The sequence below is a fragment of the Vulpes vulpes genome, chromosome 12, assembly GCF_048418805.1.
Source record: "Vulpes vulpes isolate BD-2025 chromosome 12, VulVul3, whole genome shotgun sequence".
NCBI classification, from domain to species: Eukaryota; Metazoa; Chordata; class Mammalia; order Carnivora; family Canidae; genus Vulpes; species Vulpes vulpes.
The window spans coordinates 156,293,265-156,412,947 of record NC_132791.1 but is presented as its reverse complement, the minus strand read 5'-3'; the positions used below and the strand labels follow the sequence as shown (position 1 = coordinate 156,412,947).

The window sequence follows — 119,683 nt, the reverse complement described above, 5'->3', positions numbered from 1 at the left end:
TTCAAAAGTGAACAATACAAAAGATGTATTTGCTTTCAAGGAGCTTACATCCAAGGAGGGTGAGGAGACAAAGTAGGACAGTATGTCAATAAGCTAAGTTCACGTGGAGAAAAGTACTTTGAAGAAAGTGAAACAGTAATGGGGAGGGTTAATTTAGACTTCAATTTAGGGGATTATAGGAGGCCTCTCTGAGGAAGTGACAGTTGAGCTGAGAAGTATGACAAGGAACTAATCATTCAAGAGTCTGGGTGAAGAGGGTGTTGGTAAAAAAGAACAAGTGCAAAAGTTTCAGGTGGTAAATGCTTACTTGGCACAGTTTAGGGACAGAAAGAAGAAAAAGGCCAGATGGCTAGTGCATTGTAAGTAGTAAAAGACAAATTTAGGAGAGGCAAGTGGCAGATCACCTCGGCCTTGAGGGTCATGGAATTTGAATTTCATTGCAGTGTAACAGAAAGCTACCAATGGAGCCTAAATCACATGTCTGATAAATAAATAAATATATTTTAAAGATTTATTTATTTGAGAGAGAGTGCAATAGGGAGGGGTAAAGGGAGAGAGAAACTCAAGCAGATTCCCTGCTGAGCTCTCTGCAGGATGTGAGGCTCCACTCTGGGCTTGATCTCATGATCCTGAGATCATGACCTGAGCTGAAACCAAGAGTCCAACACTTAACCAACTGAGTCACCCAGGTGCCCCTGATTTATATTTTGAGTAAGTAACTCATGGTGCTCAGGGGGCCCTGTATGTGGAACATGGATCACAGTGGGGACACCAATGGAGCAGGGAGTCCCTTGGGGGCCATTACAGAAGTCTGGGTGAGAGATGATGGAAGCTGCAACATGGATGGTAACAGTGACGATGGGAAGAGACTGGATTCAGGGGCTATTTTGAAGGGGTAGCGAATAGGCCATGTTGATGAACTTGGTGTCAGGATGGGAAGGAACAAAAACAGTAAAACCAAAAATGACTCCTTCCTTAAATATTGCCTGAACAACTGTGAGTCCTGGTGCTATTTACTAAGATTGGACGACCCAGGAGAGGAACAGGTTCAGGGTGGGTGGGAACCAAGAGTTCTGTCACAGATGCATGTGATGCCTGGGGAGATGTCCAGGTAGACCAGTGCCCGGACAGGAGTCTGGAGCTTAGGGGGGAAGCCAAGTTGGAGTTCAGCAGTGTAGAACTAATAGAGCCCATGACTGCACAAGATCACTTTGAGTGTAGACAGAATTGGGAAGAGGCCTGATACATGGCCTGCGGCCTTCCCACACTTAAGATCAAGCAGAAGACAATGGGTGTTGAGGTCAGGATAAAACCAGGACGGTGTGTAATGGAAGCCTAGAGTGGGAATGTTTAGACAAGAAGGAGGTTGTACAGAGTGATAATGCTCTGTGAGATCACGTTGGATGAGAACTGATGATTCAGCAAGCTGAAGGTGGTTTGTGGCCTCAACTGAGTTGGGAGGAGAGGTCAATGTCAAAAAAAAAAAAAAAAGAAAGAAAGAAAAGAAAAGGAATAGATTAAAGAGAATGGGAAGTGAGGAAGTGGAGATAAGAACCACACATAAATTTAAAAAGTTGTACTCAGTAAAGGAATCTGAAGTTCCAAATTTCGATGGTAACTGGGGTATTGGGATCAAAGAAGTATTTTCTTTCATTATTTTTTATTCAAGCATATTTAAAAGTAGACTAGAACAAACTCCCACGTGCCCCTTATCCATTGTGGTTTGGCTGAATGACGCCCCTCAAAGATGTCTGTATTGTAACCCCTAGGACCTGTGAATATGTAACAGGGACTTCACAGGTGTGCTTAAATTAAAGATCCTGGGCAGCCCAGGTGGCTCAGCAGTTTAGCACCTGCCTTCAGCCCAAGGCCTGATCCTAGAGACCCAGGATCGAGTCCCACGTCGGGCTCCCTGCATGGAGCCTGCTTCTCCCTCTGCCTGTGTCTCTGCCTCTGTGTGTGTGTGTGTGTGTGTGTGTGTGTGTGTGTGTGTGATAAATAAATAAATAAAATCTTTATAAACAAACAAACCTGAGATAGGGAGACGACTCTGAAGCATCCAAGTGGGCCCCATGTAATTACAAGGGTCCTTCTAGAAGGGATGCAGGAGGCTTGTGGAAACAAGAGGTTAGAGTGATGCAGGGAACGGGCCACAAACAAAAGAATACAGGTGGCCTCTGGACGCTGAAACAGGCAAAGAGACAGAATTTCTCCTGAAGCCTTAGGCAGGGAGAAATACAAGAAAATGAGAAAGCACGAAAGTGGTAAAGAAAGGGCAAGCAATCATCTTTCCTGGCTCTGAAAGTGCTTGGGACCTCTGGCTTTTTGATAAATCTTGCAGAGTTAGCTTGCAGGTTTTTTCCTGGTCTTGAGATTCTCCTCACTGCCTTTCTAGTGTCCAACTTAGCTTTGATCTCTGGAATCCTGTAAGTAAACAAAGGTAATACCAAGTCAAAATAAATAGACCATGTTACCAGAAGGCCTTTCTTTCTTTGTAGTCCTTCCCCTGAAGGTCTTTTTGTACCTTTGGTCCAGGAATGACACAAAGGCTTAGCTTTGGAGTAGGTTTAAAAAAAAAAGGTTTTATTTATTTATTCATGAGAGACAGAGACAGCGAGAGAGAGGCAGAGACAGAGACAGAGGGAGAAGCAGGCTCCATGCAGGGAGCCCGATGTGGGACTCGATCCCAGGTCTCCAGGATCAGGCCCTGGGCTGAAGGCAGCACTAAACCACTGAGCCACCCAGGCTGCCCTGGAATAGGTTTAATAAGAGAATATTCTGGTAAGATTAAATGCTACGTACCTTATGGCAAATAAAGAGCAGCTACCAGCTGTTCTGGCCACCTTTAACATGCATCTTTTGTCATCTTTACTTTTTTTACCCAAGTTAGTTTTTAATACACCAGGCGTTGAGCTCTGCTATACCTGTACTCTCTCAGTTGGAGAAGAGAAATTTTATTCTGGAATTCCTAGATTGTCCCCACCAGACTGATTTTGACATCCAACTATGATGGTCATACTCTGAGTTTCTGTAAAGAAATTTCCCTCTGCTCCTGCGTCAGTCTCTGATTCCTGGCAACTTCCTCTCTTTTAACTATCAAAGGTGGTTCTTTGGGCAGTGAAGAATCAGCTCTAGACTCGGAGACAGAAAACCTAGGCTCCAGTCCAGTTTCTGCCACCAACAACTCTCTTCCTCTCTCTGGACCTTAATTTCCTCAACTGTAAAAACAATACAGTAATTTACTTAATAGGATTATTCTACCAATTAAATTATATAATAGAGTAAAAGTGCTGTAAAGTCTAAATCAGCTGTTATCTAATTATAATGATTTCTAGAATCCTAGAACATTATCATAGCTCTTTATTTTACAGATGGGGAAGCTGAAGTTCAGAGGGAAGAAGTTTATTCATTATGGTGGTGAATTTTATGTGTCGTGTTGGCTAGACTATGGTGCCCAGGGATTTGGTCAAAAGTTAGTCTAGGTGTTGTTGTGAATGTATTTTATAAAGGTGAGTAATAATTAAACTAGTAGGTTTTAAATAAAAGAGATTACCCCCAGGGCACCTGGGTGGCTCAGTGGTTGAGCGTCTGCCTTTGGCTCAGGTTATGATCCTGGAGTCCTGGGATTGAGTCTCACATTGGGCTCCCCACAGGGAGCCTGCTTCTCCCTCTGCCTGTGTCTCTGCCTCTCTCTGTGTCTCTCATGAATGAATAAATAAAATCTTTAAAAATAAATAAATTTAAAAAAAGAGATGACTCTCCATAATGCGGATGAGCCTCATCTAATCTGTTGTAGGCCTAAGAGAAAAGACTGATATATGGCAAACAGTTATTGGGTACCTACTATGGGCTCTGTTAGGTAGAACAGATGAAACAAAGTCTCTGTCCTCAAGTAGGGGACAGACAAGTGACTTCCCAAGGACAGCTTTGTGTGATCAGTACTGTGATTTGGGTAAGCTTTGGGAGCTTTGGGACCACAGGGAAGGAATGCTAAAATGGGTAACCAAGACCTGTGAAGCCTGAGATGCTTCCTAAAAAATGCTGAGACTTGAGTGAGTTTTGAAGAGTGAATGTGAGGTAGCAGTCCCAGCTCTGTGGCAACACTGGCCCATATGAGGCTTTCAGGAGTTCTGGAGCTGGACCCAGTGGGAGCTGGAGAGAATTGAGAGATGAAGGTGGAGCAGAGACCACTCCAGAAGAAGGCCTTTATCCCGAAACTCACAAGGAGCCACACAGGGGAGGAAAGCAAGGGTGATGCAAACCTGTGGCCAAGAAAGATACCTCTGGCTTCTCCGTGGAAGCTGCCCAGGACTGGAAGTCCAGCGAGGAGACACGGGGGCCTGAGGGAAGGCACAGATAGGCCACAGAGGGGCCCACAGTGAGAGGCCTTCATCCACCCACACTGTATGCATTTGTTGAGCATCTGTATGTGCCAGGCATCTGCTCAGTGATGGGGACCCATGAAGACACCATGGATTCTGCGGCTGTGGAGCTTGGTGTGGAGCTTGATGTGGGAACAGGAAGGATTTGGTGTTGATCTACGGGAGAGGGAGCAGTCAGAGACGACATCAAGGTCTCCACATTGAGGTCAGTAACACCCAGATGAGGAGCCCTGGAAAAGGAACAAGGTTGGAGGCCGCATAAGTTCAGGTTGGGGTTTGTCGAGTTTGAGGTGGGGCAGCCCAACGAATCTGTCCAGGGGATCATTGATCCGTGAGTCTGAGGGGCCAGGGAGCTATAGGCCTTGGAGGGAGACTGAGGAGAGGCCAGGGCTGGGAAGGCGATCAGGCAGGAAGGAGAGGCTTCACGCTAAGAACCTGGAATGGTACGCAAAGTGTTACCCGTTTGGATCAGTGGGGGTTCCCTCCAACCCTTTGCTGTGGCTGTCATCACATTCTCCAAGGGGAGAAAGGACACCCCCACCACACTTTGAGGCACTGAGATAAAATGGGGTGTACAGGGGAGGAAGGGAGACCTAGGAAGAGGCAGCACTTACAGGGAAGCAGAAGGGGCACCTGGGTGGCTCAGTGGTTGAGCATCTGCCTTTGGCTCAGGTTGTGATCCTGGGGTCCAGGGATTGAGTCCCACATCAGGCTCCCTCTGGGGAGCCTGCTTCTCCCTCTGCCTGTGTCTCTGCCTCTCTTTCTGTGTGTCTCTCATGAATAAATAAAAATAAAATCTTTAAAAAAAAAAAAAAAGGAAAACAGAGGAAGAGTCAACCGAGAAGAAACGACGGAAGGAGGAGGAAGCCAAAACAATGCCCCGTGACAGAAACCATGAGAGAGGAGCATTTCCCTGATGCAAAGAGGGCAGGCAAGACAGAGACAAGCTCTGGATTTGGGGTCGAGAAGGCAGCCTGAGGAGAACCTGGCGTGGAAACAGTCTCTTTTAGTCAGACAGATGGAGACGTGGCCTATGTCTGTATGCCGCGAGAAATGATCCAGGAAAGAAGGGGAGCTGGCTGAGGCATCTGTCCTCCCCCTTGAGGAAAGCAGCGGCCAAGCCAGGGCAACAGTGGCTCACACTGAGCAAGAGGAAGCCAAGCCACAGGTGAGCGAAGGCAGCCCTGTGCAGCTCTGCAAGCAGGTTTTTTTTTTTTTAATATTTTATTTATTTATTCATGAGAGACACAGACTGAGAGAGAGGCAGAGACACAGGCAGAGGGAGAAGCAGGCTCCATGCAGGGAGCCCGATGTAGGACTTGATCCCGGGACTCCAGGATCACACCCTGGACTGAAGGCAGGCACTAAACCGCTGAGCCACCCAGGGATCCCCTGCAAGCAGGTTTGTTCCAGAGATGAAAACCCTTGGTCCCAGGGTAGCGGGTTGGGGGGGGGGGAACACCACCAATAACCTGGAGGTTGTGCAGCTTGACCAGCCTCTCTGGGGGCAACGGTTAGCTGTTTTCAGGGGAAGGGCTCTCCTGAGACAGAGGGAACAGATAGGTTTTCTGGATCCAGAACTAATTAAAGAGAGATTTGAGTCAGTAATGGAATAAAATTTCTAAACTCACAGCTGCTAGGAGAAGTAGCAAGCACCTCATCATCAGAAGTGTGCAAGCAGATGCAGGGTGATTATTTGGCGAGGCTGATACAGAGACAATCCATTGACAATCAGGGGATTGGACAGATGACCTTGAAAGTCCCTTCTAGGCTTGGCAATCTCTGATGCTTGTCAAATTTCCCTGGGCATCTCAAAGGTTTCTGTGAAGTGGTCAAAAGGACTATTTTTATTCATTTTTTTTAAAGTTTTATTTATTTATTTGAGAGAGAGAGCACCAGAAGGAGAGGGAGGGGGAGAAGCAGACTCCTTGCTGAGCAAGGAACCCAATATGGAGCTCGATCCCAGGACCCCGGGATCATGACCTGAGCAGAAGGCAGACGCTTAACTGACTGAGCCCCCGCACCGGGTGCCCCAAGATTCATTTTATTAAAGAAAATTCATTCCATGGGATCCCTGGGTGGCTCAGCAGTTTAGCTGAGCCTTTGGCCCAGGGAGTGATCCTGGAGTCCCGGGATCGGGTCCCGCGTCGGGCTGCCTGCATGGAGCCTGCTTCTCCCTCTGTCTGTGTCTCTGCCTCTCTCTGTGTCTCTCATGAATAAATAAATAAAATCTTTTTTAAAAAAAGAAAATTCATGCCACATAATGCTCATGAGGTTAGGAGTAGGAAGGGATGATATAACTTAACAAGATAGCACATCTAGTAAGTGTTGTCATTCTTGGGAGAATATCATTGACTTAGATTTGGATCAGTGATTCCTAGAAGTTCCCAAGGGTCACTTGAGGACTCTGCTAAAAAAAAAAAAAAAGGCAATAAGCTCCATCACGCCATTCTGATTTGGGATTGCTGGATGGACCCAGGAACCTCCATTTTATTTTATTAATTTTTTCAAAATGTATTTATTTATTTATTTATTTGAGAGAGAGAGAGAGAGAGAGAGAGAGAGAGAGACCACAGCAGGGGGAGGGGCAGAGGGAGGCAGAGAAGCAGACTCTGCAACTGCGCACTCAGGCACCCCAAATCCTGCATTTTAATCCAGCCACATTCCCCCTGCCCCAATAATCTGTTGTGGCAGTTTCCAGGACTCCTATTTGGGAAACCAAATGAAGCTAATGGCGTGAGAACAAGGATCCTCCAAGCGAAGTGCTCTGTAGATCTCAGTGTGCCGTGCCGATGGGAAACTAGGCTCGGCCATGTGGGGGACTTGCTGGGCAATTCAGGGTGTCCTCCTGGACTGATGCTCAGGTCCAGTATTTCCCCACAATATGGAGCAGGCTAAGTGGGGAATTCTGGAGGCCTTAACCTCATCCATTCCCACCACTCCCCTCTGTGGAGGCTAGGAGGCCCTATAAAGTGAAATAGCGATGGTTGGACCCTGGCTACGAGGTAGAACAGATCTGCAACTTGGGGAAAGTGCCTCCCTCTGCCTCGCTCAAAGGATTCAGAATGAAGCCAAGATGTAATAATGGGACCAGCTTTGCCTTCCTGCTTGGAACAAACAAACAAAAACCAAACAGAATGCATGAAGCAACAATTTTAAAACACTGAACATCAGACAGTGAAGGACAGTGATCCCTGAGATGAAGGCTTTCTCCTCAAGATCAGGAACCAGGCAAGTATGTCTCCTCTTACCACTTCTATTCAACATTTTTCATGGGCCACTGAATGCGGGGAAAAAATAAAAGCCATTCAGATTGGAAAGAAAGAAATAAAACTGTCTTTATTCATGGATGATATGATTTTCTATATGGAAAATCTGATGGAATCTACAAAAAAATAGAGGGAGAACTAATAAGAGAGGAACCTGAGTGGCTCAGTTGGTTAAGCTTCCAACTCTTGATTTCTGTTTAGGTCAGGATCTCAGGGTCTCAGGACCAAGCTCTACATCAGGCTCTGCACTTGGCATGGAGTCCACTTGAGGATTCTTTCTCTCCCCTCCCTCTGCTTGCGTGTGCATTCTCTCTCAAATAAATAAATAAATCTTAAAAAGAAAAGAACTAATAAGAGGGTTTAGCAAGGTATATGATACATGATTGATGTACAAAAAATTATCTTTATATAGTAATAGTGAAAAATCAGAAATTAAAATCTTAAAATGCCACTTGCCATCAAAAAATAGGAAATACTTAGGGATAAATCAGACAAAGGATGTACAAACCTATACACTGAAAACTGTACAACGTTCCGAGGGAAAGTTAAGGAGAACTAATAGAGACAACGTAGTCATGGGTGGGACACTCAGCAATGTTAAAGTGTCAGTTCTCCCCAGAATTGGTCTGTAGTTTCAATGCTATTTCAATCCAAATTCCAGCAGAACTTTTCTATAGAAATTGGCAAACTGATTCTAAAATTCGTTATGGAGGGACTCCACTGAGTGGCTCAGTGGTTGAGTCTGCCTTTGGCTCAGGTTGTGATCCTGGGGTCCTGGGATCGAGTCCCACTTCGGGCTCCTCACAGGGAGCCTGCTTCTCCCTCTGCCTGTGTCTCTCATGAATAAATAAATACAATCTTAAAAAATAAAAATAAAAAATAAAATTCGTATGGAAATGAAAGGACCTAGATAGAATAGCCAAAAAATACCTTTAAAAAGAACAAAGTAGGGCAGCTCGGGTGGCTCAGCGGTTTAGCGCCGCCTTCAGCCCAGGGCTGGATCCTGGAGACCCGGGATCTAGTCCCATGTCAGGCTCCCTGCGTAGAGCCTGCTTCTCCCTCTGCCTGTGTCTCTGCCTCTCTCTCTCTCTCTGTGTGTATGTCTCTCATGAATAAATAAAATCTCTATAAAAATAAATAAAAATAAAAAGAACAAAGTAATTGGGCTAATACTGCCTGGTTTCAGTGTTTGTTATAAAGCAACAGGTATCAAGACAGTGTGGTACTGGCATTACAGCATACAAATAGATCAGTGGAACAAACAGACCACAAATACTCAGATTACTGATTTTTGACAGAGATGCAAAGGCAATTGAGTACAGAAATGATTGTCTTTCCAACAAAGGGTGCTGGAATAATACCACGTGCAAAAACAAAGCAGAAAAAATGTTGATTCATTCCTTGCACTATGTACAAAAATGGACTCAAAGTGGATCATAGACCTAATTAGAAAACCTAAACTATAAACCTTCTAGGAGAACACATAGGATAAAATCTTTGTGACCTAGGGCTAGGGCTAGGCAGTTATTTCATACATACAAAACCAAAGAGCATGCTCCGTAAAAGAAAAAATCTGATGCATGGGACTTCATCAAAATAAAGAATTTCTGCTCTTGGAAAGGCACTGTTGAAAGAATGAAGAGACAAACCACAGACTGGGAGAAATATTTGCAAATCACACATCTGATAACGGATGTATATTCAGAGTATATAAAAAACTGTCAAACCCAGTAATGAAAAAACAAGCAATCTAAATGAAATGGGTAAAATATTTGAACAAATCCTTCCCCAAAGAAGAAATAGAGATGGCAAAGATGTTCAACATCCTTAGTCGTTAAGGAAATGAAATGTAAAATCACATTGACATGCTACCACACTCCTATAGAATAGCTAAAAAAAGGAGCACCTGGCTGGCTCAGTCCAGGGAGCATATGACTCTTGATCTCTGGGTTGTGAGTTCTTTTTTTTTTTTTTAAAGGCTGTGATAAGAATTTCTTTTATTATTATTATTATTATTATTATTTATGATAGTCATACAGAGAGAGGGAGAGAGGCAGAGACATAGGCAGAGGGAGAAGCAGGCTCCATGCACCGAGAGCCCGACGTGGGATTCGATCCCGGGTCTCCAGGATCGTGTCCTGGGCCAAAGGCAGGCACCAAACCGCTGCGCCACCCAGGGATCCCCGTGGGTTGTGAGTTCTAATCCCATACTGGATGTAGAGATTACTTAAGTAAATACAAAACTTAAAAAAAAAAGAATAGCTAAAATGGAAAAAGGCTGACCAAAGCAAGTATTGGCAAGGATATAGAGCAATAGAACTCTCATATTGCAATGATGGGAATGTAAAATGATACAGCCACTTTGGAAAACGGGCAATTTCATAAAAAGGTAAACATACACCAACCACATCCAGCCATTTCACTCCTAAGTACTACCCCAAGATAAAACATTATGTCCATATAAAGATTTGTACATAAATGATCATAGCAGCTTTATTTGTTATACCCCAAATGATGAATAATCCAAAATCCATTAGCAAATGAATGGAAGAGTGAAGAAGTGCCTCTCTTCGGCCTGGAATGCACCAGTTGTGGTATATTCACACAAGGGAAGACTAGTCAACAATAAAAAGGAAGGACTACAACATGGGTAAGTCTCATAATAGTTATTCAGAGTGAAAGAAGCCAGCCAGACAAAAAATGTATATACTGTATGGTTCTATTCATATAACATTCTAAAGAAGGACAGATTATACTGAAGAAAGTAAATCACTGGCTTCCTGAGTATGAGGGGGGAGGACTGGGGAGCGGTGAGGCTGAAGGATTATAGAGGGGCACAAGGACACTTGAGGGCGGATGAATATGTTCACTATCTTAGCTGTCACAGTCTCGTGGGTATACACAGGTCAAACTTATGAAAGCGTACACTTACAATGTGTGTCATTTATCCTATGTCAATTATATTTCAATAAAGCTGTTTTAAAAAAACTTACAGACCTTAAGGGATGCATGGGTGGCTCACTCGGTTAAGCATCCAATTCTTGGTTTCGGCTCAGGTCATGATCTCATGGGTCGTGAGATAGAGCCATGTGCCAAGATCCCCACTCAGTGGGGAGTCTGCTTTAGATACTCTCTCCCTGCCTTTCCCCACACACCTGTCCTCTCTCTCTCTAAACAAAATAAATAAATCTTAAAAATAAAACAACCTCATTGAGCTTAAGGACTCAACATATACTTAAGATCTGTGCATTTACTGTATGTAAGTTATACCTTAAGACATTATTTTTTAAAAAGAGGATTCAGAGAAATCTCTTCTGCCTTGACCTGGAGTTGCAGGGGGGCCCTCAGAATCCCGGTGATAGCCACCAGAGCTGATCCCAGTGTCCTCTTGTCAAAAGCCTCTCCAGGCTATGAGTTCCTCCCAGCTTCCAGCATCTGTGGTTTAGTGAGTCTAAGGATGAATGGAGAGTCCTAGGCAAACAGTGACCTCAGAGGGTTAAACCAGGCCAGATTTCTAGTCCAAACCCTGGAGCGAAGGCTGAGCCTCTTTAAATTCCATTCATCTATCCCTTCATGTTTGCACAGCAAAGAACCTGTTGTGCTCCAAGTACTGATCAGGGCTGGAGGTGGGGGGAGGCAGGGAAGCTGGGAGATGGCAAATATTGACACTTGCTTCCTGGATTCTCGATGCATTCAGTCCCCCGCTCTGCTGAGGTGAACCAGGGGAAGGGCCTGGCTGGCTGCCTTGGGCTCTGTGTCTTTCTGGACATGACTGATGGAGTATTGTTCAGGAGGTGGCTGTGGCACCTGCTTCTTTCTGAAAGTAAGAACCAATACACAAGAAAAAAACAAATGCCATCCTGCCAGTGCCAGCCACTTCCTGTTTACGGGCTGCGAGGCCCTGGCCTGGGCTCCAGCTTTCTCTTCCAGGGAATCCTGGCTGAGAAGGAGTGAGACATCAAGGAGGGGATGTGGCAGGCTCTGGATGTGGACCTATCCAGGTTTGGTCCTGGCCATGTGATCTCAGGCAAGCAACTTCATCTCTCTGTGCCTTTGGAAAGTGTGACTAATCAAACCACATTACATGGGGGAGAAATGAGATACAAGAGACAAGGCATATCTGAGTTTGGGGTAGTGTTTGGCATGTACTACATGCTGACTAAATGCTGCCTTTTTAAAAAAAATTTATTTATTTATTCGTGAGAGACACAGAGAGAGGCAGAGACACAGGCAGAGGGAGAAGCAGGCTCCCTGCAGGAACCCTGATGTGGGACTTGATTCTGGGTCTCCAGGATCACGCCCTGGGCTGAAGGCGGTGCCAAACCGCTGAGCCATCCGGACTGCCCTAAATGCTGCCTTTTAATATTCGTTAAAGCCCCTGGCACAGCGCTTGACACTCCCCTTTCTTCTGCTTAAAGCTTTAACATTTCCAAGTAGCGCTCACATCCCGGATCTCACTTCTTCTCAATATGCCTGTGCAGAGGTTTGGTGAGGACATCATTTCTGACGGCAGGGAAGCAAGGCTACGTTGCAGCCCCTCCTCGGAAGGGAAGAATCGACTGTGTTCCTCCTGCCGAAAGCCTCTGGCAGCACCGTGCAGTGGGCAGGGTCAGGTTCACTCCCTGCAGCCCAGGATCAGAGGCTCCCCCGGTCTGCAGTGTGGGGGACTGTTTGACAGCCCCTCAGCCCTCCCACCCTCCCTGCCCTCTTCACCCTGCACTGCCCCCTGCCTGCTTCCCACATGGTGCCCACCTAGCCCTGCTCCAGAGTCACCACCACCAGAAGCTTCACAGACCTCCTGAAACTAAGAGTCCAACAGGGAACCGCCGCAGCTGACTCCCCAGACTCCTGGCTCTGCCCCCCACAACTGGCCACGCACCCTTGGAAGGTCCTGGCTGCTCTGAGCATGTGAAGAAAGAACCTCCCTGGAGCTTTGCCATGACAATGGAATGTAATGCTCCTGGTTTTGTAGTAAACGCTCAGCAGGTGCCAACAGGGTGCACCTGGGAACTTGGCTTCTGGTCTTGCCTTGCTATGACACGCTGAGTGGCTGGGATATATCCGTCCCAGCTTTGACTCTCCATCCTGCAAAATGAAGCATCTTAACCCCCCCGTGGGTGGGTTTGGTTGTGTGGGGAGGGGAGGTGATGTGCAACCAGTGGCACCAGTGCCCCTGGGCACTTTTCTGAAGGGAGCCACAGGCCACTGAAGAAGCCCAGGAAGGGATGACCCTGGGGGGCAGGGACAGGGGCAGGGTGGCACCTGCCTCTCCCCTACAGGGCTCACCCCCGGCACCAGCAGGAAACACTGAGGCTGACCATAAGAGCAGACTGGGGTGCACTCCCATAGCTCCTCCCAGCAACCTTGTTTCTCCAGCCAGTGCTCAGGTCACTGGGGACACGGTCCATCTGAGTGCTGGAACCAGCCTCCAGGCCTTTTCTTGTTCCTCAGGAACCGGCTCGGCCCTCTCTTCCCTGGACACTGGCATCCTGTTAGAGAAGGCACAGGGCAGGAGGACTGCTTCTCCCTCTCAGGTCTGGACTCCTCCACCGTCCCCCTCTCCCCTCCCTTCCCTCCCCCTGCTCCCCGAGGTCCAGGTAATCCAGCAGTACGTAGCCCTTGACCACCCCCCTGCCCAAGGGCTGGCATCTCTTTCTCACACTATTGTGATTAAAGGTCATTGATCGTAGGACCAGAGTGCTTCCTTGGTTGTCGCCCCTGATGACGCCCACTCACCTTAGGAGGAAGTGTGACAGGCTGTGCGCTGCAGGATCACATCCCTGTTCCCTCCTCACCTCATCCCCTACTGTCTTCCTCCCCAGCTTTGGCCACTCTGGCCTGCCGGGCATTCCTGGGCTGAGCTGTACCCTGTCACACCCGCACATCTGCACACACATTGGTCCCACGGTGGGGAATGCCCTCCTCCACCTCTCCCCCTGGAAATTCTCCCACCCTCCAGAGCCAGCCCAAGTGCCCTTGCTCTGGACTGGGCGTCAGAACTGAGGGCACCCCGAGTGAGCCCCAACTGCCTCACTTGGGCTGTAGTTGGAGGGAAGCTCAGGCAAGGGTGCCAGAGCCCGGGGCTGTCTGTCCCTCGGCCAGGATCCCTGAGGTGCCTCGTCCCAGGAGCTGGTCCTCAGGTCATCAGGCTCAGGGACAGGATTGTGCCCTCACTCCCCAAAGGTACGTCCTTGGTGGTGTCAGCCCGGCATTTCCTGCTGCCCTATCCACCCATCCTCTATGTGTGAGGTGCCTCATCCATGGGACCCTGTGCTCATTGTTTGTTGGGACCCAGGTCTCTTCACTCCTGGGTGCCTGGCATTGCCTTGGCCCAGAGCAGGCGTATGGAGGCGGCTCAGTGAGGAAAAGAATGAACTGGAGCTCAATAGTCTCTCAGATGCCCATTTTCAATTAAAAACTCACAGAAGGCTCCTATCTAAAATCAATTTTATTATTTTCCAATGCAGATATATTGGTCTTCCTCAACAGGAACTCTCTTGTCAGCCAGATTCCAAATCTCTCTTTCGGAATAGGGATGGACCACATTCTGACCTTCAAATTACCTTATTTATTTTTTTAAAAAAATTTTGAGTTATTTACTTGAGAGGGGGCAGGGGCAGAGGGAGAGAGAGAATCCTAAGCAGATTCCACGCTCAGGTGCAGAGCCCAACTCGGGGCTGAATCTTACAACCCTGAGATCTGACCTGAGCTGAAACCAAGAATCAGAAGCTCAACCCACCCTGGTACCCTCAAATTGCTTTTTAAAAATACCCCACATTCTGTTCCTGACCAAAGTATAATCCCACTGGGAGCAGAAAAGTGTTAGGCTTTGGAGCTAGGACAACAGAGACATTGCTTGGGTTTCAGTTCTAACATTGACTTTGCTCTATGACCTGGGCAAGTCATTTATTCCTCTGGGCCTCAGTTTTCTCATCTGTTTAACGGGATACCCATCCTTGCCTGTCTGGCTATTGTGAAACTAGAAAGTATCCAGAGAAACAGCTCATTCAGTCAGGCTGGCAGGACCAAAATACAATCCCTCCCTCAGGAAATCTGGGCTGTTTGGCTTGGAAGCTGGTCATGAAGTGGTAGGGAATGGGACAGAGGTGAAGAATGGGAGAGAGGGGCACCTGGGTGGTTCAGTTGGCTAAGCATCTGCCTTCAGCTCAGGTCATGACCCCAGGGTCCCAGGATCAAGCTTCTTGCTCAGCAGGAAGTCTGTTTCTCCCTCTCCCTGCTCATGTTGCTACTCGCTCCCTCTCAAATAAATACAATCTTGAAAGAAAGAAAGAAAGAAACAGAAGGGCAGTGAGGAGCTCCTCAAGCTGCTCTTTCTCCTGATCCTCTATTCTCCAACTCAGAGCCTCCCTGATGGCTTCCCACAGGGAGGATGGCAGGTACGCTGCCTTGTGTGCAATCTCTTGTGATCAATCAGTAGGCCTGCTAGGATCCCTGAGTTGAGAACAATGTCAAGGCTGCCTGGGAGCCCAGCAGTATCTATCTTAGGTACCAAAGGGTCAGAAAGTGGCATCACTTCACAAACACATGCCATCCGTAAGAGCTGAACTCCTTGGCTTGGTTTTACCTTTTTTCTAAGGGGTGACGGGGTCAGGATCTGCAAGCCTGTCTTGGGGCAGAACAATAGCTTTCCTCTGTGCGACCTCAGAGGACATGCCTAAAATCAGAAAGCAGATTCCTTTCATCGCTGTTAGGAGCTGTCTGACATGGTAGCGAGCTCCTGTCACTGGAGACATTCGAGGGGAGGTTGGACACTTGAAAGCAGGGGAGGCGGTTGTTATTGGGAGACAGTGCATGGACCCCACCGGATGATCCAGAAGCCTCCTTCCTGCCCTCGTGTTCTTGGAGTCGAGGTTATCAGCGCCATCCCAACCTGCCGCCCCCCCTGGCCTGGGTGGCCCACTCAGGGGCCAGGACAGGAGTACTCATCAGACCAGTCGGAGCAATGCTGAACGCGGTCACGGCAGAGGATCCTCGGGATGCAGCCGCAGTACGGGAAGACGGTGGAGGGGCAGCGCCACCACCCCGGGCCACAGGCTGGGCACACAGTCACTGTGGGTGCAAGAGGCAGCAGAAGAGCAGCTGCTGTGTCCTGGAGAACCCTGGCTCTGAAGTCTGCCCTAGCTCCCTACCATCCCCACCCCGTCCGACACGGGTTGACTGCATTCCCTATTTCCCTGCGGCAGAGAGCATCTGGACTCCCCAGATCATCGCCCGAGCAAGTCTCCCACTCTGTCTGAGCCTCAGTTTCCTCATCCAATCAAGGTTGTTATTAAGATAAGCAAAGGGGGGCAGCCCCAGTGGCTCAGCGGTTTAGCGCCGCCTTCAGCCCAGGGCTTGATCCTGGGGTTCCAGGATGGAGTCCCACGTCGGGCTCCCTGCATGGAGGCTGCTTCTCCCTCTGCCTGTCTCTTACTCTCTCTCTCTCTCTCTCTCTCTCTCTCTGTCTCTAATAAATAAATAAAATCTAAAAAAATAAATAAGTAAAAATAAAAAAGATAAGCAAAGGGCCAGGCATGTGGTCAGCATTGGGAGGTTAATGGGAGCATATTTTCTCCCCCAGCCTGTCCTCCCTCCCTCACCCTGACTCAGCCACCCTAGCCGACTTGTGACAGACTCCCTGGTACCCTGGGCCTTCGGGGTGCTTCCCTGCAGGCTCAGCTTCTGCCTGTTGAAACCTGTCCACTCTCTAAGGCCTGCTCGAATACTGCCTCTTCTAAGAAGTTCCCCTTGGTTCCTTTTTTTTTTTTTTTTTAGATTGATTGATTGATTGATTTATGACAGACACACACACAGAGAGAGAGAGAGAGAGAGAGAGAGGCAGAGACACAGGCAGAGGGAGAAGCAGGCTCCATGCAGGAAGCCTGATGTGGGACTCGATCCCAGGTTTCCAGGATCACACCCTGGGCCGAAGGCGTTGCTAAATTGCTGAGCCACCCGGGCTGCCCCCCCTTTGATTCTTACTTGCATCTCTCCCCCAAACCGTTTCTAGGTCCCCAGCACTTGCTTTTGGCATCAGCATGATGTTAGTCCCAGGGGTAGGACACATGTGTGACTCCTGACTATCCTCCAGCAGACTCTGGTGCCAGGCACAGCCCCTACCAATACTCGGCACTTGTTTGTTGATTGAACAACAGGGAAGAAATTGAAAGGAAAGTCCAGGGCAGTGAAAGAGTTCCAGACATGGTCAGGAGACCTGGGTTTGCACCCAGGTCACTTCTTCTCTTAAGTCCCTTCTCTGCTCTGGCCTCAGTTTACCTACATCTAAATTTGAGGCCAGTGATTCCCACCCTGCTCTCCTCTCAGGGTGGTTGGGAGGTGCAGAGGAGAGGAGGGAAACTCAGGCCAAAATCCCAGTTAGGCTTCGTATGTACTCTTTGTCTGATCCCCCCGGGGCCTGGTTTCCTCATTTGTCCCCACCACAGAATAACCATCCAAAAGGAGACTTTCGGAGTGGTGGTGAGCACTCCATCCCCGGAGGCATTCAAACAGGGGTGGAAAAGTTCTTCATGGTATACGAGAAGGGGAGGCAGGAGAACCTCTGAGATTCTCCAGTCAGCTTTTGCCCTTTGCCTGGCCTGTGCCCAGACCCCTACCTGGGCTCAGTTCATCCGAGCAGTCCCCACAGTTGTTGGTCCCATCACACTTTTGGTCTGAGTAGATCCAGGAAGACGGGTCTCCACAGCGGGCCACGAGGAAGTGGGGAAGGCTCTGGGGCATGTCCCCTACGGCGGGACAGACGAAGCTGGAGGAAGTCCACACCTGGCCTCCAACGTCTATCTGGAGGAGGAGTGTCCTGGCCACCCTGGCAGTTGCCAAACTCGGGCTCCCAGGGAGAAGGGCACAGGAGACGATTTCCCAGGGAGGAGGTCAAGCCAAGGCAGAGGAGTATTCTTTCCCTGTCTACCCTACAAGACGGCCAGAGAGAGGCATCTTCCCTGTTCACTCCCGGCTCAGCCCTGGTGCATGCCCACCTCCCAGCCTCCAGAAGCCTCCTTTATCACACCTCTCCAGAAGCCTCCACCAAGTCTTGCACTTGGGTGCCAGAACACAGCGGGTGTGGGTTCACATACTTGGTGAGGGGGAGTCGGAGAACCCTTCTTGAAAGTGGGTTCCATGTTAGTGGGCAGTGGTGTGAAGGGGCTACCAAAATTAGTACAAACCCAAGCCACGTCACAAGAGGCCTCTGGCAGGAAACAGTCTTTGTTCCTTGGATGAGCCAGGGCCGGCCAAGAGTGTCATGGATGCTTCTGGAGCCTGACCAAGGAGAGGGACAGAGGAACCTGTATGTGTCCTGGGCTGTGCTGGTGGAGTGGAGAAAACTAGCCATGAGGGCGGGTAGGAGTATGGAGTATGAGGTAGGAGTATGGCATGTGGCCCTGGGAAGAGGATACTCGTGGCGAGCAAGAAAGCCATCTTCAAGTCCTTGCATTGCCACCATCATGGAAGGTAGATTAAAATGGGGTTCAGATGAGAGAAGAGAGTTGGAAGCAATCAAGGATACTACAGGGGGACAGCTCTAAACTCAGCCCAAGGGAGACATTCCTGTGGAAACCATGTGATGAGGGATGGGAGCAGCTGCCTCAGGCTGTAGGGAGCCCCTGTCCCAGGAGTACGCAAGCAGAGGCTAGGTGGCCTGGGTTTGTTAGGAGAGGCTTTGGGCATGAGCTGTGACTTGGACTAAATGACCTCTAACATTTCTTCTAGTCTAGAGGGTCCATGATGCAGTGACGCTTCCCCCATCTGCTCCCTCATCCCACCCGCTCCAACTCAGCAGACTCTCTCCCTCCTACATGGAAAGTGCCAAGTCCATGTGGTCACAGCTCTTCTCTCCTGGGCGCTGTCAGGTCTCTAAGGTCTGGGACCAGGTCTTCCCACTCATTCATTCGTTTGTTCCATCATTCATTCAGGAAATCATCCCAGATACTCCTCTGCTGAGCAGAGGGGCCCCCAATCAACTAGACCGGGCCTGCCCTAGAGGGGTTCACAGTCTGATGGGGGTGGTGAATGTGCCAGTGTGAGTAGGCTTGGGACACAGGGAAGCAGAGGGGCTACGGGAGCCCAGAGGAGGGAACTTCACCTACTTTGGGAGCCAGGGAAGGCTTCCTGGTGGAGGTAACACTTGAGTGGAGATGCACAGAGGGAAGGCATTCCTAGCATGGACACACAGGTGTGCATGTACCTGGGCCGGAGGGAGCACGTGTGGTCCTCCCTGAGGGACCATGTAAGCAAAGACCTGGGGACGTGAAGGTGCCTGGTATGTGCGGGGACCTGAGAGCGTTGTTGTCGCTGGAGGTGGGGCAACCCCAAACCGTGTGGCTGAACGGTGGGGGCCCACGCGGGGCAGGGCAGGACTGAGCGGGCACTCACAGCACATGGCCTCATCCTCATCCTCGCTGTGGGCGCAGCTGCGGACACCATCACAGACCCCGCTGGCTGGGATGCAGCTCCTCTGGTCGTGGCACAGGAAGCCTGTCCTGTTTGTTGGCGTCACACAGGCCTGGGCCCCTGAGTTGGCAGGGAAGACCCCAGAAGGTCAGGGGTGGTGCTCCCAAGCATGTCAGCGCCAGTTCCCACAACAAAGCCCTGCTCTGAGCCGGCGGAGGGGCAGGGGCAGCCAGGAGGGTACTGGGCCAAGTGGGGACAGAGACGAGGTCCAAGCCCCCGATCTACTATTTGCCAGCTGTGTGACCTTGGGCAGATGACTTGACCTCTCTGAGCCTCCGGTTCCTTGTCTGTAAGTGGGGACCGGAGCACACACCCCATAGGACTGCTGGGGAGATGGCATAAAGCTTTTGTGTCAATAACCCTAGAACACAGAACGTGCAGAGTAATGCATGGCTCCCTCCTTGACTGAGAGCTTATTGACTGTCACAGAAGCTCCTGAGGGCAGGGCTCTGGTCACTGAAGCGGGTTTAATGGTGGAGCTCCTGGGGCCAGGCCAGGTGGTCAGAAGCAATCTGTTGAGGCCGGTTGGGAACCATGATGCCACAATCCCTTACCTCTGGGCACAACCTTACAGGCTGCAGAGCATGTTGACATTTGGATTCTGTCCTTTCTCTGAATAGCTCCGTGAGGTGCCATCATTAGCCCCACTTCACAGATGAGAAATCAAGGTTCAGGAAGGTGCAAGGCCCAGTCACACGGCTAACGGCCCGGGCCCGCTGACCCCGCCCTTTCCTGAGGCTGGGGCTGGACCCCCAGTGTCCAGAAATGTGGGTGGCTGAGTCCTCCCTTCCATCCCACTGGGAGGACGCACACCCCGGGGCTGCTCCAAAGACTGAAAGGAGAGAAACTGGCAGACAAGGGGCACAGGTCACCCTGGCCCCACAGGCTGCGCATGTGACTATCCAGGTGCATGCAAGCTGGACAACGGGAGCAGGTCTGTGCTCGTGTGATTGGGCACACACGCACCACGTCTCACCTCCTGGAGCGGTCTTGGCTGGTGCAGGGGCTGAGTCTCAGAGACATTCGTATGTCGCATATGCACACACACGGACACACGCCCCGACACACACATACACAGACACACCCGCGTGTGTACACGTGAGCACATGAGTGAACTCCTCATGTGTCTGCTTCTCCTCAGTCTCATGTTCTTACACAGGGGTGTAGAGTCCTGCGGATTTTAACCCCCACTGCTGCCTTGTTCCCTTATACACCCCTCCCGCCTGGCTACAGAGTCATCGCTCAGAAATGACACCCCACCCCCGGCTTGAGCCCCATCCCGTGGATCTCTGGATGGTGACCCCTCCTCAGGACGGTGACCCCTGCCCCACCCACTGCCCCTGCCTCAGGTGCCCACTGGCCTCCTGCCATCTCTCCTTCTCTTCATGTGTCCTCCCACCCTTGGGACTCTGCACATACTGTTCCCTATGCCCAGGATGCTTTTCCTGCCACGCCCTCCACTAACCAATTCCCACTTGTTCTTCATGGCCCAGCTCCCTTTCATTTCTCCAGGCGCCCACCTGACTCCCAGACTGGGTCAGAGCCTCTCTGTTCCGGACTCGCAGAGCCCCCATGAACCCTGCCTTCATGTCCATTAATCTCCCAACTGCTAGCTCCGTGAGGCAGGGACTGTGTTGAGCTTCACCACGGAAGCCAGGGCTGCAGGAATGTCTCAGACACATCCCTGTCCTCTGAGGTGGAGGCAGACACACAGACAGATGGCACCACCCAGGGGCTTGGGGGCTGTGGGGGCCAAGGCACGTGGCCCAGCCTAGGGCTCAGGGAAGAGTTCTGAGGAAGGTGACGTGAGGAGCCAGGTCCTCTCAGTAACCCTTATTGCAGATGTGCAAATGGCAGCTCAGAGTCCTCTGTGTGTGTGCATGTGTGTGTGTGTGTGTGCACATGCCACGTCTGTGCACACACCCCAGGAACTGTTCCACAGTCTCATCATGGAGAAGCCAGTAACGTTAGGGTTCCTTATCACTCTGTGGCCCCCAGCCCCTCCTGGCAAGTCCAGCCCACCCTCTCTGGACCACGCTGACCTGGTGTGCGTGGTGGGCGTCCAAGGATGGTAACCAGGGCGATCAGGGCTGCGAGAGTCACCAGCAGGAGCAGCAAGAAGGCAGAGAGGCAGGCGCCCCGGCGCGAGCAGCAGAGGGGGCCGTGGCCTAGTGTGGGGTGGGAAACCAGTGGCAGATCCCCCTTGCCTGCCCCTCCAGGGGCGCCTCCCCACCTGTGGGGGTGGGGGAAGGAAGGGCTCCCAGGAGGAGGAGGCTCCTGAGCCTGCCAGTGGACCCACCTCCACCAAGCGCCCATCCCTCACCCGGGCCAGTGCCTGCTAAGCAACAATGGGGCTGGGGGCCCGGGTGTCTGCTCCACGGCCCTTGCCAGGCTGTCCTCCCTCAAGGACTTCTCTGGAGGCCAGGAGAAATGGACACCTGCTTAGTGAGCTGCTGCCTGGAGAAAAACTAAACCAGGCCTTTTGTGGTGATGACTTTTATTTTTCAAAACCAACCTTCATTTTATAGAGGAGAAGAGAAGGTCCAGATCACCTGGTGCGGAGCTGGGACGCGGGCCCATGCCAAAACCTAGACCCTTTGCATGATGCCAACTGACTGTGCATTCTGGAGCCGGCCAGAATGCTGGTTGGATTCCCAGCTGGCTGGGCCACATGGAGAAGTCACCTGACTCCTCTATGCCTCTTTCCTCATGTGGAAAAGGGGGATCATGATACCTACCTTGGGGTTGTTGAGAGAGTTAGGCTAAGCTAGTTGACCGAGGAGAGCAGTGCTTGGCACACTGTCAGGGCGCCAAAGGCTTTAGCTACCATGAGTGCTTACTGAGCACCTGCTCTGTGCCAGGCTGTATCCCAAGCACCCTGGAAATAACAATGAGTGGAGACCTCCTGCTCCTTCAAATTTCCTTGGGCCTTTCATTTTTGCCTGCTTGTGGAAATAATGAAAGGAAGCTTTATTAAGGACCTGCTGTGTAGGGCACAGGACAACAGCCACAGCGCTGGTCCTTACCCCCTGAAAGCTTGCTGTGGCACTTAGAGGACAAGGCGTGGGTGGGGCCAAGGGAGAGGGTGGGCACCACGGCTGCCCTGCCCTGTGGGCCACAGTGTCTCAGAGAAAGGGCAGCACAGGTCTCTGGCGTCTGTGTGTTTCCAGGGTCCCCCCACTGCCGAAGGGGCAGGGCACACTATGGGTGTTTTGTGACTACTCTGCCGCAGAGATCCAGGTGACACTTCCCTCCAATCCGCTCACATCCCAGGGCTGCCTGCTTCGCCTGCCCCCAGACCCGCACCGGCCGGAGCCCTGGGCTCTACCTTCCAAGGCCGGTGCGGGAGGCCGCAGGGGGAGGCCCGCCAGGGGCAGCGTGTAGGGCCGGAGGCCTGGCCGAGGGCCTGGGGGGGCCTGTGAGGGGGCCTGGCCGGAGCCAACGGGGGTGCAGATGGGGCAGGGGCGGGGGCGGCAGGGCCCAAGAGCCCGCAGTGCGCAGTGCTGGCCAGGGCTCCCGGGTTGTGGTCACCCGCAAACACGGGTGACTCCCGTCGCCAGGGAGGCAGGTGGAGTGGGGCAGCCAAGAGCTGCTGCTCAAATATCTGAGCCGCGCGGCTGCGGGCGGGGGTGTCATAGGAGACGCTCAGAGGCCCTGGACACATGGGGGCAGGGCCCTTTGCCCCACACCCAGGCCCCGCAGGAGTCCAACCAGAAGTTAACTAGCACCCGTGGGGAGCAACCAGGGCACCCCAACTTGAATTTGAACCCCATCCCCCAGTCCCACCTCCCTGCAGTGTGGGGTGCCAATTTGGCCAAGCTCCCCAAACACCCTTGGTCTCAGCTGCCTCATCTGTTATCACTCCCAAACAGGACCCCTTCTCGGAGCTGTCCTGGGGATTCAAAGAGGCCGTCCACTGCCAGGCACATCTCAGGGTGGGGGTGGGGGGTGTTGATCCTGTAGAGCTATTATTATTGCTTTCTACTCCTGGTTCTGTTTCCTCATTGACAAAATGTGGCCAAGACCGGGCATGTAGTAGATGCTCAATAAATGTGTGCTCCTTTCTTTAGTGCATAAAGGGGAAGCAATCTGTCCTGGTTGTCACGTCATAGGTGCTAACTGTGTGATCCCGCCCGCCTCGTCCATCAGAGGTACAGCCAATGGCCCAGGCCACCCCCTGAGTCAGGGACTTGGCTCCAGGTCTCTTTACCGTGTGTGGTGCGGGGTAGGTGATGGGCCGTCCAAACAGCGCTCAACAATTGCGTGGAGAGAAAGAATGACCATCTTAAGCAGGTGACTATCAGCATGTCTGCGACAGGAAGCTGGGAATGGATGGCTTCGGGGTGGGGGCAGACATCTGAGGGACATCGGGGGCCCTAGGGAAGCAGCGGCCCAGCCTCCAGGGAGCCCCACCTGGGGGTTTGGTCCTTTACCTTCCCCCCCGGGGAGGACTTCGGTTCCAGCAGCATGGTCACCTCCATCTCCCTGTGCAAGATCACAGAACGAGGGCTTCTGTGGGCTGTGGGCTGGCCTCAGGGAGCCACACGGCAGGGGGTCCGCGGGAGGGTGGAGGAGAGCCTGGTGTGGACCCAAGGACCCCACGCCCGCCAGGGCTGAGTGCCTCAACCCCTCGGCGCCCGCTCTACGACTCCCACCTCTGGCTGGACTGGGCCCTCCGCCTGCAATGCCCTTCTCTCCACTGTGCACTCAGCAAACGTTCATCCTTCACACCTGCTCGGGCTCATCCCTGCAGGGACTTTGCTTGGTGCCCCCTCCCCATAATGCCGACCCTCCCTCCTCGGCCTCCCGTCCACCTGGCTCCCACTGCTCCGTCCCCTCCCGGCACTTGCCACCTGGACAGTGCGCTGGTTCACCTGCTGGGTCTCCCCCTGCGCCTGAGAGACCTGGGCCACCTCAGCGCCTCGTCCCTTTACTGGAGCCCACTCTTGACCCCAGGATTGGCCCCCCAGGTCAGGAGCCGTGTTAGAGCAGCTCTTACCTGGGGGAAGATTTTGTTCATATGTCTGGCCTTCAGCGCCCAGCTCCAGCCTCCTGGCGCCGGGACCTCCTGGGCAGAGAACTGGGTGCAGCTTCCTGCCTGGTCTCCAGGGCACCCTGGCCCGGGCACACCCTCCCTGTGGGCGATCCCTCCCAGGCTTCTGCTCGGCCCTTCTCCACTCTGCCCTCTCATGGAAGGCGCCTGCTCCTCGGTTGGGATCCTCAACAAAGAGCCTGAGGTTCAGAGAGGGAGAAGCTGCCCCTGAGTCACACAGCAGGGGGAGAAGCGGGGTTAGACCTGCTTTCCTCCATATCAAGGATGAGACTGCTGCATGAAGATCCAGGCAGAAATACCCAGAATTAATGTTCTAGTGGCTGAAATACAGGAATCCCTTTCTTTTCGTTCTTCTATTCAATTTAATAGGTAATCCATGTGGAGGGACTATGCATTTTCCACTAAAATTATAAAGCAAAATAATTTTAAATTATTTTCTTTTAAAAAGGGGCCATGTACCTTTTCATCTTTCAGGAGACGGTGCCCGTGATGGAGGAGGGGCAGGGGGTTCCCTCACCTGAATAACCCCTGCTGCCCACGCCGCAGGTGGCAGCTTCATCCCTGCTGCTGAGGAGACCAAGGCCCTGGGAGTTTAAGGGACTGGCAGGAGGACCAAGGGAGGAGAGGCATCCGCCTCAGAACTGAGCGTGGGGCCTCCGGGGAAGGCCCCTATGCAGCCCACCTCTGAGGCCCAGGGTTTGTCTACCTGGGACTGGTTTCCCTTTTGCATTAGGATAAACACTAGTGCATGGGGGGGCCGGGAGGGAGGGGATGGATGGACGCAGGGCAGCCCTCTGGAGACCACCCAAGGGAACAGTTTCTCCACCCCCTCCCACCCCCCTCACCACCCCCCCCCCCCCCCCCCCCGCCTCCAATTCTCTCGTCCATAAAACAAAAGGATTAGACTGAATGAAGGCAGCATCTTAGGTTGGGGACTCCTATAGTCAGACCATAAGACCAGATTGGAAGGCAAGTAGGTTTGATTGGGAGTGATCCCTGGAAATGCCAGCTGGGGAGGGAGGGAGGTGACACCGGGAAGGGAAGGACCCAGTCACAGGCATGTGATCAAGCACGTTCCCACTCTGCACAAATGGAACTTTCTCCTGCCAAGGAATTTGAGAAGCCAAGGGAGGAGACGCCCGTCAAGAGTTACCCCACCTGAAGGTGAGGGCACTGGGGCATTTGTTTGCCAGTTCTTGCTAGTCATCAGCTGAGGGAGGATTTTAACTGCTGGCACCTCTGGCCTGCCGTAGGCAAAGCGCTGCCGTGGGGGCAATTGCAAGCCAGGCTGATGTGTCCTGAGGTAGAACAGGTTGAGGGGTGTGGACAGGACACCCCACAGTATCTGTCAAGATGCTAACTAGAGGGCAGCCCAAGTGGCTCAGCGGTTTAGCACCACCTTCAGCCCAGGGTGTGATTCTGGAGACCCGGGATCGAGTCCCACGTCGGGCTCCCTGCATGGAGCCTGCTTCTCCCTCTGCCTGTGTCTCTGCCTCTCTCTCTCTCTGTGTCTCTCATGAATAAATAAAATCTTAAAAAAAAGACGCTAGCTAGATTTTGTCTTGTGCATCAACAGCAATTGGGTAGAGGATGTCTGGTACGCGGGATTCCGACGGATTCTGAGGTCAGGCCTCGGGGCTCTGTGATTGACTGGAGATGTCCACCCTGCATTCCCTTGGGCAACTGTGCTGAGCTCCTTTGGCCTTGGCGAGGGACTGCTTAAGCTGCGCCTGGGTCAACCTCCAGTGAGAGCAGGAATTCTGGTACTGATAGTCCACAGGGTCCCCGGCCACGAGCTGTGACCTCCAGGCTAACCTCTCTGAGCTTCAGCTTTCTCATCTGCCCCTCTAAACTTTTCCAGTCATTCCTGTAGAAAGGCAGTGCCCCAATCAAAGGACCTCTCAGTCAGAATTCCCCACTCGACGCCCCACACCATGCCAGCTCCCCTCCGCCTACTTGCTCTAACCTCTCCCTTCTTCCCCTCCTTCCTCCCCTGGAAACAAAAGTCCCTAAAACTTGTCATAGAAAAGTAGGAAGAAATAGGTAACAAAGAATCATGTATCTACCCTCCAGAGTTAACAAATGTTAAGATTTAGTCATTTTTGCTTTAGAGTTTTTTTTTTTTTTCTATTAAGTTTAGCAAAATCAAAGGTGTCTTTTCTCCGTAGAGAGAGGCAGAGTCCGGATACAGGTCTGGCTGGCTGAAAAGTTCACACTCTACCTGTAGCTACACCCTCACTTCTCTAGAATGTGTTCCTCAGGCCAGCAGCACCTGCATCATCTGGGAGCTGGTTAGAACGAGGGTCTCACTCCAGCCCTGCCGAACCAGAACCTGCGTCTTAACAAGATCCTCAGGAGAGGGATCCCTGGGTGGTACAGCGGTTTGGCACCTGCCTTTGGCCCAGGGCGCGATCCTGGAGACCCGGGATCGAATCCCATGTGGGGCTCCCGGTGCATGGAGCCTGCTTCTCCCTCTGCGGGTGTCTCTGCCTCTCTCTCTCTCTCTCTCTGTGTGTGACTATCATAAAAAAAAAAAAAAAAGATCTTTAGGAGATTCAAATGGAACGCCTTGCCCGACCCCATGCTACTGCGCTGCCCTTTCCTATGTGTCGGTCTGATGGATTTCCTCCTTGGCATGTTGCTTTTTCATACCTGCCCTTCATTTTTCTATGGGAGGTTTGTCTTTTTCTTCTTGGTTTGTGCATTTCTTTATGCTGGGTTTGAATACTTTGTTACATATTTCTCCAGGCTGTAGTTTGCCACTTGCTTAGAGGGGCTTCTGCTGGCTCCCTCTGCCTTTCTAAATCCATCTTTTGTGCCCAGAACCAGGTAAAAATCTCAATTCACGAAGCCTTCTTTGACTCTCCCTCCTCCTCTTGATTTACCTTTCCCTATATACCTTACTGTCCAGGGCTCTGTCTTAGCCTGGCTGTGGCTAGGAGAGACCCTCTGGACCTGGGTCTTCATCCCAGCTCTGCCAAATTAATACTAATCTAAGGTGGCAGGTCACAGCCCCTTGAAATCTATGTCCTCATCTGGAGAATGAAGACAAGAACACATGCCTCAGTGCGCCATGGTTAGAATGAAGTAAGTGCATGTGTGGGAAAATGTTCTCCCTCGGGGGCACAGTATTGTTTCTGGAGGCCTTGGTTTGTTGACGATGATAGAGAGCTGCTAAGGCTGCTTCTTAGTCCAGGGCCCAACCTGGGTTGGAGAATGCTAACGGGTACCACCATTAGATGGACCCAGGGACCTGAGAGGTTTCCTTCCAGACCTGCCTAGAGGGGAGACCTGCCCCTGCCTTAGCATTTATCACTCCTCCCCTAGGCCTCCCATAAGTTGGGGAGCTCTGGCTGGCACCTCTCCTCTCTCAGACTGTCTATTCAACTCTAGAGTGGAAATGGGGGGCCCCAGCCTGCTTTCCTAAAGGAATGTCGCAATCACCCATTTAAGGGGATGGTGAGACTGCTTTAAAGGGCTTGGTGTAGGGCAGAGACAAGCACCATGATGACACGTCTCAGCAGACACTTTCACAAGATAGCATTATAATATTGTTTAATGCAGATGATCCACATTTTATTGAAGTTTACATACTTATGCATTATGAATCAACAGATGTGGGGTTCCAGCAATGACTGCATGATGGTGTATATCTTGAGGTAACATTATCAAGGTTTTCAAATCTAATCATTCGCTGATTTCTTTCTACTCAAACCTTTGATTATTGCTGTCCCAATGTTGCAGAACAATTCAAGTATAAAAAGCACACAGGAAACAGTAAAAAAACAAAAAACAAAAACAAAAACAAAAACAAAAAAAGCCAACCCAAATAATTTAGAATTGAACAAGCAAACAAAAATATTTCGCTCCTAAAATGACAAAGGAAAACTGTGAACTAACTGGAATTCAAATAAAAACTAAAAAAAGGACAAAAGTTAGACAACCTCTAAACCAGGGGTTTAGTGAACTTGGATGGGAAAACATTTTTTTGTTTTTCACTAACTTCTAATTGAAATATAGCATTTCCTTCAACTATGAATGTAGGCCACAATCCACAGTCTATGAGTAGTACCTGCAACTTTGTCACCAATAGAAACCACAGAGATTCAGGTATCATATTACAGGTGTTGCAGGTATTTTGAAATAGTAACTTGAAATCACTTTGAAATACAGAGGTTCTAGAACTACCATTAGACCTTATGTGTTAATAAAGAAGTACATATATATACACAACCACAAAAATTTTAAAATATCTTAATAACTATATTTTAACATAATTGGTTTCCTTTGCAGTCCTTCATATTTAGTGTTATGCATCTGAAAACATGGTTCTGAGGAGTCCACAGGCTTCACCAGATCGCCAAAAAGGTCTATGGTGTGAAAGAGGTTATGAACACCTGCTCTCAGCAAGTCAGGTCATCAACATCACAGGAAGAGAACACTTATTCGTGAAGTATACGGAGCTGACTTCAACAATCACAAATTTCAGAAAAGGCATATAAACTGTGCTTCTCAACCTAATTATTGCAAGGAGTCGGAAAATCCAGATTATACAAGCTAGCTTCTCATAGGAGTTTGTGTTTTCCACTATTTGACTAATATCTCTATTATTGTACATACATCCACCCCCAGACACTAGTCTAGAACAAGTAGTTAAGGAAAGAAGGATTTAAAAGGTACCTCAGATGCTAATGATACTCAAATGTAAACATGACAATTTAGCAACTGGACCCCTGGTGGGAGGGGCTCAGGAGCACTGAGTGGGTAGAGGCTGGGCCAGCAAACCTAGAACTTGAGGATGGTAGTAAGTTGACCTAGCACTGTAGTTCAAAAATTTAGCCCAATAGAAGTCTGGTAAGAAGCTTGGGCTCCACAGAACAGCCTTCCCAGTCTGCTCGGCAACACTTAGATTGTGGCCAGGACCCAGAGACCAGTCTTAAGGTTTATTGTCCAAACAATAATTTGAGGGAGACAGATTTATAGATAAGGGCTCAAAAATATATGTGAAGTAAAATGAAATAGGATTTTTGAGCATTAAAAAAAAAGAACTCTGGGAAGGGAATGGAATTTCTCATTTCAGTGTAGCTAGATAAGTATATAATTTAATAGATCCCAGAGGTTACTACAGAACTGATATCTTTGGCTTCTAAACTTGCCCCTCTGGTCTATGCTCCACATTGTTGTCAAGTGGATGGTTCTAAAACACCGTAACTCTCTTGCTTTAAATCTTCCAATGGCTTTCTACCATGCACAGGATCAAGTCATAAGTTTTGAAGGTTCTTTGTTATCTTGCCTGCCCAGCCACATCTATTGCTATGCTTTTGCATGCTCTATCTCAACCTGCCAACCGATTTGTGGTCTCCACCCTCAAGCGGTTAGGTCTTTGAGCACACTGCTCCCACAGCCTGGAGTACTTTGTTAGACTTTCCCTCCCCCACCAGGTTTAAGTTTAGATACTACTTCCTCTCATAGGTCCTCCTATGTCCTCCCATAGTACTCTATGCTCACCTGGTCATAGGCCTTATCACATTAATAGTCTGTCTCCTTCCCCAGACTTTTGAGCAACCAGTCTTGTTTGTTGCTGAAGTCCTATCACCCAGAATAGTGCATGACACTCAGGCTCTCAAGTGGTTGCTGGGAGAGTTAAACTGTGAATCTGGAACAGGATACCTGCACAAAATCACTGCCATGGTGTGGTGGTGTGGGGACTCACATGAGACTGTTCTATAGTTTGCTCCAAAAGTAAGGGGGGCTGGGCAACTTTATCAGAAAAGGTCTAGAAATCTCGAGATCATTAATTCCCAGTATGTGTCCTAAGATACTTAAGAGCCCATAAAAAACAGCTATTTTGTATATTTCAAAAATCATAATGGAAATGGCACATATATCTAAGATAAAGCCACACCAATAACAAAGGACGAAGTTGTTTGCTTTTGGCTGGACTATCAGCTCACAGTAAAAATAATGGGTTTCACATGATGATCAGCAGCTCAAGTTGGCTGATAATGCATCATAGAAATTTCTGGGATCCCTGGGTGGCGCAGCAGTTTGGTGCCTGCCTTTGGCCCAGGGCGCGATCCTGGAGACCCGGGATCGAATCCCACGTCAGGCTTCCGGTGCATGGAGCCTGCTTCTCCCTCTGCCTGTGTCTCTGCCTCTCTCTCTGTATGACTATCATAAATTAAAAAAAAAAATTAGAAATTTCTGAGACAAGGTTGATAGGCCAGATAACCTGGTAATTCCTGGCTTACTGAAAAAAATGTATCATAAAATAAAGTTTTGTGAAAAGACTGGGAATTTTGGGCCTAGAATCATTCATTAAGGTGGTTACTACTGTCTCTGCAACTGGCTGAATTACTATGTTTCTTAGACTAGGGACCTGATCCAAGGACATTCTTAGAAGTCTGGGAGGTTTGAACCAGAAAATCAAGGGTCTTGACAATACACCTAGACCAAGATAAGATTCTCAAGAAGATGCTGTGTAGTAGGAAAGCAGGTGCTGCCTGTCTCACGGGAACAAGTGAAGATGGGCCCATCCACAAAGGGCTAAACTTTAAAAGAAGGGACTGGTTTTTATGCTTCTGTTGGAATTTTAAGTCAAACATTTTTATGCTTGTGCATTTTTAGGAGGATGGTGAGTTTTTTCTTTTGTTTAAAACTTTTTGAAAATGTCAGTATGGCTTAATCATTCTAAACTAAAAAAGGCACAACATGAATATTTGAGTACCTACTAAATAACAAAAATGGGTATTTCACATATATGGAATTGTGTCATAAATAAGAGGGGAAAATTTGTCTAAACTTGAATCAGAACTTTCAAGAGGAATGAGAAAAGTCTCAGGGGTAACTCGTTTGAGAAGAGAAACAAAACCAAGGAAAGGCGGGAGAATATAGGACAAATTATCCAGTTGCTCCTTATCTAAGTTTTACTTTGTACGGTTTTAGAAGGAAGGCCTGCCCTAACAGAGGGCTCTCAGGCTCCTCTCTAGTGTAGCACTTTATCGATTTCCCCCTCAGTTTGCTTTGCTGGATGCATTACTATTAAGCCTGTGCCTGATTAAGGGACATAAGTATGTACCATGAGTGGGAAAATAAGACATTTTTTTCTTTTTTAGGTGACTTCAATCTATGCCTCATTATTTTTCAACTGTTTTCTCATGAGAAATAAGAGACAATAACCACTTGATGACTGCCCAGTAATTCTTCCCCTCTTCCCCATCACACATTTTCAAACCCTTTATCTTCCCAATCTAGACAAGCTCTTTAAAAAATCCAACCTATCTTCCCAATCTAGACAAGCTCTTTAAAAAATCCAACCTATCATTTTGTGACCAAAGTGTTAGTTGATCAGTTAGCTGTATTTCCTTCTGACTCAGAGAAAGCTGATGACCTGGCTGTCTGTCAGGTAAGTGTGCCTCACTCTGTGGTCAGACAGCATTACTGCACGTGCCAGCAATGGCCTGGGAGTAAGGGAAGGGCTGGTCTGCAAAGTTCTTTAACATTTCATGATATAAATACACTGAATCATGTTAAGATTGTGGCATACTGGGCCACCTAATGTTATTCTTACTTTTAAATCTGCATTACTGTAGGTTAAAGGAATGATAATGACAAGTCTTTGCCAAGTGAAATCTATACTTAATTCTGTATCACAGGAGTCTAATTCTTACTGTCAACATGAAATTTTTTTTCTGAAAATATCTTTAACTTATACATGATATGCTTCCTAACAGAGAAAAATGGTTCTTTGGAAAGATTCATCCAACAAAAACTCTGTAGCCTATACAAAATAACATAAAATGCACTTCTTAGAGGGTCATCTTTTCTTCAATTTGTTTTCTGATCATCCTATTACACAGCAATAGAACATTCCATAATTCTTTTCTGGCTGGGTAGGGGTGAAATGAAAGGTCTGGAAAATCAGGAGTATATTAACTCAAATTTCGGCACATAATTATTCAAGTAAAATTTTAATGTCTTCAGTCAATACAACTGAAAATGTAGTGTAATTAAAGGGCATTTCCTGCTAAATTTCAAGATACAGGTTGTGGGCCATTTCTGAGCAGAAGCATCAAGTCCTATTGAATATTCAGTTTATTAACTAAGGTGACCGACAGTATTATGGCAGAAGGTGAGGAAGAGCAATGATCAGCTCACAGAATTTGGCTAAGAAAGAAAACAAAAAACAATGTAAATAATAAAATAGCTACAGGTATTAGTAAAATAAAAATGCAATCCCAAATATCCATCTCTTAAATTACTAGAAAAGAAATTACAGATAAAGTTACAGCAAATACAGTCTTCACAGATTTGGGTAACTTTATTTGTGTTTTAAAGTGATTTTTAAGCCCTATATCCAATGAAACCATCTTGAGAAGCTCTATGAGGAATGGAAATTTAGATGTCAATTAACCCTTTACTTTAAAAAAGAAAAGAAAGCTTAAATTTCTGAATGAGCAAGATTCACTTTTGTAGGTAGAGGCCCTGCTTCTTCATGGTCTTCAGTTTTAGATCTAACAACCACAAGAGAAGAAGATGGATATCTGTTTAACTTTTGTTCGTTCACAAATTCCAAGTCACCATAGATACTCAGCTTCTGCAAAAGAAAATCAATGCACATTAACAGTTTGGATAGTTAAGAACCTGAGTATGTCTTCAAATAACAATTTAATCTAGGGCATTTGGTAAAACAAAAAATTCTATAGACATTCTCAAGCATGAAGAATGCCTTTAATTCAGTGTGACTGATACGTGATTTAGCCCTCAATCAATGGCCAAAGAAAACTTTTCCACATGTCCCAACTTAAAATACTTAGAAGTATTAACAACTAAGTATCAAGAAAAAATTGCTCAGGTTTAAATGGAGTTAGTGTGATCAAATCAAAAGCACGGATTCTGGATATTTAATGTATTAGGTGATCAATTCCTTTAAGATCTTAGCTCTTTTAACAAAGTAATCAAGTGATTTGGGGGTAAGTTTTGACTTAATACACTGGAAAAATATTTTAAAAGGCTATGAGTAGAACAAAGAATACACATGAAACGCTTTGATACGGATACAAATCTCTTCATAAATGTATAAAAGCTCCTCAAATGATCACTGTCATATTCAAGAGGACACCACAACAAAAGAATGAAAGCATAAAATAGAATCAATGTAAATAACCTAAAACTCCCTGGAGTATAACAGTTATGTCTAACACCTACCAAAGTAGGTCTATTTGGATTAGGTCTATCTCCTAAAGGCTTGGAAAAGCAAAGTGAAAATTTTTTACTAGGAAATGGGTAGATTTTGTTAACTCATACAGCAACATATCTCCGAATCTATCAATTAAGAACTGAAGTGCTGACATTCAGGGAAACTGACTAGAATGTAAACAAAAACCACCTAAAAGTACTTGATACCGGAAAAGTATTTTTAAAAGATGCTGAATAAAGAGCACTTTCAGGAGATTAAGTATCTACTGATACTGCTACATGCTACAACATGTTTGAACTTTGAACATATAATGCTAAGTGAAAGAGGTCAATCACGAGAGATTCTGAGTGTTTATAGCTCAGGGTGGTGGTGGTGGTGGTCCCTGGGAGGCAGTGGGAGTGACTACTAATTAAGTATGAAAGGTTTTTTTTGGTGTAATGAAAATGTTCTAAAAGTGACCGTCATGATGGCTGCTTACTTGGACATGCTTCAGATGTGGTCTGCTGCTTACAGTTTCAAGGCAACGACTATCCTGCAACAAGGAGGGAGCCCAGGACCTTATCCTTTTCCAGTATGAGAATATCTTCCAGAAAAATTCAGTGGTTGATGGATTAGACAGACACAAATCTGATATAATGTGGCTTCCTTAAAAACTAGAATTAACATGTCACAATTTGTTCTGGGGCACTGTGAAAGAAAAGCTTTCACAGCTTTACCTAACAGCATTTAAAGGCCTTGAAACAGCAACCAGAACTGTTGCAATGATTTCAAACATCGAAGTGGAAAAAGCTATCTAGAACAGGGAAAAAGTATAAAATGTGTGCAGAGAAATGACTGGTTAATCTGTAGTATGTATACTGATTTTGTGTCTACTCTGTATTCTCAAATTACCAATTAAATACAAGGGTACAATAGAGAGATTTTCAACAGTGTTAACTTGATTAAGTTTACTACCCAAGTATCCTTTATGAAAAAATTACTTAAGAAAGTACTTAAGCAAAAGCAATTCAAGAAAGCAAAACACATTAGAATACAAGAAACCGCAGTAGTTGAGATGACTTAGAAAATGGGAAGAAAACTACAACAAAACAAAAGAAGATTCCATTAAGAAGAGATAGTGGGAAGATTCTCTTGGGAAAATTTTAAGTAATTCAGGTTTATATTTGCTTTTATGTGACTCTATTCACCCCTGTATCTGGTTCTATTTTGGATATTTACATAATCATAATATTGTAAACGCTGTCTACTGGATTTTAATTTTTCAAGTCAATCATAGCAAAGCATGGAAGTATATATACAGAAGAATTAACATTTACATTTTATTGTCAAGGGTCATAATAACTAATGAAAATTGACAGAGTATGGGAAGAAAGAGGGAAGGAAAAGAAGTAATAAGGAGTCAAGTGAAACTTATAAAGCAATCACTAAAAGTCTACAAAAACCAGAATGTGAAGAGATGAAGATGATGTGGGAGACCATAAGAGGGAACCAAATTCCTAATCCTTCAGTAGGAAGACCTTAGATAATGTCTAAAGTTGATTAAAAAAAAAAAAAAGAAGAAGAAGATAAAATAGATAACAAGATAAAAATAAAATTAAAATGCAGTAATTACTTGGAAAAATTGTTTAAACTATTAACTAGTTTATCTGAGAAGTGAAGAAAAAGAAGACAATTGAGGTCACACGTATTACCTCTAAAAGTTAAAAGTAAATTTGTAAATATGTATGGGCTACAGGCTTGGCTCTGCCACTAACCAGTTACATGATCATGGATAAGCTCCTTAAAGCTCTAAAACTCAGTTTCTTAATAGAATTTGGATTTAAAAACTGTGGCACTTATATTATTTTCTGATTCTTTTATCAGATTTAACACTTCTGAACTGCAAAGTCCCGGTTTTTTTTTTAAGACAAAGAAAATAATGCTTATTACAATTTAAGACCTATTTACCCTACTTACTAAGTCTTGGAAGCCTTCATCATTTTACTTTGTTTCATCTTGATCATAATATTCTCAATTGTATCTCTAGTCTCTTGAATAGAGTCTGGCACACAGGAAGGAATTCAAAAATGTACAAGATTTACTAATGTGAACATTGTTAGGAATCTTCCAAAACTCTTCTTCTTTTCTTCTTCTCCATCTTCTTTTCTATAGAACTGCATCTTCTTTACTTTGCATACTTTGGTTTCCAGACAAAATAAACAAAAAACCCCATTATCACACATTCAAACCCAATGTCAAATGTGGGAAGAGACACGTCTTGAGGCCCTTGTATCCTGCTTTAGACAGAAGACAGGAGAGAAAAAGACCCGCTCAGAATCAGCAGAGGGAACCAGGGCCACTCTGGGCCAGTGGGGAAGCCATGGGAACACTACACAGAGGGCACAAGGTCTGCAAGTAGAAATTCCTAATCTACTTGTTCCAAGAGAAAGGCATCCTCATCACCCTCGGGGAGGAGCTCATCAGGAAGAGCAGCACTGGGTTCTCTGCTGTCACTTCATTTGTATCAACGTTGAGACCTAACTTGACTATGAGGCAGATATGGCTGGAGTGGGTCTGGGCATCCTCAAGTGAGAAGGCAGAAGAGGAAGTGCAGTTTTAAACATCAGTACCACCAGGTCCTTGACAATCTTGTCATTCTCATCTGCCTCTGCCATCTGCTGCAGTGTCTCCACAATGGAGTGGTCAGGGTTGAGCTCCCAGTGCTTTTTGGCCATCCTACAGCCCATTGCAGAGTTATCCCAAAGTGCCTGGGCTTTCATGATCTGTTCCATGTTAGCTGTCCAAGTGTAGGTGCTAGTCACAATGCAGCAGGGTGAAGATTAAACCCTAGTGGAAACTGTCACCTATTTTTTTTTTAAGATTTATTTAAGGGCGGGGGGAGCATAAGCAGAAACAAGGGAAGAGGGAGAGAGAGAATCCTCAAGCTGACTCCCCACTGAGCGAAGAGCCTAATGCAGGGCTCCATCCCAGGACCCTGAGATCACGACCTGAGCCAAAACCAAGAGTCAGATGCTTAACTGACTGAGCCACCCAGGTGCCCCAGAAATTGTCACCTTCTTATCTAAGATTTCTTTCATCAATTTGCTTTGGTTCTCAAACTGCGCCTTGCTCTCCTCCATTTTCTTCTCCTCTTCATCCTCAGGCAGCTCCATGCCCTCCTTCGCAACTGAGACCAGCCTCTTCACATCGAACTGCTTGAGCTGTGCATGCAGTATACATCAATAGACTTGGTCATACAAACTAACTTAAAGCCCTGCTTCCACATTTGCTCCACAAGAGCAGAGCTGACAACCTGCTCTTTGCTCTCACCAGTGATGTAATAGATGGACCTCTAGGTCTCTTTCATGTCAGACATATTCTGAAAGAGAAGTCTTCTCATCTCTAGACTGGGAGGTGTGATAGTGTAGCAGTTCAGAAAGGAGTTGCCAATTAGTCGAGTTCTCATGGATTCCAAGCTTTTAACCTTTTAGAGATTGGCCTGGATAGTTTCTTAGAGTTCTCCTTATCTTCTGCCAGAGCAAAGAGCTCAAGGTATACATTCAAAGTATTTTTGCAAATGACCTTCAAGATTTTGGTCAGCTGGGCAGCCTGGATGGCTCAGCAGTTTAGCACCACCTTCATCCCAGGGCGTGATCCCGGAGACCTGGGATCAAGTCCCACATCAGGCTCCCTGCATGGAGCCTGCTTCTCCCTCTGTGTCTCTGCCTCTCTCTCTCTCTCTCTCTCTCATGAAAAAAATAAATAAAATCTTAAAAAAAAAAAAAAAGATTTTGGTCGGCTGCAGTGTTTCTCAGGCAATGTTCAGGGGCAGGTCCTCAGAGTCAACCACAGCCATGGATGAAGTTGAGATACCCTTGTATCAACTCATCACAACTGTCCATGAAGAATAGATGGCAGACTGAGTTTGATACTATTTTTTTTATTCTTGTTCTCAGAAATCAAAAGGAACCCAAAAGGAGATGAACAGCAATGCTCTGAATTCCAACTCACCTTCTAGAGATAAGTGCTTGACTACCAAGTAGTCTTCCCAGTCACTGGTAAGGCTCCTGTAGAACTCCTGTAGAACTCTCCATATTCCTCCTCCTGAATGAGGTCATCACAGGTTCTGGTCCAAATGGGTCTCCTGATAAATATATTACTCTTTAATCTTCCTTTTCTTTTTGTTGTCCTTCCTGCTATCACTCTCCTCATCTGAACCCACACCTTCAGTCTTGGGCTTCTCATTATCTTTATCTTCTTTCTTACCTTTCTCTTCCTCTGCCTCATTATCAATGATTTCTTTCTCTTGTTCCTTCTCCAAATAAAGGGTGATGAGATAATCTATGAACTGTGAGTGCTTCTTCACCTTCTTCACCATGTCTTTTATCAGCCTCTTCCGAGTACTCTGGTCTTCTTTAAGGTGGAGGATCACTTTGGTAGCCCGGCCAATGGGCTCACCATGGTCCACATATATAGTGAAAGAACCCCAACAGAAGACTCCCAGGCATACTGCTCATCATCACTATGCTTTGTGATCACAGCTACTTTCTCTGCTACCAGGGAGGCAGAATAAAAGCCATTACCAAACTGTCCAAGCAGGGAGATGTCTGCACTAGCCTAAAGAGGTTCTATAAGTGCTTTTAGTCCTTGTCAATGATTGCCAAATTATTTATGAGGTTGGCTTTAGTTATGTAAAGGCCTGTGTCCACCAAGGTCAGCGTGTGTTCCTAGGGGTTGGGGACATCAATTTTCAGTTTTTTAACACTGTTCAACTTGGAAGGGTCTATCAGGCTCTCATAGAGAATCTTGGCCAAGGCACCAGAAGCATTACTGATCAATTTCCAAGGGAGAATTTCCTTGTTGGAATGGAAGGTATCGATGACACGAAACATGAATTCGGCAATTCCTGCTTGGAAGGCAGAAGTCTCCACCTCCTCCTCTCCATGGTGCACTTCCTCAGGCCTCGTAAAGGAGAAAAGCTGCAAGCACTACAGACCACGGTGAACAGGGACTGGGTCTGGCTTATACTCTGCAACAAGGCTGCATGGGAGTGGCTCAAGAGAGCTAAAACCCTTTTTAACTGACCACATGAAATCAGAGGATCACAATCTTGACAAAAAAAAAAAAAAAAGAAAGCACAGCGATGAGGAGATAACACCAAGGAAGCATCTATATCACCACCTGTTGCAATAGCAGATTTCTGCTGGATCTTTAGGAAGAGCTTTCCAATCCTGCTGCATCTTGTTCTCCCATGTCAAGGTTGACCTGCCTGACTAGGACCACTATGAATGACAACTCTTTATCTTAAGTAGACAACTCAACAAGACAAAGTGTCATCCCAAGAAGTTTCAAAAATGACATAAAAAATATGAAACAGGAAAAAAATAGAGAAATGAGAATCAAAATCTAAGTCAAGCCACTCAAAAATGATAGTGCTTTAAGATCAACCAAAGAAATGAGTTATTTGCCAACTTTTTGTGGTCATTATAATCAAATGATATGATGGGTACCACTACGTGCAAAGCAGGCTCAATTACTACAGAGCTTTCTTAAACAAGAAAAACAAAGCTGCTTATAAGTTTCTAAGATCACACTTCTATCTTATTACCACCATTTTAAACTTTGTTTGTAGTGACTGAAAAGGAAGCTTTTTCTATTTTATGTTTGAGCTCCCAGATACTAGGTCAGTACTAAAAAGACACACATTCAGCAGGCTTATGATTTCCTACAAACATACAATATCATATATGTAAATAATATAACAAAATATACATAACATTGCTCACACGAGTTATACTTGTGGAACTTAAAGTGAAGTTGCAAGTTACTATGAAAAGGGATAAAAAATGACTTATATTTCAATAATGAAAACAATGAAAAAGCTTTATGAAAGTGCAAAGAGGTAACTTTTGGTCAAGAAACCTGCATAACTTTTCTAATGCAGTTTTCAGCTATTTTTACAGCAAACAGAGGAAAAACTATCAGGGACAGAGCATTTACACTGAAATGTATTTTGAAACAAGAAACAAAATATTAGTATGTATTACAAATTACTTATGCTGAAAAGAAATCCACTAAAATGGAAACACTACAGGGGTGCCTGGGTGGCTCAGTTAGTTAAGCATCTGACTCTTGGTTTTAAATCAGATCATAATCTCATGGTCCTCAACCAAGCCCCATTCTGGGCTCTCACTCAATGAGGAGTCTGTCTCAGATTCTCTCTCCCTATCCCTCCTACTCACACTCTCTCAAATAAATAAATAAATAAATAAATAAAATCTTTAGCCTACAACAGTTTTGGATGATTTTTTTTTTGCCTCTTTATATGTACTTTACAAATTTCTATAATAAATATATAGCATCTCTAAAACAAACAAACAAAAAGTATCTGAAACATTATTACCTAGCCAAAGTGGGTTTCATATACAAAAAAAAAAAGCCTAAAAGCAGTGAATCTTAAGGGGCTGTTTTCCATACATTTTTCTAGAATATATATTTCCTTAGAAAAGTACAGGCCTTTTGAGAGTGTAGCCATAATTTTGATTGTTAAGGATATGTAGTAGAATTCTAGAGAGGGGTGAGAAAGAAACATATGGCAGGTGTCTGGGGGACATATAACAGAACTGCCGACAGAACTCCATGTGTAGTGTTGATCATAAAGCCAAAGGCTTTATATCACAGGGGTCTAGGGGCATATGTGGGAACAGTGAGTTATTTCCCCAAAGAACTTGGAAAACAAGAGAATTTCTCACAGAATGAAAGCTGTACAGTCAAAACAAAATTTATTAGAGCAGTGACAATATCTGAAAGGAAGAGAAGATCAAGAGTCATCTGAAAGGGAGGGAAAGATCCCTAGGTCTGTAAGATGTAGCCAAAGCCACAAGAAGAAGAGGTCATATCCATTAAGTCGAGTAAGGAGAACTATACATTAAGATTCAAAGAAGAGGAAGAATTCAAGCTATTTTTAAGTATTTAATAGTCCAGTTCTGAAAAACTGTGATATGCCCATCTGAGAATTGTTTGGATAAGAGAGAATTTAAGGATCCTGGCTCAAAAACATGAACCATGTGGTCCAGGTGGTATCTATTTCCTAGTGTCAAAGAGGGCACACAGGAGATCAGCTCCTGATATGAAACACATAATCAACTCTCCTATTTATGATTTCAGGCTAATTAAAGAAACTTCAGATTACCTGGCTTCAAATTTTGGTTCTGCCACTACTAGTAAGTGATATTGGGGCAATTATATACTCTTTTGCAGTTTTCATATTCAGAAAATGGGGATAATGATAGCAGCCATCTCACAGAGTTACTAAAAGGACTGAATGTGCCAAACCAACCCTGCTGGGATCTTAATCTTGGACTGCCAGCCTTCAGAACTGTGAGCAAAAGGACTGGATGTGCCAATTCAGATAAAACATTTAGAACTGTGCCTGGGAGAAAGTGCTCGACATCAGTCAGTAGGCCTGGGGACCAGGATCCAGGTTGTGGTATACTGATCAGGTAAATTCCACCTGAGGCCAGCCATTCAGTCTTTCCTGACAATAACTGGATGAATCTCTATGGAATCTTTCTTTGACAAGGGGTACCTGGGGAGTAAGGAAAATGAACTGTGCTGATGATACAAAAAGGAAGGAACAAGGTACCACACGGTGGGTGGGTGGGGGTCAACAAAGATTTATTAATATGAGGATGTAGAGAGCATGAGGCAGCTCAAAAAGAAGTAACAGGCAAAGGCATTCCTATGTAAGATAAGTAATTTCAGTTTTATCAGGAACAACAAAATGATTAAAATATGGACATAAGAATTAACAAGAACACAAGTAGGTAATGTAGCAGAGAATGTAATCAGTATATTCATATCATAAACAGATGAGTTCTATAGAAATTTACCTATTCTCTAATACTTCCACAATTCAAAAGTTCATCCCAAACCTAACTTTATCCATTTGATTTCCTAATTTAAGTTCTTCTCATCAAGTCAATTTCTTACAGTACTTCCCTGATTGCTTTTTTTTTTTTTTAAGAGAAAGAGAGAGCAAGAGAGGTCATGAGTGCAGAGGGGGTGGGAGGAGCAAAGGGAGAGAGAGAATCTTAAGCAGGCTCCACACCCAGCATGGAGCTTGAAATGGGGGTTGATCGCATGACCCTGAGATCATGACCTGAGCTGAAATCAAGAGCTGGACGCTTAACAAATTGAGCCACCCAGATGCCCCACTTGACACTTCATTCTTGTCTGTACTTGGGAAAATTAACCACCCTCCTCTCTCTGCTAATCTATGCCTCACTACTCATTTTTTCAAAATTCAGGTCAAGACCCCCATTATCCAAAAGTCCTCCCTGACGATCTCAAATACATAGACTCTGGTTTCCTTAACCCTTTATACATTTATTATTTGTACCACCTTATCAGCCCTAGGGAAGAGAGTACACAGGAAAAAAGAGTTGCAAGTCAAAAGATATAAGCTGAATTCCAGTCTCAATACTTTCACAGCCGTGCAAACCCAGGAAAGTTACCTAAACATTTTACTATCTACTTGTCTATAAAATGAGTAACAAAACCTGCTCTAGAATATTGCTGGACATGGAAGATACATGGAAATATTTTGTAAATTTTAAAGAACTCTATAATTGTTAAGTTACCAACATTATCCTGTTCCAATTTCTGGCTGCTTTTTTCACACAGCATCTTAATAAAAAACATGAAATATAATATTATCATAATCATTACTCATACATAAACCTTACCGTAAAAAGCCATCTTTACAGTCTAATTGTTCAAGCACCGTTAGGCACATGCTAACTATTTATTATTAGATTCTATTTTAACGTCTCTCCTTTCTTCCTTTAAATCTTTTTCTATAACACTTTGGAGGCACAAGAAACTAAAGTTTATTTCAGTTGGATTTGATGTCCATAGACATTATTATCCTCTATTTAGTTATATAAATAACTTTCTTTTCTTGAAAGCTAAGTTGAATCACCAAATTATAGCCTTTTCCCAAAACAAAAATCCTTTACATAGTTAGGTTTCTTGGGCCAGTTAAATTTTAATTACCAAGGAAGTCACAACAGTTCTCCATCTCTCTCAGGGTTAGATATCAATACACATTAACTCAAAATCACATACTCCAGCCTTGCTGATTCTAAAGCAGCAACTACTCCTTGACACTTGTGGCAATTAATTTAAAATTTTAAGTAGTTCTACAAGTCTCTCTTCTTTCAGATCACCTTAGAAACTGAACTGGTGTCAACAGGTTCTTTTCAGGCTCAAAAAAACAGAGAAAAAGAGAGAAACCTTACTCAAACCAGCCAATGTCTATGTCACTCTGGTATTTAGCACCATAGAAAACTAGGAACAGTGATTCTCCTGCTGCACACCTGCCATTTCCATGTGTGCTTAAAACCACCTAATCTGGGGACACCAGGATGGCTCAGTGGTCGAGCATCTGCCTTTGGCCTAGGGCGTGATCCTGGAATCCCAGGATCGAGTCCCACATCGGGCTCCCCGCATGAAGCCTGCTTCTCCCTCTGCCTGTGTCTCTGGCCCCCCTCTCTCTCTGTGTCTGTCATGAGTAAATAAAATCTTAAAAAAAAAAAAAACACCTAATCTTTCATTCTATTAGTAGAGAGGCCTTGTTTTTCTAGTTAACCAATAAGGTATGTATGTATATATGTATGTATTTATTTATTTAAGATTTTATTCATTCATGAGAGACACAGAGAGAGAGGCAGAGACACAGGCAGAGGGAGAAGCAGGCTTCATGCGGGGAGCCCGATGTGGGACTCAATCCTGGGACTCCAGGATCAGGCCCTGGGCCAAAGGCAGATGCTCAACCGCTGAGCCACCCAGGGATCCCACAAATAAGGCATTTAAAATGGTAAATCACAAGGCTCAGTGTTCAAATGGCCGGAGGGCTGGAATTAAATTTACCTCAGAGGGAACATACTGCTCGACAGCTGTAGCGACAGTTGCACAACAAATCCAGAGCAATACCATCACCGAGAGGACAAGAGTTGTGGTTAAAATCCAGCCAGAGTTACTAAAAAACAAGTTAGTCATGTTAAAATTTCATAATATAAAAAACAGATTCTTAATAATTAAAGGCAATTAACCTTATGCACTTAGTTTAATAATACAACGGAAACTTCATTGTACTCTTTTAAAACTATTTAAAAAACATACCCAGAAGGAAATATTATAATAGCTTTTATATTAGCGTCCTCCATTTCTCAAGTTTCTGTATCATGGCTATCACTTCTATAATTTAAAATATCAGATATACTGGCTTTTTGCTAAATATATAAAATTAAAACAAATTATTTTCAAAAGTATTTTTCAATTACTAAATGAGATAATGCAAATCAAAGTGTACTGTAAATTGTATGCTTCTATACATATGTCATACATTATTCTGCGAGGCACTATAGTGATACTTCCTTTAAGAAAACCCAGTATCTCAAAAGATTTAAGGTATACAACAGGTACATTATAAAATGATCATTTGTTTTATAAAAGGACTCACAATAGGCTTCCAGAAATTAGTGTTCCTAGAATACCTCAAACAATTAATCTGACACAATTTACTTAATTTCAATTTACAAGAGCACATCTTTTATGAGCCATTCTGTACCCATAATTAGTATATCTTAGTAAAGAGATAGTTATATTTTTCTTATGTTTAAAATATCATAAAGTCAGCCAGTTACAAGAATTAGTAACAGTTTTGCCCATAATTGATCTATTGTTTGCCAAACTGTATATTAAGATTCAAAGAATAGGAAGAAGTCAAGCTATTTTTAAATATTTAATAGTCCAGTTCTGAAAAGCTGTGATAATTACTACAGGCAGTCAGGCAGTCTGATTTTCACATGTGTGCTCATCCAGTACTGCCTGATATAGAGTCTATACTTACCACCATAACCCATTCACTTGATGGCTTGCCCAAACTTGAACATGCCAAGGAAAATGTATGTACAGTCATTATTTGTCTCCCAGCAAAAGAGATAGACACTGGAGAATGCACTGCATCTAAAAGCAGGGAATATCTACATGGTGTTGTAAGTGTTCCAATTTAGAAAGAAAGTAAAAAATATTTTTTTAAATTTTTTTTTTATTTTTTAAGATTTTATTCATTTATTCATAGACACACAGAGAGAGAGAGAGGCAGAGACACAGGCAGAGGGAGAAACAGGCTCCATGCAGGGAGCCCCATGTGGGACTCGATCCCGGGTCTCCAGGATCACACCCCAGGCTGCAGGCGGCGCCAAACCACTGTGCCACCAGAGCTGCCCATAAAAAATATATTTTTTTTTTTTTGAAAAGGATTTTTTTTTTTAAAAGTTTTTATTTTATTTTATTTTATTTATGATAGTCATACAGAGAGAAAGAGAGAGAGGCAGAGACACAGGCAGAAGGAGAAGCAGGCTCCATGCACCGGGAGCCTGATGTGGGATTCGATCCCGGGTCTCCAGGATTGCGCCCTGGGCCAAAGGCAGGCGCCAAACCGCTGCGCCACCCAGGGATCCCATAAAAAATATTTTTAATGAAAAAACACCCACTTTACATATTCCAGCCTAACCCAAGTACTAAGGAATTTCCTTCCATGAAATGAGAAGGATATATTTGATATCTGGATTCCAGTAACAGCTAGTTAATTAAGCAAGAAAACTGGGGCTCATTTTAGAGTCCATCTGCTTCTTCCACTTCCACAACAAAACAATCCTACAGATTCTTAACTGTCTCTGCTATCTCTTGTTTCCCTTGTCCATTACCTAATTCAGACCTCATAAGTGCTTGCAGGATTTACCACAGCTCTTCAACTTGATCTTCTATCCTTCACGTAGATGCCTCTTCCCATACTTAGATTTGATTACTTTCCTTCTCCTATCTAGTTCCTGTCCACTCAGTTTGGTCTCTGATCTAACTCTCCATACATATTAATATACTTTATATATTTAGTAGAAAGCCAGCACAGCTGAAAAAAAAATTAAAGAAACATGCTACACTAGTCAAAATCTCTTTTCATTATTTAAGACTTATCTCTATGTCCTCTGTCAATTCTTCCTTTGAAGGTATACTCCTTGTACTCTGTATATGAGGTGTATATGATATATAGCAATCATCATTGCTTGTTTATTGTTTGCATGTCTGTCTCTATCATACTAGACCTGAGAACTCCATATAGGCAGACACTGAACATCTTTCTCTAGGTCCCAAGTCCCTGACACAGTTTCTGGTACATAACAGACTCTCCGAAAAGAAATGGCAAGTGAAAAAAAATGAGTTGACCTCAATTTCCATTCTGGAAGCTAAGGGTACCTCCATAACAGCTATGCTATACTATAAAAAAGCACTGCAGTTAAAAGTCAAAAGACCAGATTCCACTGAGGCTAGGTGATCTTGCATGTCATCACAAAAAACTCATGATTCTAGGAAACAGACACCTGTGCCAGAACTGGATGAGTAGAAGATGCAGAATTAGAAAAGCTAGATTTGAACTTTAACGTGATGGATATATAACCTTAGGGGTGGGCAATTCATCTCTGACCCACCTACTTATCACAGGTACTGTTCTTTTTTTTTTTTTTTTTTTAAAGATTTTATTTATTTATTCATGAGAGACGGGGGGGGGGGGGGGGGGGGGGGGGGGCAGAGACACAAGCAGAGGGAGAAGCAGGCTCCATGCAGGGAGCCTGATGTGGGACTTGATCCCGAGTCTCCAGGATCACAGCTGGGGCTGAAGGTGGCGCTAAACCGCTGAGCCACCCAGGCTGCCCCACAGGTACTGTTCTAAGAGTCAAATGAGCTCACTGAAGGGAAAGGTATTTTAAAGAGTTATTTTTTAAATTAAAATGTAGAATACTATTATAATTCATATTTATGCACAGAGCCTTCTAGGCATTAAAGTTCTAGTTATAAAATTAGTTATTTCTTAAATTAAACATTTACAAAATTACTTTGAAAATGTTAGATTTAAAAGAACATAAAATACAATGACAAAATGCTAAAGGATAATAAGTCACCAGTAAGATGCCAGGTAGTACAGTACTGAGAATAAACTGTAACTTAAGACTGATTACTTAGGTTTCATAAGACTATCAAACTGCAACAAAAATCCTAAATATCAGAGAGAGAAAAATTATACCTGTATTCTGCCAAGGTCAAAAGGAGGTTTAGAAATGAAAGGAAGGGAAAATTTAAAGTTAAATCCTCATTTTCTTACCCAGTCTTTAAAGACTGTGTTAGGTAAAAGGAATTAATCTTTAGGTACCAAAATAACCCCACTGATACCTGATAAAACCTGTCAAGAAACTATTTTAATTAGAAGAAATTGCAGGAAGCAGGCAGTTTGGACTACTACAGTGTTACACTAGAGACAGAACAGCCCACCAGAGCATACACACTGTGAGGGCAAGCACTTGTTTACCACCTCTACTCAAATGCTTGGCCTGATATCTGACACAGTAGATAATTATCAGTAAGTTCTATGGGCCACTGTCTCTCTCTTTTGAAGGGGGTTATGGAGGTAGACGAGGAGAGCTCATATCAGAACTCTTTGGAGGAAGGGAAGTATGCATATTTTAATAACCCCACTCAACCTTCAGAAGGCTTGATATTCCTTCCTAGGAGAGCATAAAGTACCCATTACTCCTGCCTGCCTGCTTTCCCCTGCCATCTTTAAGGATCCTTGGCATACAGTTGATACTCCTTAGTATAGAATACAAAGCCCTCCTTAATCTGTACCCCTCATCTACCTTCTCTAGCCTCAGGTGTGGTCTTGTAGATAAAAACAAAAATCCAACCCCAAACCATTCAAATACACTTTAAAGCTTGATTTAAACATATGGAGAAACATATTTCTTAACATAAATCAGAGAATCTTAACAAGAACAAGAATGCTTTTGTACTGGGAAGAAAACTAGCTGCTTGAGCTTTATTACAGTGGTATGTGTATTATCTTTTAAATAAACTAAAATAGGGATGCCTGGGTGGCTCAGCGGCTGAGCATCTGCCTTTGGCCCAGCGTGGGATCCCAGGATCCGGGATTGAATCCCACATCAGGCTCCTTGCGGGGAAGCCTGCTTCTCCCTCTGCCTGTGTTTCTGCCTCTCTTCTCTGTGTCTCTCATGAATAAATAAATAAAATATCTAAAAATAAATAAATAAACTAAAATATCAAAAAGTACAAGTTGGTAGAACAAGGTAAGGTAAACAAGTTTTTTTAAATTTCTGAGCAGCTAATATAATTTTAAAATAAAAAGGAATGTATCTGTCTGATACAAGCCAGATTTTATCTCCTATACATACAAATAAACAGGAATACATACAGAGATAGACATCTTAAAAAGCCATCACTTTCTCCATCTTCAAGATAGTTCCTATGGGTTTGTGAACTTCTCATTTGCAGATCTGCTGAAATAATAAGGTACAATTTATGATATCCTATATCCCAAAAGCTAGTCTCAAATGACTACTCCTAGATATATACACTGTACAGATACCCAGCTGCTTTTGTAAGTATAACCTGTTACATTGATAATAAATGCAAGTTCCTCTGGCATGTTAAAACTGAATGGTTATTCTACCACATTATGGATTTCCTATTTTATTTGCAAATTCTTATGAATGAGGACATTTTAAAAGGTAAGCTCAGCTTTAGGTTGATGTTTTATGTTCCTACAAGTTAAAATTTATTCCTAGCATGGAAATAAAAATAGAAAAAGAACTCACACTTTTCGGGTAGTTTCACTATTTGGTTAGTATATTAGGAAATACCAGAATACTTCATTAGTTCATAGTCAAAATATCCTTCAAAGCAAGCCACATGTTTTTTAGAATAATAATTCTCAAAGTGTGATCCCCAAACGAGCAGCATCAACAAAATCTGGGAACTTGTTAGAAATGCAAATTCTCAGGTCCTATCCCAGATCTAGTAAATCGGAAACTTTGGAAGTAGGGCTCAGAAATCTGTTTTTTAACAAGCTCTCCAGATCCTAAACTACTGTTTAAAAATTATTTGTTCACTTTCTATTAGCGTAAGAACAATCATACAACCAAATCCAAACCACAACCAGATTTGCTAATGTTGTTATCCCAAGCTACTTGAAATAAAACTTACAGGACATTTTGCTTAGCGACGATTCTTTCAAATTTGTAGGCTCCTGCTCCAACTGTGGTGCATACTGGATTTCTGGCTTAGACTAAAATGATAATGAAAGCAATTAAGCCATTTGTACTTCTTATGCTTTTCTCAGTAACAAGTTCTATAACACATCATCTGTATAAACATTCAAATTGAGAAAAAGTAACAGAAGTATGGTATAAAAAATAAAACACATTAGCCACAATATATTTTAATTGCACTTCCTAAACATCAGAGCCGGTGCCTTGCAAAGAAACAGACAGATTTCTGGCATCGTCAAGTATTTAGTCAGTTTAACTTTCTGACAACATTAAAAAAAAATTAAAAAGCAGGGACAAATTACAACATACTGCATTAAATATCATATCCTGCAAAAATGAGTGCTAATTCTAGTAGATCAAGAATAACTTAGCAGACTGCCAAAATTTTGAGCTAAACACCTATTATCTCTATTTTTCTCATCTGAAACATTCCATTCTTCCCTAAGTATGCGTAATTCATACATTACAGCTAAATACTCTATACTTTTCATCCTCCATACAGCACAGATCCTCTGGAGTGGGAGTTTCTCCAGTCTAGTTATGCTCAAGTTGATACAAAGAGAGAAACAAAGTGAATCTCGTATCTAATCAGGAATGAATGAGGGCTTTGCTCTGAGATTTAACTTAAACTTTAAGCTAATTAGCTTTAGGACATAGAAATTTACTCATGAATTTAAAGAGAAAAAACTCCTTATGTTTTACTTATTACCAAATTATGTATAAAGGACCCAAGACTCAGGATAGTGCTAAAAATCACATTCTAGCCTTACAGTGAGCCATTCTACTACTAGTAATAATTAAAAGGTTTAATTATTACCTAAGAGAAAGTCTCACAACATAGCTTGTGATACATTTGAGGAATTTAACTACCAAATTAAAAGGAAAATAGCATATCCATATGTGATATATACACATGCCATGATTTATATTCAAAGTATATTCATTACTCTTATCTCTCATATCTAGAGGTTTTAGTTTATCAATTTAACCACTATAAAATTTAGAAGATTGAGAGTTCTTGATAAGGACCAATGGGCTTGAGAGAAGCTTCCAACAGGCAGAGAGAAGTAACACTGTGTTTTGATGCCCAATGTTTTAATGTAGGCCAAATCAGTAATTATTATTTGGTAATATATATGGCTCAATGCCAAGACATTCATTTAAGACATACACATTTATTGTTGTTGGTATTTAGATGAATCTATGAAGCACAGTTGTTACCTGGAATATAACTATTTTTCCATCATCAGCTTGAAGATAAAAAGTCCATGAAGAGGTTATGAAGCTCTGGGCAGAGTCCATCATGTCACTCCAGAATGACCTTACCAGAGTTAGAGGGAAGAGTAGGTGCATTTTTGGCATCAGGGACATGAGCTTAAAAACAAAACAAAACAAAACACTGAATCATTATTTTAAAAATATATAATTTTTATATATGTATATTCAAGAGAGCAAACATGGGGAAGCCTGGGTGGCTCAATGGTTGAGCATCTTCCTTTGGCTCAGGTCGTGATCCTGGAGTCTCGGGATCCAGTCCCACATTGGGCTCCCTGCATGGAGCCTGCTTCTCCCTCTGCCTATGTCTCTGCCTCTCACTCTCTCTCTCTCTCACTCTCTCTCTGTGTATCTCTCATGAATGAACAAATAGAATCTTTAAAAAAAAAAAAAAAAAAAGAGAGAGCAAACTTAATCAAGTTTCTCCAAATCGTTACTGGGACAGGGACTAAAAAGTTAAGTGATTCTACCACAACAACTAGCATTAAACAGTTTCCTACGCAAATGAACTGTAATGAGGCTTAAGATCCCAGGCTATCGGATGCCTGGGTGGCTCAGTGGTTGACCGTCTGCCTTCCACTCAGGATGTGATCCCAGAGTCCCAGGATCGAGTTCTGCATCGGGCTCCCTGTAGGGAGCCTGCTTCTTCCTCTGCCGGTGTCTGTCTCTCTCTCTGTGTCTCTCCTGAATAAATAAAAATAAAATCTTAAAAAAAAAAATCCCAGGCTACTTCATTTTGCCAGCAAACACACATATAAACTACCTGTCACCTCTATCAGAATAACAGGCTTTTAGGGCAGCCCAGGTGGCTCAGCGGTTTAGCGCCGCCTTCAGCCCAGGGCATGATCCTGGAGACCCGGGATCAAGTCCCACATCAGGTTCCCTGCATGGAGCCTGGCTTCTCTCTCTGCCTGTGTCTCTCTCTCTGTGTCTCTCATGAATAAATAAATAAAATCTTAAAAAAAAAAAAAAAAAAGAATAACAGGCTTTTAAATCAGGTCCAAAATTGTGAAGAATCTTAAGATATGATTAAAATAAGGATTAGCAAGGCCTTAAGAGGTAGAAGGGGCAGAGACTAATTATACCATCCTATCTTAATGTTTTCATGTAAAACAAATCATGTTATAATAAACATTGATGGAAAAGGGGAAGGGAAAAAAATCAACCAAAAGAATATATGCATAAAATAGAGACATCTGATAGCAGGGCAGTGTGATGAGAGTATTTATGGGCTGAGTATATACAGTAAGCTACTGATTTTAACATTAATGGGTATCATGTCCCCCCAGTTCTGACTTCTTTACTTATTTAGCAGCAGTGGGCCCCTCCAGAGCATAAGTATGGGATACCTTTTGCTGTACTTTAGGGAGAGCCTTGATTCTGCTATATTTCAAAAGAGAGGCATTATGGAATAAGAGATCAATTTGTTGAATCAAAAGATCTATATTCATGATCCAATTTTCCCACTAATAGCTCTGAAATTTTTCACTGATTAATTCACCAAACAAGTATTCACTGAGATTAAAAATTTTAGGAGATCAGGGATCATGTATATTTTATTCAACAACGTATACCTATGTTTAATCTGTGTAATCTATATAAGACAGAGGTTAAAAATTGATTAACACATGTGTATGGAAAAAGGCACCTAACCCAAACCTGGGTGAGAAGGTGTTAAGAAGGCTTCATGAAGGAAATGACACCTGCCCTGAATCAAGGGGATTCAATAAAAGGATGGGGAGTAGAAGGAACAGAACCATGAAAGAACTCATCATACTTTAAAAATTAAGAACTGTTCAGTATGTATACAACTAAGAGAAAAAAAAAACAAAAATGGCTCTTAAAAATCAGAAAACACATTTAACATTACCTGTAATATGAAAAACACAAATTTAAAATATATTAAAAGTGGCACACTGTCAGGAGTTGAGGAAGGAGAGAAGTGGGTATGGGATTCTTTTTGGGGTGGTAAAAATGCTTGGAATTAGTGATGATGGTTGCAAAACTTTGTGAACATACTGACAACTACTGAATTGAATACTTCACAAGGGTGAATTTTATACTATGTGAATTTTATCTCAATTATTAAAATTTGGTACAAATTCCACAGAGAGCAATTTTGCTCTACTTCTCAAAATTAAACACACAAATATTTCTTGCTCAGCAATTCTACTGTGATTTTATTCTATAGATATAAATGTGAGAGGTGTGCAACATTGCGTATAAATGAAAAAGATTAGAAACAACCTATATGTCCAAATAAGAGATTGCTTAAACAAATGATACATCCATACAATGGACTGTACAGTGAAAAAAAGAAATGAATAGATATTCTTTACGTATACTTGCATTTTAAAAAAGAAGGAATATATGTATCCTTGTATCTGCATAAAATACATCTGTCTTAGTAACCCTGGCTACATGACAAGGAAAATTGAATGGCTAGGATATACAGGGGTAGGAGATTTTTTACTACATACTCTTTTTACCTTCTGAATTCTATACCATGTGGCTATACTTCCTATGCAAAAACTAATAAAATTAACAAACTTTATCTAGTATATTTGGAGTATAGAGTATGAGGGGTGGGGAAAAAAAGATAACCTAAGAGAAATAATCAGGAGCCGGACCATGAAAAGTGGTTTGGACTTAACCCTGTAAGTGGGTCCTGAAGTATGTAAGACAGGAGAATGACACAGTGAGATTTCTATTTAGGATATAAATATCTGAACATATACTAAAGGATGGACTAGAAAGGGTCAAGTGGGAAAACAGATTGCAAGTTTAGCAATACAGACGAGAAATGATGATGACCTAAGCTAAGGCGATGGCAGTTGGGGTAGGAAAAAAATGACTCACAACTATGAACTTCTTTCTCTGAGCCTCAGTTTTTTCATATGCAAAATGAGGATAATATCATTATTGGACCAAGAGAAAAAACTAAAGAGATTACGGATGTAAATGTAACTTTTAACAGTGAAGCATTATACAAAAGTAATTATGCAAGTGACACTCCTATTTGCAAACATATAATTTGTTTGCTGAAAACTAATTATAAAATATAACACTAAAATAGTATCTAAGTGGGCGATAAACATTTCAATACAAATCAGTGCAATTTAAGCAGGCAATTCTGAAAGGCAGTATTGTTTCATACTTGTTCTTGTCTCAGTTCAGCGAATGGCAGCTGATTCTGGCAACCAAGATGGCAAGCATATTGCTCATCAGATTGGGAATATGCTTCTGTACATGCTGTAAGAGAAAAACAGTCAAATTACAAGGAAAAGAGACAGAAAGAGAGAAAAGGAGAGAAGGGAAGGAAAGAAAAGGGGGAAGAATAGAAAAGAAGGGATTTGGCATTTTATAAAAAAAATTCTTAAAAAGCGTTTTATCAATATGAATTTTCAAATTCAGTAACAGTAGCAAAGATATTATTTTAATAAACTCTGTATCTTCTACCTCCCACATGTCAGATGGTTCAGGTATAAACCTATTGATTATACACTCAGGCTCAGGCTATCTGATGACATTCATAAACGGATCTTCACCACTATGGTATGCAAAGTGGGAAAAACACTGGTCTGGCATCCTGAAGTTTTGGCTCCATACACATCTGGCTGTGTATATGACCTAGGCTGTGTTATTTAACCTCTTCAACTATTGATTTCTATATGTTTAAAATGGAAATACCAAATTACCATCACCTATGTCATAGAGTTGAACAAAACAATATATTTTAGTGATTTACACAAATACACAATATTAACATTAAGAACTAGATCACTTTGCTGAGAAACAAGGATATTCTCATAGCAAAGAAAAAAAAAACAAAGCAATTAATCTAACACCCTAAATTCTGAGAAACTGAACTTAGAATATGCTCTACAGCAGGATTCTAAAGTTGAAGTGGGTACACACCCTCTTCATTTGGTTTACTAGAGCTGGTTCTCTCTTGTGATATATAACACTTTACCACTGTAACAATTTTTCTTTCCAACCCAGTCATATATTTGTAATATATTTCTCAAAGGTGCTAGACAATAAGTTGAACAGTATTATGCATATATAAAGGTGGCCAGTTGGAGACTGAGCCACAAAAAAACAAGGTCATGATATCAAGGAGACTTAGACAGAAGTCATGACAGAGTGACAGGGAGAAAGGTACCTCCTGCTACATTGAATAAACAGCATCATGTAATGAATGGAGGAAATTCCATTACGGTTTCTTTAAAAAGTTAAATGTCAATTTTGTCTTGATTACAGGTTTCTTTTATTAAACGCATCTCTTTTAGCAAAAGGTAAGAACAGTGGTTTAAGAGATGACAAAGACTCTGGTTACTTCTTTTATCAGCATGACCCACAAAGAATACACTATTAAATAGTGAGTCAAAGGCTTGATTCAGTAAAAAAAAAAAAAAAAAAACAAAAAAAAACACACAACTTGGAGCTAAATCAACTGGCCTGATTGAAAGGCTTAGGAAAATTATACTATCCATTGAAAAAGTAGTGATGAATTATGAGAAGGGTAATTAAACCAAATGCTTCGTTACACAAAGGTGTCCTAGCCATAGTACAAAATAAACGTTGTCTCAACAAATAGAAGTAGCCTCCACTTTTCAGAAGTTCATATCTATGTTTACAAACCAAAAGAAATCTGAAGAGGATTCATGCTTTCATGAAAAAAAAAAAAAGTGAAAACAGTGTTCAGCATTTGTTTTGTGGCTAGCCATTACAGAGGCAGCACACACTCCTGAGCAGCAACAGTGGCACTGCCAAGCTCCTTCCCTGGGAAATACGCTCGGCATCAGGCCACCATAGCTTTGAACTGTGTAAGCATCTGTATTTTATCTTGATTTATTTTATGCATCTTAGCAAGATGTGTCCTAAGGTATTAGAAAAGACTAAGAGAGGTTATTTTTTGGATCTAAGAGCAGTCAAAAAATTTTCCATATAAATTAATGGTAATTGCTTCTTTGCTTTATGCCATTTTGGCTTAGGAGAGGTTTCAAAGGAATGCTCTACTTTCATATAGCAGGGAACCCTAAAGATGAAATTTAAAGCCCATGAAATTTGTAGCAGCAGCTGATTAAACTCAAACTTCATAATTCTTAAAATATGCTAGAAATTAGTTTAAACAACATGCCTATCATTTTCTGAGGAACATATATAAAGAGTATTAACACAACCCAAAAAACCCACAATGTTATATACTTTTAGCATAGCATCTTACCAGATTCACATTCCATTTTGGTCCGATTTAAATCAATTCCATCATCCACAAATTGACAAATTGAAAACAGTCTGCAACCTCTCTGACATGCATACAACTCCTCTTCCTAGGGAGTTCAAGAAGAAGGAGGATTACCAAAAAAATATTATTTTTCCCTTGGGGGGAAGGAAGTTAAAAAGAAAACAAAGTTAGTAGGTTTACTATTAAAATGTCCAATAAAAGATTATAACCGAAAGAAATATGGTAGGAACCAGGTAATACCCAAGACCTTTGCCATAAAAAGAGGATTTAATTTCTTATTTTAAAAGTGATACTCAAGAAAGAAACCTAGTGGGGGGAAAATATATATATATATATATATATATATCTCCTTTTCCCATATTCCAAGGTTACGTTTTGACGGAAAATTTTAAAAATAACAGTGACATAATCAGAATTTTAACAGAGGTAGAAATGAGTAAGCAAGTACCTTCTGATGAATGACATACTTCTGCCACATAAATATTTATAATTATCAGGCTTCTCAGGAAAAAGGGTCATGACTAGCTTCACATGGCAAATAGTGTAATAAAGGCCCGCAAGAAGTGAAGCATACATCTATGAAAAGTGTTTTTAAACTTTGCTTACTTTGACTGAAAACACAAACAAGAGCAACAGTGTGGTGTACAGGAAAAGCCTCTGGAATTACCAGACCTGGATTAAAATCTTTCAGGTGAATGACACTGCATAAGTTACTTTACCTATCTAAATCTCAGTTTTCTCATCAGAAAAGAAGATAATGGCTATACATAATCTCCAAACCCCTCAATAATGCTGGAATATAGCGATTCCTGGTATAGTCCCTGGGACACAGATGGTGCTCAATAAAAGGTAGTAGTGTTAATCACGATAACAGATTTTTAAAACAGAGGACAACAGTGATAGGCAACATTATCTATCTATGGGAGCTTAGGATAGGATTGATTCTTCATTACTGGAAAATGTGAACTGCTTAATAAGACTAATGACAATGTCTTCACTAAGCTTTTGTTAGATGAAATACACACAGTGTTTAACACAACTAGTACATGTAAGGGAGTCCCCTCAACTTACTGTGTGATCCACTGTGTACAAATTGGCAGGCACCTAATAAGGAAGCAAATAGCATGTGCATAGACCAGTTAGCAACCAATGGAAGAGAAAGGTATACATTTCTTTACAGCAGAAGGATTAGTAAGATTTATGCAGAACCAACAACCCATTAAGAAGAGATGGCTGCAGTCTGACGTTAAACAAGTGTTGCAATTTTGAAGCTAGCATGTTTTTTGAACCTCAGTTCTGGTTGCATTTATTGTTAAGGTGAAACTGAAAGAATTTTAACAATTAAGATAAATTTCATACCTAAGTAGCTTTTGAAGCTTTGTAAAACAGTGGAAGAAATTCTCTTATGTATTTGGAGCACCACATCTCCTTATACTGCACAGAGGAAGCTTGAGCTCATTAGTATGAGCTATAATGCATGCCATTGCATTTTCAGGTAGGTTTTCTTTCCTTAAACCAAGCCAGTAAGCCCCCGAGTCCTATTTTCAAAAGAGAGTATGGCATGCTGCAAAGAGCCTAGATCCAGGAATCAGCCCTGCTTTGAAGCTCAGCCTCACCACTTATTCTGTACAACCTCTGGCAAGTGACAATTTCTTTCAGCCTGTTTCCTTGGTTGTAAGATAGGGACAATACTCTTATGACAAGGATTTCACATTTTATATACACAGTATCATGAATATTATGCTATACTATCTAACAAATAGGCATAATAATAATGTATTTAATGAGCACCCACATGTGCCAGACACTATGCTAACACTTAAGGTATACAATGTCCAGCACAGAGTAGGGACTCAATTCGTAGCTATTAAGAATCATGTACTAGGGGATCCCTGGGTGGCGCAGCGGTTTGGCGCCTGCCTTTGGCCCAGGGCGCGATCCTGGAGACCCGGGATCGAATCCCACGTCGGGCTCCCGGTGCATGGAGCCTGCTTCTCCCTCTGCCTGTGTCTCTGCCTCTCTCTCTCTCTCTGTGTGACTATCAAAAATAAAAAAAAATAAAATAAAAAAAAAAAGAATCATGTACTAGATAATATCATTCTAAGTAAACATTTCATGGTTTATGTATCTCAAATGATTGACAAGCTTATCTTAAATGTACCTTAGATTTAGAGCACAAGGAAATGTTGCTCCCCACAAAAATGAATGAAACTAAATAATCAGAAGGTACCTCAATGATAATTATCTATAGAATATATGCATTTTCTTGCTCAGAGCTAAGTCAAGCTAACTATTCTCAATATTTAGCACCACTGATACTGTATGTACCAAACTGGTTTTATGTGCTAAGAGTGCCACATACATTATCTTTAGTTCCCACACCAGGTCTGTAAGGTATGAAGTTTTTGTTGTTGTTGTTTTACAGGTGACAAAATGAAGTCATGAGAAGTTAAGTGATCAGCAAAGATATACAGATAGTAAAAGTGGAGCTGGGAATTGGACCCAGGCTTATGGTTCCAGAGCCCACACATTTAAAAAAAATGACCAGGTGGGCACTAGTTAGCTTTGTTGTTAACATAAGTCTCTTGTATTTGGACCCAGACAAATGATGTAATTGTATTTTTGAGGAAAGTTAAATGGTAACTATATTGGAATTTTATTTTTTTTATTTTTTATTTTTATTTATTTTTTATTTATTATTTATTTATGTAGTCATACAGAGAGAGAGAGAGAGAGAGAGGCAGAGACATAGGCAGAGGGAGAAGCAAGCTCCATGCACCGGGAGCCTGATGTGGGATTCGATCCCGGGTCTCCAGGATCGCGCCCTGGGCCAAAGGCAGGCGCCAAACCGCTGCGCCACCCAGGGATCCCTATATTGGAATTTTAAAATAACTACTTACAAACAGCTATCCTACTTTCTTGCAACAAATAATTAATTCTGAAATAGAGTTGTTAAAATGAGATTTCTATCTTCCAGCTGCAAATACCAGACTGACAGGGGTAGGTGAGTTTCTAATTTCATCTGATTTCTTAAAACGCACACTGCTTTTTCCTGAACTGCAAAGCACAATAATTCAGAGGGCCCATAGAAATCAGTGAAATAAGTAAATTAATTTTTAATACAACTTTATTAATAGAGGGCAGCAAAGTATAATCAGTTTTAGGGCTGAATTCCTACTACCTCACTACTTCGTAGCTATGTGACTTTAGGTAAGTCACTTAACCTTTCAGAGCCTCAATTGTAAAATCCTACTTTGCATGGTTGTGACAATTAGGGATAATGGGTATAGATCTCCCATCATACTGTCTAACAGAGTAGACAGTTAATAAATTTTAAGTCCATCTAACATACGGGGAGCCAAATGACTGTTCCTGAGAACAGCTTTTTTTTTTTTTTTTTTTTTTTAAATTTTATTTATTTATGATAGTTACACAGAGAGAGAGAGAGAGAGAGGCAGAGACACAGGCAGAGGGAGAAGCAGGCTCCATGCACCGGGAGCCCGACGTGGGATTCGATCCCAGGTCTCCAGGATCGCGCCCTGGGCCAAAGACAGGTGCTAAACCGCTGCGCCACCCAGGGATCCCCTGAGAACAGCTTTGACGAATAAGCAAAAATGATTTATAGATACCACCTCAATTGTTAAAAACTGTCAAAATAGTGGATAAAAGCACCTGAAGTTTCCAGAAATGTTTATATCCTTTAGTTATTCTCCCAGCTTTCTGGGTCATACTACAGGTTTGCTAGGAAAATCTCAAGAAAGGAAAAAAACACAACCAAACACTAGAAGGATACAAAATAAGTTTCCATTCAATGCCAGGCCAAATAAATCTTAGTGAGTTTACTCATACAGTCTTCTTAATGATGAGAGGTTTATAAATAGAGAGGAAAGTAATGTATTCAGGGACAGTACACATTGATTTAAGCTTGAAAGTCACAATCTCTCATTTCTCTCTCCTGATTGCTATATTAGTGTCTGACTGAAAATTTTAGGATAATCAATCTCCTACACTTTTTCTTGAAAATTGATAAAACTTGGGTGCCTGGGTGGCTCGGTCTGTTAAGTGTCTGTCTTTGGCTCACTGGGATCAAGTTCCACATTGGGCTCCTTGCTCAGCAGGAAGCCTGCTTCTCCCTGTCCCTGCTGCTTGTGCTGTCAAATAAATAAAATCTTTTTAAAAACTCAGAAAGATGATAAACCTCATGCAAGGTAAAATGCTGCCGTACACAGATACATGGGAAGTGAAAGAATTCAGAGATTTTCATTTCAAAGACCTCAAAGGACTTGTCCAAAAGGAACATCCCATAAAGTTCACTGGCCCTTTCCTTTGTAGTCTGAGAGAGCAAAGAGGGCTAGCCACATGCTTAAGCCAACAGCACCGAGGAGATGAAGGGAAAACAAGGAGAAAAAGACCAGTAACAACAGCAAAGCTCTTAAAAAAAAAAAAAAAAAAGAAAAGAAAGAAAGAAAAGCAGTAGGGGGAAGGGAGCACAAATCCAAATTATATATGGGAAAGGGTGGGGAGTCACCACACAATTTAGAATGTTGAGTAAACAGAGTTCCTAAGATTGGGGGAAAAAAAAAAAGACCTGAGAAGTGGAATGGGATGAAAGGACGGCATCACGGGGCGGGGGCGGACAAGGAGTTTCAAGAAAGCAGGGTCACTCCCCTCGGGAAGCTGGGACCCTGACGCCCCCCCGCCCCCCCCCCCCCCCCATCGGGCAGTCTCATTTTTATACCCGCTCTGCACTGAAGGGTCAAGTTCTTTGCAGAAACCTAACTGCTGCTTCTCTAAGCCACCCCAAGCCCTAAGGCAGCGTCCTGCACACAGTGACTCAACCCAGGCGGAAAGCCCTTCCCGAGCGTCTCACAACTCCCAGGGCTGATGGAATACATTTCTATCACGGTGGAATGGTCTTGCTTGCCGGACCCCCAGGACAGGCTAGGAGCTCCCGGCCCGGAGCGGCGCTCAGTCTACATGCGTTACGAACTAACCTACTGTGGGCTTGCATGTCTGCTCCTGCACCCCGCCCCCTCCCCCCTCGCCATCCCTTAACGCTCCGTGAAGGTGAAGACCCTGCATCCATCATCCATATCCTCCTCCTCCTGCCCCCGAGAGTGCTCGTCTCTCCGGCCGCCCAGCCAGCTGCCAGCGGCCAGGGGTCCGGTCTCGTTCATCTCTGCGTCCCCCAGCCTATTCCGCGGTAGATGCAGCACAAACTTCCGGTAATTACAGCAGGAAAGGGGTGCGGGGAGAACTAGGGAAGACAACAGGAGCCACACAGGTGGGAGACAGCGGCTGGAGGGTGTGCGTTCGACACCCAGGCTCCCAGGGCTGACACCGGTCGGGGAGGAGGGAGAGATGGGCGGCCAGGGGAGGGTGCAGCCCGGTCCGGACGGGCCCTACCTTGGGGTAGGTATGCAAGGGGAAGGTCAACTGACAGGCCCGGTGACAAGACGCCGTATCACCCAAGATCGAGTCAAATGCTTCAGCCGAAGCGGTCCCCGAGCCTCCAGCCAGGGCCATCGTCAACAGCAGCAGCGGCGGGAGTCCCCGTTGGGCCCTGACCCACAGGCTCCCCTTCGGCGCCGCCATTTTGTTTCCCTCTGTCACAGCAGCTCGGCTTGTTGCTGTTTTCTTTTCAGGGTTTCCTCCGCCTTCCGGGGCCAGCCCCTTCCCCGCCCCTCGGGCCGTCGCTTCCGCCTCCGCCGACTCCTCAGCTCCGCCCCGACCCGCCCGAAACTGCCGCCTTCCCGCCCCTCCTCCGGGTCTGCGAACCTCCAGGGGAGCAAGAAGAACTAGATCCAGTCATCGCGAGTGTTAGAGCGACCCGTCCTCCTCTGATGCCTTCCCCTCGCGGGGCATCCTGGGGCGTGTAGTTCTGCGCCGACGGACCTCACACGGTGGAGGCGAGAAAGTTGGTCTCGGAGAACTACAGTCGCCCCGGGGGCGCCTGACCCACTCCTTTGCAGTGCATTCTGGGGAATGTGGTTCGCTGAGGCTCTCGGGTGCCCTGAGGGGTGGCGGAGCCAGTTGGGAGAAACCCCCAGTCCGGCGAGGAAGCGTTTGGTTTAATTGTGACTTCCGCGGTGCAGGCTTGGGGCCTCGGACGGTGAGCTCTGGAAGGGGCCAGCTGCTGGCAGGGCTGCTTGTCCCGGTGGGTCTCATGTCAGACCGCTGTTAGGTTCCCCTTCCTGGGCTCCTCTGAGTGCTGAGGGTCGAGGAAGATGGTGTTTCCCTTTGCCCCGGGATCCAGAGCACGGCAGTCGTGGGTAGGGTCCTCTGGTCACCGAACAGTTTCTGGAGATGGGTGCTTGTTGTGAGGACCCTGCTGAGATCTGGAGGTGGTGGTTGTTTGCTGGTTGCTAGGGGAACCTTTGGGCTTGTGATGATGGTGGGGTAGTTGTTAATATTGAGCTCCAGGGGACCCAGTGAAACTCTTAACCCTGCCTCAGGCTCACCGAAGTTGGAAGAGGCTTGAGAAGCCACGGGCTGAACGGCCTGGCCCAATATTGGAATCCCCTGCACTACGTGCACTTCTGGAAGCTGAGCACCTCCTCCCTTGAGCGGTTAGACCAATCATTGTGGACAGTTTCAGTTGTTAGGAGGATAATTCTTTCCCGGGACCAAAATGCTCTTTCCTGTCAAAACTCCACTCAGCAGTCCTCGTGATTCGGGAATGCTTCCAGAGTACGGTAGAAGCCCATCGTGTCACTTCGGGGCGCACACATCACAGTGGTTTGTTTGGATGACGCTTTAGAATCTTCCCTCTTTCTCCAGCAGAACGCGCTGCGAGCCCGTGAAGGTAGTTGGTGAGTCCGCTAGCAATGGATAAATTCGTCGTCCGCACGCCTAGAATCCAGAGTAGTCCTCAGAAGAAGGATCCTGCTGGAAAGATTTACAAGCAGGCCACTATTGAATCTCTGAAGGTGAGAGGGGATCTGGGACTAGAGAAAATGTGGAAAGGACTGTGGTAGCAAGGCAGTGCAGAGGAGTTCTGCTAGGGAAGACCTATACATTCTTTCTGCTCTGTGCTTTCTTCCCAAAGTGTTCCTGACCATATCCCTGATTCAGTTCCTCCCTTACTGTATACAGACTTTTATTTATCAATCCCCACACGCATCTCTGTTACTCTTAATGATTATTTTGGCTGTATGCTGGCGGAGAGGACAAACCCCCTAAAATTATTAAATTGTTTTGCAAGATTTTTTTTTTGTCTATTAGGTATGTTAAAGTACCAAGTATGATTCTGTGTACTCTGTACAAACTCAGTAAAAAGCTGGGTAATGATAATCTACTCTCATGGCCTTCACAGCTATAAGCTAAGACTGGGAAATAGACTGTTTTCATAGACTCTTTGCAACCTCTGCATGTTTGATTTCTGTTAGCAAAGAAGAGGCAAGGATACAGGGCAGATGACAACGAATCAATGGACATGGGTACCCAATTAATGATAAACTAAGAATTATTTCGCTAAAGCAAACACTTCTAATTAGTTCCCTTTGCCTTCTTAACCTTTTACATTTCTGGACTTTTCAGTTTCCTTTATGGGCTCCTCCTCCATTAGATCCCTAATATTTGTGTTCCCCAGAGCTTTGTCACATTTTATGCTTTTGGCCAGGGTAGCCTTATCTATCTTAAGGCTTCCCATGTTGATGACAGCCAAACTTGTACTTCCAGCCTAGATCTCTGGCAGTGAGAGTGGGATTTGGGGCTAGAGAAGATTTACACAGGGCCATGATAGCAAGGTGGCATTCTGAGTATTTGACTTACATATTCAGTTGGACTGCTCTTCTAGATGTGCCACAGGCTTACCGGGCCCAGATGAGAAAGCAGTACAGGAGTGTATAAACAGAAGCCCTGAGTTCTAGGATCCTCCTGTGCAACTGGGTGATCTTTAGCAAGTCATTTTCTTACCTGGGATCTCACTTTGTCCTCAGCTGTAAAATATGGGGGTTGAACTTTATCAATATTCTTTCTTTTTCTTTTTTTTAAAGATCTTATTTATTTTTAAAAAAGATTTATTTATTTGAAAGAGAAGGTGAGAGACAGAGGATGAATAGAGGGCTAGGGGCAGAGGAAGAGGGAAAAGCAGATTCCCTGTTGAGCAGGGAGCTGACAAGAGGCTAGATCCCAGGACCCCAGGATCATGACCTGAGCTGAAGGCAGCCTCAACTGCCTTCCAGGCGTCCCTTTTTTAAAAGATTGTATTTATTTATTTGAGAGAGAGAAAGGGAAAGAGCACGAATGGGGGTGGATGGGCAGAGGGAGAGGGAAGGCAGACTCCCTTGCTGAGCAGGGAGCCCACCTTGCCCTGGACCCTGGGATCCTGATCTGAGTTAAAGGCAGATGCTTAACCAACTGAGCCACCCAGGTACCCCTATTAGTATTTCTTCAGAGAAACATTGTTATCATTTGGGGCAAGGTAATTCTTTGTTATTTGGAACTGTTCTCTGAGTTACAGAACGTTTACCATCCCAGGCCTTCAGACACTAAATGCCAATGTACATCACATTGTGATAAACAAAAATGCCTTCACGTATTTCCAGGCAGCCCTTGGTTGAGATCTATTGAGTTCTAGATGGTTCTTAAAAATTTCTCCTGGTCTTAGCATTTTGTGCATAAGCAAAATTTTCAACTGTTTCAGTTTTGTCAGAGTATTATGGAGCTATATAGAACAGTGACTTGCAATGACAGATGGTGGTGGGCAGGATTGTGATATCAAACTGGAAGAAAAAGAGGAGGGTAGTAATTGAATTACTCATACACTCAAAAACAAACACCCAGATTCTAATATACCTCCACCTGCCACTTCTCTCCTCTGAGTCCCTGCTTATACCCAGTTGAGAGTCCCCGCTTATACCCAGTTGAGAGTCCCCGCATAAAGATGAGAATATTTTATGTGAAGATTATGGAATCAGAATTAGCAATAGGCATAGGGAGAATAACATTCTCCTTAAATACAGTAGATTTTTCTCCCAAACCTGTTCTTTATTCTTCTGTATTTATTTTTATTTATTTACTTATTAATATAATTTTTTAAAAAGAGAACACATGCGTGCATGCAGGGAGGGGCAGAGGGAGAGGAAGAAGAGAGGGAATCTTAAGTAGGCTCCATGCGCAGTACAGAGATCATACCTGAAATCAAGAGTCGGACACTTAACCGACTGAGCCACCTACATGTTCCCTCCTGTAATTACTTTTAAATCTATATACCAAGTAACTGGGACTAGAAACAAACCATTCTTAACTGTTTTATCTCTTACATCCAATTTTCAATTTTGCCTCCTAAATATCCTCCTTGTCCTTACATCTCCCACTTTAAATTTTAAAATCTCTCATCTAGGGATCCCTGGGTGGCTCACTGGTTGAGCGTCTGTCTGCCTTTGGCTCAGGGCGTGATCCCAGACTTCCGGGATCGCATCCCACATCGGGCTCCCTGTGAGGAGCCTGCTTGTTCCTCTGCCTATGTCTCTGCCTTCTCTGTGTCTCTCATGAATAAATAGATCTTTAAAAAAAAAAATCTCTCATCTAGAGCAGTGCCACAGTCTGTTAACATGTCTTCCTGCCTTTGACATCCTCTCTCATTCTCCCTTCCACACTTAACCCAGAGAAATAAAAAAGAAAATCTCCTCAGGTCACTTCCCTGCCTAATCCTTCAGTGGTTTCTCATTACCTATCAATTGAAGACACTTCTTTACATGACACCCAAGGACCTCTGGGACTTGGTATCGGCTTGCCTCATCCCCTGCTGCTCTTCTTCTTTTTTTTTTTTTTTTTTTTAACAAGAGAACAAATCTACACCTTTATTTATTTAGTTTTCAGTAAGTTTAAATGCTTGAGGGGTACAGCATCACACGGATTTTGTGGCCAGTGGCTTTCGCAGGAAGGTTGCTTCGGAATTTGGCACAAACCATGCCGCTGTTTCCATGAGCACGAGTTACTTTTCCCCAGATTACTCTGGTTTTGTTTAGTTTGCCACCAGGAGTTACTGTGTTGTTCTTTGCTTTGTACACATAAGCACAACGCTTGCCAAGATAGAATTCTGTTTCATCTTGAGCATAAACACCTTCGATCTTAAGTAGAGCTGTGTGCTCCCTCTGGTTCCGGAGACCCTGTTTATAGCCGGCAAAAATGGCCTTGGACCAAAGCCTTCCAGACATAGTCGTTGCTTTAGGAGTCCTGTTCCCAGCAGGCCGCAACTCAGTTGGCACCCAAAGTTCAGGAACAGGAGCACTTCTCACCTCCACAAGCTCCAAGATGGCCACTCTTCTTGTTTACATTCTGTCCCACTCACAATTTCCCAGAGATGGTGTGCTGTTTCATGCCTCTGTGCCTTTGCATATGCTGTTCTCTTCGCCTGGAATGACCTTATTCTTTCTTGTCTTGGAGGCAATATAGTGTGGTGATTAAAACATAGACTCTGGAGCCAAACTGCCTATGTTTAAATCCAGCCATGCCACTTATTATTTGTGTGACCTTGGGTAAGTTATTTAACCTCTCTGTGTCTTTCTTTATCTATAAAATGGAATTAATGATAATATCTATTTTATAACTTAGTTATGAAGTTTGAGTGAGTTAATATATGTAAAGTGCTTGGGACAGAACCTGGCACATACTAAGTAATGTGCAAGTGTTTGCTGTTATCATAAATTCATGACTTACTATTTGTCCCCCATGACCTAGTTAGAGAGTCTTCTCTACTGTGAGGCCTTTCCTGATCACCCTTCTGTCCCCCAGACAGAAAGTCAATCCAATCACTCCCTTCTCTTAGCCATCCCTGTATCTTAAACATGCCCCTGTCATTGCCCTTATTTGTGCTATATTGTGTTTTTTTTAAATGCTGTACCCTACTACACTCTGAGATTCTTGAAAGACTTGTGTCTTACTGATTCTTGTGTCCCTAGTACTTGGCACAGGGTTTGGTACATAGAGGATCACAGTGCATTTTTCTGAATGACCAAATGAACTAAAACTCTGAAAGCATTGGCATGGCATAGGAGACCCTTCCTGTTCTGCCCCTGTAAACCTCATCCCTTATTGTTCCCTTTTCTAGGAATGCATTAAGTCTCCAGGGATTTGACTTGATGCTGGTCCCTTTTCCTGGAAAACCTTTTTCTTTTTACAGAGACTACTCATTTGTGAACCCACTCAAGTGTGACTTTCCCTGTGAATCCTAGATTATAAATTTCATGAGTGCAGGGACCTTGGGAATTTTATTTACTTCTGTATCCTTGGACCTATCAGTGCTTGGCACATATTAAGTGGTCAATACATATTTGTTAAATAAATGAATGTTGAAGTGCTTTCTAGGTCCTTTGGGGGGAATTAATCCTTCCCTCTTCAATACTGTCTGAGTACTTGGTTCAAATATCTCTCATAGCACTTGCCTTACTGTGTTATAATTATTAGATTACCTGTACTTTGCCCCAGTCTACCATAAACTCCTGAGGACTGGGACCACAGTATCTTAGGTTCTGATTCTGCTCCAAGACCTAAGGCAGTGCCTGCTACATTGTAGGTAAAAATTTATTGAATAAACAATAATCATTCTTATTTGGGGATGTCCTTTCAGGGTCTGGATAGTAAACTATTTAACAAATATTATTGCAAAACAACTTTATGCCCAGCACTATGCTAGATACTCCGGGGAACATAAAAGAAATTTAAGATGAAAGTATGAGTCCTCATGGGACTTCGTATTAGGGGATAATATTATAAAAAATTAAGAAGTAATGATAAAAAATCATATGTGGTCCATTACAGAATTGTTGTTTAGTTGGTAAGGGTTAAGAGTTCAAAGGAAAAGCTCAGTGTTGTTTTTAGTGCTCAGAGCACCTTTAAGGGTTGAAAAGATTTGCCTAGGTAGAGGGGAGTAGTGACCTATAACCACTCAATAAGTGGTGCTTGCTGTTCTCTTTCTTTTGTACATGCACATGTGCTTACTTTATCCATACACAATGATAAAAACAAGTTGAGTTAAATTTGAACTCTAGAAAGTTAGATCTACCAAGTAACTTAGTCCCACATACCAGCATCACATTTAAATACCAAGAATCTGTTGAATGTTCAAGCCTCAGTTTCTCCTTAGTAACATCAGAAATAAGTATATCTAACGTGCAGGGTTATTATGAGAGCTAAATAGATAAGTGCATATTGAAAGAGCTAAGCATTGTGCCTGGCATGTAGTAAAACTGATCAATAATTTCTTCTTTTTGTGTGTGGAAAAGGAGAGGCTTGTGTAGTAAAACTAGAGCCGGGACTGGTGATGATGAGAGCGATAGTAATAATTACTGCCAGTGTTTACTGATCCCATTTCTATGGGCCAGGAATTGTGCTAAGTGCTTTATATATATTAACTCTTTAAATTCTAGTAACATCTCTGTGAAATGGATGCTTTTATCATTTGTATTTTACAGATGAAGAATCTAAGGCACAGAGATTAAATAGCCTGCCCACGGTCATGCAGCCTTAAATGGCAGAGCTGGAGCAGCCTTAAATGGCAGAGCTGGAATTTGAACTAGACAGTTTGGTTCTACTGTCTGCCCCCTATAGGGTGAACTAAGAAAGTGGAGGTTTCTGAATGTCAAGCAGAGAAGGTATAAAAATCTTGGAACATTAGGAACATTGTACTTCTGTTATTGATGTATTACAAGTAATTTTGCCATAGTCTTACCACATTAAATAGTATACATTTGAATGGTAAAGGTTAATTTGGTTAATTTCTTCTTACTCCCTTAAAGTAAAATGATTTCTTCTATTGGTTGCAATAGGGAGTTTTATTATTATTAAAAGGTTCAAGGATATACTAATTCTTTTAGGTTCAGCACTTTAGAATGCTCTGTAAACCTTTGCTCCTTTTGTAGGATTGAGCAGCCAATAGATTGTCCTCTGCCCTGCCTAGTGGGATGGTTTCCATCTTATCGCTTATGAGTGAATCATTTTCCCTAATTGGTTTTGTCAAACTTGATGTTTCAGCCATCCACAACTGTAAGACAGACGGTGTAAGAGACCGCTCATATTCTTTCTAGTGATAACCTTTCCACAACATGTAGCTTCCCCTTTCATACCTTGTGTCCACTTCCCTTGTGCCTCTAAATATATCAGATAACAACTTGAAATACCTGTTTTGGGGGATGCCTGGGTGGCTCAGCGGTTTAGAGCCTGTCTTTGGCCTGGGGCATGACCCTGGAGACCCAGGATCGAGTCCCACATCAGGCTCCCTGCATGGAGCCTGCTTTTCCCTCTGCCTGTGTCTCTGCCTCTCTCTCTCTCTCTCTCTCTCTGTCTGTCATGAATAAATAAATAAAATCTTTTTTTTTTAATTATTATTTATTTATGATAGTCATACAGAGAGAGAGAGAGGCAGAGACACAGGCAGAGGGAGAAGCAGGCTCCATGCACCGGGAGCCCGATGTGGGATTCGATCCCGGGTCTCCAGGATCGCGCCCTGGGCCAAAGGCAGGCGCCAAACCGCTGCGCCACCCAGGGATCCCTAAATAATATCTTAAAAAAAGAAATACTTGTTTTGGGACCCATATTTGGACAGAAATAAGGAAACATTCTTAGGTATATATGGAATTCTTCTGTTCTGGAATTGACTGCAGATTTTTGTATTTCTGACCTAAAATTTCATATCTGAAAACTATACTGGACTTTAGTCTTTGCAATAGAGATGACTTTGTTCAATTATACCTACTGTGCACAGGGGATAGAGAGACAAATAAATTGTTCCAACCCTCAAATTACTCACAGATGGGAAGACAGCCTTATAAATAAGTATATACATAAATTGCTGATACTGTGACAAAAATGTGTCCACACACACACACACACACAAATGTGTCCATATTACAAAGGACCAAAAGGGAGTGTGATCAGATTTGGTAGGAGAGAGTTAAGAAAGGCCTCATAGAAGAGGAGATGCTTGAAAAGAGTCTTAAAATATAAATAGGTGTTTATCATATGGTTGAGGCAAAAAGAGCATTCCAGGCAGAGGGTGTGAAACACTGCAGTTCATTTAGGCAGCTTCAAATAGTTTGCCATACCTGGAGCAAATTATGAGGCTGAAAAAGATGTCAGGAGCCAAGTCATGTAAAGCCTTTTATGCCAGGTTAAATAAAGAGTTTGGGCTTCTATAGTTCCATGCACTGGAATGGTCTGATGTGGAATCCCTAACCTCATTCCACCCCTGTAGAAATGCTGGATAAAAAGTCTCTAATACAGAGCTGAGCTTGAAAGCAAGAAAGAGAAATCCTCAGATGCCAGGAAGACAGAGGAAATTCAAACCCTGAGCTTTAAGTGGGAGCTGAAGCTAAGCAGTTTTATGAAACCAGCTATAATGCTTGGGGTGTGAGGCTTTAGGGCCAGTATGGGAACTGCAGATAAGGCCTAGGGCTAATAATTCTCACATGAAGCTGGAAGCCAAAACAGGTCTACCATGTTTGTGAAAATGAACTAGAAAAATTCCATCCACTAGTCCAAGGAAATAGCATGAAGACTGTGATCTTCTCAGGGGTTTTGGATGGAAAAAGAATTGACTACAATAAATTAGAACCCAACACTTATTACTATGCATAGTTTTAAATTTACACTCTTGGCAAAACTGAAAATATTAGCATAAAAATTGGTATAGACCAGAGAAATCCAGAGGCTTTGGCCAAGGCAAATGTGAAATTACCCCGTTGAAACATCTCACAATCTAGGGCACCAGACTCCCATAGAAAATAGTCTCCATTAAAGATGAACTTATGGCCAAAATTACAAACTCTCCAAGAAAGTTAATTTCCTAGAGAGAGATGAACAAACAGATAAATAATAGCATTTCTACCCCCAAGAAATGATGAAAATAGTACAACCTCAAAGAGATCTTTTTGTGAATTTCCACAGAGATAAAGAAGAAATTAGAAATTATTAGAAAGAACAGGATAGTATGAAAAGAAAATGGGCAGATTTTGAGGAAAACATTAAGTCATTCAATGAAAAAATTATTTGTTGATGCAGAAACACATTGCACAGGTTAAAAGAAGACTATAGCTACAGAGAGAAATGGAGGATTGGAAGCTTGATGTGAGGAAATAACTTAGAATGCATCACAGGAAAATAGAGAAAAATATGAAAGAACAGTTAAGGTACACAAAGGACAGACAAGTCGTTTATATTTCTGATAGGGTTCTACAATGGAGGCTTATGAGGAGGATCCTGATACAGATTTCACTGAGCATACATCTTAACAATTGTAAGGGGGAACACTAAAATGATAGCAATAGAATGTATAATTTCCAAACCATAAAGAAAAACTAGATCAAAGAAAACTTAAACTGTTAAAATCAAAGATAGAAAAAAAGCAAAAAGGAAGTGTATCCAGTTATATCAGTAATCATAATAAATTACAAATGGATTAGCCATGCCTGTTAAAAGATAGAGATTCTCAGATTGGATGGGGATGGAGGCAAAATTAAGCCACCATAGGCTATTTAAAGCATAATGACCCAGAAAAGTTAAAAGTCAAGGGATGGAAGACAATATTGAATACATCATAGGCAGGAAATCATCCAAGCAGTGTTTATAATAGAAAAAATATTGGGTGGGGGGACTCTAAATATCCATTAGGGGAATAAATTTTAAGATTCTAAGACATTTGTATATAAAAATAACGGAATACTATTCATTACTATTAAATGGATCAGCTGGATTTATGTATATCAGTATGAATGAATGAAGAAAATATAAGGAGTGAAAAAAGCCTTTTGCAGAATATTATATTTACACTTTACACCTTCCTGTTGAAAATATCCCCTCACCTGGTTTCATTTATTTTGCATTATTTGATACTAATAATACTGCTTTATACTGTAGCAGATCATAACAAAGGACTTGTCTCATTTTTGACTAAAGCACCTAAAGGCCGAGAACAAAGCAGAGTGTTCCCAAATGAGATTCTAGACTATGCAGAACTTGCGAAAGCAGTACCTGAAAACAAATTTTGGAATCCTGAACCCATCACCTTCCCTAGACTGTAAAGAAGGTTGAAGTTAAAGGAAGAAAAGAGAAAAAAATAAAGGAAGAGGGGAAAGAGTTCCTTTGGATAAAGTGGAAGGGCTTGTGGTATTTTCACTTGGGGAACTTAACCTCTTTTCCTGGAGCTGGTGAACACAGAGAGCAGACCTGTGCCTGGGAAAGTCTAAAGACAGAGAGAGTGGCTGCATGGAAAAGCTGTTAACCCTTAGAATTCTTCAGGGCAAAGATGTAGACACAGCAGAAAAAAATGCTGGCTGGCCTAGAGTAGAATTAAAGGAGTTAGGTTTACAAGGATCCTTGGAAGGACAGCGGCACCCCTACAGGGAGTCTGTGTAAAGTGGTTTGCCAAAAACTGGGGACTTGTAAGTGACTGGCTGGAAGAGGCATTGCCAGCATTACCAGAACTGCAGGTGAGGGAGGTCTCAACAGTGGGAGTTCTCCAAGGAACTACAGACCCTTCTCGTATGAGAAAGAGTCAGCCTTACATATCTGTCAGTCTAGAGAGCACACAAAAACCTGATTAGTATGATTAGTATAGTATCACAAAAGAAGGGAAGGCTTTTCCTGTCCCTTCTCCTTTTCCCAGCTTCAAACTTGGAAGGGTCAGAGGTCAAATCAAACAAGCAAGGGAGGAAGGGAAGCAGGGATGGGGAGAGATCTCCCACCGACATCTCCTACCAGGGAAGGGAATTGAGACTTTTTTTTTTAGTTGGTTTGTATTGAACTATGACCTGCATATAGAAAACTGGACAAATAATGAGTGTACATCTTGACAGATTTTCACAAAGCGAGCATACCTGTGTCACCACTATCCAGTTCAAGAAACAGAACATTACCAGAATCCCAGAAGCCCTCTGCCCCTCTTCCTTTCCCTAACTGGCTGACCTCCCCTAGGATAGTAACCATGGAAGATAAGATTTTTCTTAAATTATAGATTAATTTATAAAGGTAATTATAAAAGTACCTTTGTCATTTAGTCTTTCAGTTTAATTTTCTTAAATTCTTAGTCGAAATAATTTCGGAACTACAGAATGGTTGCAGGAGTACAAACAACTTCCCCATCCCCTTCACCCAGATTCCTTAATTGTTTATATTTTACCCTTAATGCAAAGATGCGTATCAACTTTAAGGTGGTGATTTATTTTAGATACAAGAGAGGAATGAGTTTAGTGAAGGATGCCAGGAGACAAACTTTAGAATGTTTCGTTATTCTATTATGCAAAATGTTAACTTTTTTCCCTATTATAAACAGTTACTCTGTACCTTTTTATGTGTTTGAAGTTTTTAAAATTTTTTCAAACAAAGTTTGAATTTTTATCATCCAGGAAGTGGGGAGTTGTTGAAGTGTGCTTTTTATTGTTGAAATAAATATGCCTTACGACTTCTTTGCTCTCCGTCCTTGCCTCTAAATTAAGACACTTAAGTGAGCTATAGGGTTGATTCACCTTAGTATCGTTTTTCTTTTCTTCCCATCCTTATTGCCTCTCTCTGCTAAGTGCCCAGCAGTGTCTGACATGGTTAGATTAAAACTTGCACTTTTCCTAATAGATGTAACTCTCTTCCTGATTTGCAGTAAGCGGGACCTGCTTTTAAGCAATTACCCATCATTTGGGGCCATCATACACACTGTGCTTTGGTTCAGGTCATAATCAATAATTCATATGTCAGTAGGAGCCCCATTAGCTCAGGTGAAGGCAGATGTTTTTCTAATGAAAATGTTCCATTTTCCAAATGACTTCTTTTTCCCAGAGAGTTGTGGTTATAGAAGACATAAAAAGATGGAAAACTATGTTGGAGCTTCCTGATCAGACCAAACAGAATCTAGTTGAAGCTTTACAAGAATTAAAGAAGAAAATACCCTCCAGGGAAGTGTTAAAATCAACAAGGATAGGTATGTTCCTTCTGAGTTTTATGGAAAAGGCTTATATCTTTGTCTCTTCCCTTCTTCCTTTCCTCCTTCCCTCAAATATGAAGTTACTTATCATATCAGTGCTTTTCAAACTGTAGTGAAGGACCATTGCTTAAAAAATTATCTGTTGGTTGCAGACCAGTACTTTTAAAATATGTAATAAAAATTGCCAAAAAAATAAACCATACAAAATACAGGCCCCACCTTTTTTATTATTAGATTCAACAGATAGAAAATTGCTCTGTCAAATTGCTATTCAAGTTTCTAAATGTTTACTTCAGTTTCTGTACTTAACTCATGGACTGGTAACCAGCAGTGCTCTAAGGATAACTAACCTTTTGAGAGTGTTTGATGTTGGGTGTACAGAAATGTGTGACATGTGGTTCGTGACCGCAAGGAACTTAGGGTTTGGTGGGAGAAACAAGCAGGCGAACAATCAAGAGCAGGAAATATTGGAGGTTATAAACAAAAACATATAAATAGCATCCTGGCTATCATTCTGATCTGTGCAAAGTACACGCTGGCGCAAAGGACAGAGCAGTCACTTACATCTGGGGAATTCAGAAAAGGCCTCACAGAAGAAATGGCATTTCAGCTGCATCTTGATGTTCAATCGTGGCTTTTCTGTCCTGAGTGGAAATAACTTGCAGAGTGTGATTTGTGAAAGCAAGATGAGAGCAACATTTGCCGCTACATCATTTATTATAACATCAAGATATTTAAAAGGTAAGTCAAGGACTATGTTGAATTGCCATTTTAGTACAGTACACAACTGTGCATAATATGCAAGGGAGGGCCAACATGTGTTCCTCAAGCTGCTCCCAACTCCCTAGGGAGTCCAAGGTGGTCATTCACAGCTGCTGTTCTTGCCCTTGCCAGTGCTACCATTGCCTTCTCTGCCTCCCCCTGACCTCTTGTTCATGAGAAGCAAAAGAGAGAGTAGCTTCAGACTGGCGCTAACAGCTGGCAAGAGCTATGTGAAATCCCCCAGAGGGTCCCCCAAGAGTCTTGAGAGTTGCACCCCTGTAACATAAACCAGAATCCGAGAAAATGAGATGCTTAAAGAACATAAAACCCTATCATTATAGCCAAGGAGATTTTCCCATCTGCTGCTGGATTTTCTCTTTATAGGTTGTGGTCACTAGAGGGCAATAATACCATTCATATGAGCTGATAAGATATCTCCACCAGTAGAGGGTACTAGTGATTAATATTTTATGACATGTATATATGTACATATGTGTATGTTCATATTTAGGCACACATCACAAATACCATTTCTAATCAAATCTTAAATATCAATGGAATAGGCTGGGATTGTCCTATAAATACAGAACACATGATCATTTTAAAATCTATATTTCTATATTTCTACTTGTGGGGTGCCTGGCTGGCTCAGTTAGTAGAACATGCGATTCTTGATCTTACGGTTGTTGAGTTCAAGCCCCACGTTGGGCATAGAGATTACTTAAAAAAAAATTATTTCCAAAAAAATAAAAATTAAAATTAAAAAATAAAAAATAAATAAATAAAGTATTTCCATTTGTCCTTTGAGTACAGTTGTGAGTGTGCTTTTAAGAATGGGTGTGTCTGTCTAGTGTTCATGGATTTCAATTCAGGGATCCTAATGAAACTATAACAAGGGGGCCTGACTTAGGAGGAGTTGGAAAGCATCCAGCTTTTGAGTCCTGACCCTACCCCAAGCCTTCCCTAAACCAGAGACTGTATGGAATATAGGGGTTTCTTGGTTCCTTTGTAGTTACTTTAGTTGCTAGGCTGAAGATTCATTTGGATCATTGCCTGAGAAAGTTTACATTCTTCCACCTTTATCCTTCTGCCTGCCCCTACCCTGTGGGTTATAAGGAACAAATACTGACTGACTACTTTCTTTGTGCTAGGAACTGTGTTAGCATGATAATGAAGGAGATAGATATTAGCCCCACCTTTTTGGATCCTGCAGTCTAATGGAAGGACAGACAGTCTAACAAGACTTTATCATATCGTGTGATGAGTGCTGATGATGAGTACAAGCTAGCCAATGGAGCATACCTGTTGGAAGTAGAGAAGGTGTTGAAGAACATGTTAGGCAGTGGGTAACATCATGTGAGCTGTACAGAGTGCTGGAGGTGGGGGTGGAACATGATGCATTCCAGAAACTAGAAGTTTGGTGTGTTTGAAATGTAGTTAGTTGGAAAGAGTGTGGCAAAAAGTGAAACTAGGGAGATGGACCAGATGGACCAGATGGAGAAGGCTCTTTGTAAGCCTGTTTGGTCTTAGTGTGTGTATTAGTTATCTATCTTTGGGTAAAAAATACCCCCAAATTCAGCAGCTTAAGTATTTGTTATCTCACATAGTTTTTCTGAGGGTCAGGAATCTGGAAGCTGCTTATTTGGGTGATTCTAGCTCAGGATCTCTTAAGAGGTTACAGTCAAGCTGTTGGTTGGGGCTGCAGTCATCTGAAAGTTTCAACAGGGCTTGAGCATCTCAAAATGGCTCACTCCCAGGACTACTGGTAGGAGGCCTCAGTTCCTCATCACCTGGGCCTCTCCTTATGGCCGCTCATGACATGGCAAGTGATCCAAGAGAGAAAAGCCAAGATGGATGCCACAGTGTCTTTCATAGCCTAATCCTGGAAGTGGCATGCTCATAGAAGAAATGACATATCTGTTGTATTCTATTGGTTACATGGACCAACCCAGGTACAATCTGGGGGCCAACTGAATACAAGAGGTAATACCAAGAGGTAAGGATCATTGGAGGCTATTAGTAGACCAACTACCACAGCATATATTTCTTAAATATTTTACTTCTTGGATCCGTGGATTTATGATCATTTGTAGAAATTTTATAGCCATTATCTCATCAGAAGTGCCTCTTTTTCATTCTCGGTGTTCCTTCCTTTTAGGATTCTACAGTTAGAAGTATGTTAGACCTTTTATTTTCCAAACGGCTTAGCTTGTCAGTCATCATCCTATTTCCTTATCTCACAGAATTCCAGGAAATTTCTTCAGATATATGTCTTCAAAGTCATTAATTCTCTCTTCAGCTTACTCTAATCTGCTATTTAACTCATTCATGGAGTTCTTTGTTTCAAAGCCATTTTACATTTTTACAAGATTTTCCCCCCAAATCTGTCTCTTTTCAATATTATTTGTACATCTGTGTCATTATGCCTTTTATTTCTTTATTTTTTTAAAAGATTGACTTATTTTACTAGGGAGAGAGAGAGAGAGAGAAAGCCTGTATGTGCAAGCAGGAGGGCGCAGAGGGAGAGGGAGAAAGGGGTCCTCAAGCAGACTCTCTGCTGAGCTTGGAACCCAGTGGGGGGCTTGATCCCAGGACCTTGAGGTCATGACCTGGGTTGAAGTCAGACACTTAACCCATTGAACCACCCAGGTGCCCCTCTGCCTATTATTTCTTTAGACATTAATGTATGGTTCTTCTGTATTCTTCATCTAACTATTCTAGTACTTGTGGCCCTCGAGAGTTTAAATCTTTGTTTTCTGACTCTCATGGTGCTTGCTTTTCCATTTTTTAAAGATTTTATTTATTTATTCATGAGAGGCACAGAGAGAGGCAGAGGGAGAAGCAGGCTCCCCCCAGGGAGCCCGATGCAGGACTCGATCCAAGGACCCCAGGATTGCAACCTGAGCTAAAGACAGACACGCAACCAATGAGCCACCCAGGTGCCCAGTGCTTGCCTTTCCATGTGCTTGTTGACTTTTAATTGGGGGCTCACTTTTTTTCTTTTAATCCATGGGAATTCCGTGGTATTGGGTTGGAGCTTCCTTCTAGAGGGGATTTTTCTTTTTTTTTTTTTTTTTTTTTTTTTAGTTTCTGCTAGTAGTCAAGGGCCACTTCTGACCTTGAGTACTTTAGCATACATTGCAAGGATCCCAGCTCAGTATCAGAGTCCCATGATTAGCTCTCCCAGTTCACCACTGGCTCAAAGTTAAGTTTTTGAGCAGCATTTCTGTTAACATCACCCCTCAGGATAACCCTACTCCTTTAGCTTCTGCTTATGTTTTTGGAGGAGGGAATGAGGTGACTTTTATCCAGAATCTAGTTTATTGCGGTGCAAGGCTAGCTTTAGTCCACAAGAGAGCCTGAGAGCTTAAGGATAGTAAGTGGTTGTTATAGAAGGGTTTTGAATGGAGGAGTGACATATTCAGATTTGTGTTTTAGAAAAATCTGTCTACCATGTGGGAAAAGTGTTGGAGAGAAGCAAACATAGAGATAGGAAGCCTAGTTAAGAAGCAATTAAAACATCTAGGTGAAAATAAAAATAAAAATAAAAAAATAAAACATCTAGGTGAGGGACGCCTGGGTGACTCTGGTTGAGCGTCTGCCTTTGGCTCAGGGGCGTGATCATGGAGTCCCAGGATTGGGTCCTGCATCGGGCTCCCTGCATTGAGCCTGTTTCTCCCTCTGCCTATCTCTCTGTGGGTCTCTCATGAGTAAATAAATAATATCTTTAAATATATATATGTATGTGTTTAAAAAAAAGGTAAGAAATGAGAGTGGTTTAGATAGGATAGCCATTATAGGGATGGAGCAGTGTGCTTGGAATCAAGAGATATAAATGAAATAAAATCCAAAGGACATAGACATTGATTGGATGTTGGGAATGAAGATAAAGAAATGAAGGTTGAGGCCCAGATTCCTAATATGGACAAATTGGTGGATGGCAGTACCACTTACTACCATAGAGGTGGGGGAAATAAGTTCAATTTTAGACCTACTGTATTTGACATACTGTGGACAACCAAGAGGAAATGTCCAAGACATTGGATGTACAAGGCTGAAGCTAAGGAGAGACCCTAGATATATATATTTGAGAGTCATCATCAGCATATAGTTAGAAATTGAGGCAATAGAAATAGGTAAGCTTGCACAGAGAGAATAGCTAAGAGCAAAGCCCAAAGTCCTGAAGCACATCAATACTTAAGAGACTTGTAGAAGGAAACTGAGGTGTGACCAGAAAAACAGAAAGGAAACAGGAGGGAATGCTGTCATGCAGTGGGAGGAGCAGGGTACTGGGGGGGCGGGACTGGGAGGGGGATAGTGCAGAGGTCAGTATGTCCATTGTTGTCAAAGGGCCAAATAAGTGATATCTGGAGATTGCATGTTAGATTTTGCAAAGTAAGGTCATCAACGATTTTGGTAAGGACAGTTTCAAAAGCACGGTTAGGAGCAGAAGCTTGAAGAGGGAGGAGGAGGTAAGGAAATGACACTGTGACAGTAGACAGCTCTTTCAAAAAGTTTTGTGTTGAAAGAAAAGAGAGGCAGCAGTATCAGAAAGGGAATGTGGGATGGAAGAAAGTGCTGAGTTTTGGAACAGGAGAGATGCTAACCTGCTGAGTGACAGGCTCACAGAGTTACCTTGTCTGGGAGAATGGACCCGCCTCAGCAAAGCCTGACTGTGGAGGTGAGAGGGAATGAAGACGCCAACGTGCCTTTCCGCTGTGTTGCCCTCTCCTCCGGCTCATTCTGTCTGCCTTCAGACCCTTTAATTGTCTGTTGCCTCTTCCAGGGACCTGGTTCTCTTTTCTAGCCACTTTCCTTTAAAAATGATTGATACAACCGCCTTTTCTGCCCCTCCCACTCCTTTAAACCTTTCTGTCCTGGCTTCTCCCACCCCTCTAGTCTTCCCTCACAGGACACAGTGATTTCTTTCTATCCAAATCCAATAGTTTCATCTCATTTCTCATCTTCCGGGAACGATGAACTTGAGACCATTGATTGCTTACTTTTGTTGACATAAATGACACTGAATTTGTTCCCAATTCTGTGTCTATTTTTTACATGTTACTTCTTTTTTATATGTTTATTTCTTTCATATCCCTTATCTGAGTTTGTAATTATGCATGTACTTCTTTGTTTTTTATTTGCCAACTAGCAACTCTATGCCTACAGGACATTGCTCTTTATTCACCAGTACATTTCAGGCATTAGCATGGCTTGTAGCCGCTCAGGATATATTCATCAAATTAGGGATCCCTGGGTGGCTCAACAGTTTAGCGCCTGCCTTCAGCCCAGGGGTGATCCTGGAGACCTGAGATCGAGTCCCATGTCGGGCTTCCTGCATGGAGCCTGCTTCCCTCTGCCTGTGTCTCTGCCTCTTTCTCTCTCTCTCTCTCTCTCTCTCTGTCTCTCATGAATAAATAAAAAAAAATTTTTTTTAAAAAAGGATATATTCTTCAAATCAGTGAAAATGACAAGGGCAAAGAAGATTTTCTCCATGGTTCTTTCTAGTTTTATATATCCTGTTTCTTGCCTTTCTCTGTTTCTTTATCCTTGTCCCCTTCCCCTACTGTTCCATAAATCAGCTGCTTTAGAGTTTTTAACCAGAGAGTTGTCCAGTTTAACTGAGGTGACTTAATTCAGGTGACTCTTGGATATGCATCTCCTGTTCTCATTAATTTTTGGAACTTAGACTTTTAGAAATGTTCTGATTTGTAGTCCTGCAACTTTCCTAAAATCTTACTAATTTATTAGGTAAAAATAGCATCTCGTTTTCATTTGTTGCATAAAATGAATTGGTTTTTGTGTTTATCGGTACTTTGTCTTTTTTGTGTGAATTGTTTGTATCATTTGTCCAGTTACACTTGAGAGCTTATCATTTTTGTTATCTCTTTCTGAATTCTGTAAAGTCAGTGTCATAACACTTTTAAATCCGTTTAGCTACTTCAGTTTATAAACAAGGAAACTCAGGTTCAGAGAGATGAAGTGACTTATCTAGGGCCACTTAGTGAGGTTAGCACCAGAAATGTAATGAGAGCCCAGGTCTCTTGAGACAGAGCTGTTTCCTGGTTAGCAGACAGACTGCCATTGTGCCCTGGACCCCAGCCATATGTCCCTTTATTTTATCAGAGCATTTCTCTGGGTTCTGCCATCTGCTCAAACTCACCTTTTTAAGTCAGAATTTAGTGCCTTTTCTTATGTACCCCAGATGGGAGTTTTCTCCTGGTATTCGCATTTTAGTCAATATCCCTAGGATTTTGGTCTGACATAAACTCTTTAGGTAGAAATGTCCAGCAGGCAGTAGGCGCTGAGGGACAGAAGTGCAGATGAGAGATTTAAGACTAACACTATATATTTGGAAGTCATCAGCCCAGAAGCATATGCTTACAATCACCTAAGTGGATGAATTCTCTGAGTAAAAGGAAAACAAAAGGCTGGAGAATTGAACCTGAGAGGATGTCTGTGGTGGGGAAGTGGGAGGAAGAAGAGGAGCCGGGTGAAGAGATAAGTGTAATTAAAGAGGGAGAGGGTCAGGGCCGTACAAAGACATGCAGGCCCAGGAGAAGAGTGTTTTAAGAGGCAAGAGAAATGCGTGGCCTCACTGTTCTCACATGGTCTGGGAAGTCAAGGGCTAGCTAGGCCAAAGCCTTCAGACCTGGTACTGAATAAAGGGGCTCTGTGACTGGATATCTTTATTATAGAGGAAATAAGTGGGCAAGGGGTATAGGTAAGTGTCTGGTAAGGCAGTGGAGTCAGGCCTTGCCCTCTTAACCTGGTGAGCATGCTCTCCGTTTGCAGTGCTGTGCATATGAATATTCTGGGGGAAGTGTTATATTCGTCCTGTTGATCTGATTTCAGAGATGTCTTGGTTTCATTTATGGTTGGTTAACAACAGCAAAAACCCCTGTACTCACAAAATACTTTCCCATCTATGATTTCATTTGGTTAGACAACAGTTGTGTGAGGGAAAAGTTATGATTGTCTCCATTTTACAAGGGGAAACTGAGGCTTAGTGAGTTTGAAGTAATTTGCCGTCTGTCAGAAAACCAAGTAAGTGAAAAAGCTATAATATACTTGCACCATGTCATGTCACCTCTTGAAACCTAAAGTGCCTTTGTCCATGATAAACTCTTGCTTGCTCTTCAAGACCTGGATGAAACCTGGTCTTCTATGTGAAGCTGAAAATGTTTGGTGAATGAATAAATGAGTTAGTGAGTGGGTGAATGAAATAGGTTTGTGATTTAACTTGCTTAAGGTTGTGGAAAAAGTTAGTGAGTGGCAAGGACCTTTCAAATGGCCTTTTCTTTTCAAGTTGTCCCATACATTGTCATTGCTTCAGCAATCTTGAACTACTTTTAGATTCCTGTGTTCATTTTATGTTGAATAATGTACTGACAAATTGCCACAAAATTAGTGGTTTTTAAAACCTTGAAACACAAATTTATTATCTTACAGTTTTATAGGTCAGAAGACAGGTCCATTGGGCTAAAATCAAGGTGTTGGTAAGGCTGCATCCCTTCCTGGATACTGTAGGGAAGAATCTGTTTCCTTGCCTTTTCCAGTTTCTAGAAGCACCTGCATCCTGTGGCTTATGGCTCCCTTGCTTCATTTGCAGAGCTGGCAATGGTGGGTTGAATTCTTACATCTTATCTCTCCGACACACGCCTTCTGTCTCTTCTACTTTTAAAGACTTGGGTGATTAGATTGGGCCCACTTAGATAATTCAGGCTAATCTTCCCATCTCAGGGTCCTTAACCTTAATCTTGTCCAAGTCCCATTTTCCATGTAAGGTAGCGTATTGATAGGTTCTGAGGATTGGGACATGGATATCCCTGGGGATCAGTTTTTGCTTACCATAGCCCTTAAATTACGTCCTGCTAGTTCAGGTTCTGTCTTCTCCTTCACTGTGCTTCTTGTGTGAGTCCTGTCTTCTTGGATCGTTGTCAAGACTCAGGACAGGCATTTCCTCTTTTCATGGTGTTCCCTAGCCCTTTTGCCAGCTGAATTGACTCCTCTGTCCTTTTGACCCTCCCTGAGGTTCCCCTTCAATACTTAGGATCCTGAACCTACCTGTAACACTTCTGTGTATTTTGTTTTGTTTAGGTGTCTTCTCCTATGCTTAGACCTATTGGAGCTCCTGAGTACAGGATTATCTTGCTCAACATTCCATCCCAGTGTCTAGCACAAGGCCTGGTACATACTTTGTATTTCATAATGTTTGTCAAATGAGTGAAAGACTGCTTCCTGCAGGGAAATTGTCTTAACAGTGTGCCAGGATGCAGAAACCCCCTACCCTTAAACCTAAGGGACTTGACTTAGATCATAAGACCAGCCAGTGGCACTGCTTGCTTTAAAACATAAAAACTTCATGGACCAAATAATGATTTTGCAGATCATTAACTCCCTTGATGTAGCTACTGACCAACTTATGACCTTGGGGAAGGGTCACAGAGCCTCATATTTTTTTCATCTCAATCAAGAAGAGGTAGGACCGACCATATGATCAACCAGAGGTATGAGCATAGGGTTAAAGCATGAGCTCTGGAGCCACACTGCCTATGTTTGAAACCTGGTCCTACTTCTTACTTGCGGTGTCCTGCAAGTCATTTTATTTCTAATTCCTTGGGTTCTTTACCTATAAAATGGGGAATCATAACAGCACCTGCCTGTTTTGAGGCTTAAACAAGTTAAAGTTAAGTAAAGCATTTTAGCATGGTAGCTAACTGTCATTATTTTACCATGAAATTCCCTCTATGATCTCAAATTTATTATTTCTTCTTGTTTGTTTTTTTCTCTAGAAGAAGATTTCCTAGACCTTTTCTCTTTTCCTGCTCCAGACTGTCACCCTCTTGCTGACAAATCTTGCATCCTCATGGGCTCTGTTACAGTACTGCCCTTTCTGGAGGGATTTGCTGGTGTTGGCAGCACCTCCTGACCAGTCTGGGTAGGGGAGGGGTCCTGTGGGGCATCTGTGAGGTGTACTGCCTCCTATAGGCCAGAAGCAGTGACCCCGTTGCCCTGGCCTGAGAGTTGAAGCCTTCTGCCCTTTGGCCACCTCTCAAGACCTGTGCTCTTCTGATTTGGGAATATCAAGAAGTTTAACAGCATTACCCCACAGAGCTTTATTGAACACGCCCCGCATGCCAGTCTCTAATAACAGAGAGGTACAGGGCATTAGGGGTTAAGTGTGCAGGCTCTGGAGCCAGACTGTATGTGTTCAGATCCTGGCCTGTACACTTAGTAGCTGTGAATCCTTGGACAGGTTACTTTGCCTAGCTTCATTTTCTCATTTGTAAAGGGATTTATAACAGTAGTATTTAATTCATTGTTTAGTTATAAAAATTAAATGGGATAATTCATATACAATCTGGAGTAGAAAGCAAGAATTCTTAATAATGGGAGAGAATTAGAAACTTTTTATTTCCCCAGCACTTTTGGATTCACTTCTTTATACTATGGTTCCATTATTTTGTTTGCAGTTGTGTGATTTTCCCAATCAACTGCATCCATATTTAAATGTTAGTACAAAAGCAATTTGAAAACCAAATGGAAAAAAAAAAAAAAAATGTTTAAATGGCTTTTATTTAACTGTTTAATCCCATTCAGCAAACATTTATTGATTGTTCTGTGCCAGGCACTATGCCAGGAGCTGAGACTATAACTTGGAGTATGATGGGGGGCTCTGCCCTCAAGATGTTTACAGTTTAGAAGGGAAGGTGAGTATTAAACATTCTAGGCAGAGGGAACAGTGTGAGCTAAGGCTCAGAAATGTAAGGTGGCCAGACAGCCTGGCTTGAAACAATGACCTGCAAGTTGCTTTCCAGGACTAGAACTTAGTACTTGAAGGCAAAGGGGTAGAAGAGTTGGGGGTGACCAGAGGGAGGAGAAAGGATGGCAAGGTAAGAGATGAGGCCAAAGAGCTTCCAGGTCATTGAAAGCTTGAATGTGATACTTAGTAATTAATTCGAGGGCGGTGGAAAGAGCCATTCAAGGGCTTTTGGTAAGGGGGTAATGAGATCAAGCTGTGTTTTTAGAGATTTATTTATTTATATTAGAGAGAGAGATGGGGGAGAGGGAGAGAGAGAGAGAGAATCTTTAGACAGACTCCCTGATGAATGTGGAGCCTCATGCCAGCTGGATTTCAGGAAGCTGGGATCATCACCTGTGCCCAAACCAAGAGTCAGATGCTTAACCGACTAAGCCACCCAGGCACCCCTCAGATCGTGTTTTTATTTTTATTTATTTATTTATTTTTAAAATATTTTATTTATTTATTCATGAGAGATACAGAGAGAGAGAGAAGCAGAGACATAGGCAGAGGGAGAAGCAGGCTCCATGCAGGGAGCCTGATGTGGGACTTGATCCCGGGACTCCAGGATCACGCTCTGGGCCAAAGACAGGTGCTAAACCACTGAGCCACCCAGGGATCCCCAAGATCGTGTTTTTAAAAGGTTGTTTTGACTTCTTTAAGGAGGATGAGGTGGAGAAAGCCATACTGGTGACAAAGACTGGTTAGTATGTCTCTGCAGTAGACCTGCAGAGAGATGGTAAGAACCTGAATTAGGGTAGCCGTGAAGAGGAAGAGGAGGTGAGAAGGAAAAGATAGAAAAAATGTTAAGGAGCCTGATATGATGAGTGAATGGTGGTGCCATTGTGTGATAGGAAGTACAGAAGGAGGGACTGATGAGGGTAATAATGAGTTCCTTCCTCTATCTTAGAAGTGTTGAGTTCCTTAATCATAGGAAACAAACTGAGGGTTGCTTCAGGTGGGAGATGGAGCCACTGGGTGATGGGCATTAAGGAAGGCGTGGGATATAATGAGCACTGTGTGTTATATACAACTGAGGAATCACTGAACTCTACTTCTAAAACTAATAATCCACTATATGTTAATTAATTGAATAAAAAAAAAAAAGTGTTGAGTTAGAGTTACTTACAAAAGAAGCAGGTTGAGCTGTCCGGTAGGGAACTGGACGTTTGGCTCTTGTGCTCAGTGAGAGCCTTTGGGCTAGAGCTACATATGTGGTACTACAGATGGTAGTCGGACTACAGAAGTGGGTAAGATTACTCAGGGAGGGCAGGTGGAGAAAGAAGAGAGGAGTCCAAGGACAATGCCCCAGCTCGGGTTCACAGGTAATTAAAGGTTAGGGAAGATGTATGTAGTCAGCAGAAGAAAGAGAAGGAACAGTCACAGGTGGGGTCTCAAAAAGCGGTGGAAAAGAGTATTTTAGAAGACAGAAAGCAGCTTCAAAGGCCCAGAAGGAACAAGTTAATGTCAGGATGGAGAAGATCCATTGAATTTGACAAGCAGAAGGACTCTGAGAGACCTCTGCATCTTCATTTCTCACAGATAGAGCTGGATCAACAGTGCCTTTCTTGGAGAGAGAAGAGAAGAGGGGAACACATGAAGAGAAGGATCTGTATTCCCAAGAACTTTGAATGCACCTCCGTTACAGCACCAGCTGTGCTGTTAGGATTGCTTACAATCCCTGAGCCAGTCTGGGAGACTGTGAGCTAAATGGCACAGATGCATGCAGTCCTACTACTTGGAGGAGACCTCCATTAATAATTTCATTAGAAATTCTTTAGACTTTTCTCTGCATATAAACAAGTATATGTGCTTATATGTATACACAAATATAATTTTAAAAGTAAATATTGGCTCATACTGTGCGTGCTCTCCTGAGAACCTGAAAAAAGTAATCATCTTTCCATGTTACTACATGTAGAGTGATTTCAGACTTTTATGGCTGCAAAGTATTCGTTGTTTGAATGGATTATAATTTATTTAACAAATTTGACTCTTAATGATGAACTTCCAATTGTTTCTCGCTTTTCACTATCACAAATAGTAATGTAAGGGTATTTTTGTACACATTTCTGTGCACAAAGGGTGCACAGGGTGAATATAGGTTAACTTCGAGGGACTGTGTCTTACTTATGTCTCTTTGTACTAATCTTTCTGTCTTATAATATGGCACAATTTCCCCTTTCATTCACATTTCCTCATATATTTTAGTAAAAAGACGTTAATCTTCACATGAGTCTCTCATTCATTCCACCAACATTTACTGCATACCCACTCCCAACCTCTACCTCCTGCCACTGTGTTCTCTGCTGGACAAAGATGAACATGTTGTAGCTCTTGCCCTCAAGCTCTCTTTGGTGGGCAAGAGAAGTAGCTGATCGGATAATTACAACTAATTATTACAATTATTGTGAGGAACAGAAGCACAAGGTGCTGAGGAAGCACAGAGGAGAGGCACTGACCAAGACGGGGGTATTAAGGATGACTTGCTGGAGTAAGGCACTCCTAAACGGAGTCTGAAAGGCAGCATGGAAACTAGCCAGATAAAGAGGAAAGCAAGGGTATTCTAGGCAGACAGAATGTTCATTGCAAGATGGGTAGGAGGAGGGGACAGATTGTGAAGGGACTTGTGTGACAAGATATGAATTTGGATACAGCACTGAAAGATTTACGTGGATGAGTGAAATGGTCAGATTTATGTTCTAGAAAAAGTAGCCCTAAAACAGGAAATAATTAAGTTTTAAAAAGGCCACTGTGGCTGCAGTGTGGGAGATGCCGTTAAGGGGTCCCAAACTTAGCCAGAGAGGCCAGTCAGGGCTATGGGAGTCAACTGGAGGCAACACACCTGGATGTTAATTAACATTAACATACATGTGAATGTATTGTTACGTGGTTTATGGTTTTACTCATGTAAGCAGGATTTTCCCCTGTTGTATGCACACTGGTTATTGCAGGCATAAGAATGCTATTGAGTTTTTAAAAAATATACCTAATATTTCTCTACTTATTAAGTTTTTAATTCTGTTTAGTTGATTTCCTTGGCTTTTCTATGTAATTATTTTTGTCAAAGTACTTTTGCATATTGATATTTTTATCCTTTTCCTCTTTCATTTTTATTATGCAAATTTCAGACACATAAAAATAAAGAAAATAATAGAACACACTCCCATATGCCCTTCAGCCAGATTCAGTAACTATTAAGATTTGATCCCACTTATTTCACCTTTTCCTTTTTTGTGTTTTTCTGCTGTTTCTTAAATTTTTTTTTTTTGTTTCTTAAATATTTTAAAGCAGAGTCCCAGACATCTTATTTCAGCTCTACCTCTTCAGTATGCATGTCTAAAAATGCAGATATTTTCTTAAATAACAACAATGCCATTATCATTCTTAAACAGTAATTTCTTGGTATAATTTAATATCTAGTGTATATCCATATTCCTTGTGCATCTCAAAACCTCTTAATGGTTGATTTGTTGAAGTCAGCATTGGCATCATGCATTGCATTTGGTACTTTGAACTCAAAAGAATTCATCTATAGCAGTCCATAACCTTACTCCCTTAAAAAAAAAAAAAAAGGCAAGAAAAAGCCATCAACCAATGAATAAACAAACAAAAAATAGAATCAGACCTGTAAACACACGAGTATAAACTGCTGGCTGCCAAGGGGGAAGGGAGTGGGGGATGGGCAAATGGGCCAAGGGAAGAGTGAGATACAGGCTTCTGATATTGAAGGAATAAGTCACAGAAATAAAAGACACAGCAGAAGGAATATAGTCAATGGGATTGTCATAGTGTTGTATGGTGACAGATGGCAGCCACATTTGTGAGCATAGCATAATGTAAAAACTTGTCAAATCACTATGTTATGCACCTGAAACTGATGTAACATTGTGTGTCAACTACACTCAAATAAAAAACTTAATTATAAAATAAAATTTTTTAAAAATGCCATTGACTATGGAAGAAATCAGATCAGTTGTCCTATAGAATGACCACATTCTGGATATGTCTTTTTCCTCATACTATGATTTAACTCATTCCTCTGTCTCATATTTTCTATAAGCTGGAATGACCAGTTGGATTCTGGTTCCTCTTTTCTTCGGGAAGAGGGTACAAGACTATTCATAGGTAGGGCTGTGAAGTGCTACCTCTCTCTGACAGTCCCATTCTTAGGGGTGCCAAGATTGAGTAGTGGTTCAGGTGGACAGCTCATCCCTCCATTATAAATTTCCCAATCAACCTTTCATTGAATGAGTTCATCCACTGATACTTGTCACCTGAATGAACTATTTCATCATGGGCTACAAAATGTTTAAAAATTCTGTCAATCTTTTCACACTTATTAGCTGAATAAAGAACATTCTCTCCATAACTAGGGCTATTTGGTTGATCTGAAATATAATATGTACTGAAAAGACAAGATAAATGCTTAATTCATTTTCTTTTAGTGCAATTTTTGAATTAAGAAGTTGGTACTTTAATTGTTCCATTTTAAGTATCTATTGATCTTGCTTCTATTTTATGACTTATTGCATTGGCTAGTCCAGTGATTCTTCTGCCATGATTATCTGATTATCTCAGCTTTTGAGAAATGGGTCTTCATTTGCACAAGAGCCTTTATATCTGTAGGTGTGTGAATGACTTTCTCCATGCCACACATCACTCCATATGGTCCTGTGCTTTTCAGAAGAAAACAGAACCACCTTTCCTTTGGTTTCTCCTTTCTTTTTCCAGGTCACACTGTGAACAAGATGCGTCAGCACTCAGATCCAGAAGTGGCTTGTCTTGCCAGGGAAATATACACTGAGTGGAGAACTTTCATTGAAAAACATTTAGATAGACCTTCTATTGAAGTGCGAAGTGACCCCAAAACTGAGACGTTCAGGAAAAATGCCCAGAAGTTACTCTCAGAGGCCTTGGAGTTAGAGGTAATGTCTTGGTTGGAATGTCATTCTCTTAGTTAAATGAGCCTCACGTTTTCATAAATCTTTCCTAGTCTTGGTACTATAGCTTTATTCTAACAGGGTTTTCTTGAAGGTTTCTGGATTTGTAAGCATTCTGGGAGATAGTAGTGTTGAGAGATTGCAGGCTTTAGAGCAAGATCTTGATTAAAACTCTGGCTCTAGGGGATCCCTGGGTGGCTCAGCGGTTTAGCGCCTGCCTTCAGCCCAGGGTGTGATCCTGGAGTCCCGGGATCAAGTCCTGCGTCGGGCTCCCTGCGTGGAGCCTGCTTGTCCCTCTGCCTGTGTCTCTGCCTCTCTCTCCCTCTCTCTGTGTCTCTCATGAATGAATAAATAAAATCTTTAAATAAATAAATAAATAAAACCCTGGCTCTAGTATGTATTGGATGTGTCATTTTAGTCAAATCCCTTAACATTTCTGAGATTTGACCTTTTTTTAAATCTGTAAAATGAGTATTATAATTCCTATCACCTATAATTATTGGAAAGATTAAATGAAGCATTTATACAAAGAAATAGTATAGTATGTGGTGATTAGAAGTCACTTAATGAGAGTTGGTTCCTTCCTGCTTCTTCCCCTTCCACCGAAACAAAAATTCTGGCATGGACTATGCTATGGAATATCAGTGGCAAAATAAATAGGTGTCTATTGAAAAGACTCTACTCATTTTTTGTCAATACTCATACCTTTAGTTCCAAGGCATATATAATCAACTGGCTAGATAATCTCTATCCTCTTCATAGCTAACAGTTCAGATGTTAGTGGTGTGAGGTACTCATGCTAGAAGAAGGTTTGCTCATTAACAATGATATCAGTCATCATAAACAAGTCTTATAGATCAGTTAATATTCTAGAAAAATCAGATATAACATCCATATTTTTCCTCTTTTTTCAGGTATCCCTATTAAAGTATCCTTAAAGAATAATTTAATATTATTAATAAAAGAAATGATTTCAAAAGTCTAGGTTGGTTTGTTTTTTTTTTAAGATTTTATTTATTTATTCATGAGAGACACAGAGAGAGAGAGGCAGAGACACAGGCAGAGGGAGAAGCAGGCTCCATGCAAGGAGCCTAATGTGGGACTCTACCCCTGGTCTCCAGGACCAGGCCCTGGACTGAAGGCGGTGCTAAACTGCTGAGCCACCCGGGCTGCCCAAAAGTCTAGGTTTAAATGCTAGATCTGTCACTGCATTCTCTGAAAAAATATTTTAACTGTTCTCTCTCAATTAGGCATCTACAAAAGAAAGGTATATGGACTTGTAGGATATTATTTACTTTTTAAAAATGGAGTTTTGGGTTTTTTAGTACAAATTTATGATAGAAAATGAGAAAATATAGAAAGGAAAAGTAAAACCACCATTGAATCTACCACCAGATATAATCTTGTTAACATTTTGGTGCATTTCCTGTTTGTTAAATTATTTTTTTTTCTTTTTTTTTTTTTTTAATTTTTATTTATTTATGATAGTCACAGAGAGAGAGAGAGGCAGAGATACAGGCAGAGGGAGAAGCAGGCTCCATGCACCGGGAGCCTGATGTGGGATTCGATCCCGGGTCTCCAGGATCGCGCCCTGGGCCAAAGGCAGGCGCCAAACTTCTGCGCCACCCAGGGATCCCTGTTTGTTAAATTATTATAGCTCTTTAAATGAATATTGGGCAAGTTAATGATTATACCATATTTATTAAGAGCCAATCACATGCCAAATGTTCCATAAAATGCTTTTATTGATTATTTAGAAAGCTACAGAAAACTGACAATTATTTACATTTGTGTTCTATTTTAATTTTATTTATTTATTTATTATTTATTTGTGTTCTATTTTTAATCTTGATCAATATCAGGGTCATTTTTTGTATATCCTTTTCTATATATATTTATTTTTCATATTTATAATTTTTATGTCTACTTGATAGTTCTGTGAATTAATATGCTATAAGTTTGCTTAACTTTTCCTAAAGGAGGCTTTAATATGACTACTAAACCCTTGGAAGAAAGAAAAAAAAATGAAGATTTTAAGTCTAATTTTCCAGAGTATCGATTAGCCAACAAGATTTGCTATTTAATATTTTACATAAAGTTTATTTTTAAAATAAACCAAAATTATTGCAGAAGCATAGAGTGTGGGTATATAATACGTAGTTAATGTGGTGGTAAATACCAGTTCCCTGTGGTATCTTTTTAAGTAAATGATAATAACGAAGCTATGCTTGTAAGGATTAATGAGCAGTTTGCCTGCTATATTAAACTCCATAATAATTATCCTTTTAGTTTATCCATTAATTATCCTTTAAATGGCACATCAAGTGGTAAGCACTCAAGTGTTACAAAGCAAAGTTAAAAAAGTGATACATTCGTTAGTGCTTTCCAATGTAATTGGAAAAAATATCAGATTAAGCATAGTTGAATGGTTTTGCTCCCAAAGAATAAATTTTTAAAATTAAAAATGTGCATCTAACCATCTTCCTTCGCCAAAAAAAGAAATCAATCTGTTTTCCTTGCATAAACAGCATTTGATAGTTCTTTTATCAGTTTGGTATGTCAGAGAATATAAATATAAACACTGTTATATAAGGTTAACTCCTAGCACCCATCATCATCTGAAACATTGCCATGTTAGGGTAAATCAACGAACCACCTCATCCAGGATCTGGATGTGACAGTAACCAATGTTGAGTGCATTCAAATCAGACATCAGATCTCCAGAAATGTACTTTATCAGGCAGTAGTAAACCATTGGGTAAGTTACCAGCCCAATGACTAAAAAGCCTTTACAATTTAATTCCAGTGTGTGTTTTTGCAAATTCACGCATTATATTTGTGTGGGAAAAATATTTCCATGCTATTTGTTTTGGTCACATCCTTTAGTAGTGAAAGCCACAGATGAAGAATCTACACACACAGCCAAAAGGTACGTCTCTTTATTACTCTATACAGGTCTTGCTTTCCAGATGTATGGATTGTTTCCTTGTTCTTGGAATAATGGGATAGATGAATAAAAACTCCACTTTCGAGACCTATGCTCCATATTCCCCTTTACTTTCTCTCCCTTCCGGGTCTTCTTTGTTCTTCCCTGTCTTTTAGATCTTCCCTCATATGAACGTCCCCTGTGGTGTCATTCTCTTACTTCCCCTTCCTCATTATCCACTCTCCTTCCTACCTCACGGCCTGTGATCAGTTTCCTATTATGTCATTAAAAAAAAATGAACCTGATTCTCAAAGCGAGCCTGTATCATTAAGAGTTTATGAAACACTGGCTGGTTGGCCCAGTTGGTTGTCAGATGGTGCTAATGAGATCCAGGTCAGGGGTCCGTCCCCATATGGGACTGTTAGTTTTCTCTTTGGTTAATGGCCTCAGACTGCACCTCTGGCTTTGACCAGCTCTCTCATAAATGTATTCAAGTGGTCAAAAAGGAATGTGGGCAGATGTGTACAAATCCAATCATGCTATTGGAAAACTCATACAAAGTTTGCTTCCAGTGGATATTCAATTCAACAAATGTTTAGTACTACTACTACTGGTGCCGGGGAGAATATAAACATAAATGAGTCGCATTCCCTGTGCTTAAGAAAGCTTACTGTCTCCTGGCTGAGAGCCTGTGAATGACTGACTAAATATAAGGCAGGATGAAAATATGTCTGAAATCGTGGTACTAGCAAGTGGTTTAGACACACAAAGGACAGAACAGGGAAATCCATGAGGGCATCTGGAAAGGTTTCTCAGAAGAGATGACAATTGAATTGGCCTTTGTAACAGGTAGGGTTTTCCAAGCCAGAAGAAATGTATTAAAACAGAAACATTATATTTCATATCTTATGTATATGATGTTATCAAAGAGCAGGGAAGGAGGGAGGTATATATAGGGAAGAAGGATACTCACTTAACAAATAACTTACTGAGCACTTGCTATGTGCCCATACCTACACTAGGCATCCAAAATTCAGAAATGAATCCAAGATGGTAACAGCCCTAGAGGGGCTCACAGTGTTCCGAGGGAGATAGGCAAATAAATAGTCACAGCCCAATGTGGGAAGCTCTGAACTTGAGCTAAACATATGAAGAAGACCTTATCTTGCTTTTACAGAGCTTACAAACATGGCAGACATCACTAATTGATTGTGGCACCATTTCCCACTGGGTCCGGAATCCTTGGTGAAAGACAGCTCTGGGTGGTCATATTTTATATCTTCCCCAGCTGTAGCCAGTTCCTCCATGATTGGGCAACTGAATACCACACAGTTAACTTACAGGTACGAAGGAAGGCAGATAGATTCTCTGTCTCTGTGAAGTGTGAACTAGGAAATAGCAAGGAAACAACAGTGGGAGTGTTGAAGCAGAAGGGGTGTTGGAGGAGTTGTGAGGGAGCAGAAGCTGGCTAGAGATGTGGCACAGGGGGAGAGAATAAGGTAGTTAGAACTGGTAGTAAGGCAAATGGAGAGGAGCAAAAACATGTGAGAAAGAGACCAGACAGATCTTGAGACACACGAGGAAAAGGATATGGTCCCTAAATAAATCCCTAGGTTTCTTGTCCCCATTCCCATTCATACAGCTGTACCTCCTTCCTGTTCCCATTCCCACTCATGTAGATGTGTCTCACAGCAAAACCTCTTTTTCTCAAGGTCTTAGTGAAACTCTGGTCCTTTGACCCAAAAGGGACCTACCTGAATCACAAGGTTAGGACCCACTGGAAAGGGCTCAACAACTTGGGTGGGTTTGAAATAGCCAAAGGCAATTAGAAGATAGACCTCTTCACTTTGTGCAGTGAATTTGCACTCTTGGCTCTGTGATGAATTATTTGCCCTTACGATTTACATTTTAATACCACCAGTGTTTTTCCTTATTGTGATTGGCCTTCATTTTATAAGAGGCATGCCTGAGAATTATTAGATACTTGCTTCCTTTTCCCATCACATCGCTGGTACAGCAGCCTCCCCCCTGCCCCACAGGTATCTGTATATGTGCTGTCTCCTTTATCTACTGTGAGTTCCTGGAGGGCAGGGATCAGTCTTTTCTGCTCAGGGTCTCCAATACCCAGGTCAGGCCAGACTCAAGAGTAGCAACTCAGTAACTGCTGAACGAAGTATGCTTGATACCCAGTTTTGTGAACTCCAGGGTACAGGGAACTTTGGTTCTTTTTTAATATAGACTGCAATTTATTGATGGAATGGCCATGACGTATTTTTGCAGATGCACAATACTCTTCTCTCTTGACAGCCACTGCCCTCAAAAAAAAGAAAAGTTAAGACTTTCTCTTGTCTGTTACATTAAGTAAATCTGAACAGTGACTGGTCATCCTCACCCTGGGACAAGGGGCCTCTCTGGCAGCATGGCTGGGTGGGGGGCCAACAGCCCACCACCCTTCCACCTCCTAGAGTGGTCTGATACCAGGGCTGCCTTGGGGGGGGTGGATACTTCAGTGCCCAGCCAGAAGGCCAAGAAAAGCTCGAGGAATCTGGATTCTGAAGAACCATGGTGCCAAATCCACTCACTCCAGCACAAGCCTTGGAGATAGTCCTCAGGATCACAGACTCCTCTCAACATCTTGTCTGCTACACGTAGGCAGATGTCTAGGCCCAGGTAGTCACTCTCCCTGTTTCTCTCTTTCTCTTAGTCCTCTTCTACATTCTACCTGGTCCTGATTTCTTTCAAGTTTCTTTTTTTCCATTTGTTTTGGTCTGTTGGTCTCTCAGGTGAGGACATTTTATCAAACACCAGGTGTTCCTTTTTAATTTTTGGTACATTTTTTCCTAGGCTTTTCTTTTAAATAAAAGTAAAGTGCATAGATAGGAAATTGCGTGGGAGATAGATGTGTGGCTCAGTGAATTTCTCACAAAGCAAATGCGCTTCACCTGACCAGATGGGTCTTGGCTCAAACACCATTCCCTCCCAAAGCCAGGTGCTGCCATCCCAGGGTGGGGCCCTGTGTGCTAGCTCTGCACCCCAGCACTTCTTCTGGTCCCCTTTCCTAGTACTCAGTACACTTAGAGTCCCGTCCTCTTCCTTCTCTGACTGAGCTGTGCTCTCCCTGGAGTCGAGGACTGTCGGCCTTGTTCACTGCTTTTTCCTCAGCCCATGCGCAGAACCTGGCATGTAGTAAGTGCTGAATAAGTATTTGAATGAGTGGCAAGGTAAGGAGGGGAGGGGAAAAAAGGAAGTGAGAAAGAAAATTTTGTTTACAGTTTTCAAGGAACTCACCATTAGGGAAGACAAACCCAGAACATGGGTCATTATTATATATTTTAAAACTGTCTAAGGGAAGCTTAGGACATTGTGGCCACCTAAGGAAGAATTTTTAGTCCTTTGAACTAGAATTTGCTTTTTTGCTTTTTGGTTTTTATCAAAGCTTTTTTTTTTTTTTGTGATAATTTTTAAAAATATAAATTCATTTAGCCAACATACAACACATCATTAATTTTCAGAGGTAGAGTTCAGTAATTCATCGGTTTCACGTAACACCCAGTGTTCATCACGTCACGTGCCCTCCTTAGTGCCTGTTTGCCATGCAGATGGGAATATGTTTGCTGGGATAAGTGGACCTTGCTGAGAGAGCATGTACCTGGGCAGCAGCACGGCCACGTGTGAAAGCACCTTAGCTTGCTCAGGCTGGGCTGTGGTCAGAACTGGCAAGGCAAGTAGTATGGCCTGGAAAGGAGAGTAGTGAGGGGGTGCCTGACCAGCATCCCAGTCTAGCCTGGATCCAGACTATGGACAAAGATCCAGACCTGTGCTGCTTTGACAAGGTCAGTGACTAGAGGAAGGCTTGGGCCCAAGCTGGACAACCCCGGAACTGTTGCAGGTCCCATCCCCTAGGCCTGCTCTGCTCAGCTGGCCCTGCAGAGGTCTCTTCAGACTCAATTGGTCACCCCGAATGTCAGGGTGACCAGTTAGTACGCTGAAAGGAGAGGAACATGAACTTGGGGGTCAGGGGCATCAGGTCAGAGTCCCGGCTCTGCCTCTTAGTTGTAAGACCTTGAACCTTTCTTTACCTTTGAACCTATTTCCTCATCTAGAACATGAAGTACTAACAGTTGTAAGCATTAAATGTGAAAAGTGATTTATCAACTGCTCTACACACATATCAAGACTCAGACCCAGTGTTGCTGAAATGCTGTAAGGGGTTAAAAGGCACTTTTAAAACAAACCCAAAAAAGTATAAACTGTTACACTGATTTATTATCCTTGGTCTTGGTTTCCTGGTTGGTAAAGTACAGGGCCCAGTACCCGTTGCTTAGTTCAGGCCCGTTTCCTGTTATAATGGCAAATATTACCACCCGGCAGGGGTTGTGAATGAGGTCCCTGTCACAAAGCACATGGCCTTGTTCCTTAATTGCTAGGGTGGAATTAATTTGCTCTTCCTGTTTCTCTTGTGACAGGAAGTAGATGTCCTTGAATTTCAGTTGATTAATGGAGCCTCTGAGCAGAGTGCTCCAGCCTCTCTTGCTTTTAATCCTTATGCAATGCAAGGCCCTAATTTGATAATTTTGCTGTTTTTTAGATGGATCACCTACTGGTTGAAAATATTGAGCGGGAAACGTTTCATCTCTGCTCCCGCCTCATTAATGGGCCGTACCGGCGGACGGTGAGAGCCCTGGTCTTCACATTAAAGCACCAAGCTGAAATCCGGGCTCAGGTGAAGAACGGCTCACTGCCAGTCGGCACGTTTGTACAGAACCACAAAAAATGACCTGAGGATGGTTCCAAAGCTGGGCTGGGCAGAAAGCAAAATGGGCCTCTCTCTGCCATTCAAAGACTCTTTTGAGTTTGGGTGATGGCTGCTGCTGGTGGTGCTAAATTTTCCCATGGTGCCATTCCTTCAGACAGAGGATGCAGAGAGCCCTGGGAGCCAGGCCTGCAGGAGAGGCTTCATTAGCTGTAGTGTGCTTGTGCTGCCTAACGGGACATGGCTGGCTGTCGCTAGGAAGCACAGTACGGTTGCCATCACCTAGCCCAGGGAAAGGGTGACAGATTTCACTGGGAGTATGCCAAGGACACCTCTAAACTCCCCCATGTCAGGCAGATGAAGTAACTACTTTATTTCGCCACCCTGCAGGTAACTGAAACTCAATTACCACGGCTGCTTGCTCAGTCCCGTCCCCCTGAGTTTAGACAGCTCCCGTGCCTCTCAGAACTCCCCTGTCTGTTCTCTTTGCTCTACCCCAGGGGTGAGCCTGCTGGAGCCAGCCAACTACCCCTTCTTTCCAGAACTCACTTATCTGAACATTGCAGCTCTCCCTCGAAGACCTTCTGCATTGGTCTCCGGAGCCCCCATGCTGAGGCTTCTAATGAGGAGCTGGCCAGAAGCCTCCCCACACCTTGGGGTTTATTTGAATATGCTGGCTCTTGGGTTCGGGCTCTGTAGAAGATACATAATGAAATTTCTCTTGAAATGAGTTACCATAGTAGAAAAAAAAAATGCACCTATATTCTAAAATGAAATGCCTCTGTATAAGCTTGCTTGAACAATGATGTAAATGTATTTGCTCTTTTTAAGTAATAAACTGGGAGGGTTTTTTTGTCTACAACAAAGGCTGTGGCCTATTCATTGAAAAGTATTCGAAGTTTAGAAAGGGGACAGTTGGTGAAAATAAAGAATGATTGGACAAGACTTTGAGGGTGATAGCAGGACCCAAGAAAGGCTTTTTAGGCTAGAGGAGACTAGAGCATGTTTATAATCTGCAAAGAAGTCAGTAGAATGGAGGAAGTTAAAATTAAAAAAAAAAAAAAAAGATAGAGGGGCTAAGTTAAAAGCACAGACAAAAGGGAGGGGGCTAACGTCTGCTTTCTAAGTGCCAGACGTCCTTCCAAAGATAATTTATTAGCATTTACATTGGTCTTTATGTAGTGTTTTAAAAATCCTGTTTAACCTTTTCACCTGTTGTATTTGTAAGTGTTATTTCAGTTTTTTAGATGTCTTCATTTATTTAGTACCTACTTACTGAGCACCCATTTCTCAGGGCACTGTGGATATCTACCAGAAGCTACCAAGCAGAAGTATTCTGTTCAGTTCCCCACTGCTCATAATGATTGGAGCTAGAATAATAATTGACCACTTAACCACGTGCTCAGCATTGTGGGAGACATTTAAAAAATTAATTGTACTAATACCTAATTAAAGATGAGGGAAGTGAGGCTCAGAAGGTTTAATAACTTGCTCAGGGTCACACAGATGGTGAGTGGCAGATTTACAATTCAGAACTGGGGTCTGCTTGATGTACAGTCTTCCTGGTTGATTTCACCTGTTCATGCTCTTAGGCATCGTGTACACACGGATGACACTCCAGTTGGCATCTTCAGCCCATACCTGTGTCCTGAATTTCAGGCAATATCTCCTAGATGTCTCGTGGACATCTCAAATGTGACATGTTTTCTTTCACTTGGCAATACTGGTACTTGAGTTAGAAACCTGGCGGTCAGCCTAGGCTCCTCATCGCCCCCACCCCCAAACTCAACGAAGTCCCAATGGTTCGTTTCTCACATAGATTTAGAATCTCTTCTCTCTTCTCCATCTCTAGTACACTTCAGGACTTTATCCTCTCTTATCCAGATGACCACATGGCCTCCTCAATGGTTCCTCTGCCTCTAGTCTCAGCCTCTTCAGACTGACTTCCCTATGCTAGAAACAAAGTGACATATCAAAAGCGGGAGGAAATCCCGTGGTGTCATCTCCCCCTTCCCACTCTGAGCAATTTCATGAGTTGCTTCCTTTCTCTAGAATGCTGCTGTCTATCTAATTCTCTCTGCTGCCCCTACCATAATTCCTTGTATACTGTTTTGTACATACCCACAGGTTCTGTGGCTATGCTTTTGATTCTATCCCCACTCGATTGTAACCTCCTTCAGAAATCCTGCCAGAATTCAGAAATCCTGTATTACTCATCTGGATATCTTCTGTCCTTAGATTAGTGCTTGTCCCATAGTAGTACCCAATACATGAGTGGAATTAATGGATGTCCAGGTATCTGTGCCCTTCCTGCCTCCACCCTTGTTCCCCTTATAGTCTGTTATCCACAGGTAGCTGGAATGAACCTTTTAAAATGTAAAACAAATTCTATCTTTTCTCTGCTCAAAACCTAGTGGCTTCCACCTCAGAGTAGAATCCTAAGCCCTTACCATGTCCTATAAGGCCCAATGTGATCTGGCTCCTGGCTGCCTCTTTGACCTCATTTCCTAATATTGTCTCCCTTTCTCACACCTTTATGGTCCCACTGACTCCCTTACTGTTCCAAACACACACACCAGATGTGTTCTTGCCTCATGGCCTTTGCACTTAACTCTTCCTCTGATCGCAATGCTCTTTCCATAAATATCTGCATGTTCCTGTCATCACTCAATTCAGATCTCTGCTTGCCTTATCAGATAGGCCTTCACTGACTACCCTAAATAAAATAGCCCTCTCTCACTCATTTTTTAATACGCTACCCCAATTTGTTTTTCTTCAGAGTATTTATCCCCCACTTGACACAGTTTATTATTTCTTTATTGCCTATTACCTCCACCTCCTTTAAGAATTTCAGCTTCTTGATAGCAGACCCTTTGCTTTACTCCTGCTGTGCCTCCAGCACCTAGAATAGCCTGTCACAAGCTAGGTCTTCATAACTATTTATTGAACAGTTGAATGACTAGCTGTAGGCATACAGAGAAGTCATCTAATCCAACCAGGGAATGCTTCCTGGAAGAGATGATACCTGGGTGCAGTCTGAAAGGGCAGAAGTAGGTACTTGGGTGGTTGAGGTATATGCCCAGCAGCGAAAGCAGAACTGTGATACCTGGGAGGTAATTGGTATGGCTAGAGTAGAAGACACATGCAGGAGAGTACCTGGAGATGAGGCCAGAGAGAAAGGCAAGGACCAAGACAAATTTGAAGGGTCTCGAGCACAAAGTGAAGGATTCTGGACTGATTGCAGGAACTGATTAGTTTCTCATTACTGGGCTGTGTGGAAGAGAAGCTGGAGCAGGGAGAGGGACAGGAAGGAGGAAGCTTCATTTATAAACATCCAAAGAGTTCTGCTAACTGAGGAACCCAGAGTAAGTTGAAAACAAATTGCTGTCTGGCTGAAAGCCTTCAGTGGTGATAGTTAGAAAGTGAAATGATTGCAGAGATGTGCTTTGGAGATTTGGAAAGCAGGCTGTGTTATTTGTGGCTGTTTTCTCCTTGATGCATGTGCAGAATTTCCATGAACGTTAATGGAGCTATTCTGAGTGCTTGCCAAAGGGAAGGAGGCTCTCAGACACCGACATAAGTTTGCCCACCCACTAGGAAGCACCTCTGAGCTCCAACCTGTTCTCAATGAAAGGGGTCAGCTCCCGAAATGGGTTAAGAGAGGTTCCTAGGACCTTGAGTTACCTGTGAGTCTAGGCATGAATATGTCTTCTAAGTGTGTTCTGTTACTAGAGGAAATTGGGAAATTAAGCACTGTTAGAGTCTGCTCCAGTAGCCTATTGGTCCTTTTCTTGTGGTTAAATTGGAAGTCCTGGGCCCTTGGGTAGGGACTAGAGCTTTTCATTCATTCAGTGAGCACACGTTGCCCAGAACTGCACTGGCCCTGGGGAAACTGTAATATATGAGATAGAATTTCTACCTTTGGGGAACTCTTAGTCTGGTGGGGAGACAGACACATAGGTAAATAATTATAGTATAAGATATGAAGTATTGACTATAGATATTTATTTAAAATGTTGAAAAAGTGTGAAAAGGGATGATCAGCACCATTCTAGGGGAAGGAAAGGTTTCATAGAGAGATAATAGTTGAACCAAATCTCAAAAGATAGGTAGTAGTTCTTAGCAGAGGGAGCAGTGTGTGTGTGCAAAAGCACAAGTGTAAAGTGCATGGCTTATTTCAGTAGAGGCAAAATTATATGTGTAGTGAAAGCATAAAGTTCTTAGAAATGGTGAAGAGAAATGGAGGGGGGAGTAGCCAGGGGAGGCTTGTGCAGGAAGGAGTTGGACGTTGGCCTTCAGATAATGGGAGGCATGAGAAGTTTTTGAGAATGTGAGGGGCCTATATAAAGTATGTGTTTTATGAAGATGAAAATGTTCCAATGTAAGCATATTTAAGAAAATTTTTTTAAAAATTTTAAACCCAAAAACTTAACATAAAGGAAAGACACACTTGAAATTCAGTAAATGCGAGATCTTTTTTTTTTTTTTTGACAAATGAAGTTTCGAGTTGACCAAACAGATATCATTAGAGAGTCCCAGGTTTGAAGAATGGCAGGAAGCTCAGATAATGCATTTACTTTGTTCAGTGGTAAAGGAACAGGCAGCTGGCCTTTTTTCATTTATAGAATATCAGGTTCTTAAACTTGTGCTTGTCAACCTTGGTTTTCTTTTGCTGCAGCCTCAGGCCTCAGAGCCTCACTCTGAGATTTGTAATGTGTTTTGGATGCGTTTATCACAGCCAGATGGGGCGGGGGCTCAGCTTGTTACTGCCCATTATTGCTATCAAAGGGAGTCCATCCAGAAAACAAGGCTTTGGGAGCTTCGATTAGGTCAGTGACACTGCCTTCGTTTCAAAAGAGAGATGGTTTGATTGGATGACATTGTATTTTCTTTTAAATCAACCAAAATGATAAGATTACTGTCTGGGATAGGCTTACCCATAAGCTAAGGAGCTTAGTTTCAAGATCCAGGAAGCCGAGGATGTCCAATCAAATGCTGCTTGTTCATCTTGTTAAAATAATTTATTCACTGCATATTTGGTGAGCTCTTACAAGCCAGGTCCAGGGGTCCCTGGGATAAATGAGACATAGTCTCTGGCCCCAAGAAGCTCACAGTCTAATGAAAGAAACAGACAAATGATTATGAATTATGGGAATTCAAAGAAAAGGAAATAAGCCGATAAACATATTAGAAGATGCTCAACCTTACTAATAAACAGGGAATGGGAAAGATTAATGCCAACCTTGAAGACCTAAAGGATTTGGGGACAGTGATCTCATTATCTCTGTTCCATTCACCGGCCCCTGCACAAATCAAATGGATCCTGGAAGGTGACCATGGACTACAGCAAAATCAACCAAGTGGTAGTTCTACTTGGCAGCTGCTGTGCCAGACGTAGCATCTTTCCTAGAGCACATTGAACTTGTCCTCAGGTACATGGTTATGTAGCTACTGACCTGGTGAATGTTTTTCATGTCCTTCCCTATCAGAAAGAAAGAGTTCACATTCACTTGGACAGTCTTGCCCCCGGGCTGTTAACCTTCCTGCTCTCTCACAACCTAGTCTGAGAAGAGACCTATCCTGCCTAGATAACCTTGCAGAACATCACATTGGGCCAGATGAGCAATGAACAACATGTATATTAGAAGCCTTAGTGAGACAACATACATTGCAGAGAGCAGAAGAAAACATTAAGAAGATTCAGAGGCCTGATATCTCAGTGATATTTGTAGGGACCAGTAGTCTGGAATGTGCCGGGGACATGTCCTCCAAAGGAAAAGACAATGACTGCTTCTCCCACTCCCCCATTAAGAGAAAAAAAACAAACACAGTGGCAGAGAGGGGGCCCCTTTGGGCTTTGGAGGCAGCATATTTCACACCTGGGAATACTGCTCCATCCCATATTCTGGATAACACAGAAGGCTGCCAGTTCTGGATGGCCCAGAGAGGGAAGGGGCTCAGCAGCAGATCCCGGCTATGGCACAAGTAGCCTTATCACCTGAAAGAACCCAGGGTACTTGAGGTATCTGTAGTGGAAAAAGATACCCACAGAGTTTATGATGAGGCCTAGTAGGAGACAATGTAGACCCCTGGGGTTTTGGAACAGGGCCATGTCTCTGTAACCAAGTAAAATACAGTTTTCAAAACATAACTTCTGATTTGCTGAGTGTTCTGGTAGAGACAGATCATCTGACTGTAGATCATCGAGTTGACCATGCAGCTAAAGCTGCTCCTCATAAGCTGGATTCTGTGAAACCCACCAAATCATAAGGTCACGCAAGGTCAGCAGCAATTCATTATGATAGACATGGTACAACTGGGATTGGGCACAGCAGGGCCAAAGGGCAAAAGACAGTTGCAGGAGCAGGTGGCCCAGACATTTATGTCCTCCTCCATCTTTGCACCAGTGCCTCTCCCTCAGATCACCTATGGCTGCCTGAGGAGCTCCTTAGATCCAGCTGGAGGAGAAAAAAAAAAGCCAAGCTTTGTTCATGGGTGGGTCAGCTCAGTTTGTGTGAGCAAGCCAAAAATAGACTGTTGCTACACTGCAGGCCCCACTGCAGTGTCCTTGAAAGATGGTAGAGGAGGAAATCCTTCCAGTGGACAAGCTCTGGATACTACACGCCGTCATCTACCTTTTCTGGAATGAAAGGGGGCCCATGGTTAGATGATACATGGATCTGATGGGCAGTGGTGAATGGCTTGGCTGGTTAGGGGTCTGAAAGGATGAAACTAGAAAATCGGGGACAGATCTGGGGTACAGGCTCATGGATGGACTATGAGAGTGGACACCGAGTGTGAAGTTCTATGTATTCCATGCTAACACCCACCAGAGAGTGTACACCATGGAAGAAGCACTGAACAGTACAAGCAGCCATGCTGTGTGAACCACATGATTTGGCAGGACCTGTGGTTTTTGACTGTGCAGCCAAAGCTGCTCATCGTAAGCTGGATTGTATCAGATCCACCAAATCATAAGGTCACACAATCCCTAATGAACTTGCTGTATGCTGATCTCCCATCTCACAGTCTACTTTCCAGGGAACTGGACCTGCAACATAGCTCTTCTAATTGTTGATAACTCTTAGATCAGATGTCAGCAAACTTTTCTAAAAAGGGACAGTTAGTAAATATTTTAGGCTTTGCAGGCCATATGGTCTCTCACAACTATTCAACCCTGGTGCTGTAGTGCAAAAGCAGCCACAGATGATATGTAAATGAGTGAGTGTGGCTGTGTGCCAGTAAAACTTCACAAGAGTACGTGGTAGATGGCATTTGGTCCATGGCCTTGGTTTGCCAACCCCTACTCTAGAAAAATTTCCAAGAGTGCATGAAGTAGCCATTACAAAAATTTAATTGCAACATGGTCTGTAATAAAATTTTAGAAGTAATCTCAATTTACATTAGAGAAAGAATGGTTAAATAAGTTGTGGTACTTTCACAACTTGGAATACTAAGCAGCAGATAAAAAGAATGAATTTAGATCCACGTAACATCACTTGTCCAGTAGAAATATAACACAAGCCAGCCACATGTGTAGTTTTACACTTCCCAGGAGCCACATTAAAAACCGTCAAGAGAAAGAGATGAAATTAATGATATGTTAGAGCTCTATACACTGAAGATATTATCACTTTAACATGTAATTAGCATAAAAATTACTGAGATATTTTACATTCTTTTTTTTGCAATCTGATGTGTATTTCACACTAAAGAGCACATCGCAGTTTGGGCTAACTACGCTTTCAAATGTTCAATGGCTGCATGTGGCAGTGGCCACTGTATTGGACAGCATAGATCTGTACTGAAAATCTGCTGATGTGGAGAGGCCATTGACGCATTTGGTCCAGTGAAAAAAGGAAGTCACAGGGCAGTAAGTACAGTGTGGACCACTTAGGTAAGGGGGAAAAAACACAGGAACATATTGAAGAAGAAGGTATGTATGCATGTGTACCTGATGTAGAGAGAGGCTTTGGGTGGCATGGTGGAGGAGGGACACACACTCTGCTTACCTGAATTTTTTAAAATAAATTTTTTATTTGGGGATAGTTTCAGACTTGCAGAAAAGTTACAAAGACAATATGGAGAGCTCCTATCTGCCCCTCACCCAGTTTCCCCCGTTGTTAACGTTGTACTGTAGTGTGGCATGTGTGTCAAAATGAAAACGCCACCTTGCTACGTTACTGTTAACTCCAGACTTCGTTCAACCTTCATCAGCCTTTTCCACTAATGCCCTTTTTCTGTTCTAGAATTCAGTCGGTGATTGAACTGCATTTAGTCATGCCTCCCTAGACTTCTCTGCTCTCTGCCCAATTCCCCGGTCTTTCCTTGTTTCCTGTGACCTTGACAGTCTTGAGCAGGGCTGGCCAGGTATTTTGTAGAATGCTCCTAAGTTCAGGTTTGTCTGAAGAAGTCCTCTTGACTGAGCTAGGGTCATGGGTTTTGAGGAAGAATATCCCAGAGTTGAGCTCCCCTTCCTGTCACAGCACACCTACAGGATACCCAGGTAAGTTATCACTGGGAATGTTAACCTCCATGGCTTGGGTAGGGTAGTGCTTCTCCACTGTAATGTTACTCTTTTTTGCTTTCCATACTCTATTCTTTGGGGGAAGTCACCAGACCCTACTCAAAGGTGGTAGTAATCAAACTCCACCTCCTGGGTAGAGTATCTACATAAATTTTTTGGAATTCTTCCCTAAGGAAGATTTGTCCATTCTTTATCTGTCTCTCTCTCTCTCTCTTTCTTGCTCTACCTACCTACCTACCTACCTACCTATCAGTATGGACTCACATGTATTTATTTTATACTTTGGGTTGTAATCCAATCAGATTTTTTTCACAGTGAATATAAATTCATGTACTGTAATGTTTTTAATGCAGAAAACATACAAACAATCATGCTGTATGAGACACAAATTCTGTGATTGGCAAGACTTTTCCCTCCACAGCTCTTCACGACTGCCTTTGAGTAGGATAATCATTGGCTCATTGCTATTCAACTAGCAACTTTAGACAAGCTATTTCAACCCTCCAGGACTCCATCCCCACATCCGAATAACAAAGTGTATCATAAAATGGTCTCAAGGTGCAGAAGGGGATGATGTTTGTATGTACAGGTATTTTGTTTCCTATTAATAGACCTGACGTCCTTAATGGCAAGGGTTATCTTCTCTTATTTCTCTTATTTATGTTGGAAAATGAGCCCAGAGTTAATAGCCCTTGAGAACATCACGTAAACATAATCAATATTTATATCCCCTATCACAACCCCAAATAGTTCTCCTGTCCTACTTTTTCACCTCTCTGAGTGGGATATGGTTTTCTTCTTCTCCCTCAGCTTTTTCTCCAGTGGCTGATATCTACCCCAAGGCCTGTCATCCAGAGCCTCATCCTACGGACGTCTGCTGACCTCTCCGGCCTCATGCTTGTGCCTCTATCTCTACTATGGCCACACAGGTGCCTTATTACCCCTGTGAACAAAAATGCTTGCTGAATATCTCCCTCCTCTCTGCCAGGCCCTGAGATGAGACAGAACCAACAGGGGCTCTGTGTCCTGGCTCATCATCCAGTGAGGGGATCAAGTCCTCAATCCATAGCAATCTATCATAGGAATGGGTGAGGGACTGTGGGAGCATCATGGGGCAAGGGCTTGATTGTGCCTGCGGAGAGGCCCAATCTGGAGAGAATCAGAAAGGCTTTGCAAAAAAAATGCTGCCTCTGGAGCTGGGCTTTGATGGATATATAGATAGGAGTTTAGCAGGGAGTGGATGGGACAAGTGCAGTTCCAGGTACAAGGAAAGGTATATGCATGCCAGAGAAATATCAAAGAACAGGGAACAGTAACATGTGTGATGTGCCTGGAGCCAAAGGGCAGAAAGAGAAAGAATAGCCAGAAGTGAGAGTGGGGAATGAGTCAGGGGACAGTCTGAAGTGAAGGCCTGAATGAAATTTTTATGATTTCGAGATGAGGAAATACTTAAGTAAAAGTAGAGGTACAGTATGAAGGGCTCACCACACAGGTAGCTGTTAATCAGCAAATCTGGAGCACGTATGGCACATCAGGCACTATTTTTTTTTTTTTAAGATTTATTTATTTATTTATGATAGGCATAGAGAGAAAGAGAGGCAGAGATTCAGGAGGAGGGAGAAGCAGACTCCATGCCGGGAGCCTGACGCGGGACTCAATCCCGGGACTCCAGGATCGTGCCCTGGGCCAAAGGCAGGCGCCAAACCGCTGAGCCACCCAGGGATCCCCACATCAGGCACTATTAATTTACTCCTCCACCTTATGTGAGCTTTAGGGCTGAGACGGTGTCTGATTAGTTGCTGTGTTTCTGGCACAGGGTCTAGCACAGGGCGGGAGCTTGGTACACACACGCTGAATGAGGGTATTAGAACACCAGGTGAGGTCCTGCCTGGGATCTCACCATGCAGGAGATGGGCCAAGCCTGCCGTCAACCGTGACTTTCTCATGGTTCTGTAGATTGTGCTGCATCAGTATACTCTATCTGTGCAAGAGTCCCATCCTCTCCTGCCTGATGCAGTGAGTAGAGCTCCCCGAGGAAGCACTAAGGATTGGATTGCTTCAGAGCCAGAAAACGCATGGCCCATGGGAGGTTCACTTCAGAGTAAACAGCCCACGTGGCCTTGGGGACATGATAGGAGGACAACCCACAAGGGAAAATGCACCCAGGGTTAGCATGGGGCCTCCGAGCCAGTACTTGAGCTGATCAAACATCAGGAGTTTTCAAAGTTATTATTTTGGAGGGGCTGTGTGGTGGAGAATCAAATCATCACAGCCCCAGCCATGACAGAGTGCACTCCTGCTACAGGCAGGAGGCTGTGCTGGGCACTCTGGCTCCGTCTCTTTTTCTCACTGCTCCAAAATGTGACCTCTGAATAGAAGACCTTTATTTTTCTCCACATCCCAAAGCCAGAGCCTCTGACCTTGTCTCCTTGGGGACACTCTTACCTCTCCTATAGTCGGTTCTCCACCCAGCAGCCAGAGTGAGCATCTGGAACAGACTTGTAGGTCATGTCACTCCTCTGTCCAAAGCCCTTGGTGGCTCTCATCACACATCCCCTACAGTGGCCTATGAGGTCCCCAGTGTCCTGATCTCTGGCACCATCTCCAACCCCTGGCTCCCTCTGCTCTGGCCTTCTGTCAAATTTCTAAACTATGGCCCTCTGTTGGGGTGTTTGCATACACTGTTGCCTCTGCCTGCATACTGGGACCACCCTGGGGTGACTCCTTGTCATGCAAGTCTCACCTCCTCTGAGAGGTCTTCCCTGGCCACCCTCTCTAATTAGGCTGTAACCCCCGAGCCATTCTCTGACACATGGGGGCTTTTTTTTTCCCCATAGGATTTAACCCCATCTCCACTGACTGACTGACTTACTATACTCATTTATTGTTTATTTTCTCTGGTATACCCCCACCAGAGCACACACTTCCTAGGAGCAGTGACCCTGTGTGTCCCTCCTCTGGGTCTCCAGTGCCTGGCTCAGGGCTCAGCCCCCAGCAGGACTCCGTACATATGTACTGAGTGAGGGGCTCCCCCTCCGCAACTTCAAGCTGGCCCCCAAGTGCCCGCACAGCCAAGCAGCCTTGTCTGCGCGACACAGGAAAGCCTAATCCAGCATGTGTAGACCGACAGATGGTATGGAACTCAGAGCTGAGCGGTTGTTATTAGTCTGAGTTGCTTTTGCTTGGAATAGGATTAGCATAAATACCATCCCAGGCAAGTGGATAAGGTAAAGCTCTGTTAGTTACATTCAGATTTTGTTTCCCTGTTGCAATCCAGAACCATCCTTTTGCTGGGTTAGTTCAATTCATGGCTAATGGTGTTGTCCAGAAAGGCCAGATGGAGTGGGAGTGGGAGGGTCACACACACATAATACTTCCTGGTCCCCATCTTGCTCTTCCCTTCCAGACCCTGCTCCACACTGGCCTCTAGAGTGACCCTCTAGCCACTCGAATCCAACCTTAGCACAGCTGGCAGGAAGCCTGGTACTGGTCCGCATTGGCCTGATGAAGCCCAAATGCCTTATAATGATGAAGATGAAAATGTGATCATGGACGCTGCTCTGTAACTCTCAAAGTCTCCCAGCTGCCCTGTAAAGCCCAGGCATATCATTGTCATTCATCAAGTGACAATTTGATGGCTCAGAGAGGTTCAGTGATTTGCCCAAGGTTGCTCAGCCAGCAAGCCACAAAGATAGGTACGAAGCCCAGGGCCGTGGACTGGTTGTTTGACAGGCATCCAAAGTGCTTCCTGAGCTGGCCAGCCTTCCAGCGAAGCTGTGGTGCTCCTCCAGCTGCTCATGTGTCAGCCTCACCTGACTCAGCAAGAAGCCAAGTCAAAGGCAGGAGTCTGTTGGCCCCATGAAACTCCTATTTTCTGGCTAAGAAGCATCACTTGCTTTAGCCTCTTCCTCTTTAGCTCCATTAAGGAGCATTTGGGGTTTTTTTTTGGGGGGGGAGTCATTTTCCGCAAAGAAACAGAGTTCTTAAAAACTGATTTATAATAATATGTATAATAACAACATCAGCTAACATTTGCAGAGTATTATGTCAAGACTGTGCTAAGTGCTTTACGTGCATTATTTTGAACACCCTTCCCCACCATTACTGAAAAAACAAGAGATTACAGGGGCACCTGGGGGCGCTCAGTGGTTGCACATCTGCCTTTGGCTCAGGTCATGATCCCGGGGTCCTGGGAGCAAGTTCTGCTTCCAGCTCCCTGCTTTGTGGGGAGTCTGCTTCTCCCTCACCCTCTCCCTCTGCTGCTCCCCCTGTTTGTGCTCACATGCATTCTCTCTCTCTCTCTCTTTTTTTTTTTTTTTTTTAATTTTTTTTTTTTTTATTTATTTATGATAGTCAAAGAGAGAGAGAGGCAGAGACACAGGCAGAGGGAGAAGCAGGCTCCATGCACCGGGAGCCCGACGTGGGATTCGATCCCGGGTCTCCAGGATCGCGCCCTGGGCCAAAGGCAGGCGCCAAACCGCTGCGCCACCCAGGGATCCCTCTCTCTCTCTCTCTATCAAATAAATAAAATCTTTATAAAAAGAAAAAGGAAAAAGAAAAACAAGAGATTACAAAATGGCGGACAGTGTCGAGCGAGACTCCTGCCTCTCCATTCCCTCCCACAGTGTGACCTGTCCCTCAGGGATCCTGCAGAGACCGAGAACTGTCATGAGCTCGTTAATCCTGCCCAGCACTTTGAGGTAGGTATGATCATCCTTGTATTACACGTCAGGAGATTGAAGTCCAGACACAGGAGACCCCTTACTCAAGGTCACTGGCTTTGAGTGGCAGAGCTGGGATTTTCCCACATACGGGCGACCTGGGAGCCCAGTGCATTCTGGCCCGAGACCACCCTGCCTTTCCCAAGGAGGAGAAAACTGGAAGTTGAGCGGAGAAGTGACGCCTGATAGGCCTTTGCCTGCACATACTGGTCTTGCAATGAAGAATTCAAAGTTGGGCCTCCTTAAAGTGACAAATGATGCCCTATCACAGGCCTTTGAGGTTATTGACCGATGGCTCAGACCTCAAGTACTCCAGTCCTGAAGACTTGTAGTCAACAGCTCTCGCTGTCTTAACTTCTGGACCTTTGCACCCTTTGGTCTGACCTTGGGAGGCTTCGGCTCTGACAAGCTACTCAGTACTAATCACGTTTTGTGAGATCCAGAAGAGAGAACACAACCATGCAGGGGCGCCTGGTGGCTCAGTTGGTTATGCACCTGACTCTCGATTTTGGCTGAGGTCGTGATTCCCAGGGTCGCAAGATCGGCCCTGCATCCCGGCTCCACACTTAGTGGGGAATCTGCTTGGGATTCTCTCTCTCTCCCCCTCTGCCCCTTCCCCCTGCCCCCGCTCCTGTTCTCTTTATCTCTCTCTCTAATAACTAGCTACATCTCTCTTTTTTGTTGTTTTTTTTTAAGAAGGAAAAGAGAACACAGCCGTGCAGCTACAAACCTAGGCCATGCCTCAACTCCCCTCTGGCCTGCTCGGTGGGAGTGGGTGACGCTGCCTCTCCGTGCCTCAGTATCTTCACTTGTAAGGCCAAAATAATTACATCTCACCTCAAAGTTTGAGGATCCTCAAGTGAGGTAACAGAGGCCAAATGGCAAGTAGCAGTGCCACAAATGGCGTTAGTTTTAATCACAGTGAAAGAGTAAATCCGATAGGCTGTGTGTAAAAAGCAGCTGCTAAATTCACAACTACTGTCCCTTCACTTCTCGATCCCACCCCCCAACCTACATCTGTGAAATCTTTTAGTCTACAAAATCCTTTCCGTCTGTTGCCTCATTAATCCTCATCCAAGCCCTGCGGGGCAGAGTGTGGGATTATCACCCCCAGGTTACAGATGAGAAAACTGGGATTGCAGTAGGGGGAAGTGCCTTTCCAAAGGTCTCAGAGCTGGTGGGAGGTGGTGCGGTCATCATACCTGGCCTGTCTCTGCCCTGCCCTCGCCCATGTGACCAAGCCTGTGCTAATTAGCCTGGCACATGAGGCTCATGGGGATCTGGCCCCCACCTGCCTCCTCAGATTCATCTCTCTCCTTGCCCCTTTATGCTCTGGCCTTCCCAAGTGTCTCATCACCCCTCAGACAGGCAGTGACCTCTCTCAGCCCTTGTCCTTTGTTTCCCTCTGCCAGGCCGCCTGGTGGACGCCTGCCCATCCTTCGTCAATTCCTTCCCGCAGGCCCTGTGACAGATGCCGACACAATGAATTTTCATTGTTCTTGTCACTACTGTATTGATCATTTTGCAGAGTGGATCGGGGCCCAGACTCTGGAGCCAAGCTACCTGGGTTTAAATCCTGGCCCAGCCACATACCAGCTGAGTGCTCATGGACAAGTTACTTAACATCTCTGTGTCATGGAGATACGCCTTCTAGGATTGTGAGAGGTACATAGTACGTGCAGAACGGTGGGCTCAGGGTCTGGCGCAGACTGAGCATTAACAATCATTAGCTATCACCGTTATCATTAGTTACCATGATTATTTTCTATTATTCGTATTCACTGATGCCTACCTCTGCCAGGCCTGGTGTTGGGCACACTGAGCTGACTCAGACACAGTGTCTGGGCTTGGGGCCCGAGGGAGGAGAGAGGCATGTAAATACTCCGTGACAATGCATTCATTCTGACCACGTCACTATACTGCTTACACACCCCTGTGCCCATGTTCAGGGGCTCTCAGGAGCTGACACCACTCTGCAAGCACTCCCTCCCTGCGAGGGATGGCCTGGGTCCTCGTACCCCCACCCTGCTAGGTGTCTTATCCATGGGGAATGGCTTTATCGGCTCTCCCTTCTTTCTGTGCTAACCCCAGAGACAAGCTGCTCCTGGAGTGCAAGGAGAGTCAGCTGCAGTACGATTTATCTCCCTGGGTCTCTTCCTCAGCTGAGATTTACAGGCTGTGCCTGTCACAGGGACCCTGCAGGCTCAATTACAGATCTGCTTCTAGGCCAGACTGGGGCAGAAACCTGCCTGCGTTTGCCAAGCGGCCCTGAGGGAGAGCCACAGGCCCTGACAGACGGGGACCTGGGAGAGTGTGGGACCCATTCAGCTGCCTCGCTTGTGACTCGTGAGGAAACTGAGGCCAGAAATGGGAGACACATTCAAAGCTCCCATCAGGGATATTGGGCCCAGTGTGAAGTCTAATGTGGGCCTTGAGTACCATCCAGGGAGCTTATTTTACTGTACCTGAGTGTGTGATTTTATTATTACCCAAATAGCTTTATTTTAATGTAACAAAAACATTCACTACGGAAACATGCTTTGAAAACTTAAGCCTAAAGCAAAACACTGCACTTTCAGAAACAAAGACCATATTCTGTCCACACGAACATATTAGGAATGTATTCCATTGTGCAGCCTAGGCATTGCCCGGCTTCACCAACCTGCGATTACAAAACGGAGTCCCATTTTTCTCCAAAGACAACGGCCCTGAGGTCCCTTCTACATAAGCAGGAAATTATCCTGGTTATTCCTGGGAATCTCCAAGAGTAGCCACAAACCAGTCTGTCAATTGCAATCACCATAAAATATTTGCTGTTCTTCCTCTCCAGCTGTCTCCTTCTTCATCAATATCCTCAAGTAATGAGGCCCTTAGCAGGAGTCCCATTGCTGCCACTGCAAATAGTGCCTGTCGTGGGGACCGTGTCAGGCCTTAAAAGTGCCTCAGACTGCATTTTCTCAGGGCCTGACCAGCCAGTGGGGCTGGGCCTCCTGGGAGGGCACCCAGGTCCCTTGATGCCCTGTCCTACTGAAAGCTTACAAGCTGACAGTCCTTGGTCAGGCCTCTGAACCCAAATCATCTCAACAGTTATCTAGAGGTGATAAGAATGTTCTCATGAGGATCACATGAGGTCAAATGTGCCTGACACCTGTTATATATAGTAGGTGCTCAATAAGTGGAAGTTACCATTTTAAAAAAAAAGATTTTATTTATTTATTCATGGGGGCAGGGCAGAGATACAGGCAGAAGGAGAAGCAGGCTTCTTGAGGGGAACCTGCTGTGGAACTCAGTCCCAGGACCCCAGGATCACGCCCTGAGCCAAAGGCAGATGTTCAACTGCTGAGCCACCCAGGTGTCCCTGGAAGTTACCATTATTAGTAATATTATTATTATACTGTCTGAGACTGGGTTTCCCCCAGGAACAGACTCTGAAACAAGGATTTGAAACAAATAGTTTATTTGAGAGGTAATCAGGGGAAGCCTCTATAGAGGTGTTGTTAGAAAGTAAGATAGAAGGGAAAGGGGAGATCCCTGGATGGCTCAGCGGTTTAGTGCCTGCCTTCGGCCCAGGGTGTGATCCCAGAGTCCTGGGATTGAGTCCCACATCGGGCTCCCTACATGGAGACTGCTTCTCCCTCTGCTTGTGTCTCTGCCTCTGTGTGTGTGTGTGTGTGTGTGTGTCGTGAATAAATAAATAAATAAAGTCTTAAAAAAGGTGGGGGGGGAGAGAAGCAAGGCATGTATTAGCAAGCAGGTTTCTGCTATAAACTCTCCAGTGCTCAGTTCCACTGAGGAATTCTGAGTGATAGTGTAGAATGTGCCTCAAAGTTGTTTGAATCAAGGGGCGAGGGAGCTGGGGTATGTATCCACCCCTTCCATCACTGGCTGAGATCTGCTCAGGGGAAGTAGGTGTTGAGTCTGTGGCAACTTTCCTGCACTCACACAGGCCAGGAAGAGTAGGCTCTGAGCCCAGAGAAAGTCCTCAGGGAGAGTCACTTGGAAGCTATTGGGTCAGCATGCTCAGAAATGGTGACACGAGGAACACAGGTACGATACTCGGAGCAACTGCTACAAATCCCGTGAGGTGTCACTTCATCTTGAAAGAAAGATGCTAAAAGCATCTCTTTCTCCTTCAGGCTGGCAGAACCCAGGAGAAGGGCAGAAGCTATGTGGGTTCTCATTCCAGCTCTGTCACCTTCAAATAGACTGTGACCTTTGTCTGTGCCATCTCTGGTCCTCAGTTTCTTCTCCTATCAGGTAGGGAGTTCAAAGCAGATGGACCTTGAGGTCCCAACCAGCTCTCCAAAGTTCCAGAATTCATCCAGCTTTTTCATTTGCACCTCACAGCACCCCTTGGCAGGAGGCAAGCAGGGCTGGTACCAGTCTCCCTGTCAAGAGCCAAGGGAATTCAGACTCAGACTCAGGAAGTGGCTAGGCCAGCAGTTCTCAGAGTGCATTCCTTCCACCTGCCACATTAGCGTCACCTGCACACTTAGAAATGCAAATTCTCTGGCCCCAAGCTAGACCTACTAAATCAGAAATTCCGGGGGTAGGGCTAGCAATCTGTGCCACTTCCCGCTGATTCTATTGCTGTGTGTGCTCGTGTTTGAGGCGAGGCCGAACAGGGAGTTCAAGGCAAAAGTGGGACTAGAGTCTGAGTTCCTGCCTCCCAGGCTGCACATCTGTTTTTGGCACAGAGCCATGTGCTTAGTAGACCTTCAATAAATAGCAAGGAGATTGTTAAGCCCCACACCCATTTCTGGTCGCTGCATCTCCAGGGTACCCTCTGTGCTGTGCTTCTTCTGCTATTAATCTCTCTGTGGCAGTTTGGAGCCCTAAAATGTCAGGCCACCGGTGGCTCGGTGGTTTAGCGCCACCTTCAGCCCAGGGCATGATCCTGGAGACCTGGGATCGAGTCCTACGTCAGGCTCCCTGCATGGGGCCTGTTTGTCCCTCTGCCTGTGTCTCTGCCTCTCTCTCTGTGTCTCTCATGAATAAATAAATAAAATCTTTAAAAAAATTTTTTTTAAAAAGTCAGGGCATGAGGCAGTCAAGTGAACCCATGATAGTTAAGAAATAATCCTAGAGGAGAGGAGCCCCTGGCCTGAGGTCACCCTGTAAGGAAGTGAGCCAGCCAGACCCAAAACCCTGGTGTCCCTCCTCTTACCTCACAGCTCCCCCAGCACTGATGAGTGCCACCTCTGGGCTAGCAGTGAGGTGGGGATGGGGGTCTTCTGAGCCATCTGGACATAAGGCTGGAATTCCTTCTGACACTAGGTCTCTAGTGTCCTTCAGCTTCCCCTAGATGCTTCTCCTCTCCCATCTACTTGTGCCCGGGCTTATGACAAAGTTCATCTTTGGAGACAGAAAAGAAAACTCTTTTGGAGTCTTGGAAACTATGGCATAGCAGCCATAAAATTTCTCGTTATGCCTTCCCCACCTAACTACTTCCTAAGACACCTAGAAATTTTCCCCAAAGTGGGGTGCTTCGGTGTCTCAGTTGGTTAAGTGTCTGCCTTCATCTCAGATTATGATCCTGGGATCCTAGGATGGAGCCCTGTGCCGGGCTCCCCACTCAGTAAGGAGTCTGCTTTTCCTTCTCCCTCTACCCTTCCACCCCCACCCCATTGCTTGTGCTCTCTCTTTCTCTCTTTCTCAAATAAATAAATAAAAATTTTTAAAAAGAAAGAAGGAAAGAAGACAGTTTCCCCGAGGTAAGGAACCCTTCCCTCTGCAGAGCCAAAAGGCCTTGGTCACAGCATCAAGTGGGGGCTGGTCCTAGGGAGGGTCGTCTAGGGTGGCAGCTAGTGAAGGAGGCAGCTGAGTCACTGCAGACCCCTAGAGAGCAGTCATTCAAATACCTGAGAGGGGGGGTACTCGGTCAAGGTTGTGCAGTCAGAGCCTGGCTTCCTGACCGGCCTAGGCCTACCAGATGAGGCCTCTCAGCTCACCATCTCCACCACATGCACCTCTCCTACAAGGGGTCTCGGGCTCACCCTGACGTGACATCACTCTGCAAATCTGACTTGACACCCCTGGCTTCCACTTTCACATGTCACTTGCCTGGACCACCGGCACTCTCTCCATTTGCACATATAAATTGGGGCTGCCAGTACTTACCCAGACTGATGGATGGCTACCAGAGCTGCTGGCCACTTCATCCTTGAAACTCATCCCTCTCAAAAAAAAAAAAAAAAAAAAAAAAGGAAACTCATCCCTCTCAGTTTGTCCACCATCATATTTTTCTGGTTTCTCCTCATGGGTCTTAGGCATTTGTGGACTCCTTCATTCATCCCACCAAGATGTAAGTGGCTGTTTTTATGTGTCGGTCAGTATGGTTGGGTCTGGCAATTGGTGGGGAGCAGGATGGCCAGGACCTGCCTTTTGGAGCACACAGTGTAAGAGGACCCTCTGGGTCCTGTTGGGAGCCCCTCCCATCTCTTTCCTCCCCGCTCTCTCCTGATCATCTCAGCTACATGCCCATGACCATCAAGCCCCATTCTCTGCCCAGAACTTCCTTCCAAGCTCTAGACCCACATCTCTTATACACTGTGGAGGACATTTCCCTCCAGATGGTCCACAAACAACTCAAATTTGCTTCATGATCATCTTCTCCAACCTGTCCTCCCCTACGGCTTGTCTCATAAAACTGGAGAGACACTCTCCGCTCTTCCTTCCAGCACTTCACAATCATCTACCCCCCTAAAGAACATACTCTGTCCTTGCCACGGCCTAGGCTTGCATCACTAACCCGGCCCTAGCCTTGTTCCCTCTAAACTGCATGGACATGGCTAGAGGGATCTTGTAACTCCAATCAGCCCAGTATCTGTCAATGGATAAATGAATAAACAATGTGTGGTATATCCACACAGTGGAATATTATTCATCCATAAAAAGCAATGAAGTGCTGATACATATGATACAGCACTAGTGAACTTCGAAAGCATGAAGCCAGGAAAAGGAAGCCAGATACAAAAGGTAACATAATGCATGGTTCCATTTATGTGAAACGTCCAGAATAGACAAATCTATAAAGACAGAATTGATGGTTTCCAGGAGCTATGGGGAGGGATACAGGAGAGAAACTACTTACCAGGGAAGGGGTTTTACTTTGAGTAATAAACATGTTTTGTCACTACATAAAGGTGATGGTCATCCAACACTGTCAATGTACTAAATGCCACTGAATTGTTCACTTTAAAATGGTTGATTTTAGGGACACCTGTGTGGCTCAGTGGTTGAGCATCTGCCTTTGGCCCAGGTCATGATCCCAGGATCCTGGGATCGAGTTCCGGATTGGACTCCCTGTGGGGAGCCTGCTTCTCCCTCTGTCTCTGCCTCTCTCTGTGCATCTCTCACGAATAAATAAATAAAATCTTCAAAAATAAAATAAAATGGTTAATTTTATTAATGTCATTTCAATTAGTTATGCTTTTTTAAATACCACCTCATATCCATTAGGATAGCTCCTACCAAAAACAAACAAAAAAACAAGCAAAAGAAAGGAAGCATTGGCAAGAATGTAGAGAGATCGGAACTCTTGTGCACTGCCAGTGGGAATATGAGCTGGTGCAGCCTCCACGGAAAACAGGATGGCAGTTCCTCAAAAAATTAAAAATAGAAATACCATATGATCCAGCAATTCCACTTTTGGGTATCTACCCAAAAGAATTGAAAGCAAAGTCTCAAAGAGACACTTGCACAACCATGTTCATAGCAGCGTTACTCACAATAACTAAAATGTAGAAGGAACCCAGGTGTCCATCGACTGATGAATGGATAGATGATATGTGGTGTAAATACATGCAGTGGAATGTTATTCAGCCTTAAAAGAGAAAGAAATCCTGCCATATACTACAGCGTGGGTGAAGCTTGAGGACAAGATGCTAAGTGAAATTGGCCAGGCTCAAAATGACCAATGGTGTCTGATCCTGCTTGTATGAGGTACTTGGAGCGGTCAGGTTCACAGAGACAGACTTGTAATGGGGGTTGCCAGGGGCTGCGGGGAGGAGTTAGTGTTTCACGGGTACAGAGTTGCAGTTTTCCAGGATGAAAAGAGCTCTGGGGATGGGTGGTTCTAATGGTGCACAACAGTGTGAGTGTATTTAATACCTCTGAACTGGACATTAACAAATGTTTTCAGAGTAAATTTTATTCTAGTGTATTTTATTTTCTTAAATTATTTATTTATTTATTTATTTATTTATTTATTTATTTATTTATTTATTTAGAAAGAGAGAGAGCATGAGCGGAGAGAGGGGTAGAGGGCAGAGGGAGAGAGAGAATCCCAAGCCAACTCCATGCACAGCATGGAGCCCAACATGGGGCTTGATCTCACAACCCTGAGGTCATGACCTGAGCGCAAATCAAGAGTCAGATGCTTAAGTAGTATCTTTTCAGTTCCCTGTCATGGCTCTGCTCTTAGAATGGAGCTCCAGCTCCCCAGTTTGGCACCCAAAGCCCCCTGGGACCTGGCCCCTGAAAGTCTCAGACCTTATGCCTTGATGCTCCCCACACACAGTCTTTACTCCACAGTCTCAACTACTAACAGCTTGTCACACATGCCCACCACCTTCTCCAATGCTGTGGGCCTTTGCACATGCCCTTTGCACATGCTATTCCTTCTGCCTGGGACACTTTTCCCCACTTCCTCTCCAGGCACACGCTTCATCCTTTAAAACTATTCTTGGAGATTATTTTCTCTAGGAAGCCTCTTTTTGCCTCCCTGCTCCCAGGTCAGGGGCCTTTGGGCTCCCCTCTGTTATGGCACCAATGTCACAGTGCTATATGTCTGCCTGTCCCACTAGGCGGTGTCCTGCACAAAACCACTGACGAGGCTTTATTCACATCCATGCATGAGTCAGCAGAGAAGAAAGGAAGCGTGCTAGTGTGGAGATTACCGAACTCTTAGTCTAGGTGTGTAAGACAAGCACAAAGGAAGTAGAGATGAGGGGCAGTAGTACATAGAGGAGGAGGCAGTTCTGTTCATGCCACTGAGCCCCAGAAGCTTCTTGGAGGTGGGCCATTTTAGAGGGCGACATCTCTACAGTCAGAGATGGTGGTCATCGGGAAAGCATGGAAAAAACACAGAGGTAGGGAGTTGCTTGGCGTGGAGAAGGAGCAGAAAACAACTAGTCAGCTTCAAGCAAAACTCCTTCCAAACCTTTCAAAGCCACAGAAGCCTTCTTAGAAACAAGTCACAGGGAACCCCAATCCATAAAACATATACAAGTGGAACAGCGCTGCTCAAACTAGACGTGAGGAATCGGAAAGCTCTCTTCTGTCCCCACCATCACACACACAGCGTCGCAACCACTATGAACACACCATCCCAACTGTACACATACCATCCCCACCACACACGCCATCCCAACCATACACACGGCTCCCAACCACCACACACTGTCACAACCACCATACACACACCGACCACCACCACATGGTATGTGTATACCATCACAACTGTCACACACACACACACACACACACAAATACCACCACATTCACACCATTCACACATACACACCATTACACATGTACCATTATCATTCTCACCAGAACACAGAAAATCAGCTGCACCGTGAGTACAGGTAGAGAACGGTTAGAAGTGTAACTCCATGAACAATAGGAATTAGTCATATGGTGCCTTATGAGCTCAGTTGAGGAGCTCCAACTTCATCCTGAGGGCCACGGGGAGCCATGGAGGAGCCTGAGCAGGAGAACCAGCTGCAGTGTAGAGATGGTATAGAAGGACAGCTGAGTTGGCCATGGCTAGCCTACCCAGACAAAGGCCCTGAAGGATGCAAATGGGACCCTCACTATTCCTCTAGTGCAGGGTAGGTAAGAGGGTGTCCCTAGGCTGACATGGCAAGTATTCTCAGGCTTGAGGACATGGACCCAGGTCCAAGCCAGCATTCTCACTCCTCCTTAAGCTGGGACCAGACTCCATGTTCTGGCCATTGTCTAGATGAACCCAGGGTAATTGCTGGGAGCTGGGGGGTGTGGTGGGGGCAGGGGAGGCTGGTGTTGGCAGCGTAGTGGCAATGGGGATGAAGAGAGGAAAGAGCAGATTGGAGAGACGGGATACACAGAACTGAAAGGACTGGCGTGGAAGGTGAAGGAGACAGATCAAAGAAGACCCCAGATGTCTGGCTAGGTGACCAGTGGGTGGGAATGCCAGTCATTGAGATAGGGACCCAGGAGAAGGAAGAGGCTCAGGTGACATAATGATTCCATTTGAGGCCTATGGGGTGGCTCTGCCTGTGGGACAGCC

The 119,683-nt window shown here is 43.7% G+C and overlaps 3 protein-coding genes, 1 long non-coding RNA gene and 2 pseudogenes across 16 annotated transcripts; 2 read left to right on the top strand and 4 right to left on the bottom strand.

The window, feature by feature from the left end:
• Nucleotides 1-14,081: 14,081 nt before the first annotated feature.
• Nucleotides 14,082-24,206, bottom strand: LDLRAD1 (low density lipoprotein receptor class A domain containing 1). 2 transcript variants are annotated; one of them, XM_072732069.1, is made up of 6 exons: nucleotides 24,117-24,191; nucleotides 23,328-23,602; nucleotides 21,160-21,285; nucleotides 19,040-19,177; nucleotides 17,266-17,394; nucleotides 14,082-15,721 (listed from the first exon to the last, which is right to left on the bottom strand). In XM_072732069.1, exons 2-6 carry the CDS (start codon nucleotides 23,422-23,424, stop codon nucleotides 15,573-15,575), a joined length of 639 nt encoding a protein of 212 aa, XP_072588170.1. In that variant the 5' UTR covers nucleotides 23,425-23,602; nucleotides 24,117-24,191; the 3' UTR covers nucleotides 14,082-15,572. The 2 variants fall into 2 exon arrangements, with proteins under 2 accessions (XP_072588170.1, XP_072588171.1); XM_072732070.1 differs by having other exon boundaries at nucleotides 15,448-15,721; nucleotides 23,551-23,602; nucleotides 24,117-24,206.
• A 3,502-nt stretch (nucleotides 24,207-27,708) lies between these two features.
• TMEM59 (transmembrane protein 59) lies at nucleotides 27,709-60,856 on the bottom strand. Of its 9 annotated transcripts, none has more exons than XM_072730849.1 (10): nucleotides 60,466-60,726; nucleotides 56,131-56,163; nucleotides 55,039-55,144; nucleotides 52,966-53,060; nucleotides 49,755-49,907; nucleotides 48,469-48,550; nucleotides 47,678-47,762; nucleotides 43,282-43,390; nucleotides 41,991-42,036; nucleotides 27,709-32,766 (listed from the first exon to the last, which is right to left on the bottom strand). In XM_072730849.1, the coding sequence occupies exons 1-10, from the start codon at nucleotides 60,652-60,654 to the stop codon at nucleotides 32,747-32,749; spliced, it is 918 nt and encodes a 305-aa protein (XP_072586950.1). In that variant the 5' UTR covers nucleotides 60,655-60,726; the 3' UTR covers nucleotides 27,709-32,746. The 9 variants fall into 9 exon arrangements, with proteins under 9 accessions (XP_072586950.1, XP_072586951.1, XP_072586954.1 ...); XM_072730850.1 differs by having other exon boundaries at nucleotides 47,678-47,759; nucleotides 60,466-60,725; XM_072730853.1 differs by lacking the exon at nucleotides 56,131-56,163 and having other exon boundaries at nucleotides 47,678-47,759; nucleotides 60,466-60,856.
• LOC112926039 (heat shock protein HSP 90-beta-like) lies at nucleotides 35,664-38,962 on the bottom strand (annotated as a pseudogene).
• A 163-nt stretch (nucleotides 60,857-61,019) lies between the features above and the next one.
• On the top strand, nucleotides 61,020-97,028 carry TCEANC2 (transcription elongation factor A N-terminal and central domain containing 2). 4 transcript variants are annotated; one of them, XM_026007026.2, is made up of 5 exons: nucleotides 61,020-61,171; nucleotides 61,843-61,988; nucleotides 72,829-72,970; nucleotides 88,275-88,468; nucleotides 95,998-97,028. In XM_026007026.2, the coding sequence occupies exons 2-5, from the start codon at nucleotides 61,887-61,889 to the stop codon at nucleotides 96,184-96,186; spliced, it is 627 nt and encodes a 208-aa protein (XP_025862811.1). In that variant the 5' UTR covers nucleotides 61,020-61,171; nucleotides 61,843-61,886; the 3' UTR covers nucleotides 96,187-97,028. The 4 variants fall into 4 exon arrangements, with proteins under 4 accessions (XP_025862811.1, XP_025862812.1, XP_025862814.1 ...); XM_026007027.2 differs by having other exon boundaries at nucleotides 61,033-61,171; nucleotides 61,840-61,988; XM_026007029.2 differs by having other exon boundaries at nucleotides 61,035-61,216.
• LOC112926111 (large ribosomal subunit protein eL33 pseudogene) lies at nucleotides 64,890-65,256 on the bottom strand (annotated as a pseudogene).
• Nucleotides 97,029-98,348: 1,320 nt separating the features above from the next.
• Nucleotides 98,349-110,084, top strand: LOC140594757 (uncharacterized). The gene is made up of 2 exons (XR_011995998.1): nucleotides 98,349-105,618; nucleotides 109,233-110,084. It is a non-coding gene; the product is annotated as an uncharacterized lncRNA (long non-coding RNA).
• The last annotated feature ends 9,599 nt before the right edge of the window (nucleotides 110,085-119,683 follow it).

Bases quoted from the DNA above. Each gene is read 5' to 3' on its own strand.
- LDLRAD1 (XM_072732069.1), bottom strand. From the start codon at position 23,424: ATGCTGATAGTCACCTGCTTAAGATGGTCATTCTTTCTCTCCACGCAA. The intron at 21,286-23,327 runs GTAAAGAGACCT...ACCCCACACTAG, and splicing joins CCTACCCCGCACCACACACG to GCCACGGCCCCCTCTGCTGC. The intron at 17,395-19,039 runs GTGAGTGCCCGC...GTCCCGCCGTAG, and splicing joins TGAGGATGAGGCCATGTGCT to GGGACATGCCCCAGAGCCTT.
- TCEANC2 (XM_026007026.2), top strand. From the start codon at position 61,887: ATGGATAAATTCGTCGTCCGCACGCCTAGAATCCAGAGTAGTCCTCAG. The intron at 72,971-88,274 runs GTATGTTCCTTC...TTCTTTTTCCAG, and splicing joins GTTAAAATCAACAAGGATAG to GTCACACTGTGAACAAGATG. The intron at 88,469-95,997 runs GTAATGTCTTGG...GCTGTTTTTTAG, and splicing joins CAGAGGCCTTGGAGTTAGAG to ATGGATCACCTACTGGTTGA.
- TMEM59 (XM_026007021.2), bottom strand. From the start codon at position 60,654: ATGGCGGCGCCGAAGGGGAGCCTGTGGGTCAGGGCCCAACGGGGACTC. The intron at 55,145-56,130 runs GTAAGTTGAGGG...TGAACTCCCTAG, and splicing joins TGTACACAGTGGATCACACA to GAAGAGGAGTTGTATGCATG. The intron at 47,763-48,468 runs GTAAGTTTTATT...TTATTATTTCAG, and splicing joins GTCGCTAAGCAAAATGTCCT to CAGATCTGCAAATGAGAAGT.